Source organism: Acanthochromis polyacanthus, chromosome 3 (assembly GCF_021347895.1).
Source record: "Acanthochromis polyacanthus isolate Apoly-LR-REF ecotype Palm Island chromosome 3, KAUST_Apoly_ChrSc, whole genome shotgun sequence".
Classification (NCBI taxonomy): Eukaryota; Metazoa; Chordata; class Actinopteri; family Pomacentridae; genus Acanthochromis; species Acanthochromis polyacanthus.
Window position 1 is genome coordinate 35,974,725 of NC_067115.1, and position 141,786 is coordinate 36,116,510.

Genomic DNA, 141,786 nt, shown 5'->3' on the forward strand with positions numbered 1-141,786 from the left:
AAAAAATGTTCTGCTCTGGAAACAGCAGTTGTCTACAAAAAGTCATGTGACTCATGAATTTACCTTTGGCTTGTGGTTTCCTTAAACGGACGACATTTAAAGGCGAAAATGATCAGATGAATAGAATCTATATTGGGTTGTACACACAGTTAAATCACTGAACTTATCAAAAATCAAATCACAAAAGAATCTATTTTATTTAATGTCATTTCTTTTCCTTTTTTTTTTGGATGGCACAGTGCGTATTACAGTTTTTCTCCATTGGTTTGGCTCATTTCTTGAAACCGAGATGACATTCTCACAACAACATGGACAAATACCAAAAGTAACCTGCAGCTGCTGACAACAGAACGGCATTTCTCATTGCTTTCATCAAATTACAGATGCTTTAGTACATGTCTCAGTTGTTTTACTGCATCTCTGTTTTGGTTATGTACAAGTAGCCTAAAGTTAGCACAATTAACTCACATTTAGCACATTTTCCAAATGAATAGATATTCCTGATGTAGCTGAATTAGCTGATTCTCAGTCAAATGGTCATCATCTCCAAAATGTGTCAGCATTGTTTCATTGTGTGAGCCATCATATGCAGAATAGTTTGTTCAATTGTCAAAATTGGTTTTGAATATAATACCATGAAATTCACATGTATATATATTTTTAAATACTTGGCAGTAAATGACAGTCAGGTGAAAGCAGAAATTGACTAACGAAGGAGGAGTATCCCATATCTCACTTGATCAATCAAACAGTTTGATTAGTTCTCTGACAGGTGATGTCTATGATTGTGATTACTATACATATAGATATATATGTAGATCTTGGCCAGGACCTATATCATTTGCTGTGTGAACATGGAGGTTCCAGGCCAAGCAAATGTTCAAGGACAACTTCCCGCTCAGGCAAGAGGAGGAAGAAGAAGAAGAGCAGAAGAAGAAGAAAAAGGAGGAGGAGGTGTGAGAATGCGGGGTAGTGGTATTGGAGGAAGAGGCCGAGGGGCAAGAAGGTACCATGCTGTCCCAGACGAAATATGGGCCACACTCATAGACCATGGGGTCAACCACAACCTTACAATGGCAGAAGCTGGTCGTCGAGTTCAGCCTAATGTGCCTCGATCCACAGTCTCCTCCATCATTCAAACATTTCGGAGGGAAAACCGGTATGTATGAAAACGCACAATTGAATGTAGTGTGTAGGCCTACAGTACAGTAAAATCTAACCTCAATATGATGTGAATTTAGACCAACACAATTCGATGCTAACTATATTGTATATGTATATAACATGCACACATGTGTAGATCCATGTATGTAGAAATTATCCTTGGTGTCTTTGTCTAGGATTGGACAACAATCTTTCAGGGGTGGCAGAGGACAGCTGCTGAGTCAACAGCAGGAACAACATATTTGCAATTTCGTCATTACAAATAATGCTATTACCCTCAGACAAATTTGAGATGCAGTAATTGAAGACAACACAATTTTTTCACAATATCAATACAATAAGCCTATCCACAATAGACAGAGTTCTAAAAAAAAAATCAAATGACAATGAAGCAAGTCTACCGAGTGCCATTTCAAAGAAACTCTGAGAAAGTAAAGGAACTGCGCCACCAATATGTACATGTAAGTCAGTTATTGTCCATCTAGAACTTGTGTAGAATATAGAACAATCCTATAGAAAATAATATTACTGATCTGTATTTTTATTTTATCTGTTTCAACCACCGCTTATTATCTTCTGTAATAGCTAGACCTCTGCTACAGTGACAAAACAGCTAAGCATTTTGACTTGCAGTGCTCACACAAGGCCAAAGGGACAACACATTTTGGGGGCATTGACTCATAAAATGACAAGGAAATTTAGTTTTGACATATGGCTAAACTGTTTTGACAGAGATATGTGTTTGTGCAGCTTATCCATGGTGTTATGCTGAGCATTCCAGGTTTATTCTGGCAAAAGTTCAAAGTGACTGCAAATGAGACAAAGCAATTGAGAAGGATCTTTGCAATTTTGGTGGCACTGACATTTCACATGAGAAAAGGACTACTTTTGAAACATGTATGAACAGTTTTGGGAAAGATGTGTGCTTTTGCTATTTATCTGAAATGTTGTGCGAAACTGTAGGTCTGTTTGGCCAAATGATCTTTTAGTTTTGAGAATGTCATCTCGGTTTCAAGAAATGAGCCAAACCAATGGAGAAAAACGGTAATGAGCATCCAATCTCAAAGGTTTACACAAGGTAGCAGTAAATAAGCTGGATTTTGCACATTTCCTACTTTCCATCCATTGTCCCGAACACAAAAGGAAAAACATACAGAATTGCAACAAGTAAGAGTAAAACAAAGAAAATTTTACATTAATTCTGGCTAAATAAAGTGCTATTATTTAATTAAAGTGCTTTCTCGACAGAGCCTGTCATAAAGCGCTTATAGTTAAAGAGCCTGTTTTTCACCCTTTGATGCGTGGACTGAATCAGGAGATTTTCCACTGGATTTGAGTGACTTTTGACCCATGTTATGCATGAAAAGGTTAAAGTGCCTGATTTTCTCAATGTTCACGAGTTTGATTGCTACTCAGCCATGCCTTATACCGTCTCTAAAACTAACAAAGGTGGAGCTTTCTCTGATAGCTGTAGATAAAGTGTTGCAGTTTGTGCAACCTTTCATAGATAAGGCATTCTGTGCAAAGGAGGACTCTCTAAATTTGACCTCACAGTCACCCCTGGTGGCTGACCTTGTATGAGTAACACCATTTCTCTTTTTGATAAAATCCCCCAGGAGCAGTGAGGCCATCCCATTCATAGACTTATATATCAAGCAAGCACTTTTAAATACCGGTAATTTGAAATTCTCAAGGCTTAGGAATTTCTTTAAGATTGCACAGTCTTAATCAACAGTCTACACATTAATGTGGATGTAAAAGAGGAAGAAGCGCTAGTTTTGGCTCTTGGTTTATTTGTGGGTTTGTGGGTGTTGCGCCTTGCTGCCTGCTGCACAGTACAATCAGCAGACCTGAATTTCATGAAAACCCTCTGCAAATGTATTTAGAACCTTTTCAACACACACGTTTGTTTTTGCTCAACAGAAATGCAAATCTGAGTCTTTTAACACCTTTGCTTATAAGAGCACAACGTTCTGATGAAGTGGTGCGTGTCATCCATGCTCCCACTTCAGCTCCACACAGAAATAAAACAGAAAACTTCATCATGTGAATCATTGTTTCTTGTGATTTTGTCACGTTATGTAATTTGCCATGACCTCATTCAGAGCAGCAGAGAAATGAGACTTACAACATCTGGTTTTATTAAAATTTACCACTAGAGGGCGGTAGAGCACTATTAAACAGACTACTAACGTTAACAACCAGCAGTAAATCTTTATTTCTTCATGCTCGTCTTCAGTTTTATAGTTGACAGGTTTTCCCACTAAATAATCCAACAAATAAACGTCCTTTGACAGTGTGTCTGTACAGAATGTGCCCACACATGCTGCAAATGATCCAATAGCTTTGTTTCTCTGTTCCAGCATTAATGCTGATTTTATTACCTTTTTTAATGTATAGTCTGGGAATATTTGTGGTTGTCTTTCATATTTATTTGATAAGTAAATGCACACAGGGGTCACAGCTTCACATTTGTCTGAGTGTGACAGAACACTGTGAATATAAAGTTACTGTAAGTAGTAAAAATGTTTTGTTTTGTTTTAGTACTTTGCTGCATGCAACCCTCCCTGTGTAGTCATTATCGTGTAAGATCCTTCACAGCCAGAATCCAGATCGCCTTTATAACTTTAAAACCATCGTTTTATGCTGCTTGTTGCCTCTCTCTGGCTCTTTGGGGGACTCAGACCAGCTATTTGACCACCAGTTTACCATGTTTTTCACTCTGCTGATTTTTATTTCGAGGTTTTGTGCAAATTATTCTTAGGTTTTAGCATAATATACAAAAATACATGAATCTTTCCTCAGATATATAGTATATTTCAAGGAAATGCACTTTACATATGGCTGCAGTTTTAGGCTCCTCGTAAGTGCATTACTGAGACAGTCCACATACCCATAAATCTGAAGATAACTGCATTGGCAAATCCATTTTGAAAGGTCAGCAGTAACGTAAAAGCAGAAATGACCTGCTGCTGCCGCTGCTAAATGAATCAGAGCAAGTCTGAATGAACCACAGTAGATCAACAAAACCTGCAATGAGAGGAGAAGCAATTAATGTCTGGTTATTGATTACAAGGAATATGTCATGTCATCGTTATCGCCACGGATTAATGATCATCCTTTAAAGTAAGTCCTTCCACTTCAAGTTCAAATGTTAGTGCTGATTTCTTGCTTCCATATTCTGTTGACTGCTCATTTGCTAAGCAAATTCTCACTGAAATATAAATCCTGTATGTCATTTCAGATCCTTCATCATATCATACTAACAACCTCTTCAACCACAGCACGTTAATTAGCTCAATATCAGCTGTCATGCCACAGAGTGTGTGTTCCGTCATTCCCAAGTATGACATTAATCCAAACCAACAGTTCAAAGCTGCGCTGTGTCAAAGTGCTGCTGAAATGTACCAGTAATCTCTTAAATCCGTCAGGAACTTTAATAAGAAATCCGGCCTTGTTTAAATCCATTGTTCAGGCTGTACCGAATACTGTACACTAGATAGTTCTATCTTTGTACTTGTAAGAAAACTCATTTTAGCCATGCTTATGCCACAACATTAGGGATGGCAGTTTGGCACAGGGTGCAAAATCATGGAGTTTTATGGAATTTGGTAGAAAAATTCAAGACAAATCTCACTGACTTAACATTTGAGGTTCAGAGTTAAATGCCCTGCTGACAGATGACTTTTCTGGAAAATTCCTCCAGATGTTCAAGTTTCAAAACATACAAAGGTGCTAAATAAATAAGTACAATTAGCATTTAGTGATCCACTAAATGCTAGTTGTGCTAAGGGAATAATTTTCATGTGTTCAGATGTCTCAACATCGAGTTAAAGGATGTTTTGAACAGATACTGGTGGTTCCCAGACAGACTTTGGACATCCTCAGACCATTGTCCCAGCCTCGCCATAAGGTTAACAACTTCTCATGGAATATCCCAACTATTGAAAAGATTGGTGAAAAATGTGGCACAAACATTCTTTGTACCCAAATGGATAAATTCTAATAATTTTTTATCCACTGATTTTTCATCTTTTCATTCTAAGGTGACCATTTGAATTTGTTCAACACTTTGGTTTTGGTGGAATACCTGCAAAATGTTAGCGTGTTAGCTGTGCTGGGCCTTATTTCAGCCTCCCAGAGCTGTTTGCATGACTGTGTACTATGACTTGTTAATAAAAACACACATTTGTGAATGATTCATGAAATTAATTTACTACCTCAACTTTTGGATAGATTGACATAAAATTTCATTTATAATCGCCCATGCATCAATCCTAATTACCCTGTCACCTAGAAATTATGCTTACATACTAAAGCTCAACTGTTAATGATTTTTTTAAAGGGGGCCAATTTCAATTTTAGGGAGTAAAAAATTATGATATTGATATTTGTGCAGCCTTTCAGAAGAAATGCTTTCCCTTTCTCAGACTCTTGGGAATTTCAAGAGAAGGACTGAATAGTTGACGTGTTAATGCGTTAACGTGCTCAGCCCTAATTTTTATGTAGAAATTTTAAGCATGAACGAGACAGAGGGATAACTTAACCTTCTTCCTTAATAGATCCCACTTCAATTTGTGCGATGTGTCAGTTCATCAGTTCAGGTCAGGATTACTACACAGATGTGGAAATTATTGTAAATTTTAAATAATTTCTAGATCTTGACAAGTTGTAAAATACCGTTCAGTTCCAGATACCTGTGACTGAATGTTTTGTGCCTTTAGACACTCCGTGATCTGTAATTTGTAATGCAGAAATGATAAACTGAGGCATAATATTGTTGAAATTGAACTTATTTTTCTTTCAAAATTTCAGATTGTTCGTCATGTTTTGTTAAAAAAAATACTTCATTAAATGTGAACATTTTCAGAATGTACTTTTTGCACTAAAACAAACAACATTTAGAGTTGTTGTTATTTATAGGTCATTATGGTCTTACTTTACTGGTCCAGCCCACCTCAGATTAAATTGGCCTGTGTGTGGCCCCTGAATTAGAATGAGTTTGCCACCTGTGGTATACAGTGGGCAAAGAAAGAAGCTTAGCATTTCCCCAAGAAAGAAAAAACATAGCTATAAACACTCCGCTCCTCACCCTGAGTGGTCATACAGATACAGACACACATGCTCCTGTCTATCTCTTCTCTTTTCCTCTTTATCCTCCCTTCAGATTAATAAAGCAGCTCCTTCCTGGGATAGACCGGAGGCCACCTGATTGGTTTATTCCACCACTAAGCTGAGGCAGCTTACAGGGCTTTGTGCCAATGGCCGGATTGCTGAAGACCTGTAAAAAAAAAAAAAAAAAGAAAGAAAGAAAAAGGTGGAGACAGCGTGGTCAGCAGTGTGGCAGTGCTCAAGCTTGTAATGCAATAAATTTAAAAAAGAAAGAAAGAAAGAAAGAAAAGAGCCAGATGGTTCTGCAACAAAAAAAAGGGGCAATCAAATGAACTGACACCAAAGACACATGGGCTGGGATGAGAACCGGAGCAAATGATGCGGCAGGGGATTGTTACAACACCGGCTACAACATGAGGGGATCCGTCCACAGATCAGAAAGGGAAGGAGGCAAACAGAGATGTGAAAGCTGACAGAAATCAGGTAGAGAGCAGATTCTCGCTGGAGGAACAATTTGGCAGTGGGACGAGGGAAACAGTGAGGGGAAACAGCCATCGTGTATGGTGGACTGACTGAGTTGCTGTACATGTTTCACTTTACTGTAGTGGGTGCGTGATCGAATGCACTCATGCAAAAGGGATAACTTGCGGGGGGAGGCAGCGGCTGCATCAGTGGGAGTGTGTGTGCCACATTCTTCATCTCATCGGCTCGGGTAAATCTCCTCCTTCATTTGCAGACTGAATCTCTGGAGTGTTGGAAAGCCTCAAAACTAAAGGTGAGTTTGCGCCTCCCTCACTGCTATACATACTAGAGTGTAACCTGTGTTGTGTAATCATGTGCATTAACTCACACAGAAAACTTCATTATCAATGTGTTCAAATCAGTGAGATTCGAAAGTGACAGTGTGGCCCGTGCACTTCTATTGTCTGATGAGCAACTTGAGCGAGAGAAACACAAACTGGAGCGCAGACTGTTGAAATTAGAGTGGCTGAGGTCTGGATATTTCAAGCAGAGAGGGGATGGATTCATCTTCACATGAGGCTGGTGAAGCAGAAAAACATGAAAAGTGAGCTGAGGAGATTTTTATGTGGAGAAATGTGCAAGAAGCAGAGAAGGGTGATGTACATGCAAGGAGAAGGTGTGGGCAGCAGCAGCAGTGTTGTAACATGTTCTATCTGCCCTCCGCAGAAAAAAAAGACACTGCAGTATATCTCCCCCTCCCCAGTTTGCTGACCAATGATGTTTGGAGGTCAGACTCCCAGCTCGTTTACTGGGACACAAGAACACAGCGCTTATGAAACCTCAGAGGACGGGAGGGGGGCAACCAATTAAAAGGAATGTAGGTGAATTATTTATATCAAGTGAATGCTAGAGAAAATACAGAGCAGAACAGAGCATCAGTGCTGCCCTGCATGATTGTTTTCTGTTAGGGATATGACCACACTCCTCATTAATCTCCATATGATGTGTCAGCCTGCATGGAAATGGTTGTCGTCTTAGATGCAGCAGAGTGACAAATAACTGACAGAGATGGAAGCTGTAACCACTCGTTGTTACTTTAACACACATGACATTAAAAAAAAGCCTTTTGAGAATTGCCTATTGCTAAATTGCTAATGCTTGCCTACAGTTATTTGCAATAATTGACACATTCGCTTTCCTTTTCTTCTCTATCTGGGCATGAACTGACGGTATGTGCTTCTCATCACTGGCTAGTGCTCGCTAAGTGCTGACTCGGGTCTCTCCTCACTATAAGTGGTCCCCCGGGGGAGACAGGACGTCGATACTGAATTGGAATCAGCAGCGTGGATCTACTATACCGTACCGTTAACTCTCTGCAGTGCAGCTCGGAGGGGAAAAATGCAAGGAAAGACAAAGCAGGGTGGAGGACGCATGGCTCCGAATGTGGCAGACATTATCAGGGCTGCAACTTGGTCAGTTAATAGTAGTAAACTGTTTCTTTAATCGACCAGTTGCACACATCAGAATGAAAAATAGAGGTTACATCATAGAGATATGGAACAGTTGTATTGATTGTTTCAGCACTGGGGTGTTTTGCTGTAATGCTGCATTTTATATGTAATATGTCAGGACATAAACAGGAAGTAGAGGCTTGAACTTACATCTACTGATTATTTTTTACCACTTGTAGGTGGAAATCACAGAGTGCTGAAAGTTCTGTGCAATTTGTTCATTTTTTTCCTAAATTGTTCAGACACATCCTCATTCAAATTCACTTAAGTGAGTACAACAATAGGCAGGCATCTTCATTTCACATTCAGTTCAGTACAAAACTAGCCGATACAAGCTCTCTACATAAGTATATTAGCTCAGCAGCCTGTTAGAAATGACTGAGTTTTCAGATTTTGATTCTCGTGGGGATCGTGGCTTCGGAGGTCTTTTAATTTGCTTGAGCTGACAGCAGCTTGATTGGTTGCTTGATCACCACTGCTGAAAGCTGCAGAATCAGTGAGTTCACTTTGAAAATGTGTCAAGACAGTCAGTAACATTCTGCAAACACCAAATTAACATAGTGCCATCTTCTCATCAGTGTGCTTCACTACGAGTTAGACATTCATGGTGAACATAATACTGATTAGAGCATCCATCTATTGTCTATACACCACTAAATCGTCATTAGGGTTGTGGGGGTTTGAGTCTATCCCAGCTGGTTTAGGTTGAAGGTAGGCGACACCTGCGCAGGTCACCAGTCTATCACAGGGCTACACATAGACACAAACAATCACGCTCGCATTCACGTCTACGGACAATTTAGAATTACCGATTAACCTCAGCATGTTTTTAGACTGTGGGAGGAAGCTGGAGAACCTGGAGAAAACCCATGCATGCAGAGGGAGAACATGCAAACTCCATGCAGAAAGATCCCAGGAAGGCGTGGATCTTCCAGCTGCAAGGCCAAAGTGCTAACCACCGTTAACCACCAAGCCAATGTGCAGCCCTGATTAGCGCAGTTTTAGTGAATTATAAAAAATTAATTATAGCATTTTATTGTATTATTTCTCAAACTAAATGCTTTTTGCTCACTTTATCTTAGTGGTACAGTGATTCCAGCTGAGCTGTGTGAGGACATTTTTGTTAACTGAGGCTTTGCCCATGTGCTAAAAGCTGTGAGACAAGTAGTCTTTTCAGAGTGAGATTACACCTTTCTAACGCCAGACCGAGTGCAAAGAAGGCAGGCAGAGCTTTGTGCCAGCAACTTAAGCTTCGGCTACAACAGTCTGGCAGTGGCAGCGACCCAACCTGTCAGTAATAGTTAACAGATGGGACTAAATGCCTTCTTGATTTAAAAAGACGTGAGTGCTGAGATGTAGTAGCTCCATTTAGACACACAAACAGGGCATGCAATTCGAAGACATTAACGCAGGATTTAATTTATTTATTTATCTCATCATCGTTATTTAGAGCTCCTTTTGTGTTTTGGGTCAGATTGACCCATGTTTAAGTAAAAAAAAAAAACAGTTAAAAGTATTTTTTTTGGTTGGAAGCTTCTGCTTTGCTTCATGAGTGTATTGAGCATATAAGATGAAAATGGATCATTTCACATGTTTCTGGTTTAGAAACAGTGTTTAAATACAGTTTACTTTCAATACAAATCCTCATTTGTCTTGATTTAAGTCAGCAGGTCCTTGAACAGGAGAGGTGGCTCATTTTAACTTATCAACGCCATTAAAAAATCAAAATTTAATATAAAATCAATGTCATGTAAAACTATTGTATTTATATGTCGGTCTTTACAATGCACATTTTGAAACAGTTTTAAAATGTATCCAAAATGAAAAATGAGTTAATAATCCTCATTTAACCATGACCTGTGAGAGGTAAAGAACACCACCGCACTAAATGTTGACAGAAATGGTTCGTAATGGAGTGAATAATGAGAGATAAACTATGTTTCTTGGGATTTTTTGTTCCTGACATTTTTGGGATAGTTAAACACGACCAAGGAACATCATTGATTTTCCTGAGAAACTAACATAACAGGAGGGTTAAGGCTTCTTTTACTGAAACAGAAAAAAAGAAGCAAAATGCTCCTTTAAAGAGTCTCTGTTCAGATTAGATGCAGTAATTACACAGTGTGAGGTCCTACTTTCAACTGATAAATAAATAACAACACTCATGACAGTTTTCTTTCATTCGCTCCACTGTAATAAGTTCATCCTCTTTAGCTAAATACACAAATATTTCCCTGGGTCATGTGGTCAGAACTGATTTAGTGATTTAGGTCTCTTTTGATGTTGCGGAGCAGCGCTGTTACCAAAGAAGGAAAAGGGAGATTTGGAGGTCACATTCCTCCTACAACAACGTTTGGACAGAATGTCTTGGCCCTAAGAGACAGAAGGAGAAGAGGCAAAGGACGCTGAAACTCAAAATAAAAAGTATTTTAATAGTTTGATGACGGACTCAATAAGCAAAGCATGGCTTTTTTATTTAAACAGAACCTTCTGCTACTGTTTGGATCCCCATGGAGAGACTCACTAAATTTAGACCTACAGTTTATTCGTTCAGTTTTCTGTTGTTATCGTGTGGTTTGTTCTGTGTTAATCTCCTCCTGTGGCTCCTAATAAATGTCCCTGCTCTCCATTCTGGCAATGCAGGTTTGATAGGATTAATTGAGCCATTACTTAATTACAGGCCCAAAGAAGAAGCTGAAAGTCTATGAAGAGGATTTACAGCTTTGCCCATAAATCAAGGGCAGATTTTTTGGGTTTTTTTCATAAATGCTTTCCAGTAACAGGCTCATTAGCAAGTGCATGAGGGAGAGAGCTGGTGAAGCTGTTGATTCTGCCAACCTCACGTAGTTTCTCTGCTGCTGATGGGACATCACAATAATTATTCTGTGCTATATGAGGAGTGTGAGCAGAGATAAGCAAAAAAAAAAAAACACCTAAAATACACTACCATTCAAACGTTTGGCGTCACTTAGAAATGTCCATATTTTTGAAAGAAAAGCATTTTTTCCCAGTGAAGATAACATTAAATCAACCAGAAAGCAGTCTAGACATTGTTAATGTGCTAAATGACTATTCTAGCTGAAAACAGATGATTTTTAATGGAATATCTCCATAGAGGTACAGAGGAACATTTCCAGCAACCATCACTCCTGTGTTCTAATGCTACATTGTGTTAGCTAATGGTGTTGAAAGGCTCATTGATGATTAGAAAACCCTTGTGCAGTTATGTTAAAAGTGTGACTTTTCATGGAAAACATAAAATTGTCTGGGGGACTCAAACTTTTGAACAAAAGTGTATGTTGTTAAGTAAACAGAGTCAAATTTCATGTTATTGTGTTCAATCAGGATCAGCTGCTCGAAATTGCTTTAAAAAATGCAGTACAGCTGTTAATTTCATCTTTGCATTGATATTTTTCAAACACCTGTATGAAATTTGGCAAACATTAGATGGATCCTTGTTTAAAGAAGACATATTCACATGTCGGTGAAGCTACCTGTCCAAGCTGTCTATCGTAAGCTTATTTCGCACCAAATGCAGCAGGGTCAATATCAGTATAAAGTGCCTTTTGGACTTTGCCATCACCCCAAAAAAAAGTTGCAATTTTCCACCAAAATTCATAATCATTGTATTAAGTAGATGTTATGCTTTCAGAAATGCATATTGGTCAAGCTCCCACACTTTTTATAGATTAACTGCAAGCAGAAAATGTACGTACAAACAGCAAAATATGTCCCCCCTGTCACGGACAATTTCAAAGTAGAATAAATAAATTGGAATTACATAGTGATTATAAAATGTACATTTTCAGAACTCTTTTTGGTCCCTTTCTCAATAATGTATTTTAGTGAACGGAAAAAGTATTTGAATAATACTGAAATTATGGCAAATCTTTTGTTCTTCTATAAAATCTGCAACAGTTGAACTTTATTTTCTAAATAATGTATAACAACAAAGATACTTGTTCAAACTTTCGAGCAATACTATTTGGCCCTCATATGTTTATAAAGAAATCACAGAAAATATTTTTGCTTACTTGTGAAAATAATTTGTTTATTTATATCAAACATGAAATTAACAGGGTGGACAGTGGCATGACAGGGTGGACACATTGTGAACTAAATGGCCTCATAAATGCAATAAATCTAAAGGAAATGCTTTTAAAAATGCCAGATGTCCTTTTCTCATGTACTACTATCAGCTTTTGGCCTAAACTATGCATATGACCTTCCTGTCATGAACCATGTCCACCCTGTCATGGAAGGTTCGCTGACAGGGTGGACAATGACAGGGTGGACATTTTTGGATAACGTTAGCATTTAATGAGCACATGGTGGACTTTTACTTAGTAACATGATTCAGTTAGCAAGCTGACTCTGTTCTGTTTAACAAATATATTTTACATTTCTGAAAGGTTTATATTTCAACTTATATTTAATGATGACAGAGTGGACATGTTAAGCTTGACAACATCCAACTACACGCATTATTTGATGAAAATTACAAAACATAAGTGTAACAACTTACTCTGAAACCAGCCACCATTTCAGCCTCCAGTGAAGAAAGAAATATTGCCAGTAGTGATGCCACTGAAACCATCAGAGGGTTTCTTAAAGGGACAGTTACCTCATAATGACAGGGTGGACAGCAATTTCAGGGACAGGTGTGAAATGTTTAAAATAATTATGAAAAAAACATGTACATGATTAAAAATATTCATTTTATCAAATAATGTCTTGTGGACAGTAAAACCATGTTAAAAAATATTGATTTAGCATAATTTAAACACTTTTTACACACACTGTGGTTAGCAGAGCAGTGTCTGGGACATGCCAAAATCATGTGCATCCAATTAAAGAAAATAGTATAAAATGAAGGAAAAACACTTTAAGAGACTTATTTTTGTACTGATATATGTGTAAATGTTTGTCCACTTCTAATCAGACCCCAGAGTTTCATTATTCTGCAACATTTTTGTGAAAACTGAGTGATTCTGATAAGGACGGCAAATGTACTTTATACTGATATTGACCCAGCAAATGACTGGCTACAACTAAAATTAATACAACATGAAGAAATGTTTTTAAAAAGCACTCAGAGAGCGCAGTACTCCACCAAGGCTGCTCAGTCATTGAATCATTTCTGATGGATAAGTCCCAGTATGTCTGCAGCGGTGGAGATTTTTAGTAGGATCGCAATCATGTGATCATCAGGCAGCTGACATAGCATTCATTTGATGTCATAGTTACAGTGATGCTATCTCGCAGTGATACAGAAATCTTTAGCAAATCAGTGAATCCAGACTGTAAGCTGCATCATTGCCAAATTCTAACGAGAGGGTTCTTGTGTCGTTTCTGACCTTCCTTGAAAATTTCATCTAAATCCATTAGTCGGTTTTGAGTAATGTTGCACACAGACAGAAGGAAGAACAAACATTTTCTGATTGTCACATAACTCCACCGTGTTCCTTGGCGGAGGGATTAAATGGTTAAACAACTCAGCCATGTAAGTTGCTTTATGACTTAAAATTATGCACAATTAAGGGCAAGACCACTTTAAGTGACTGGCAGATGCTGTCATGACACCCAGAAATGCTAGCCATTTGTCATTTCAGTCCACCATGACATGTAAAAAAAATCTTATACTTCTCATGCTAATGAGATAAATAAGTCCGATTGATTGTTACTGAAGCTTCTAGGATTGACCTGGATAGATAAAAATCCACACAAAGTCTACCCATGTTTCTGACGGCACAAGGGTCTAGGGAAGCTCGACAGGGAGGGAGGCGGGCTGAAAGGTTGTCTATCAAATCCCTCTGCAGCAATTGGGTAGGTATACAACCAATCAACGCAACGAATAGGCTGACGTAGTTCCGAGAGCACCGGCGGATTGTGGCTAAGTCCCATTAGCTTCCCAACCAGCGGAGCCAACTGGTATATTAAGGATTTGCCATATCCCGTCGGCATAAGTCCAAATACGTCTTTCTTCTCAATGAAACACTTAAGTGCCGTCCTTTGTTTATCTTTCAAGTTGAATTTTAGCTTCAAATCTTTAAGGGCTGTGGCCAAAGCCGAGTCGAAAGATGACTGTTTATTGTGCACTGGTTGTTTCTGTCAGAATCGTTGCGCCTCTGTCGTCACTTCCTTATGCCCGCCTTCTGACTCTACACTTCATGGTGATTCGTCCGGCCAGTTTTAGGAGAATCCAGCCTCGAGCCTTATGGAGGGTAACTAGACCCACCCTGGCAGAGAATTAAATTCGTTGCCGTGGGTTGTCTAGCGCGGCTAGGCTAGGAGTGATGGTCATTAGGTCCCACTTTGGTCCAGACTGAAATATCCCAATAAATATTGAACAGAGCTATTCATGGTGCCCAGCGGATGAATTAAAAATGACTTCAGTGTCTGCAGGTCACAGTTATCTGCAATAGCAATCATCTACTTGATGGACTGGCAGCCAAATGAAGGGTAATAACATCAGCACATCATTTTTCCAGCCTTAGTTTATTACAAACCTACAGAAACAAACGACATTGCCATTAGCCTTGGCTGTACTTAGTGCTAATTAGCATGTTAGCATCATCATATTAGTTCAGTGACATCAGTATTTGGCTCAAAGCACTACTGTCAGGACAGTTATAGAGAAGATTTAAAAACAACTAACTAAAATGCTCTACAGATTCAGTTTAATGCTGTTCTTGCTGTTCATGTCCATGCTGTTCCCAGTGCAGGTAAATGGCTGCACACTCTTGTTTCAGTTATGTTAAGTATTCATATGCATGTCTATTAATTGTAGTTGATGTGCTGCTACCCCGCCCTGATAGAGGAACACCTAATCTGACTCTTAGAACCTACATCCACATCCACCTCTCTCCTTTTCCTTATCGGGGCATGAAAGGACGGCAGAGCTCCTTATGCAACACGGCTACTGCTTCATGTTTCCCACGTGCATCTTCTGAACACAATCGCTGATAGACAGTCTCTCCGGAACACATTTCTAATATTACTCTACACTTCATGCACCTCGGTAAAGCCAGGCTTGTGCTGTGTGACCACTGAGTGGATTGATAAGTGGTGTTGTGGCTGATGAAATGTTGCATGGCTGGTTGCTGATGCCATGTCTGCCAGTATACCGCCCCCCCCCCATCAGGGCAGCGAGACTCCGCTAACATCAAAAAGACTAAATAAATCAGCATTAAAAATAAGAAAGAAGAGCTGCTGCAAGAAGGAACTCTGAGAAAAGGAAAACAAAGGAAAAATGAAGGGTGATGTGGCAGAGATTTACAGGTGCAACTGGTGGATCTGCCAGCTGGCTCGTCGTATTTCCATTGCTCACACAGTCAGGTGTTTTGTGAGGAAAAAAGCACATATTCTGAGCTCAGAGAAGTGTTTCTGGGTTTTGTAAAAGTGGATTGTACAGAGTTCAGAGAATAGGGATAGTGTCTTATTACTGTTTTTCTTTTTAACTATAACTAACTCATAACTTCCTTATTTTAGAGAAAAATCTCCACTGATTTAAACTAAAAAAAAAACTAAATGCATGTTTGTTGGCTTCTATGTTTGCATCAAAAATCATCAAAAGTAAAGGTACACTGAGAGGAATATTACTGCTGAAGGAGGTAGAGATAGACACAGACTTTCATTTGAAAATACAAAATGCTCAAATACACATTTTAGACATGAACTGCAATTTATCTGCAATTTATCAGAAGCAACAAGAACACGAGACAGAAAATGGTTGAAAGACATCCACATAGCTGTAAAACATTTCCACCACTGAGTATTCAGTAATTTGTGCTGTTCTACAATCTGTGACAAAAGCAATACTTTAATAGTGAACAAAATGAATAATAATGTGAGGTTGTTACCCAATAAGAAATCAGTGATGCAGTCATTAACATAGGAGATAATAAACCATGTGGTATGCATCATAAAACAGCTAACAATTTAAAAGTTTCCTGTAAAAAACTAGTTATATGAATACAATATATATGTCAGGGTAGAGACTGCGATTTGGTAGAATTGGAGTTTCTACCAGTAGAGATTGCGACTAGAGTCTCTACCAGTAGAGTTTGCGATTGTAATCTCTACCAGTAGAGATGGAACTTTAAATCTGACCCCTGCCCTGACCCCTGACCCTAACCTTAACTAACCCTGACCTTTAAATCTGACCCCTGCCCTGACCCCTGACCCTAACCTTAAAAGTCTAACCTTAGCCCTGACAAATCTCTACTGGTAGGATTGGAGTTTCTACTGGTAGAGATTGCGATCGCAATCTCTACCAGTAGAAACTCCAATTCTACCAAATCGCAGTCTCTACCCTGACATATATGTTCCAATAATGTTTGACTATACAAATGACAAAAAAAATATGTTATCACTTTTCTTGATAACATCTATATGAATGATCCGTCAATGCAGGTAAATGGATGCAAACCATGGTGTGGTATTGGTAAATGTTCTCATAAACCACATTAGGATTTGGTGATTTTCTGTCCATCATCTATCATTGAGGATTGAAATGCTTGATTTTGGGCTAAATTCAAACTGTTAAACCCATGAACTCAAAAACTCCGTGGCAGGTTAATATACAATCACCAAAATTACACCAAGAGCTGGAAACTGTAAAAACAGAGAATCATCAGAGTTTCCACTTCAGAATGTTTGTCGATGAACAAAGTGTGGTTCCATTGGAAAAATGAACTAAATCTAAGCTTAAAATCACAATATTTTAACAAAATTACCTTATTCTGTATGACTCATGCAATAATTTGGTCAAACTACATTGTTTTCATTAACCAGATGCATGAAAAAACTAGAATTCTGTGCTTGTTGGCAAAACTGTAAACCCATTCATCACTCCCGCACGACAGTCATGTAAAAAATAATGATTAAAAAAATGTAAAAAGTAAAAATTTTAGTTTTCAGCTAAACTAGGCTAAACAGCAGACAGTGTTTATAAAGAGCAGATAGGACAAAAGCATGAAAACAAATGAGTAAAATATCCTTAGTATGTACAGCCATCTTTTCTTTTCCAGCATTGATAACACCTTTAGGTTCCTGGAAAAATATTATGTTGATTCCATTTCTTTTTCAAGTTTTTATAAGATGAATAATCAAAGACATTCCATTTATTAAATAATTTATAGCATTGCAAATGTGCCGCACTGCACAAAAATACTTCTGAGTTCTCTCAACTTCTATCCTTGGTTGGGCTGTTTACTTAAAGGTGTATGACTCATAACTACAGTTGAAAATGAGCCCCCAGTGAGTGAAAATGAGACAGGAGCAAAATCGCCCAGAAATTGCTTGGATTTCGAAGGGTTCAATCAAATTTGGTCACTAAACTGTTCAATCATTTTCCATTGTTACTTTGAATCATATTCTGTCATTGGATTGGATGGAATTTTATGTTGTTCTGCAACCCTCCAGTAGAGGGCAGTCATTCAGGCCTATAGTTCATCCATCTATCCATTTAAACACCTCCTTTTATCTGAACAGAGTTTGAAGAAGAAAGTCTGAGTTAAATTGCATTTTGATGCAGCCCTGTGCTTGGTTAGTTGTGCCAGATCATTCTGTGACGGAGTACAAAGGTCTGACTGCACTTTATTATGACTCTGGTGTGTTTGTATTTCTTTAAACCACTTACAGTTGTCTTTGGCGGGGCTAAAAGCAGAATGTGGCATTGTTGTTTACTTAAAACAGTGACAGAGGAATTACGTTGATGCAACATTTGCACTGTGATTAAAAGCAGGGCTGCTGCGTTGCATGACCCAATACTTTGGCAAAACTTGAAATTTTTGAGCATGTAGTTTACTGCCCGGAGGTTGTTGTTGTTATTTCCCATAGTGAAGGGGTAGATAGCGTAAGAACATGCAAAATGCATAGCCAACCATGAGTATAAATCTGCAATCTGCATCCAATGATTGCAGATTTAAGACTACTGCTTGGCTTAATCCAATATGAAAAAATTGTTTTCAGAGTAGTGCATACTTGAAAAAGCAAGGTTAAATGTTGAGGAAATTCGAGTATATATCCCTAATATAACCTTGGAATATTCCAAAACATGCGCACTCTGATTTGCAGTCAAATGCTCGGTTGCTTTATTTACAAAGCATCATAAGTTACTGCACCACAAACCCATTTTAAAAAGAATTCTATTATTATGTAGGAGTCCTGAAGGCTGAAGACAATAGTTGTTTGTGTGTTTTAGAGATTATGCACTGTGCCCCTGTGTAGTTACGCTCGCCAGGAAATTACAAGAGGGCAAGAAATAGGGAGAAATCAGCACTTAGCCTAAAAGCACCCTTGTGGTCTGCTGTTGTAATTACAGTGTTTGTTCATTTGTACAGCTGAAGCCTCTGTTGGTGCTCCGTGGCTGCTGACTCCTCATTTGGAGGGAGAAAAAACAGCTTGTTGATGACTTTGTCTGCATTTTGGTGCTGGAAAGGCAGCGTATGGAGTTTGTTTGGCCTTTGCCTGTTCTAGCTTGTTTGTGAGAGTGGAATCATGAGGCAGTACAATCAAAACAATGAAATGAAATAGCCTAAAAAGCTTTTGCCACTATAAGTTTACACATACACAGTCATTTTATCCTCTGTTTTTACAGAGAATATTGATTTGTGGAGTTCTAAAGACTGCGCAAGCACTTCAGGCAGACCAAAAATAGAGCTGACCAGGGGCATTAACACCAATTCTGTTGATTATTAAACCAGATAAGTCAGCAAATTTATTTCTAAGTGCTATTACAATATTGAAAATATGAGCAGGACAAATATCACAGAAGATTAATTAGGGTCCGAGCACCACTTCATGGTGCTCGGTATTTACACCTTTGGACCTGTTATTAGGGTCCACGGGTCCCCCTCCCTGCATTCTTCTTGAAACCCCAGTTGTTGTTTTTTTGATAGATGGGAAATCGGCCTTTTTGGTGCCCTAAACATGCATGAAAACGCATGAAAATCGCCACACACACCAGGACCAGCGAAAAATTGATATTTTAGGGTAATGGCACGCGTGCGTGCCAAAATGGCTCAACAGCACCCCCCCAGAAAACTAAGAAAATTCAGCCCCCGGACACCGTTTGACCTAGACTTCTGAAATTCGGTACACTTATGTAACTCGTCAAGATGCCTCATGGACTATTAACGATAATCCAACAGGAAGTCGGCCATTTTGAATTATGTGTCATGTTTTGGACAATTTTGTGTCATTTTTGGACACTTTTCAAAATCTATAAACTCAAACAGCGTAACCCCCTATAGAGCTGAAATTTGGCCTGTATGTACTCAAGTCATGGGTGATCAAAAGTTATCAAAATGCTCCGCAAAAGTCTGAGGTCGTGGATATGGCGACCCACAGAATGCGGCCATTTTGAAGTATGATTCATATTTTGTCATTTTTGGACATTTTCAAAAATTTTAACTCAGACAGCATATCCCTTAGAGAGCTGAAATTTGGTCAGGATGTACACCATTCATGGGTGATCAAAAGCTATCAAAATGGTCCACAACAGTCTGATGGTGTGGTCATGGCGACCAGCAGAATGTGGCCATTTTAAATATGATTCATATTTTGGACAAAGTTGTCATTTTTGGACATTTTCAAAAGCTATAAACTCAAACAGCGTAACCCAGACAGAGCTGAAATTTGGCCTGCATGTACTCCAGTCATGGGTGATCAAAAGTTATCAAAATGCTCCGCAAAAGTCTGAGGGCGTGGAAATGGGGACCCACGGAATGCGGCCATTTTGAAATATGATTTATATTTTGTCATCTCCACTGGTCCACTGAGACAGCACCGCCCCCACTCCGGTGTCCAAAGCATCCACCTCCGCGATGAATTCCTGACTGGAATCCGGCTGGATGAGGATAGGGGCGGTGGTGAAGAGGGCCTTTAGCTCCTGGAAAGCGGTCTTTGCCTCCAGGGTCCAACGGAACCGCTTGGACGTGGAGGTGAGGGCCGTCAGGGGGGTTGCAATCCGGCTGTAGTCCTTGATGAATCGGTGGTAGAAATTGGCGAACCCCAGGAACCGCTGGAGCTGCCTGCGATCCTTGGGTTCCGGCCAATCTTCCACCGCCGTGACTTTAGCAGGGTCCATCCTGACCTCTCTTGCAGCGATGATGTAGCCCAGGGAGCTGCCTGCGATCCTCGGGTTCCGGCCAAACGTCCACCGCCGTGACTTTAGCAGGGTCCATCCTTACCTCTCCCGCAACCATGATGTAGCCCAGGAAGGACACCGTCAGCACATGGAACTCGCACTTTTCTACTTTCATGAACAGGCGGTTCTGAAGGAGGCGTTCCAATACCTGGCAAACATGCCGACGGTGTTCCTCCTCACTGAGGGAGAAGATCAGGATGTCATCCAGGTATACGAAGATGAATCAGTTTAGGAAGTCCCGGAGGATGTCGTTGACCAGATGCTGGAAGACGGCGGGAGCATTGGTTAGGCCAAAGGGCATCACCAGATACTCGTAGTGTCCGAGTTGGGTGTTAAACACCGTCTTCCATTCATCACCTTTCCTGATCCGGACCAGGTGGTATGCATTCCGAAGGTCGAGTATGGTGAATACGGTGGCTCCATGGAGGGGGGTGAAAGCTGAGTTGATTAGGGGGAGTGGGTATTTGTTTCTGACCGTGATTTTATTCATGCCTCTGTAATTGATGCAGGGGCGGAGACCACCGTCTCACTTCCCGACAAAGATAAACCTGGCTCCGATGGGGGATGTGGACGGGCGGATCAGACCAGCAGCCAGGGAGTCCCGAATGTATTCTTCCATGGCAGTATATTCAGGTTTGGACAGGTTATATAGTTTTCCACTAGGTAATGCGGCGTCTTTCTGGATTTCTATGAGGCAATCGTAGGGACGGTGTGGGGGAAGAGACAGGGCCCAGTCTTTATTGAACACTGGAGCTAAGTCATGGTATTCAGAGGGGACGTTGGTTAGGTCTATGGGTTTGGACTGGGCCCAGGGATCGGATTACCGGGGGTCGGGGCGGAGCAGAGACAGGTCTCATGGCAGCCACTGGACCAGGTTAGGATCTTTCCCTGGCTCCAGTCGATGTGTGGGTTATGGAGCTGGAGCCAGGGGAAGCCAAGAACAAGGGGTGTGTGGAGATTTGGGAGAATGCAGAAGGTAAGTTGTTCCTTATGGCTACCTTACAGGAGGACGGTGATGGGGATGGTTCGGAGGCAGACCCAGGCCAGCAGCCGTCCATTCAGGGCACGAGCAGAGAACGGGTGGGGAAGTGGCTCCGTGGGGATGCGGAGTTGGCGGACCAGGACTTCGTCGATGAAATTGCCCTCGGCTCCTGAATCCACCAGAGCCGAGAGTGGAAGCTGCTGGTCCTCCCAGGTCAAGGTGGTGGCCACTCGCAGTTGCAACTTGGAGGAGGAGATGGTAGTTTGGCTCACGAGAACTCCCTCGGTTACTGGTGAGCCCCGGCTTTTGGCTGTTTAGCCGGACATTTGGCCATGTGGTGGCCCACCTCTCCACAATAGAGGCAGGCATTCCTCCTACGGTGTTGGGCCTTTTCCTCTTCGGAGAGGTGGGCCCGGCCCAGCTGCATTGGTTCCTCCTCAGATAGGGCTGGGGAAAGCACAGAGGATGCAGGATGGGGAGGAAGGGATGGACGGGCCAAGATACTGGGTCTGGGGCTGGTGCTTTGTGGGCAGGAGCATGATGGTGTTAGGAAGTGGGGCTGGGAGGGCTGGAGGACCTGGAACCCCTTCTCCCGGCGACGTTCCCAGATCCAATTATTGAGGCGGATGGTGATGTCGATCAGGGTGTTAAGGTTGGAGGGTTCGTCCCATGGGGCAAGCTCGTCCTTGAGCCTCTCACTGAGGTCCCGCTGGAACGCCTCCCGCAGGGCGGCGTCGTTCCATCCGCACTCTGCCGCCAGGGTCCAAAACTCCACCGTATATTCCGGTGGTGGTGGAGGAATAGCGGGAGGGGGTGCGGCGGTGATCTGGGCAAGAGCAGAGGAAATCTGATTCATTTGATTGGTGAGAGCATTAAATTGGGTGCAGATTTCTTGGTTGGAGGTGGTGAGCTCCTTTAGTGCCTGACTGTTCTGTCCAAGCAGTGTTCCTTGGCTGGCTACAGCCTGGAGAATCTTGGGAGGGGTCGAGGAGCGTTCTGCCCCCCACTGTGTGCTCTCCGGGTTCATGTTTTTGGCCAGATCGTACTGTTAGGGCTGAGAGGAGGGACCCCGGGCAGAGAGCACACGGAGGAGGCAGAAGCTGATACAGAATGGTAGTTTTAATGAACAGAACTGAAGCTAGGTGGCGGGGGGAAAGAAGTGGTGGAGAGGGGAGTCTGGAGGACGAACTGAGGTGGTGTGGGGAAAATGGGGAAGGAGCGGCGGGGACCAGGGCCCAGAGGCAGGGCAGACGGCTGGAGAGGAGTGGAGAGGTGGCGGAGTGCGGGCAGGAGGCTTCGGTTCCACGGAGAGTGGTTCTGCAGGGGCGTTCCAGGGGGCCAGAGAGCTCGGCAGGGAGGCACGATGGGTGAGCGGGTTCTTGGGGGGAAGGAAGGTAGCATGGCTGGAGAGAGCTGGACAGATAGATATTTAATAATTAAGATATTTTAAGATAACAATTGCGTTTAAATTCAGGTTTAAGTTAATATTAAACTTACGTTTACATCAGAATTACATTATTATCTGAACTGAGTATTTTAAGGTGAGGCTGACGTAAAAGAAAATTGATTATGTGATAAAGACAGCAAAACCAGTATTGGTGTAAGTGTGTGTTTGTGTGTGTTTTTGTGTGTGTTTTTGCGTGTTATCTGAGTCTCCTCGTAGGTCTCCTCCTTGATCTGCTCCTTGGTCTCCTCCTTGGTCTCCTCTTCTGTTTCTTTGTGAATCACCTCCAGGTCTGGGCTGTTCCTCCTCTTCTTCCTCCTTGGTCCGTCATCATGTATGGCGGCTTTCCTCTTTTGGCTCTTCTTCCTCACATCTCTTACAGATGTGTTGCTATTTGGTAAATCATAGCAGCGGCTCTCTATTTATAAGGAAAACCCAGAGGAATGTGAGCTTGGTCAATAAGTTCTCCAACTTAAATAAACACGCAGCTACTTTTCTGATATAGAACCTCGATCATCTGGTTACTAAATGCCCCTTTAGCATTTAGTTCTGAGTGAACAAATATGACCAACACTGACAAAGTTGACTCATTCAGAAACTTATTTCTTTTCTATGGCGTCAAATTTGGGTCAAAAGTCGCGTGCACACAACACTCTCTCTCTCGCGCGAAACACTTACCCCACGCGAGCGGAAAAAAGTCTCCACGGGCGCAAAAAACACTCTGCGTGCACGTGGCAATGTCTCCGCGTGCGAGGAGCCTCTTACGCGCGTGGAGACATTGCTACTCGTCCCTGTATGGTGCCATAATTGTCCGTGGAGCTCTGATTTACGCGCGCGGGGAGAAGACTTTTGACCCTTTGTGGGCGGATACCTGTGCTCACCACAACCTCCCTATGATTGGCTGTCTTTTGACCCAAATTTGATGCCATACTAAATACATTCTCAGTCGCAGCATTGCCTGGTGGAAATGCTTGGGGTCGCCGACCAGCAAGGATGCGAGGACCCGTCCAAAGCTGGTTGCAGCTTTAATTTACTCTTATATATAAATATTAAAAACCAAGTAGGCAGTGGTTACCTTTAAAATGGACTGATGGTGATGCATTAGTTGAATAGTGAGACTTTCTGTTTTAGACTGTTGCTGGAACATTACATTTCTAATCATTTCAAACCATGCAACTTGATATGTAAGCATGATGATATCTGCAGGAAACTTGTAATTTCAATTCTATTTCTGTTTAAGCGATGCAACTTCAAGTATTTTTGCTGTAATAGGGACTGAATTGCATTTGGATATGCAGACAAATGATGATGTCAGCTTGAATGAGCTAAAATTCAGTCTTATCTTCTCTGTTCGTCTTTGTACTCGACAGTGTCATCCTCTGTTATCCCTCAACGTCTCTCATTCACCATTTCTGTCTGTTCTGTCATGTCAGCGTTTCCTCAACATCTGTCACAATGCCGCAGAACCAGCTATTCATACAAACTGAAGAGTTATGAGTGACACTTGACATTTTCACTGGGCAGTGTGCACTGTTGTTGATTGATAGGACACAGCGGCAGGACAGAGGCCAGAGTTTTGGGGTTGAGGTAAATTGCACCATGTTGGATGAATAATGGATGGTTGGCAGAATTTAGACTTCTCTATTCCGTTAGTGTGAGGTGGAAACTGATCCTGAGCCAGCTAAAACAAACATGGAAAGCAGCCATCTTAATTAAAATATGCATCCGAATGACTGCAGTGAACGAGGGCGAAACGAATGAAAGTAAACGGAAATGAAAACACAAGCAAACTTACAACAATAAACAGGAAGTCTATTCAGAAACTAGGACTGGGACTGCGTTATTTATGATTAATTAACTACAGAAAAAAATGACGTGTTAAAAAAAAAATAACGCATTTAAACGCACCTTTCTCAGTTCCCTCATTTCTGGCACATTGATAACGCTAAACATTCCTGTCCAGTAGGTGGTTGTGGTAATGAACCTAAAATCTGTTTGCCAACCATAAGGAAGATACAGAGGAATTACTGGAGAAGTGTCGGACCAACATGGCGGATCAGTCGCAAATTTTCTGTTATATTACAAAAGCTCTTCAGCAAAAAGTATTGAAAGCATTTGTGGCAAGAAATAACCTGCAGAATCTGTCCTTGTTTTAGGTCAGCGACGGCTAATTTAGAAGTCTTACCCGTGCCACATTTGCATAAATGAAACTACTTTTTGCAAATGAGGTCCAGGGCGACGCACCATACGTTAGCTACGACGATCCTGGTACCAGCAAATGGTGTAGCCATCCCACAATAGACCACTTTTCAAGACACTGAAAGTGCCTGAGTGTATAAAAAGTCTTAAAATGTTGAATATAATCCGTATTGTTACACTTTGAGTTTGCGGTATTCTGTAAATGTAGTAAACAGATGAAAAATGCAGATAAATATCAATGAAACAAATATTTTTGCTGTTTAAGTTCACGTATATGTCTATTCATTAATTCAGTCATCAACCAACATTTATTTGAATTGAGAAATTTCACTTATTGTGTCAAATACTGATATCTGACAAAAATGTGACTAATCGCAATTAATTCATTACAAAGCCTCTAATTTATTTGATTATTTTTTTAAATTGTGCCCCACCACTATCAGAAATGCATGAACTTTCTGCTTGCGACCAAACAGAGAGACGATGTGGGCTTTATCGTCTCACTGATTCACTTCGGCATTTCACCTGGTCGGCTCTCAGACATCAAAGCGGGTCTGGAAGTGGGAGTAGCATGATGTCACCGCCAGACAATGCCCCGGTGTACTCGTATGCCATCCACACGTTCAGCGCCAATGTGCTACTTTAACATTGGCCAGATGAGCGGACCTCGGTATCAGCTGTTCCAAATGCGGATCTCTTTGGAGAGCAACAGTGGAAAGATGTGACAGAGCACCACTGCTCAGATAAAAGAGTTATTTTCTCACAAGATCCATGTGCCAGCCTGCGGTGCTTTATTATGGGCTCTTCTAAAAGGAGCTGTGGTGGTATATGTTGATGTGGCTGAATAAAGTTAGTGGCAGTATTTCACTGTAATGTAGGTCAAGCGTAGATAGAGATGTTTCTTGTGAACTGCAGTGTCATGGTTTCTTGACCACGGCCAGCTTCAGTATCTTGTATCCAAGGCCAGCTTTTGGATTGCACTCACATCAACACTTGACTCTGCTAAATGAGTGATGCACAATGGTGACCGCGTCTACTATAAATGCTTAACACCCATTCTTGACTCTCAGAGGGGGCTTGGGAAAGATTCCTGTGACCATATGTAGCTGCACAGTCCAGCCTGGTTTATTTTTTTCCACAATGTGCATGTATAAGGTCGTAAGCTCTGCCTCTAGTACGTCTACACCTGTATCACCGTATGGATCTGTGCATACCAGACATAATGTATTGCATCACGGTGCCCGGCCCTGTCAGAATGCACGGCTGCTAGTATGTCTGCAGATAACATGCCACCTAAAAAAAGGCGCCCTCTTGACAACAGTAAGATTCAGTAAGGACTGACTATACTGCGCATAAGAGCTGGTGATAAAAGAGCAAACGCATGCACACATACTTGCACGCTTGCAAAAACATGCGCATACACACACACACACACACACACACACACACACTCATAGATGTGGTCCTGCTGACACCCCGCAAAGGTCAGCTATCAATAACGCTCTGAATTTGTACACCTTTGAAGTTGACAGAAGAAAGTGCGCTATATATGTGGGTTAACAACAAAACCACACTGGAGCTTTATTAGGGGTTTTGTTGTGATTCTAACTTATTATTTATAGGTAAGATGGCATGTTAATTATCTGCAGTGAGAAGCTGTGGAGGCTACATGCTGTGTGTTAACAGCATGGCAATAATACAGGTTAAATAGGTATTTGGGACAATTCAAGGTATCCAGTAGGTCACACATGTCACATACAGGAGAAACAGTTTACAAAAGCGTGTGTAACTGGCATGCAAATTGAGCAAGAAATAGCAATAAGGTGTCTAAAAATGCTGGTATTTGCAGAAATGTGCACATATTGTTTGCAAAAAGGTGCCAGTTGGTGGTATTTAAAATAAAAATAGAGTATTATAAGCTTAAATTTAGATGATTAGATAGTTTATTCATTTTGTTGTTGTTGTCGTTGTTGTTATTAATCTAACTTATTATTTATATATAAGATGGTATGTTAATTACCATGAGAAGCTCTAACATCTTCCAGCATTAAACAGTAAAACACAGTCAATAATATAGTGTGCATTTATTATATTTGTGGAGGCTACATGCTGTGTGTTAACAGCATGACAATAATACAGGTTAAATAGATACTTGGGAAAATTCAAGGTATCCAGTAGGTCACACATGTCACATACAAGAGGATCAGTGTGCAAAGGAGCATGCAACTGGTGTGCAAACTGTGCAAGAAATAGCATTGAGGTGCCTAAAAATGCTGATATTTGCAGAAATGTGCAAATACTGTTTGCAATAAGGTGCAAATTGGTGTTACAAGTATTACAAGCATAAATTTAGATTATTAAATTGTTTATTTATTTTTGTCGTTGTTGTTAATCTATCTTATTATTCATATGTAAGATGGCATGGTAATTATCTCCATTAAAAAGCGTCTTGCAGCATTAAACAGCAAAACGCAGTCAATAATATACACTGTACTGACTCAACTGACTGGAATTTTTATGTGAAGCATCATTCTGAGCCAAGATGTACTTTTGATCGAAACATAAAACTGGGTAATCTACAGATTAAAAGCACTGCATCAATTTTTATTTACTGGCTTCATTGGTTACTCATAAATCACTGCTTCAGTGATTGCATTTGCCAGATAAAACATGAGTAAGTTCGTGAAGAAGCACTTGTTCAAGCTTTGCGTGTGATTCCTTATCAACTCACTAGACCATCTCCAACAGCCCTCTAAAGGTTTTAAGTATTTATGAGAAATAGGCTCCGATTGCTTTCACTTCAGAGGATATTACACACTGCAGACAGACAGACAGACAGACAGACAGACAGACAGACAGACAGACAGACAGACAGACAGACAGACAGACAGACAGACGAGTAAAGGTCATGTTATGATGGTCACAGGATACTTTACACTGACTAAAAAGGACTGGATCCAGTCTGTGAATAATTTAATAGGCTGCTGTGTGAGAGAGACACACAGGAGGAGAATTCCCCAGTCAAGCAATCAAAAATCAAGACACGGTTCAGCTGCTTTGCTTAATGAAGATGGAGTTAAAACAAATACAGTTTTATTACAGGGAGATACTCCAAGAGACAAACTCATAATTCAGCTTCTGGCATTTGCCCAGCAAGGGCAGCAGCCCTCAGAGCAAAATAATGTCAGTTTTAATTTGAAAAATAGTGTGTAAAAACTAACACCGTGTCAGCGCTGATTTAACACCTATCACGGTTGAACACCTCCAGATCATTACAGGATTTTGCTGTCACCAAATCATGTCAGCGAGTGAAAAGATGACACCTCTGGTGTTAACACTGAAACACCTTGCTGTGTAGATGCACCACGGTGATTAATGGTTGATAGAAACAAGCTGTTTAGCCTTACCACACTGTCCACTGCAAGAATCTGTAATCTCTAAAAATCACACCAGGGGACGAATAACAAAGCAATTCACATTTTAAAGCAACTCAATGTCTCCAGTTAATATTTATTCTGTTAGATCACACTTTTCTTTACTGTGGATAATGAAACTGTGTAGATTGATGACATTTGAGCAAATTTATTGTTGGTGTGAAGTAACCAAGTACTTTTACTCAAGTGTTGTACGATTTACAGTTTTGAGATACTTGGACTTCACTTGAGTAGTATGTTATGCTACTTTATATTTTCACTCCACCACATTTCAGAAGAAAATACTGCAGCTACTTTCTACTTCACTGAGTTTAATTGGCAGCTTAAGTTAGTTTTAATATGTAGAATTGACATTAACTGATAATAGAGTAAGCTTTTAAAGTACAGCACAAAGTTAAATATTATTCTAAAGCTCTCCAACCTTTCCTTGTATGAAAATCAGTGTCGTTTACGTTTAGGATGTCTGTAAGTTAAATGATTTCCCTCTAAACTTCTCACATAGTTTCATTTGAATAAATATTCCAATGATCCAATCCAATAGTCATGTGGTAACCTCTCAGAATTATGTGATGCATCTGTAAATAAAACAAAGTTTTCCCACAGCTGCAACAGTAAAATGCTACTTAGATAGAAATAATTCAGTATTAATACCATAATTATGTCAGATATAACAGCTAAATCAGCCAGAGACACCTTTACTTTGACACTTTACCTACATTTTGCTGCAAAAACTTTTATTGAAATAGGATTTTTCATGCAGTTCTTGGTATTTTGATTTCAGGAAAGCATCTGAATACTTCTGCCAGCACTTGCTTGAAGCTGCTTTTCTAATTCTTTACAGGAATTTCCTCCCAAGTGCTCAAAACACTCCCTTCTTCTGTGTATCTCTGTGACTGCATACAAGAGAGGAAGTGACACAGTGGGAGGCAATATGATGAGCAACAGTTGGCTGCTATCTGTCTGGCTGCACCAATAAACAGCCTCTCAGACAGGCTCAAATATACACACTTAATGAGTGATCGTAGCCTTTTGACTTGATTGATGGTCAGTGAGGAGGAAAGCGTGGCTCTGTTAGCATGAGCACCTGCCAGTTTAGAGTTACTGCTCACATATGTTTGAGCAACAGAGGTGATGAACACTTTAACTACACTTTGCTGCGAAAAGTTTGATCTTTTGTGCAGGACTTGATACTTCAAGTAAAGCACCTGAATACTTCTTCCATTGCTTGCTTCCAGTTCTTTACTAGAATGTCTACCCTGGTGCTCAAAACGCTCCCCTCTACAGGAAGGTCCAGCTGTAACCTAATTGTCATTTATTAATAGCTAAACATTCCCCTCGGAATAGGTTGATGACAACATGATATGCTACCAGGGAAACAGACACAGATGCGAATTCTTCAAGAGCTCTAACTTATTTCTAGCAAGACTCTGAATCACTGCCTAACTTTAGGCTGAGGGCCTAAGCCTGCCTGCCTGTATTATTCGCTAATAACATCAAATAGTGGCACAGAAGAGGAAAAGCCTATTTCACAAACTGAAAGAATAAAAAACTGAATACAAATCAGGCTTCTTACTGCAATAACTAAGAAGAAAAGCACACAGAGAGAGCAGTATTCCACCAAGGCTGCTCAGTCGTATGATTTCCGACAGCTGAAATCTTGAAAAAACATTTGTGGCAGAAACTACGACACTATAGAATGTGGTCATTTAACATAGCACAAACAAAATGACCTTGCACTGAGCACAGGTGTGTGTTATGCATGTGTACGATATGTACAGATGCCAAATCTCGTGACCTAAATATGTAGCGGGCAGTGGGAAGTGACGGGACTCAGAAACCCCTCCATAATTTAATCAATTGTTTTTGTATCATTTCCGACGGATAAGTCCCAATAAGTCCGCAGTGATGGATTTGTAGTAGGATCGCAATCATGTGGTCATCAGCAGGCAGCTGACGTAGTGTTCACTTGTTGTCATAGTTACAGTGACGCTGTACCACTGTCATCTCGCAATGATACAGAAATCTTTTAAAAATCCGTGGATCCAGACTCTAAGCTGCATCACTGCCAGAATCTAATTATTTGATCCTTGTGCCATTTCTGACCTTCCCTGGAAATTTCATCCAAATCTGTTAGTCCATGTCTGAGCAATGTTGCCCACAGACCGAATAACAGACAGACAGACAAACGTGCGCTGATTGTCACATAACTCCACCACACTCCTTAGCAGAGTAACAATCACCTCTTATTCTACCCATTATCACAGTAGCATACTGGTGCCTATGTATTTCATGGTTACTATTAGTAGTTACAGAAAAACTGAATGAAGTACATAACTTTGTTTGAAGGGGAAGTTACTTTCATGATTTGTGCTGTATGGTTTCAGAAAAAATGCTCTAAGGTTGCTTTGCTTTACTGAAAACACTAACATGTATGCAGAGAGTGTTTTAAACATGACTGCTGCATACAAATCATTTAGAAAAAGCTCTTTGGCCAGTACATCTTTAGTGTCATGTCTTATTTAATCCTTGCAAGCCAATACTATTTTCGTCTTTTAGTCCTGTGAGTTTTATTTTACCCTTGTCAGTGTCTGTAAAAACAAACACAAGTTTATCACAGCTCCAGAAAATGTTTTTTTTTTCAAAATTGCCTCATAAAGGAAGTATTCTAAGTACAAAGCCAGAATAGAATTCGCAAATGCACTCACACTTCAGATTATGATTTTAGTCAAATGTTTGCTTGTACATTATGATAGATGCAGCATTTAACACAGTTGTCATGATTTCTGTTTATTGTAAACAAAAAGACACACAACCAGCGACACATCTTTGCTGCAGTAGTATCCAGTTAATCACACGTCCAAATGGGCACATCTGAAAGTACAGCTGTCTGCTATTCCCTGTAGAAATTGATTACACCATTCAAAAAGGTAATATTTCTGTCTGTAATCTTAATTTACATCTAAAAACACTGTCAACACATAACATATTGGAGTTCCTGTCACATATTCAGCTGTAATGAGCATTCTGGAAGAGCGACAAAGCGTTGGCGCCGTCTATGTTGAAGAGCAAACTGTATTTAAGGATATATATTTTTGATGTTTTCCCAGGTTTAAGTGTTTTCCAGTAAGTGACGCTTACTATATACAGGACTCTTCTGCTTTCTATATCCTTCCACTTACTTAACTGGGAATGGCAGGGCCTTGCAGAAGCAGCATTTAACATTGTTGTCCCAATTTCTCTTCATTGTAAAGGAAAAACACACACACACGAAGCAACTCAGATTTTTTGCTGCACTAGTATAGAGTCAATCACACATACAAATAGGGACATCTGAAAGTAATTCAGTTCAATTAAGTTTCATTTATATAGCGGCAATTTACAACATATCACCTCAGCACTTCACAAAGCAACGTAAAGACCTTACGAATTTTAAACAAAGACCAGAGAACCCAAAATCCGAAGTTACCATTGGATTCCCTTTGAGTGATGGTGGAAAATACAGCTGTCTGCTTTTCCCTGCAGGATTTCATAAAACTAATAAAAAAGGCTATATTTCTTTATGTGTATATGCAAATTCTTCAAGAGCTCTAACTCTGAATCATTGTCTGACTTGTACTTTATAATATTCTATTTTATTTATTTTCTGTACTCAAATAAATACTCTATCTTATAAGAGAGATAGAGAGATAAGATAAGCTTTTATTAATCCCACAGTGGGGGCATTTGTAATGTTCCTGCAGCAAAGATAGTGCTAACATTTAGGAAATGTAGCACAAAATAAAAAAGATAACCAAAATAAACATAATACTAATTATAGAAATAACATAATTGCACATGACAGAGGTACTGCACAGATTTTTACAGTAATACAATCACATTAACAGTCTTGTAGTAAATACTAAGATTTTTTTTTTCACATTTAATGCCAGCGTTTCCAGGCATCTTATTGCTGTTTTTTCTAACATCACAATTTGCACATCCTATGCTCTTTTGCACACTGTACCTCTTATCTATGTATGTTGTATGTAACATGTGTGAGCTACTGGACACTTTGAATTCCCCCATGGAGATGAATAAGGTATCTGTCTATCTAAATGATTATATTATTCCCATGTTTTCACCCTTAACACTCACCCTGCAGCAGCTCTTGTGAGGTCAGGGTGTCTCTGCAGTCTGCGTCCTCTACCAGCACTGATTGAACCGCGGGCGTTGCCATGGCTACACGGAGATCCAATGAGAAGCTCGCGGTCGGACTGTCGCTGAATGAACACAACAGAGGCCATTTTGGAGCCGCGGCATCATTCACCGACAACACCAACGGAAACGGAGGCGAAGTCAGTCCATCTCTGGGCTGGAAGATCCGGCACCGGCGAGGAAAGACATGTGGTGACTGACTAACTGTGTTGTCGTGCGGAGGGAAGAAAAAAGAAAAACAGGGGGCAGCTTCACCGCATTGCTATCCGAGGCCCGGTGACCCCCGTGGGAGGGAGTTGCCGTAGCTTGAGCCCGGCCAAAAACAGGTGTACAGTTTCATCACACGGAGGCTCCGCTGGCTAACCGAGCCGCCGGAGCTTCGCCGTGTTTCGGACTTTTTTTTTTTTTCACCTGGCAGAGGCCGGTTACATGACGTTGAGTTTCGGAGTCGGTGGTTTTAAGGTACGTAAACGCAGCACTGGCAATGTTTTTCGCTAATATTTCTCCCTCCGAGCCGCTGTTAGCAGCTGCAGCGGCTCCGACCAGCGGCTGGACGTCCTGGTGTCTGAGCAGGTAAACAGGCTATTTGAATACATAAACAGGCTATTTGAACACATAAACAGACAATTTAGACACATAAACGGGTTATTTAGTGTTTTCGGTGCGTTAGAAGCAACATTAACCCGAGAAAATGAATCTTCTCGTCCGGGATGCGGTTAAGTCGCCTCTGTGTCCATTGAAGTGCGTGCTAAAAAGTGATCGTCTACCAAATATTGATTTTTAGTCCATATAAGCAATTATCTTCACGTCTCTGCATAATTTTTCCTCCCCTGAGTTTTACATGAACCAATACAGTATTTTTCTAACAGTTAAAATAGTTTTAAAGGACCAGTTCAACTCATTTAATGTCATTTTCCACTTGCCAAAAAGTGACTCGAGCACCTACGTTGTGATTGAAATATTTATAATGCATCAAAATGAGTTGATTTCATTGCTGATTAATGTGTTGATTATTTTCTAGATCAATCCATTAGTCCTTTCATTTGTAAAATCTCAGAAAATGGCGAAAAATGTCATTTTGTCAAAACTCATCCTCACATGTCTCATTTTTTCCACAACCCAAAGAAATTCAATTTACTGTTGTTGAGAATTAAAGAAAGTATAGAATCTTCAGATTTTAAAAGCTACAGTCAGATAATTTTGACTTTTTTTTCTCAACAAACTACTCAGATATGTTAATCAGTGATCAAAAAGTTAGTGAGAAATTGACTAGTTGACAAACTGATTGATTATTCATTGCATATCTGGTATAATACACATTTCGTCTGTCACAAATATTCAGTTACAAGAAATGTTCAAACTATTGCTGTCACCACAGATGCGGTTATATGTATTTGCACATTATGACTGTTTGATCCACATACAAGCAGATGTAGATGTATAAAAACTGATTGTGCTTCACGCTGTTTTGTGCAGTTATTTAAAGGTATTTCACGTATGTAGCTGCTTATATGTGAATCAAGCAGTCATATTATTCAAAAACACACAATTTTCTTTCTGTGCTCATAGTAACAGTGCATCTTATGTGAAGCTTTTTCACAGTTTGTAGTGTAATCAGGTCTTAGCTTTAAGATGCATTATAGGCAATATTATAGTATTTTTTCTCAATGTTTAGGCTTTGGTGTGTGCAGTGTCACTTTTGGACTGTAATTAACAGGATTTCTGTATTCCCTTTATGTATAAAAACAGGAAAATTACCTCTCTTGCAATTATCTTATGAGCCATTATCTCTAAAATGTAACCTCAGGAATAAAATCAGTCGCTTCAGTTGCAATGTCGAGGCTGCACTCAAAATTTGGCAAATTTAAAACTGCATTTCAGGAGTTCAGTAGATTCTTTTGAGCTATTTGAGCAGGTAACAACAATTGCATTGATTTTAATCCAGGCCACAAAGCAGGTTAAAACAGCAGTGATACAATGGTAACTGCTCCAACAGGCTGTAATCACTTTGTGGCACAACAGCGGCCCGGGAAGATGTTAAATGCTGAGACCACAAGCTTTTAAGCTGCGGAAAGAATATCGCTTCACATTAGAAGTAAAGAGAGAGAAATATATGACGTGACAAAACAGCCAGCTTGATTGTAGAAACATCCACGTTTAACCTACATCCTAACAGATTAAGATAATCTCTATTGTTAGCTTGCAGTACAGTGTTGCAGTACAGTATATTGCAGCATGTGTAATCATATTAATAAAAAATAAGCACATGGCAGCTTTGAGCTACTTTTATTACATTTTATACAACTTGTGCTGTTAGAAAAACCAGGATTCCTTGAGTGTACCCTTGTGAGCTACTGTATTTTATGGTACCAAACATTATCCTCACAATATTTCAGCTACAACTCATGTGTTGCAGATTCCTCAGAGAGAGACGCAGTAAAGTCTTTATTGAGGTGGAATTTTTCTCCGCTACTGAAGTGTTTCCTCTTGCGTGCAATTAAAGGTTTAAAACATCATATAGGTGCTCTGAAGGAGACTTTTTAAGACTAGTATGTTGTTTTATCGCCTGTCTTTCCTCCAGCTGGTTATTAAAACACAAGTTACAGACAACCCATACATTTTCTGACATGTTGCTCTGATAGCTGCTATGAAAGGATGATGTAATGAGGAAAAAAATTACCAACAGCGACGGATGGTATCTGTAAGACTCATTTGAATGCTGGCTGAACGATGCACATGGTGTAACACTATCACTCCGGGAACCTCATGCCACTCCCAGCGAGGCCTACCTGTCCTGTGAGTGTGTGTTGGTGTGTGCGTGTGCTGGAGGCCTTCTTGCACAGTATTTTTGATGCACTTCTTGTGTGTTTTCGTGACCGCACACATATGTCTGGAAGAGAGGAAGCGACGCAGTGGGAGGCAATATGATGAGCAACAGTTGTCTGCTATCTGTCTCCCAGCGCCAATAAACAGCCTCTCATACCGGCTTAAATATACACACCTAATGAGCGATCGTAGCTTTTTGACTTGATTGATGGTCAATGAGGTGGAAAGTATGGCTCTGTAGCGTCAACTCGGTTGCACCTGCCAGTTTAGAGTTACCGTTCATGTATGTCTGAGCGATAGAGGTGGAGGGTGAGAGGAGGAAAGGGGGATCAAGGCAGGTCATCGGGGAATAGGAGAATGTGATATATTTTCTTCTAAAAGTACAGACTGTAACAGCAGGACTGTCAGTATCTTCTGCTCTGTTATGCTCTCACTCCTACGCACGCACACAAGCATCCCTTTTTAATTTAACCTTTCTCGGTTTATTTCTTTGTTTCGGTACCCTCTCTTGGCTCATTGTCCCTCTGCTGTGTTTCCTCCTTTATCTCGTCTGTTCTCTCTCTGCCCTTCTTCAGAGGCTGATGTCATGGCTCAAGTGGTGTGTGAAAAGCTGCCTAATTCCTAGTCTCGCTGATAAAAGACACTGCCTGCAGGAAACGCTCACTGCCTGAGCTTTCTCAGCGACCTTTAGCACCTACCATGCCATTTGGAGGTGGTAACTTTTTCTATAAACTGCTTTAATATATTCTTGACCACTCTGGGGTTTGATTATTCTTGATTAGGGGCCAGATTTGTTCATTCAGGAATAAATGTGGCTAACAGCATCAAACAATCTCACAGAAAAGCCTATTTTCACAAACTGAAGGTCTGAAAAATTGTGATCATACAAGGTTTACTAAGGGGAAGCACTTCTTATTCCACCCAGTATGGCTTCAAGGTAGCATACCAGTGCCTGTGCATCCCATGTATAGTAATCACATGTTAAAACTTTATTGGCAGATACAGAAAAACTGGATGAAGTGTATTGTTTTGTTTAAATGCACATGTTATTTCCACAATTTGCATTTTAAGGTCTCAGAAGAAATTCCCTAAGACCTGCTGAGAGGAGTTAGATTTACTGAAAACACTTATGTGTGTGCAGTGAGTGTTTCCAACATGTCTGCTGCATACAGGACATTTAGCAGTTTGAGAAATTATAAATTCTTTGGCCAGTACATCTTTATTTTGAGTAGCCAGATCCAAACAGGACTCTTTTTCATTTCGTTCATGGCATACAAATGCTGTTTTAGTCCTGTGAATTTTATTTCATCCTTGTCAGTGCTTGTAAGAACAAACACAAGTTTATCACAGCACCAGGAAAGGGGGACATTTTTTAAAAATGTACAAAGCCAGAACAGAATTGCACTCTGTCACACTTCAGATGATGGTTTTAGTCAAATGTTTGCCGCCGTGTGCCTGCACATTATGATAGATGCAGCATTTAACACAGTTGTAGCAATTTCTGTTCATTGTACACAAAAAGACACACAAACAGCAACAGATCTTTGCTGCAGTAGTATCCAGTTAATCACACGTCCAAATGGGCACATCTGAAAGTACAGCTGTCTGCTGTTCCCTGTAGGAACCGATTACACCAATCAAAAAGGTAGTATTTCTGTCTGTAGTCTTAATTTACATCTAAAAACACTGTCAACACATAACATATTGGAGTTCCTGTCTCATATTCCGCTGTAATGAACATTCTGGAAGAGTGACAAAACGCTGGCGCCATCTCAGTTGGAAAATAAACCTTATTTGTGAATATACTTTTTTTGATGTTTTCCCAGGTTTAAGTGTTTTCCATGAAGTGACACTTACGACATGCATAGCTCTTCTGCTTTTTATATCCTGCCACTTACTTAACTGGGAATGGCAGGGCCTTGCAGGAGCTGATAATGAATTAGGTGTTGAAACCGTACGAGTGAGACCATGTCGACGCGGCTACTGTAGTCCAGAGTGGCTCATAGGTCAAAGTGTCGGTGCGTTTGAGTGTGAGTTTGTGTCAGCCGCTATAAAAATAGTTTGCTCGGGTGCTTTAACGAGATCACTCCCAAGCTGCTGCTGTGTTATGTTGGTTTTAATTGTTTTTCTAAATCATTCCTTTGCATGCAGAACTTGATAGGACATGCTTATTCATGACAGAATGAAGTTTAAACGCATGGTGGATGTAAAATCACACTTGTCAGACATTTTTGTTTAGACACTGACGTAGATCTTGCATTATATTTTTTTTAACATGCCATGTAGGTTACTTTAGTTGATGTCTGTAATAGGACTTAGGACAGTAGAGCGCTTTAGGATGGGACTTTATTGGTCCCCTGATACTACCCTGATTTTGGGCCCAAGGTTACATCATTAGCACCTGTCAGTTGTCAGCTTTTCACCATACCTCAGTGATCCTTGGCACGTGACCAGAAGTTTCTGGTGCCCAGCTGCTGTTTAATAATGTCTGCTGACACACTGATCACTGCAGAGGGCTTTGGGTCTGAAGCTGAGGTGTTTGGGGGACATAGTTACGGGAGTGTTACTTATCACTGGAGCCATTTGTGCCCGTGTAGATGGGATTTTTACATTACCACTTCATCATTGGCACGATGACAGCAGACGCAGATAGTGTTGATCCAGGACAACTCAACTGAGTCCGTCCACATTTGATTTAAAGCTTGGCAACAGGCTGGCACTTGGCTGGGTTCGTGAATGAGTTTAGTGTTGTCCCTTTGTGGCTTTATGCTGAAATAGTCGTTGCCTCCCTAGTTAAACTCATTGTTGTTGAGACTTGCAGTGACCTCATTTGAGGTGGTGATTGTTTTTAGTTGTTCGCATGCTAGCTAAAAAAAGGCCGGGAGGTAGAGTGATGTCACGACACGGCTCACTGAATAAAACATCAGAAACATCATACTTTGAATCACAGTTGTTTTGGCTGGGGGAAAACAAGTCACTGTTTACTTGATGGAGCTGCAATAGGTTAATGAATTTCCTTTTGGAGGGACTGCCGAACTCTTCCTGAACCCTACCACTCAGTGACTTGTTAGTTATCTGATTTTCGTGCCACTCTTGTGTGTTGTTGAATATGGGTTTTAAAGGAGGAGGAGGAAAATGTCCAAATAGCTTATTGCACAGTAGCTGCCTGGCTGGTTTTAGGTATCCAGGCTCTAAATATGAGATGCTAATAGCAGTAGTTACATCATCATTCTGGGAATAGCAGGGAGTCTGGGGTCTAGAGGTGCTTCTGGCTGACCTCTCTCCTGTGTATATTCAGCTTGAGTGTGTGTATGTGTGTGGTCATTTCCAAATATACATTCCCATATGGATTACACAGAAGAAAGATTACTAATGAAACAGGTGAGTGGCCACATAATTTGTATTTATATTTCCGCACTGATATGACACTGACAGCACATGGTTTATTGACGTGGATAAAAAGAGAAAAGGCGTGCGTGTCATGTGCGTGCAGCTTCATTTACACATCTCAGAGTGAGCTTTCTTGGCAGGAAGTCAAATGGTCAGCAACAAAAAGCGAAAGAAAATCTCATGTGAGAACAATTTGACGCTCCTGTCAGTTTCCGACATCGGCACTGTGTGACATTAAGACCTGGGAGGCTCTCTGACAACCGCCTCTGGCTAACTACTGTCCTAACTTGTCAAAGGTGTACCTACCTCATGTGGGAATATGTACAATAGAATTACATAGTGTGTTTGTGTGTGGGACTGTGTTGGCGTTCTCACTGCATGCGTGCTTAGATTTAGTCCATCTTTGTGTGCATGTGCTGTGGAATGCATGCGTGCAAATGTGTGGTAAAATAGAGATAGTCAGCCCTGTCACTTTGCCCCCACCCATCTACACTGGGGGTAACTTTCCAGTCTCATAGACGAGCATGCCTGAGTCTGAAAATAGCCGTATCTGATCACTGCTTCACCCAAACAGGGAACTCTCTTTCCCCCGTCACTCCCTCTCTTTGGCTCTCTAACTTTCTCCTCATTCTGTTGTCTCTGTGCTTCTCAGGCATTAAACAGGGCAAGACCTGGGACTAAAGCTCGATCCGGAGGAGAGGCCTGTCCTGAGCGGAGAGAAAAATAATCAGAAAGGAAGAAGGAACAGGAACTTGGACTCACAGCTCACCTATACCTCACTCTTCTTCGCAAGCCTCCAGTCTTTTGGTTTTATGACGGTAAGAGTTACGGTTTCTTTGCTTAATGGACTGTCGCACCTGCACACTTTGATTTGTGGGTCACACTTTTAGGTTTGAATGTCACAAAACATACAGGATTACATTTAATTGATGCTAATGAACATTTTAATGTGAAACAACAGGAGAGCATATTTATTAAATTCAATTTTTTGCGATTACAGATTCAGTAGAGGTTCATTTAACTTTCCTGATTCATCCTAAAGTATTCAGATAATGTTTCAGTATATTTAAGTGGTTTATTTTAAAGTGTTTTTATAATGCCACTCTTGAATACCGACAGATATTGTAGGGCTGTCTTCTCAATTGTCATGTGTCTATATTTACTTGTTATGAGCACATCATACTTTAAAGAGAATGCAAATTAAAAGAGATCTGAATAGACTTTACAACCCCAACACCAAAAGGGAATTGTATTTATCTGTTCTGCCAAAGCCCACAATTATAGGGCATGTGTAGAATTTTTGTCTTTTGTGACAGTGGACAGGGGAAATGGTGTCAAATAAAAACAGTGGTTTCCACCGCGGTCACCTCGGAAATAGCATCAGGAAATTACTTCGAGTACAGTTTTGAGAGTTGAAAAATTTTATATATGACCCAGCCAGCTTTGTGTATATACTTGTGACGTATTTACTAAAAAGAGAACAGTGAAATTAAATCCACATAAAAGAAAACCAGGCGTCTATCTTGATAAAATTTGAATCCAACCCCCCGAAACTTGCCCGTGTTTTTAACCTCTTCTCATAATTTTGCCCCAGAATCTCACTTTCCTCTTCTTTCCCCTTTTGCGTACTTCCATCTCTTGTTACACCCTTTTTCATGGTCTCTTATTTCCCATTCAACAAAAGCCATGCACCAATCCCTCCATTAGGCCAGTCTCAGAGGTGTTGTGGAATGTCACCTTGACCCCTTGGGTACACAGTAAGGGGTGGTTCCCAGCCTCGGCTCGAAGCACGGGCTGCTTGGTTCACTAACTCCTGGATTTCACATACAGAGAGATGCTGTGTCTCTTAGCTGCTGATGTCACAGAGCACCACATATTTTAATGGTATAGGCGTATTATTCATACGTACGACTGACTCAATCCAGTCCCACTAAAACTTAATTTGTTTTCATAACTCCACTGTGCTCTTGTAAAACTGTTCTGCATTACCTGTACCTAGAAAGACCTAGTAAGTTGGAGAAAAACTGAAATGAGTTACACTTGAATGCTGATATTTTAAATTATATGTTGAGATTTAGGTCCAGATGTGTGTTTTGCAAATCAGACTCTACTAGGGCTGTACAGAAATTCTATTGTTTCACTATTCAGCAGCTAAAAAACACTTCAATTCCCATGTTGCTGTAACTCTGTTTTGACCCTCCTCTTCCTCATTCCTTACTGATAGTGGGTATTTGGTAAAAGCTGATACACAAAAGCACAAAGACGCTCTAAAGTTAACAACAGCAAACACAAGACTCTTGAGTTTCAGTCCCATGTGAACCTGTGGAATGGTGACAGAAAACAGGTGTCTGTTTTTCTGTCTGACATGCAAAATACTGTGAAATATGCTTTTACACTTATACAAATATTTAAGAATATTGAGATTTATACTTACAAGTCTTCAGTTGTAGAATTGCAATTTTCCCTTTACTTCAGCAACGCTCTCTAAGGGAAGTGATGACAATAGAGCCAATTACGCATGGAAGTGTTTTGAAATGATCTAAGGTCTACCCCAAAGCAAAAACTATTCATTTGAGTCTCATATAAAATGATTGTCTTGTTTCTTCTTGTTGTGAAACTAAAAAGAAACAGAATGCCTTCCCATGTCTCTGAGGTTTTTCATGTTCAAATTGTGAAGTTTATATTTATGATGGCGCGCTAACTTTGAAAAGTGAAAAATGTTGAAATGGTAGTACATGATCATTCCTCACATAGATTTTTGCAGTGTTCTGGACCACCTTAGAGGTTAAAGTTCTCTGTCTAATGGCAGTAAATATAGCACCTCTGCTAATCAAGTTCCTCTTATCTTCATGCTCGACACTTAACACTGGTACCTGGGGAATCCAGACTATGTTTGGGGAATGTAATCTTAGCCTCAGCTGATAACCATTCTGCTTTAGTGTACTCCTTGCCTAAAATGAAAAACTATTTTCAAACTGGTTTGTTTATTCTTCTTCTTAAACTAATGATAAATTGCAATCTAGCTTCTATGCTAATCACTGCACAGTCGTAATATCTGTTTTTATTTTTATTCGTAGAGGTGCAATTATCCCAGAGGCGCCTTTCACCTTACAAACATTATTATATTTAATCAGAATAATTTAGCACTTTGGAAGTGCAAAGAGAGACCATTATCAGGAGTAATTTCCCTTTCTGCTGCTTCTATTTCTAATTATCTTGAATAAGATTGGATTCACTTAGTGCAGAAGAAAATCTTCTGCACCTACCTTCCATACCTTTTTGAGAAATTTTCTTTTTAAAGTATTGCAGTGATTTGCAAAAAGTGGCGATGTGTTTGGTGTTATGTACACCCTCTGCATCTGTAATGAATAGGACTTACCAATGCTGTGATCTGAGATTCGCTCTTGTATCTGGATTGGGTGACATTTACTGGCCTTGTATTCCTGCTAGTTCAGAGTTAAGTGCTCAAAATGCTCATTATTATCTCTGTAGCCTTGTTGTGTTGCTTTTATAGAGTCAGTGATTGCTATCTTGTGAGAACAAAATGTAGTGAGGGTTTGTCTTCAGCTGGCAGCGTTGCAATTTAAGCGTCACATTTTCTTAAGTGTTTGAGATTCCTAGCTGACCAACAATTGTCCCCCCCCCTTACTCAACCATTCAAAAAAGCTGCAACCATAATGGGAGCCTGGCTGTAACGCTACATCAAAATGTCTCGTCAGCCTTTATCTTTGAAAATTGCTTTGGCATTCAGCGCCAACAATTTCCTTCCATTTGCTTGCCCCATTATCTCCTTGCAAGTATGTCTATATTAGCTCGCTGTGTTTCCCTTGGTTTGAAGCCTGGAGTTCTATGGCATTGTAATCGCTGGCTTTACGTCTATATACAGTGCTTTAATCTTCAAGAAGCACACACAGAACGGCTCTAAAGGTATTGTTTACTGGTGCTGCTGTGCATCCTCGGATGGCTTTCGAAAGGCAGCTTACATAATACAACATGCTAATATCGGCTGCTCCCCATTTTCAACTGTGGATCTTTTGTTTTGTATTCTCCTCGATGCAATGGAAGTCTTTTTCTGTTCATTTCTGTTTCTCATTTTTTTTCTTTCCATGCAATTCTTGTCATTCTTTTTCTGCTTCCTCTTCCATCTCTCCATTCCCCTCAGTGAACATCACAGCAGAGTCCACCGAATGCGTCTTGAGTTCCTTATAGGGGCTGATAAGATAACAAACCCACAAATTGTCACATCCAATTCATTCTTCTTCTCCCATAGCCCAGACTCACAGTAGCGGGGCTTGTCTTACATAATTGCATTAGTGCTCTCAGGCCAATGGCTTTGCTCGTTAGCGGCGCTGTGATGCAATCTGCAGAACACACGGTCCTCTGTTGTTTGCAGTATGGGCAGTGAGTGGGCACGCAGGGTCAGTGTGTTGTCCTCCCCTATCCATTCATACAGCCAGAGGGGGGTCTGCTAATGAGTGGCAAGGTTGAACAAACAAGGCTGATAACGAAGACTCTGTTGGAAGTGGCTGTTGTTCAACTCGTAGCAGTAATGCGGTGTTCGAACAGTTACGTGGCACTGATGACACATTCCTTGTAAAATGACCTGCATCTAACAACAAGCAGTTTTGTATTTGTGTGAAAAAACCAAGTGTAAGCCACTACTTTGCATGAGGACTCATTTGAAGGGAGATGCCGGTTCTTTATTATATGAAAAACATCTGTTACTCTGTTTTTACACCTGCGTTTTAAGCGTTTCTATCAATTATTTTGATTTAAGGCAGAGTCTGTGTGAATATTTTACATAGTTATGACTGGCTTGAGTGTAAGGCCTCAACTGTTTAGTGGTTAGAGTCATCCACTTCACTAAATTCAAAATGCGAATTGCGACTTTCTAAAGCTGTTTAACCACAGCAGTGTGCTGAAATGATAGCATCTTGAGCATTAAACAGCTAACTTATGCTAATTAGATCTAGCAAGACGTGTCCTAAATAATCAAAGATGTATGAATGTTCTTCTTGTTTATTTTTGGAATGCGACTGGCATATTAACAGCTTTTGTCCTGATGTGTCCATTAAAGCTCAGAAGCCAGAGTTTTCACTGAATCCTCTGGAAAATGCATAAACAACATCCTGACATGATTTAAAGTTTAACATCACTTTCACTAATCATTTTGACATTAGATCTTGTTCTGAAAGGTGGTACCGTCGTTGTTGAAAGTTGATTTATGCTGACATTTTCAGGATGTAATTTTGTGTGACTACCTCAGACAGTTCTGCCAAGATGCCAGGAGTTTTAAGCAAAACAATGATAAGAACTTGTTTTCTCTTACTCAATTCCATAAATTCAGATGCTTATGTGCTCCAAAAGTTCACCAGAGAAAGGTAAAATACTAAACTGAAGGTGTTGCAATTGTAGTTCTCCTCCTGTTGTGTTCCAACACTGATTTATACACTGTGGAACTGTTCACTTGTTTAGCTGCTGTCTAACATGAATATGCCGTAGACTCTTGTGTTCATTCAAAGCGCAATTCCTTATAGACGGACTCTTTTGATTCCCAAGTCTTTCTGTTTTTTTTTCTCACCACACCCTGCACTCCCCACGTTTTTACCACAAAAATGCACCATTAAAATAGCTTGGCTCCGATTCAGAAATGAAGGAATTAAACTATTCTAAATTCTGCCTTTTTTGGAGGGGGTCACTCTTCCTGTCAGTTCGCTTTCAGGCTCGCCATGTCTTGATTTATGTTGGATCTCCAGGGGCATTCTTTCTTGTTGTTAAAAAGGGATTTGTTCTCTTCAATTCCTTAGATTTTACAGATTTCTCTGCTTTGTGCTTCACTTTTATCCCTGTTAAATTCCTGGCTTGTAGCTAATGTTTACTAACATTTCCAGTTCATTCACACATAATATTGCACCTAGGGCGTATTAATATTTCTGTCGGAGTGCTTCTTTAATTATTATTGTAAGACTTGTAACAGCTGGCAACTCTTCTCTATAGGAAGAGTTAAATAGGACACGTCTGTGCGCTGACTTCTAGGTCTTTTAGGTCTTTAAATAGATTTGCTAAGGAGCTTAATCTGTTGACATCCTGCGAGTATGTCTCAGTCAAAGTGACCACTGGAGGGTCAGGACCCCGAGGCCATCGTCAGTTTATCTCCACTGGCTGTTCATTTTCTCCTGATGAAGACACAAGAATGATCTTTTGTTAATAGACTAAAATACACTGAAATATATATTGCTGCAAGTTAGTATAAAACCCTGAATCAAACAAAAAGCATTTATGATAAAATGAAACACAATTAATCTGAGAAAGGACAGATTTTATTTGTCTGTGTAACTATTGATATATTGTAAGTCAATGCCTTGGCAACTTCTTAAATCTGTCCCTTGTTTTGTGAATGGGGCATACTGTGTATGTAGGGATATTTTAAGGTGAATAAGAAATGCCTTCTGTGGGATTTTCTTGTTTACTCTGAGAAGCATTTTTTGGAATTTCGAAATTATTCCAAATCTCTATGATTAGGGGGAAGACTGTTGGATCTAAATAAGAAATTGAAAGTAATGTGATGACATGATTATCGTTTTCTGGATGTTCTGTTCAAGTCCACCAGCCACTGAGAGACAAGTTACTAGTGTTTTACTTTCACAGTTAGGACAATAACTGAAAATTAAAGAAACCTTTTTGTACAAATGGACACAAAGTTAGAGATACATTGTGAATATAATGTAAATGTCATTTCCTGGGATTACCACCATCCTCCTCTAAATTATTTTTAGCATGGAAGTGATCTCCACCAGTGGCATTTTTCTAATCTGCAATGCAAGGACATTTGCAGGCACAGACTGTATATAACTTACATGACACATAGAGACATATTTGCTTCTGGACACTTGTTTTGTCTGTCTGAAAACACTCTGCCAGTGACTAATGGCATCTCGGTCGGCGATCTTTGTATGCATGTTTGTGTTTCCTTGCTTTTGATTGTCGTACACTGGGGGTGTTTTTCTTTGTGTTATTTTTTTTCACAGCATACTAACTACGTGAAGATTTTTTTGTTAATATGGCCAAACAGCGCGGTTCATTCCATTCTCTGATCGGCTTTAACCGCAGTCTCCAGTGGTCCGGCTTTGTTGTGCTGTCTCTGCTCTAATTTTATGAGATAATTAAAACAGCACACACAGATTACACATGGAAATTCCCATTTGCTCACTGTGACTTATCTGCCGTCTTCAGAAGTGAATTTTCTCAAACTCAACAATATTAAAACTCTCATAATTTTGAAAATTAACATGTTGTCAAGGGAAGGAGAGTTTAGATCACAGTTTCTGATGACAAACTCACATCATCATTGTGTTTTTCTAATAGAGTCATACAGTAGGACAAGCTACCTAGCATAGCTACAGTGTATTTAGTGCTGTAACAGTATTAGTCCACTGACACAAACCAAATGGGTCTCAGTGCGTCACTCAGCAGACTAATGAGACTTGATGGGCTTCATGTTGGACATCACGGCTTTCTGTGGCTCATAGCTCTGACTTGTGTATTTGCAGCCCCACGGCTATTGCACGCAGTAATTATATACGCACTAGTCTCCAGAGTGGCCTACCAGCGCCGAAATTACAGTTAGTGGATAAACCACAGCCAAGTAAGAAAATAAAATGACTCGAAAGAAGCTTGACATACCAAATGCTGCGGCCTGCAGAACTAGGAAAAGAATCCCAAACAGCTCATCAGAAAACGATGTTTATCATCCGAGGATTTATTCAACGTCCTGAGAATTGACATTATTAATATTAACAACAGTAAAATAGCAAGACTTTGGTCTGTCAACATTTATCGCCGCTGCTTCCCGTGTAAATAATGCAGTAAGCATTTTGAGGAAACATTTGTTGAATATTAATGGAGATATTTATCATTATACAGTGACATGCATGCTAGAGGGCATTTGCTGCTAATGATCTAACACTGGCTTTAGACAGGGCTGAACACTTTTTATTGAAAAGGTTAAAAAGGTCTATTCTGACAAATAGGCAGAGTTGTTCAGAGGTGTAGAGCTTCAAGCGTTTTCTTCCCGTGTCTCGCCACAACGTTACACCGCGGCCACAGCTGCTGTGTCGCCGCTGATCTGTCCCCAAGAAACATGATGCTGTTTATAATCTGACCATCATTTGGACGCCGACAGCTTGCGACGCCAGACCCATGATTTACCCCCGTGTGTGTTTGTGCGTGTGTGCGTGTGTGTGTGTGTGTGTGTGTGTGTGTGTGTGCGTGTGTGTGTGTGTTTGTTTCTCAGAGACAGATTTATGAGGACATACTGCATGAGGTTGAGGACTAGGTCTTGAGGGACAGAAAGTGTCCCATGATGTAGAGGTTCACGCAGTCCCACAAGCAGTTGTATTTCCTTTTCACCAGCATTTGCTGTGTTACCCGTGGAAATCCTCACATGGTGGCAAAAACATAGTATTATACATGGATAAATGAGGTTATAGTATACAGTTATACTTTCTACCTAGAGGTCTTATTATGTCTGCAAAAGTCTCTATGCAGGTTGAACTCAGTATTATGTGTTTGGCCTAGAGACATCTCTGCTTTCTGTAATAAAATTCTATAATACTTTTGTGGTGCTCTTGTCTATAATTTTGGCAAAACACAAGCATATAACATAACTGGTCAATTTCAAGCACTGTCCATACTATAGAGTAACAAAAAAATAGAATATAAAATCCATAACACCATTTTTTTAACACTGTCTACAACCCATAGACGCCCCCTTTTCTATGTGCTCCCTTCTCCACTGTGTTTTATTTCTTTTTGACTATATATTTTTTGTGTGTGTTCCTACCCACTTTAAGCATCTTTGAGCGTCTTGAAAAGCGCTATGTAAGTATTACATATTATTATTAGTAGTAATAGTATTTACACTTGGTACAGTAAGTGTATTTGCTCTCATTAAGACTTTTCTACATATTTGAGTAGAAACAACCAAATCTGGCTGTGCACAATTCCATTTTGCTTAAACTTAAATTTCTGTCCATGCAGAATAAATGACACAATATACGGTACCACAGTTATGTTAGCGTTAGCCACATTGTGAACCAGTCCTCCAAGACGGTGTTGTTTCAGCATGAAAATGAAAGAAAAATACATTAGAGGTTATTGAACAGCACTACAGCTTACACATTCCAAGCCTTTCCCCCATAATTATAGCCTGACTGCTTATACTGCTGATACTGATAAACAGTATTTGGGAGTTAAAAAAATCGTACGGGAACATATTGTCCTATAATAATATTTCTTTATGTACATACGGTGCCTTGTGAAAGCATTCGGCCCCTTTGAACTTTACAACCTTTCGCCACATTTCAGGCTTCAAAGATAAAGATATAAAATTTTAATTTTTTGTCAAGAATCAACAAGAAGTGGGACACAATCGTGAAGTGGAACGAAATTTATTGGATATTTTAAACTTTTTTAACAAATAAAAACCTGAAAAGTGGGGCGTGCAATATTATTCGGCCCCCTTGCATTAATACTTTGTAGCGCCACCTTTTGCTGCAATTACAGCTGCAAGTCACTTGGGGTATGTCTCTATCAGTTTTGCACATCCAGAGACTGAAATTCTTGCCCATTCTTCCTTGCAAAACAGCTGGAGCTCAGTGAGGTTGGATGGAGAGCGTTTGTGAACAGCAGTCTTCAGCTCTGCCCACAGATTCTCGATTGGATTCAGGTCTGGACTTTGACTTGGCCATTCTAACACCTGGATACGTTTATTTGTGAACCATTCCATTGTAGATTTGGCTTTACGTTTTGGATCATTGTCCTGTTGGAAGATAAATCTCCGTCCCAGTCTCAGGTCTTTTGCAGACTCCAACAGGTTTTCTTCCAGAATGCTCCTGTATTTGGCTCCATTCATCTTCCCATCAATTTTAACCATCTTCCCTGTCCCTGCTGAAGAAAAGCAGGCCCAAACCATGAGGCTGCCACCACCATGTTTGACAGTGGGGATGGTGTGTTCAGGGTGATGAGCTGTGTTGCTTTTACGCCAAACATATCGTTTTGCATTGTGGCCAAAAAGTTCGATTTTGGTTTCATCTGACCAGAGCACCTTCTTCCACATGTTTGGTGTGTCTCCCAGGTGGCTTGTGGCAAACTTTAAACGAGACTTTTTACGGATATCTTTGAGAAATGGCTTTCTTCTTGCCACTCTTCCATAAAGGCCAGATTTGTGCAGTGTACGACTGATTGTTGTCCTATGGACAGACTCTCCCACCTCAGCTGTAGATCTCTGCAGTTCATCCAGAGTGATCATGGGCCTCTTGGCTGCATCTCTGATCAGTCTTCTCCTTGTTTGAAGTGAAAGTTTAGAGGGACGGCCGGGTCTTGGTAGATTTGCAGTGGTCTGATACTCCTTCCATTTCAATATGATTGCTTGCACAGTGCTCCTTGAGATGTTTAAAGCTTGAGAAATCTTTTTGTATCCAAATCCAGCTTTAAACTTCTCCACAACAGTATCTGGGACCTGCCTGGTGTGTTCCTTGGTCTTCATGATGCTCTCTGCACTTTAAACAGAACCCTGAGACTATCACAGAGCAGGTGCATTTATACGGAGACTTGATTACAGACAGGTGGATTCTATTTATCATCATCAGTCATTTAGGACAACATTGGATCATTCAGAGATCCTCACTGAACTTCTGGAGTGAGTTTGCTGCACTGAAAGTAAAGGGGCCGAATAATATTGCACGCCCCACTTTTCAGTTTTTTTATTTGTTAAAAAAGTATAAAATATCCAATAAATTTCATTCCACTTCACGATTGTGTCCCAATTGTTGTTGATTCTTGACAAAAAATTAAAAATTTTTATCCTTGTTTGAAGCCTGAAATGTGGCGAAAGGTTGAAAAGTTCAAGGGGGCCGAATACTTTCACAAGGCACTGTATATAGCTATACACAATAAATAGGACATATTAGAGTGCTCACCAGTGAACTTTGACAGTTATTGTTTCTGAATTTAGTCACACATTCGCTGACATTTCTACGCTTAAGTTTCTTATCAGCCCACATATTTAGCAATACATGTATCTACAATAAGCTAATGGCCAGCTTATTGTTTATTGATGGTGCCATGGTTTTTATGCAAAGAAACTTTGGAGTCATGTGCTGTAGCTTTAAACTAAGTGGAATTCTGCTATTTAAATTAATTTTCGTTGTACTGGAAGGAATTTCTCATTGCACATATGCGGTATACATTGTCGTAATGAGAATATTTTGTCATAAGATGTTTCTTATGAGACTTGATCACTTTCAGTTATAGAAGGAAATTCCTGTTTGTCATAATAAGATGTTTCTTATAAGACTTGATCACTTTCAGTTATAGAAGGAAATTCCTGTTTGTCATAATAAGATGTTTCTTATAAGACTTGATCACTTTCAGTTATAGAAGGAAATTCCTGTTTCCATGTCTAGATGGTTCCCATCTTCTCAACTGAATCAAGCCTGTGAAGTTGTCAATGTGGTTAAATCCATGCTAATGTTATGCCATCCATGTAGTAACACTCATCGCTACAGCCAGCTACTAAGGCACTTTACACATTGATGTCTGAATATGGTCGCATACCTTTTCCAAAATTAGCACCAGTAAATGACGGCCACAATTATCAGGACTTTACTTGTCAATGTGCAATGAGGATCAAAGCTGTCAGAGTTGAAGCAAATGTCTGGTAATACGTGTCATTTGTTGACAGTTTGTTTAAAAGGATTAAACAAGGATTAACCTCAATATATATTTCCATCAGTCTTCACTGTATGTGCAGCACTGTTTGTAGCGCAACATCCTTGTGCATCTCTGGATTTTACTCCACTGTGCTCAACATAGAATTTTTTTAAAAGTGATTTCAGATTGATTTGGGTGTGCAAACTCTACTTTAATAATCCTTAATGAGCACATTTATTACTACAATTACTGGACTTTCTCTAAACACATTTTTGTTATCTATCCCAGTAGCTATCTTTCAGAGCGGCTGTAGCCCTCTGGAACCATGTACGCTAACATTTAAATAGCCTCACACAATCCCAAAACTTCATATCAGTATCTCCGTGTGAGCAAGGTAATGTTAGCCATGTCATAGTTATTTACATGCCAGACATGTGTGATTCCTGCTGCAGCCACTGTAGTTTGCCACTTGTAATATCTGTCATACGCACTAAGTCCCATGATGACACACTTGTACATGTATTCACACGGCGATGCAACGTTCCGTGCTTTGCTTTCAGCTTTTGATGTTTGCCCCGTTCCTATCAATCACACATCCTGCTGGAACACTTCAAAGGAAAGGGCTCCTTATAGCCAGACATCGCATATGGGTCCACATAAGTAAACATGGCATTCTGTGTCATTCATCAATGCCATTTAGGTTATTCATGTTTCTTTTATGTGTGCTGTAAAGGTCATTATATCTCTTTCTACGCTGGAAGAAGTTATGTTCCGACACATCCTACCCTTTGGCTTAAACATCTTTTTGAACATGGCAGGTAAAATGTGTTGATTTACAGCAGTTTAAACGTATACTTGTGTGGAAATGAAGTCAAAGAGAATTCAATAAAAGAATTGAAAACATAAAAGTCATAACTTGTAGTGCTACTGTTGAGCTGCACAGCTGGTTTTAGGACTTGGATAAGGATGCAGTCATGATGTAGATCAGCTGCAGAAATATAGAACATTGTAAGGGCTCCACAAACTTTTTGGCACCACTTTATCACTACCTACTGTCATATACAGTGTTCCAGGCCACTTGGTTGCTGGTCGCTCACAACGATATGCCACTTTTTCCTGATGAATAGACTGATCTGTCATTTCATTTAATTTCATTTCACTGAACCAATCAGAGGTCTGGAACCAGGCTAATGCCACCTTGTTTTGCATGAAATTTTTTTTATCACTTGTCCGGTTTTTTTTTGTTTTGTTTTTTACAAATGTCATGGAATTCTTCACCTCAGCCCAGAAGTCTTCTGTATGGGGAAAAAATGTGTGACAGAAGTTGAAATTTAGTTGACAGATTAGTCACTTGCAATACATCAGCATATAGGATTCGTACTTCTAAGCATCATGAATCTCTGCAGATTGTCCCTGCACGAAGCGTTTGGGCCTCAAATGTCTGTGTCATGCTGAATAAATACTAGTGGATCAGTGCCTAGATAAGTGATATTGTCAAATCATGTTGCTGGCAAAGGTTTTCCCAACATGCAGTTTTACATCTTCCTGTTCATTTCAGGAAAAAAAACAACGTATTTTTTTGAAACCTAGTAATATTTCTGTTATACTTAATGCGTGTTCTATGTACAGCTTGCTGTAACTTTTTACAGAGTAAAACCTAACAAGCCCAAATTAGTCACCATAGTAATCACTAATCACAGTCACGTGCTTGTGGTTATTGCGGCATGGTTATTGCACAGAGCATTCACCACTTCATTGTCAAGGAGGCAGCTCCGGCTATTTGTGGGAGTTTGTCAGCTAAAGCGGTTCTGATTGGGGGTAAATTAGAGACTTTTAGAGTATTCATCAGCTCTTGGAAGTTGAAACATGCCTTTCCTTTTTCTCCTGCTGCGGCCAAAGCAGCTGGATGGTAATGTTTCAACACGAGAGGACGTGTGTGAGATCATCTGGCCAGGAAATGTACTCATAGATACTCATCACTGTACTGTTAGTAACTCCGTAGCCCTCAGAAATGACAGAAGCTTTTTCACTGTATTAAAAACTATAATTCTTAATTTGAAATGCTTTGTTTTTGTTTTGCAGGAAAGTGTGTCCCCCTGCAGTAGATCAGTAAGAAGTGCTCTTCAATATGAATACAGGTATGCACACAAAAACACATGTATAAACTAGATATAAGATCATTGGGGAGTCGTCCATTCATCCAGTCCATGTACACTATTTTCATTTTTGCGCTTTATCATATATGAAAACTATTGTTGACATTTAGCAATACAGTGTAAATATTTAATATGTTTCTGCATTGCAGGCCACTTAGCTATTTCCTGGCTGCCACTTCTACTCTGCTGCAGGCATGAATCTGTAACTCTAATCCCGTTTCACCTCTCTGGTCGTGGTCCATTTTGGGCCTGAGGTATTGTAACTGAAAGCGTCGAGCATAGTAAGCCTGTTGCTTTTAACTACAGTTTCGTATTCTTCTGTATACACATTTCCAAAGCTCTGTCCTAAACTTGGCAGCCATCCTGAGCTGAAGTGTGTATTGCAGCCACAGAACCAGTGATGAGTAATCCATTAATGAACCTCCTCCATACACCGCCACTCTGTGTGTCTGCCAGAGGTAGCTTCAATCATTTGGTCAGTGGCCTGTATTTACAATTTAAAAGACGTCATAAAAATAGCGACACTAATAACACTAGACAAACTCATTTGATGTAGAATAAAAATATGTTTGTTGTCCAGTATCTAGAATTGTAAAGTACTGCTCTCAGCTTTTGCAGCTTTTCTCAGGCTTTGCTAGTATGTGTTTGATTGCCAAGTTCTTCAATGTAAAAAATGGGACAATTATGTCAGGAAGCATTGAGAAAGGCAGTGTTTTATTTAAGGACGGTTATTCCACTCCTGTTCTGTTGATGGGGATGTTTTCAAAAGCACATCAGTAAACAGAAAGGTATTGATTTTTAACCTTACTGGCTCTTGATTTTTTTTTCCAGCTCTTAAGATTGTTACTTTCTGTGATCACATTAGTCCTGCTTGAGCTGTGATACTGTTCTCTGATTCTACTGTGCTTTGATTTTTGGAGCCTAATTCAGAAGCAGGGTCACTCAGTTCACAGTGAATTAATTTCTGACTTTATCTGCTAACGTAAATATTTAGGTTGGTATGAGCTAATACAGCACATGAAAGCATATTCTTTAATTTGTTCAACTATGTAATTGTGGTGTGCACCATTTTGGAGACAAAACCTGCGCTCATGTTTAACGAGCTGTCACCTCATATGCTGCAGTGAAATCAGCCACTTGAAATGCATGTGCTTTCCCTCGACTTGGTTGCGTTATGTTCCCGTTTGGACGCATTTGTGTGTGAGCTTATTTGCATCATTGTTTACATGCATGTGCATGTGTGCTTCTGCTTTGCCTCTATGATCACCTGCCTGGCTGTGATTTCTCAGATAGCGGAGGATGTGTTCGCAAAAGTGTGGCCTTGTCACTCAAACTCTCTCCCATGAAGAGGGTCCAGAGCTCACCAAATCTAGCCACAGGTACTAACACTCACAAAATACACAAATGAACACATATTGGAATAACAGCGGTTTACCAAATCCGTAAAATCAAGGCCAGTCCAGGTTTTGACCAGTTCAAATGTTGGTCAAAGCATGAGGTAAGTCTTTAAAAAGTGGCTTTTCTTCTTTTTTTTAAATCCTGTTTGGGCTTCATCAACCTGATATGAATTGAGCATATTTGAAATACTTTCAAATATGCTGTGGCTGCGTCGGTTTGCTTAAGCAAAGTTTAGACTGCAGGATGTTATTTTCTCCAATCAGTTCATTGTAGAATTCTTTTCTTTTTGTTTGCTTCGTCTGTTCTCTCTTAGAGTTATTTTGCTTCCAAAATCTGCCACACTTCACATTGTACCAACCAGTTGTTGATGTTGATCTTCCTTCCATCCTACTCCATGTCATCTCCCTCTCTGTCTGTGGAGTGCATTTTACCCTTTGTCTTGTCAAAATGTTTTGATTGCTGTTTTTTCTACCTTTTTTTTTTGGCAGTATGCTTTCCCCCCCTCCCCATGTCAGTGTTGACTGGTTAGACATTGCACAGCTCCCTTGACCTAAATTGCTGGACAAATGTGGTATTACCCTGGGATGGACTTTGTTTGTTGACTAAAATGGTCCAGTGCTGCCTAATACTTCCGTGGTTCAGCTTAATGCAATCCAAGTCAGAGTTGATTTACTAAATATTTGGTTCCAGATGTTTGGAAAGCTCAGGGTTAATTACATGTTTTTTTTTTTTTAAGTTAAAAGAAGCAAATACCACCCCTCCAGCGAACACACATAAAATAGCCTGTTTTTTTAATGCTATTGTGCTGCAGCTATTTAATTCATCAACTTGAACAAAGACAAATTAGTCAACAGTAATTGTGGAATGTGCAGTAGTTGGGCACCACTTTGGCACATATTCCCATTTAGAAACATTTTTTGTAACCAGCTAAGAGTTTTTCCATTTGCTCTTACTTGAAGTTCACATCAAAATCTGAGACGTGTTTGGCTTCTCTTGCATGACCGCCATGTTTAAAATCGACCCACATATTTTCAGTGATGTTTGTGTTGGTAACTGTGAGAGGCCTTTTACAAAAGCTTCTCCTGTTTACATTTCCTGAAGTGGTTCTTGGTGAATTTGCTGCTCTGATTTAGATCATTGTCCTGTAGAAGTCTGTCTATTTTCAGTTTTAGTTTCTTGATTGGCTGCATTAAATTGACACCCAGAATTAGTTTTCTGGTAAAAAAGCTACAATTTCAGGAGAAAATGTTTTTGTAACCTGTAGTATATAGGAGGAAAAATTAGTTATTTAAGCTGAAGCTGAAATAGTTTTTGGTAACTGCTACATTTCAGTTGTCTGTCTTGTTGGTTTCAGGTTAAGAGCACCGAGTAATCCTGAAGCAATCAGTTTTTTGTTCTGTGTTCTTTCCTACACCTCTGTCTCTTCCTTTTGTCTATTTGAAAATTACATCACAGAGCAAGTCTCTGTCACATTTTCACAAGTATTTTAAGATGAGAGCTTCTTTAAATGTAATCTGATGCAGTCATATTGAAGTTTGTTCCAGGGATTAATGTGACAACACATCCAGTCATGTCACTTATTACTGCTGTGTCTCCTCTGTTCTCCAGGGAGTGATTCTCACTCATCAGACTTGGGTAAGTCCCCGCTTTGTTTGGTGACTGCTGGTGGAGAATCATTTCTCTTCTCTTTTTGTATTGCACAAGACAAAAGATGCTATGAAACATCCTGTATGCCACCAGAAAACTTAATCAAAACGCACTACAGGACATGATGTCAATATTATTAAATTTATCTGCAGATTCTTGGCGGTCACGCAGTGCAACAGACGGCCTTAAGAATGGAGATGCCAGCAGCTCATCTCTTGCTGCCAAAGGCTTCCGCAGTGTCAGACCCAACCTTCAGGAGAAAAAGTCACCCACCCAGGTAAAATATAATGCTTAATAGCCCAATAGAGCTAGACATTTAGCATCTATTTTCAGTTCTACTGCTACTTGTACTTTAATTAAAAGGACTCTATTATGTTGTGCTGTAATCTCGACTTGTTAAAAGTCTCTGTGAGTAAAGGTTATTTTAAATGACACCACAAACCTTCATAATTGTGGATAATTTAGCCAGAACCATGCTGTTTTCCCGAGCATATATTTGGTGCAGCTTTGTGATGTCAAGCTTTGTGCTGATGATGTTTCTTGTTTTTGTTGTTTGAACTTACATTGGCTGCTGCTTTCTAATTGGCTAACAAGGAAACCAATCCTCTGCCATTGCCTCCCCCCAGGAGAGAGAGTTTTCACTTCTCGCCCACTGGCACTAATCCACCAGATTACAGCTCCCTCATTGCCCTGGCTAATGATTTGAGTCCCGGAATGCAAACATTCACTAAGAATGAGAAAGCAGTTTTAAGAGAGTCCTACACTGTTAGGAGCACATCTTCTTACTCCTACTCAGAGACCAGTGCAAACCAAGTCCATCAGTTAAATCAGTCCACTGTCCCAAATGATATTAGCAACCTCAATGCATCTGCCACCACAAATACACAGCAACGTAAGGTGTCCTCCCTTAAACTAACCCCCGTCACCATCCCTGACCCACCTGCTCACCTCAACTCTTATGCTGATCCCCAGCCTAAGACCCAGAACAAAGCTTCCCCTCCACCCACTTCCCCACCACCACAAAGCGGTCCCATCCTCCCTCAACCCTCGACACAGACAGCTTCACTTTCCATCCACCTGGGTACAGAGAATCAGAAAAAGACCGCCCGAGTTGAGCCCAAGCTGCCAGACCAAGCTCCAAATCAAACCCCAACTCCAGCTCCATCCCAGGTGGAGACGACAAAGCCTCCTCCTGCTATTCCGCCAAGACCGTCGCCTGCAGAACTGTTGGTACATTACTGACTACGTACTGTAAAGACAAAACCAAATACAGAAAGGTCACTGCAATGCAATCACTGGGTTTATGTTTTGGCGACATCAGGAGTGAGTAAAGTGTTACACAGCAGCTGCATCATAACAGTTGGCATCATTAACTGAAGAAACACTGAAGACACTGTAGCTGGGTTGTGCTAAACTGAGATTCCGAAAGTGCTAAAATTGCTGTTTTTCTGCTGTGTTGAGTCTGACAGTCTGACACTGGCATTCTCTGAGACAGTGGGCTCAAGTGTTTTCATGCCCATTATATGCTACTTGCGTGTGTTTCCTTTGGTTTGTTAGACCTGATCCAGCAGTCCAACCAACCAAATGGGATTCTACAGTTGTGTGCACTTGTACTGTATGTGTGATAACCAAGTTTTTAATCTATTGTATACCACATTTACTGTCCGTATAATTTGTTCCCTTCCACAGAGTTTGAACTAACTGAGCTTCTTCAGTTCACAGCATTAAGCATGTTTCAGAAGATGATGCTGCAGCCTCATGACAGTTTGCGTTTCACCGTCTGTTAGGCTCACATGTTGCTTCCACACATCCCTTTTGACAACGTGGCTAATAAGTGATCACTAAGCACTCTCCTCCTTTCCTCCTTTTCATATCAACTCCCTCTCGCTCCAACACCAGGGGCCTTCCTCCCCTGACCCCACAGCACGGCACTCCCCCTATCGCTGCCACAGCTCAGAATCACTCGACTACCTGTCTGGCCTAATGCCCAAGGCCCTATCGCCCGCCCCGTACGTTCCTACCGGAGCTGGCGTCACAGCTGGTGCGGTCAGCGGGCCGAGCCTTACCGCAGTCGGCAGCGTGAGCATCGGTGGCTGCGCGTCACCCTCGGCCTCCCCCGTGACCGTGTCGGCTCTCAGCCACTACTCGTCATCCACGGCGGGTCTGCTGGACGAACTGCAGATCTGTAGCCTGGACTCGCCTGGCGCCTCACCCACGCCATCGCCCACTCTCAGCCATGTCTCTGCCTACACATCCACTGCTGGCCCTGATGATGTGCTAACAACTTCTGTGGCCTCCACTGCTGCAGCAGCCACTGTCACTAACGTAATTATCCAAACAAGTCACCTCTGTAACACACATCATTACCAAGAACAAATGGTTCCCACCCTCCCTCCACTCATTTGGATGGCTGAACCAAACCTCCACAAAGTGTGTGATTACTACCAAATTTTAACTTTGACTAACCATCGACTACACCCTACCTGTTAGTTACCAAAATTAAGTCCCGTCCACATTGTTCCCGTATTATGTTAATGTGTCTGTACTCATTACAACTCCGTCTACATGTGTCTGTCTGTGTTTCTCTTTGTTATGCCTTTTTTTCTTGCAGTCCTGTGCAATTAAACTCTCTCTTAAGGCCAGTTCATATCAAAAATTCATGATGTCGTACAGTCATTTCTTTAGTCAGCTGGCAGCAGAAGTACCCTGGTGAAAGCCATTAGCTGCAGACTATTAGCATCTTAAAAGACTGAATTCTTGCAGGGGAATATGGATTTCTGTTTTGTTGTTGTTTTCATTTTAACAGTATAACATGCTTCACAGCTGTAGGTACTTTGGGAATAGATGTAAGGGACCCGGAAAAATAAACAATCTAGGTTGTGGCATGAATTTTGCATGTGCTTGTTGTGTTCCCAGATATGCAAGACCGATTTTAAAACTGAAACTGGATATTCACTTAAGGCTGCATTCTTTCATCTGACATTTAACAGGAAATTAGGTCCCAATAAATATTGCCCATTGTCACTGTTGAATGCAAGCCTTGAGACTTACATTTTCCATTAGCACCATTCAATGAGGAATATCCTGAGCATGATGTTGTTCTATCACAGATCCTCACCTATAAAGATGCTAATTAGTCTGGTTGCATCTCTCATTGAGAAATTGTGCATCTACTAGAGCAACATCAGATTTTTGAAACAAAGCAGCCTCAAGCCCTGGTTTTAGTTTGTTAGCTTAGGTTAGCATCATAACCAAAATAACAGCAGCATTAATCTACTCGCTGAGACTGGATTATGCATTTTGTTCCAAGAACGTGCGATCATGTAGACGTTAAATCGCGCACAAGCGTACCTTCAATATGAATTGATCCGTTTTCATTTTTATTTTTGCATTTTTTTTTCAAGGTAGCCATTGGTTTTAAGTTGACCCTCCATGAATCTTTGGTGTGAACATGCAAGCCTTAAAATGAAAATGCATTGTTTGTTGTTTTTTTAATCCTTTTGTCAGATGAAGTCATTTCTTCCCGTGTCATGTTGAATGGGAGAGCATTTCACAGAAGAGCCTCCCATTCTAAATATATCATGTCCACTGTCTTGTTAATGTCAAGAGTTCACATCCACTAATTTATGATGAGATGTAAGTGAATGTGAAAGAGCTGTCTGTGTTTACTGTTGCTGTTTTAATCTTTTCCGTCTGTTTTGAAGTGAAGTGGTTCATTAAGTGCGCCTTTCCTTCACTAACTGTTCTCACATCGTACAGTCTCTTCAGATTCAGCACCTCCTGTGAATCACATCAGACCAAATATACGTGTCCATACATTCCTATATCAGACCTGGTTCACCTACCCCTACAAATGCTTATAGCAGTATAGTGATTAATGTTGGATTTATAGAACTAATCATTCTGTTGGTGCTAATTGTTGTTTATATTTATGTTTTGGTTCTAATGTTTTAGATTGTTTTTTATTGTACATTTTGCTGTAATTGGGATTAGTTGTGTCTAACCGCTCTTGTTTTTGGCTTGTGGGTCGCTCTAGGGCCAGGTCCTCTCTCACGCTATGAATGGAAGTGCTAGCCATCCACAGAGGCCCCTGTCCCCTCCATCCTATCCTCCACCCCCGGCCTCACTCCACACTGGGCTCCAGAGACAGAGCAGGAGTTCAGGTGAGTCACTCTTCTTTGTTTGCACCAAGGTTACCTGGACGTCTGCCAGCAGTTCTTTTGGCGTTGTCACCACTCACTGGGACATGCTAAAATGCACTCAAATACACAATTAGTGAAGTAATTGCTGCACTGCACTGTAAAAAGATGCACTGTTTGGTTTCGTTCTAAACTCAGAAAGCATGTGGCGTGAAATCAGGAAAATAATTGATTTATGAAATTGCAAAATGAGTATCAGAACTGCAGCTGGGCTAGCGCATGACCTACAGCCAAAGAAACAAATAACCTCTGTCAGCTGCATATGTCACATTCACTCACCTAACCATGACCTATCAGGAGCAATTAGGGGTTAGGTGTCTTGCTCAGGGACACCTCGACGTGAGCTTGATGGGCCGAGGATCGAACCGGCAACCTTCCAGTTACAAGACGGCCACTCTACCCACTGAGCCATGCCGCCCCATCTGTAAAAGAGTGAAAATATCTTTGGAGTATATATTTGTTTATATTCAACAAGCTTAGTAAAGTTTGCAAAATATGGTATGTATATCATTTAGGACAGCAGTCTCTACCCTTTTTTGCACCATGGACCAGTTTCAAGCAAGACAATTTTCTGTGGACCAGTCATGGTGCACATAACAACCATTAATCTTTTGTTGTTGTGTTTAATTTCAAAAATTGTCCGAAATGAATAAAATTACTTTTTGTTGCTAAATATGAATTTACTCCTCCCTCAGCCTCTCCTGCTTCTTGGAGAAGGCCTCCAGAGACATTGTTTTTTTTTTATTATTAATTTGGACAGGAGTTAGATTGAGGGCTTCATTTAAAGGCCAGGCATGAAAACTGACAAAGTGAAGTGTGGTTAAAAAAAAAAAAAAAAAAAAGCACAGACGGAAGTGACGCAAAGGCGATCTTGTCATTTTTCAAAATAAAACACTTTGTAGACTCTGCTGGAACTAAAATAAAAAACACTGCATTTTTATTCTGCCTGTGCTGCCCAGTACCAAATGACCCACAGCCTGGTACCGGTCCACCACACAGTGGTTGGGGAACGTTTATTTACAAGACAGAATCATCCAGTTACGGAGGACATGTTTTGGGGAGTAACTGACACGTCTGTCTCTTCTCACTCCTCTTTCTTCTTGTTTCTAGAGGGCAGTGAAGCAGTCACCAGAGAGTCTGTGGTGTCCGGCCACACCAGTGTTAGCAGCACTGTGCCCATTGCCCGCTTCTCAGAAGAGGAAAAGAAGGTTTCTGTCATTAAAGCCCCCCATTATGAAGGCATTGGCCCTGTGGACGAGTCAGGCATCCCTATTGCCATCCGCACGGTGAGGTCAATCACACATGGCGCTAAATGCATAGCTTTGGACACACCGCTTCAGTTAGGTGCTATAGTGTAGCATATAAGTGTCTTTTGACTCATTCCCACTGTCATGATATGTGATCAGATCCACAAGAGAGATTGCTTTCAGCTGTCAGCAGCTTTTGACCCCATGTTAAAAGCCCTTTCTCTCTCTCTCTCTCTCTCTCTCTCTCTCTCTCTCTCTCTCACTGTCTCAGTATCTTTTATTCTTCCTCTGTGTGCTAGCTATAAAAATGAGCTTGTCAAGGTCTTTGCCTTTGTGCTCTATGGGCCTCGCTGATTACTTGTGAAAGTGTGTGTGCCAGCGTGTTACCGCTATTTTGGCTTTTTGTGTATTAACTCTTCATGTTAGTTGTCCGTTAATGGGAGAGCAGCATTTAAAGGCAGACCTGCTAAACTACAGAATGAGAGAAAGAAAGACGGGAAGAATGTGAGACGAGCAATAAAACCAAAGAGAAAAGTTGAAAAGAGGTCCAAAATAAAAAAGCAGGAAAGAGGAAAAACAGATGCTCCTTGTTGTCAGCAGACAAACATTTTTGTGGCCACTCTTTTTGGTAACCGTGGAGAGTGAAACGGTAATTGGCCTGTCTCTTTGCTGTGCCAATGCTACATGCACAGTCTCACACACTCCTTCACTGTGGAGCCAAACTGCCTCTTCTCTGACCAGAGTCCAGACACCGTGTTTAGTGCTACTGAATAAAGAGAGGATTAAGTCTCTGCCATTTGATATTTCTTTTTTGAAGTAGCTGCTACATCTATACTGTTTCTACAAAGACACACATACCAGGGTTTCTCCTGGGCACCGCAACGGGAGCCTCTGCTTTGGTTTTGTAGCAACATGGCTTCTACACCTGAATAGTGAAAACCAAACCTGTTGAAGTTGGTGTCTGAGAGCATCACCTTACCACACAAAGGCAGTGACATCAGAAGAAACTGCCACAGTAGTTTATCAGAGTACCGGCTTTAGGGTTATTTAGACTGTAGGTTTGTATAATGTGGCCATTTAGTACCTTAAAACTCAGATGTTTTTTAAAAGATTTTGCATTCTGTTTTTTCACTTGTTTGTTGTTAGTACGCAATATAATAGACCAACAAAATAACACAAAAATTCGTATGCATTACATTGCATTCATCAGCCTTATCTGGCCATCCATGTCTCAAAAATATGACTTACTATCAAATAATTCAATTGGACCTTGATTTGGTCATGATGAGTTCCAAAAGTCATTTTTAAAGAGAGGACTGTGAAACTGTAATGCAAAATTACAACGTACTAAGCTAATATAAAAATAGCAATAATAATAATAAATGTACTGAGTTGCATTGAAGCTAAAGACCACTTGAAGCGTTACACTGCCACCAATTTCCCACAATATGTTAATTAGTTGTAATAAGATTGTCTGAGAGATTTAAATGAAATGTTTTAGCATTGAGTGAACTGCTCAAAAAGGGGTGTGATCTAGAAATCATGGAGCAATATGGGCTCTAAAGCATTCTTTTTGTGCATACATCTTGTAGTTCTGGATGAGTCATCAGATTACTTTCATGTTATACAAAAAAATTGCAGTTTTGATTGTAAATCACACATAATGAGCATCTAGCAACAGATAAATGAACAATTCAAAAAGGGACACAGGATTATAACTTTATTTTATCACTTAGATGTGAACGATATGTGGTGTTAGATCCAAGCCATTCACGAGTAGGGCTTGTTTCTCGTTCAGTTATAGTGACTGAATTGATTATAATTCTTACTAATATATATTAAATTTCGTAGTTTTATAATATTTCTAATAATTCTTGATCCATTCTTTTGCTTGATAAGAAAAATATCATTTATATTTCAAGTTGTTTTCTTTTGACTGAACATGCAAATCATGGAGTGTCTCCAAACGTGATAAATAATTTATCCATGTATCACTGATAAGTTGAACTTTCTGTGAGTGAAACATGGCGACAAAGGCTTGAGTGTGTTTTCTCAGCTCATGGATGTCCTATAAAACAGTGGGAATCCTTTACAGTTTCTATCTTGAGCTGTACTCTTTATCTTTATGGTTATTTCTTTCTTCACAGACGGTGGATCGGCCTAAGGACTGGTACAAAACTATGTTTAAGCAGATTCACAAAGTTCACAAAGCAGGTAAGGCTGCACCGGAGCACACTGTAGAACTGAAATGTCCCCTTATGCGCTGTGATTTGATTATCGGACATTTTGAGTGGAATTGGTTATTTATGCATGCTGCTCGTACGCGTGTGTGTATCTTTGTGTGCCTGTGCATGCCAGTTCTTATTAGACCAAAAGACCCAAACAACCCCAGAGCCAGAACTCATTAGATGCAGGCAGGAGAGTCTGCCACAGAGGAGGAGGAATGGAGCGAAATCTCTGATAGACACAGCGCTGTCCTGGGAAATCTGCTCTAATTTTGTGGGCTTGACAGAATCACACAATCAGTACAAGGCTTGTTTGTTCTAAACCGCTCAGGCTTCTTCTTCTTCCACAACAGCACATACAAACACTCACACATTCTCACATACACAGACTATTTCATCATTATGTGTACCCAAAAAACATCTAAGGGCTTTTGATGGGCTTGATGCACATGTCAGAGAGTTCCCATGGCTATCACATCTTCACAGTTTCTAGTTGATTTAGAATGCAGAATCTCTATAAAATTGAAAATCTATCTTGAGTGTTTTTCACGGCAAAATCGAAAGGTGGCTCTAAAAATTGTTGCATTTAAAGGTGAAAAAGAGGCATTCTGTCTAGGAAAAGCAGATTTTTGAAACATGCTGGACTTGTAGATGAGCAAAGAAGGAGTGATTTATGTTGCTTATGTGGTTTTTATACTTTCTTCTGTGAAAAATAAAGAGCATTTAGAATTGCTTTATAATTGTGTGTTTCAAGCTGACTAAAAATGCTGTTCCGAGGACAAAACTTTTATTCTCTGAACTACAAAGTGTTCTCGTGCATGTATCCCAATGAGTCTTTGTGCTTTTTTCTTCAGATGATGACTACTCTGACACATACAGTGCAGCATATGCCGTGATCAACAACGGTGAGACCTACTCTGTCTCTGTGTTTCATACGATAAGTCATTTCTTCCCAACCCATGTGTTTCCTCCTTTCTGTCTTACTTCTTCCTGCCATGTGTCCTCCATCCTGTCCCTAACAGATGACTACAGCCTGTCCTCCGGCACCACCATGGCCCACCCAGCTCCTCGGACACACACCTACAGGCCTCTGTCTAAGAGCCCCTCGGACAACGGAGGGCATCTGGGGTCTCAGGAGCCTTCGCCGTCCCCTGTACCCCCACCACCTCCACCCATGCCATCCCTCCTCCAGCTGAGGGCCAATGAGAAGGATTCAACAGACATGTAAGACGAACTGCATTTTCCCCTCACTGTTAATGAGACATTGTGAGACTATTCTGCAGCACAGCATCTCATCATCATTCTGCTATAAGGGGTAGGAAATACCTGTTTGTACTGCTTTAAACCATTTACAATCATGTTGAGTCAAACAAAAATGCAGTGACAGTGATCCCAAAAAACAGTGATGGGGGAACATTTGCACTCCGCACTGTCTTTAACCCTCAAGCTATTGTAGCGACTAAAATGACCGACTGGGTCATTTATGACCCCACTATATTTTACACAGGAATATGTCTACTTTAGTGCCTTTTTTGTACTTTCTTACCTATTCCACTCCACTGCATTTTAAGATGGATATTCTAAAATTACCTTCTGTAATTATTCATGGATTTTATCATTTTTGACTCAGAGCTACAGTAAAACCATATGAACAATATGATGCATTGTAAGAACACAATAACATTTATTTAGACACGCTTTGTCTGCCACTTCTTTTAAAACTTTATTCCTTTTGTTTCCTCAATAGTAAATCAAAAGTACATAAAAACAAAATCTACACAAACATCTTGTCTGTATGTGTGCAATGTAACATGCAGAGAAGTATTTAGATTAGGGGCGGCTGTGGCTCAGGGGGCAGAGCCGTTCGTCCAATGCAAGACACTTTACCCACCGTACCTCCAGTGCTGCCACTTACACTGGTGTATGAATGTGTATGCTGTGTAATGTTGGTGGTGGTCAGAGGGGTTGTAGGAGTGGATCAGCAGCCAGTCAGTCTGCCCCAGGGCAGCTATGGCTAAAAATGTAGGTCTACCAGCTATAGTGCACTGCAAAACACTGAAATATAGCGATTAGAGGTAGAAATAAATAAATAAAACTAAGGCCTACAATAGTGAAAAACCTATACATCTTTCTGGGGTCATAAGTGACCCCAGACAAGTTTCCATTATCCTTTGCACACCATTGACAAATTCATGGTAGGAAACATTTTTCGGATAAAAGATATAAAAACGGCAAATTTAATTATATGGCTGGGGTCATAAATGACCCCACTCGGTCGCTTGAGGGTTAAAGTGGCTTTTTCACCTAAAAAAAGATTTCATTGCAGCCTTACTATCCAGGGGTGGTGGTTGTTTCTTGTTCTAAAGAGTACTTTGCCATGTAAAATGTGCAGCTTATGCCTAACTAATGTAATACTGACTCTTAATGATTACAAGCAAAACAAAATTGAACCCTTCTTTTCACTGTATATACACTAACGAATAGGACGATTTTTTTGTGTTTAGATGTCAATTATGAGCCACCTTTACCGTCCTGTTATGTTGCAGGTCAAACTGACGCATTTTAAAGTAACAAAAATCAATCAAAAAATCAAAAATTGTTAAAAGTTGTTTTTTGGTATGAAGCATGTTCTGCTTGGCTTAATAAGTGTAATCAACATATAAAATGATTCATTTCACAATTTGAAAACCCACCCTGAACTGAAGAGGCGTCTTGTGTTAATTTATGAACATCACTATGTGAAAACAAAAAGGAAAAAATCAAAAATGTAAAATAATATTTAGACAAGTCGGGGGCCCGGATAGCTCAACTGGTTGAACAGATGATCCCTTAACAGGGGCTAGTCCCTGATGCAGTGGCCTGGGTTCAAATCCTGCTCACAGCCCTTTACTGCATGTCTTCTCCCTACTTTCTGGTCTGGCTCTACACTGTACCTGTCTAATTAAAGGCCAAAAAAAAGCAGAACCTTAAAATTTAAGCAAATCAATGTAATGTAGAACTGTTGTATTTTGTATGTAAATCTGTCCAGTGTACATTACAAAAAGTTTTAACATGTATTTTGTATGAAAATCAAGTGAATTATCTTCATTGAACCATAATCAATGAGAGGTACAGAACACCATTGCACTAAATATTGATAGAAATGATCGGTAATGGAGTAAATAATGAGACATAAACAGTGTTTATTGGCAGGTTTTGGTTTCTGACATTTTTGGATAATTATGCATGGCCCAAAAACACAATTTTTGTTCCTGAGAAATGAAGGGAGGGTTAAATTTTCAATTTCAAAAATTAATTTAGCTAACAAAGTGTCCAAGCAATGTTTTTTTTTTTTTCCTTGCACCAGGAATGAATGGGGTCCTCCTGACAGGAAAGTGGATACGCGGAAGTATCGCGCAGAGCCCAAGAGTATTTTTGAGTATGAGCCTGGGAAGTCCTCCATTTTGGAGCAGGAAAGACCAGTAAGTATTATGGAAATCCGCTTTTTCTCTTGTGTTTCTGACATTTTTCCTCTTTAGAATCCATTGAAAAGTGTTTCTATTGTTGGTTCTATGCTGGTATTGTGAGACAACAGATGGCAGGTGAAGTGATTTCTTTGTTGTTCACTAAAAGATTCATTCTGTTGCTGCTGAATAGAAGACCTACTCCTGAAGAGAAAAACAGCTCAATATTAGGCAACATTATGTGCAGAAATGAAGCGACAGAAATAACTGGATGTTGCATTGAGAAAATAGTCGCAAAAGTACGTATCTTTCATAGCTGTTAGTCTGGTAGACATTACTATGCTGGTATATTATGGCTTTTTGCACGGCGCTCTTTCTGTCAGAGACGATGTGGGCGTTAAAATGCGAGTGTTTCCAGTGCTGCATCCTCCAGTGACTTTACTGGCTGCCTGTGTGGGGTGAATGACAAGGCAGACAGCAGAGAAAATGACTTTACAGAAAATAATAGACATTCGGTATCACAGTTAAAGACAGAACAATGATTAATGTGTTACATATGAGGAGCCTTTGCAAAAGAAGCTTTTTGTGAAGGTTTCAGAGGATATTTAATGTGATGACTGCAGAAAGTGCTCCCAGGGCAATAATGCATGAGTCAGTTCCTGATAGACAGAGGCAATAAAAAGGAGAAAGCTGTGGCGTGTACCCACGCAGACTAATCTGCTGTCTGTTCACTAGCTTTTTCTCTCCATTAAGCAAGGTAAGAAATGTCACCCTAAAGCATCCTGCTCCGTGGCGAAGTGACCATTTGGACGAATACGAGCAAAAGTATTTTTTCTAGCCCTCCTGTTCTTTAGTTTTGTGTTGCACATCTGTCGATTGCAATTGTGTGGTTGGCAGTGTCTGCTCCAGGCCTCACTTTTTAAAAGGGCGACTCATCTTTCTGAAGGATGTATTCTCCAAGATGTAACACTACAACACCTACGAAACACCTCCTTACAGTGTTTCACTCTATCTTCACGTAGGAATGGGGTTAGAAGGAGCAGACGGAGTGGTAAAACACTGTGACACATAGTTAAAGTACAAATAGTAAAATTCTTTGAAAATAAGCCTGTTGACTGTGTGTAGACGGAATCAAGTTGATAAAGCTGTGTTCCAGCTTAAAACGGGAAAGAGTAGATGATTAACTTGCTGCACAGTGGGAGCCAGTGTCTATTTGCTGCATGAAAATGCTTAACATCCCAGTTTACTGCAGGATAATCTTGTATGAAAAGTCTTCTCACTGTGGCACAAAGGAAGAGCAGGATGTGATTATATATCGTGATATCAGCAGAGATGACCTTCCACTTCCTGAAGGCAGTTTGTCCAACATGTCCCTGTCGTGTATGCAAAGTACTGCAGGACATGCAGTAGTATCTAACATTTACAAAGGCAACACTGTGTGTCAGCAGGGAAATCTCTGAAATCAGATAAAACATTGGGAAAGCCATATTTACACATATCTACATTGTGAGACATTGTTTGACTCCAGCAGGATAAAATGACAGATTTGTGTCACGAGAAGACGAGTTTATTTGTTCAGCACCACTCCACAACAGGACAGGTCGCAGTACGTTATATAAGACATGCAGGAAAAGACGTGAAGATATACAAAAAAACAAAGTGATGTTTAAAAAAACACAACACATGTTTTTCACTCAGAAATATGAAAGACAGTAAAGTGGTTCATGGTGTTTTTCTCTCATGATGTTTTGTTTCCTCTCTAAGTTATTTAGAAAAGCACACAGCTGCTGCTAAAGCATGGTCACTATGTTTATCCCGATGAGGTATTTTACAGTTATGATTAATAAAATATTTGACACTTTGCCTGAGCCCCATTTGGACCAGAGTGTGGCGCTTGGCTGGCTGACGGCGGTACCATGCTGTCCTGTAGAAGTGAAGGTTTCATTGTGACTGGGTTCTGCGTCATCGGTTTTGTTCCCATGAGCCGGTCTAAACCTTCATCCTGGTTCATTCTGTGCCCATCTCCCTGTGCCACCTTTGCCCATTCCTAACCATAAGGTCCATGTCTCTCTTTGTGTGTGACTCTTTTCCACACTTCCTTTCTTCTGTCTTTTTCTACTTCCTCTCTCTGTCACTGTCATGCTTTCTCAGACCTATGATGACATAGATTTAGAGAACGAGCCTTGGTATAAGTTCTTTTCCGAGCTGGAGTTTGGGCGGCCGGTAAGTCAGGGCCTAGCTATTCCCCCAACCACAACCCTGCCGTAGGCATACACCCACTTTCTCCACCCCACCCATGACTTTTTTAAAATGTCTCCACCATTAGGCCGGGTGGGGCTAGCTGTTTGGGCATGTGGTACTTGTTTAGTGCTGTGACTTCCCCCTCTCCCCACATGCACCCTTGTGACAGGTTGTGGTATGTCTCTGTGTGGCTGGGGTTTTTGGTCTGGTGACTAGCAGGCACTGAAATGTTTATACACCAACCTTTTATTTCACTTGGGTCATTTTTGCATCTTGTCCAAAAAAATATACAGGAATAGGGTTTTAAAAGGCAGCGTGATCCAGATTTTTTTTTACATGACCTGACTTCCAGCCTGACAAAACTACACAGAACAGTTAATCACTTGATCACAACATCAATAAATATCCAAAGTGCTTCAGTAGAAGGCAACTGCACTTCTCCTTTCCGTTTTCAGACACTCATTGAAGAGGTTTCTTTAGGTCAGAGGTTTGAAATGTCTTCAAGAATCAAAAAGAGAAGCTATTTTGCCTTCTACTGAAAGCTTTGGATTACCATGACCTGCATGAGAATCTACAGACATATCAATAAATATGCAATAAATTAGTTTTCTATTCATACATCCTTTTTCTGTAGCAGTCATTGTTGTAAGAAACTGTCTATGCAGTTTCTTCAACATCAGAGACGTTAATATGAGCAGCATTTAGTGTGTTTATGCATCTGATCATTTGTTCATGCCTGCTAGTATTTTTGTTTATCTCCTATGTTGGTAGTGTGGAGGAATGCTCTGCGTGTCTATAAACTAAATGCTGTAGCGGCCTCTGCTGGAAGTAGGTGGTAATCATGTCCTTGTGGTTTAGGGCAGGGATTGCCTCGAGCCACATATGTGAGATCAAATTACCCCAACCCGACTGATTTACCAAGTGTCATGAGGACATGCCTCTGTCCTAGCGCATGACATCGAGTGATGACTTTCTGGGCTTATTTGAAATGTTCAGGTGGAAATTTCACATGTGGAGCTGGCATAACTTTTTGTCTTCTCAAAGCCACGGTCAGCTGTGTATTGAAATTTTTACCCGCAATATTTTAAATGTTTCACATCACCGAATAAGCCCTTAGATTTAGATGTAGATGGTTTCCTACATGCACGGACTGATCCAGCCAGGACAGAATCTCACAGTATGATCAGTGTTTGAGTGAAACTGAGGTGACAAGTCACAATGTGGTTTGACTGACCCATTGAACACTCGTTTATCTGCACTAGTGAAATACTAAATCACTGCATTTGTTTGTGCAATTTATTGCACTCTCAAATACTCAACACTGCGGCTTGCGCTTCACGTGGCTTTCAGCTTCCAGCTTGTTCTTACACTCTGCATGTGTGTGCGGTACATGAGTGCATTTGTGAGTGTTTGTGGTATTAAGGTTGATGTAGTACGCCAAGTTTATTTTAGCGTTGCCTACCTGTAGTTTTAGTTTTACGCTGAGATCATAGCTGTGTGCGTGTTTGTCAGTTTGTTAGCGTGTGTTGAGTGAGTGCACATGTATCCATTGTACAAGTAAAGCACATGTGCGATACTTGTGAACTAGTCCATCTCTGGTTACTCGGATTCTCTAACGAGTGTCACTTTCTTTCACTGTCTCTTTTTTTTTCTCCCCATGATGTCACCACTGCTTCTCCTCCTTCACCTCATCTTCACCTTCGTCCTCTTCTCCTCCCCTTCCTGCTCACTACTGCTGCTGCTTGGGGCTCAAGCCTCCTAAAAAACGGCTGGATTATAATCCAGACATCTCCGCTCGCCAGCGTATTGAGGTAATCTCACATTCATGAGTGTTCCAGTTGTGTGATTAATTTCACAATTTCTAACCAATCACAGGAATCAAAATCTATATTATATGATGTAAGGGTTAAAATATAATTTCCAAAACTACTGCAGGGGGGTCTCATATCAGCATGCCAGCCATTTACTGAAAGATGATGCTGCATTGTAAAGCCTTTGTAATTTATAGCCTTACAATGCCGTTCATCTGTTCACTTTGGATTGCATGAAATTCTGCTGAATGCGCTGTATAGATTGAAGATGCAAGATTTTTGAAATCATTTTCTGCTTACATCTTTTTTCTTGGGAAAATAAAATTGAAATATCCCTCTTTTTTTTTTTTTTAGCTCAAAATAAAGGAATTCTGGAAATCATTTTTATGTTTCCAGCATTATTGTGTGATTGGAATCGATGATTAGCACTTTTGCACTTCACTAGCAGTTAGGGGTATTGGATTTTTTTTTTTTTACTCCTGAGACCCAGAGCCAGATGATCCATGCCAGGTTTTGCAGGGCAACATTTGCCCCCTGAGCCGAGCTTATAGCATCTTCCGATACATCACCTTTGCCATCATCCAGGAGCAACCTAAAAGAGAGCAGAAATTTCTCTTCAGCGTGTGCACCAATAGGCCTCTTCTTGGTCAGGTGTGCCATGTGGAACCAGCATCTATCGCACCTTACGCAGGGGGAGTGTTTTGAGTGTGGCACAGCAACAACCGCATGCAGGCTGTGCATTGTAAGCTGCTCTGCCTCACGTCTTTGTTCACGCGGGGCTCACTTTTGTCTTTTGTTGTCTGCCCAATTTCAGACATCTCTGCACATCGCTCCTGCTGACAAGCCTCCGGAGAGACCTGCAAGGTAACTGCTGTTTCTTTTATTTTCCTCCGCATCAGCTCCATCCCCCTCCCCCATCCTCTTAACAGCAGCCGTCCTTGTTGTGATTCAGCACAGTATCAAAACTCTGCTCTTTCTTGCCTTGTCTCCGGTGCAAATATCCCGTGTCTGCTATTAATAATGACTTGCAAGGATTAGTGTTGGTCTTTATTTGCTTTTGTCCCTGATGGCAGGATGCTTTGCTTCTCCTTCTCACTAGCTGAGCCAGAATAAATTAACCCAGTCAACCTATTGATTCTGCCCTTCACCTCCTATCCTTCCCTCAGCCCCCCTCCTCCTCCTCCTCCGCTCTCCCGCTCCCTTTCACCAGTGGCCTGCTTATTCAGTCGCATTTTCCTTGTTGAAAAGAAAGGGCAGAATGGGGATGTGATGAATAAGCCCTGTAATTCATGTGAGGGACATTAAAGTGTGTTTGTTATGAATAGAAATCAATTGCGGAGGTTTTAAGCATTTTGAATCAGGAAAAGTTACTCCACCTTAAGGTTAATTAGCAGATTTTGTTAAGATGCTTGTGAATACACTGAAGATGTATTCAAGGATTTCATGATTTGACGTTCTCCTGTAGCCATAAATTACTATTAAAACCAAAAATATCTACATATTGTTCAGCAGTAGCAGAATGTTTATTATTCATGTCCCTGTTCATTTGACCCAGTAAGGTTAAGAAAAGATTAAATAAACAATTTGCTTGCTTATAATTAGATTTTTTTTCTAATTTGTAAGTGATCATGACACTTGATACATAGTAAAAGGTATTGTTAGAGCCCACATTTAATTTGCCCTCTGCAAAGTGTACTCGCTAGTGTACAGTGTTCTGAAAGCAGCTGTCATTGATGTTTGCGTTGTAGTTCTGCCAGCGACTACAGGAAGAGAAGGAAGTCTGAGCCATCAAGTTCCCAAGTGAATGCCCAGTCTCAGAGCAGAGCTGCTACTTCCCCTAAACCAGTGGATGCCTACAGACCTAGCAGCAGCTTAAGGAAACCTGTCATTCGTTCCTCACCATCCTCACCCTCAAGAGCCAAAGGTACACACAGACGTACAGAAGCATAGCATTTACTCTTGGTAATTTTTTCTGCCTCTCTGTTTTTCTATTTCCTTCTCTTTTTTCTGGTCATACATGAGTACTGTACTTATCACATCACTTATTTTTTTACAATGTGGTGTCTGTAAGTTCATCGATTGGTGGCAGTCTGAAGAAAAAAGCAGACATGTCATTTTTTTCTACCCTTCTCTCTCCTAATATTTCTCCCTTTCCCCAGCTCTTGCACTCTTTTGCTGGGCATTATTGCTTAACCTGCTTTCCTCCTTCTTCTCTCTCACCACGCTGCTCTTTGTTGGACATCTGAAAGGTGGGGACGCATGCAACATGTATTCAAACAGTTTGACCTCCTCAGGTCCTTATCAGCAGCCCTTACTGCCCCCTGTCCCTCCTAACCCTGTCCGTTGCCACGAGGACGCCAACCAGGATGGCAGCTCTTCCTCAAAACAGTCTGAGTGTTTTAAGAACAGCTGGCAGGTAAAACATCGCGATGCTGAGACATGGAGCAGTGCAGAGGAGGTGCCACCCTCCCCTGGCAAGATGAAGTCACGGAGTTGTGACGACTTACTCAATGATGGACATTCTGGCTCAGGTGGGCGCAATGCGACCCGCTCAGAAAGCGCTGGGTCGTTGGTGTGTGACGGGATTCCCTCGACAGCCTCAGCCTCCACTCGTTCACTGCCTCGGCTCCACCGTCGACGGGCTCATGATTCGCCAGGCTTTCTCCAGCTCTATCGTAAAATGCATCAGATTGATCGAGCTCACCTCATCCCATCAGAAGTTATCCGCTCGGTCCGTGCTCGCATCCTGGAGCTAGAACGCCAACCTCACCTGCATCGGCATCGCCTCTCTCCTTGGACACCCTCTTGGGGTGTGGAAGTGCCACGCGATATGGTGCCAAATCGCATTTCTGAATATGAACGTCTTATTCAGAAGTCCAAATCAATGCCAAACTTGGGTGATAGTGAGGTGCCTTCAGGCACCACCACACCAGGTGGCTCGTCATCTCGAGCTAGCAGTGGTGGTGGTGGCACACCCAGTTTTCCAAAACGTCGTTTTTCCATAGAATCTTTACTAGAGGAAGACAACAATGGCAACAGTGGAACCGCATCTCATAGCATGGATCACTTGCATCGGCCTCGCAGCCCACCAGAGGGCCAGCCTCGTGTCGGGCCAGAACCTGGCCGTGGCCGCTCCTTTCCTGCTCCTCCGGTTCCCCGAGGCCCACAAGCCAACCCCGACTATTCAGACAGTGAACAAGACGCTGTTGCCTCTGACCTCAGTGATTTCATCCAGGTAGAGGGCTCCTCATTTTGCAGTGAGAGTGACTTTGACCATTGCTCACTAACCTCCTCTGAGAGTCTGTACGGGTCTTCCACCCTTCATCATCACCACCTCCGTCATCACCACCATCATCACCACCATCATTCTGGTCACCAAAGTCTAAGCCAGACCCAGGGCTACCAACACCGCCACCTCATCAGCACCTGCAAAGGCCGCTGCCCAGCCTCATACACCCGTTTCACCACCATGCTTCGCCATGAGAGAGAACGAGCGCGGCAGGAGCACCAGAGACCTTCACAGCAGAGCCGCAGCAGCCATTCCCAAATCCAGAGCTCACAGTCACAGCAAGCGATGTCCAAGCTGGCCTTCCTGGTCAGCCCAGTGCCTTTCCGCAGGAAAAAGGGCTCACCACCTACCTCTAGAAGAAGCAGTGGCGGCGGAGGTCGAGGTAGCAGACCCAAGTCCAAGCAGGCCATTTATGAAGCACTCGATGCAGCCTTGAGAGACATATATGAGCACATTCAAGCAGACAGAGGCCACAGAAACACTAGGGCACCGGATGATAGCATCCTGAGGAGAATCCTGGCTGAACTGCTGCCAAATGTGCCTGAACGAAGCTCCTCGTTGCGGGGGCGGAGGGGGTGTTGGCACGGGGGTCACTCATCTGCATCTTTGTACCCAGATGGGAGCCCCACTGGGTACGCCTCATATAGAGGGGAGCCCTCCACACCGCGGCTACAGTCACCGATCAGTGCCTGTTACGGACGACACTTGGAGACCTCAAACAATAATGAATATGACGAGGAGCAGGGCAATGGAAACAGTCTCTGTTATTCAGGTGGAGATGATACACATATTACACTTTAAATTCACCTGTGCACTTTGTGTTGTACTCCATCATACCCACACGCATATATCCATAAATACAGATGTGCATCCACATACATTCACTCCAATATCACTTCACTATTGCCTGCGCTTGCTGCCCGGTTCTCCTCATTGGTCTGCAGACACTTCCATTACTGTGCTCTTCTGTTTATTTATATGGCATTCAATAAGACCCCTTATTCTGTAAATTCTCAAGTAATATCTGGGCCTTGGTTTGTTCTGTCCTAAATTATTGTTAACGAAACTAAACTCTCCTTGCTTCAAATGTGGAGTTTGGTAGAGACAGATGCTTAATGCTCAACAACACAGTAGCAAACTACTAACTTTCAGAATTTAATACTGAGGCTGACCAATATATGTGTCAAAAAGATCAGAGCAGGGGAAATTATACAGGAGCAGTTCAGAAAGCAGAGGTTTTCTTACGGTACTAAGAAATGCCGTACGGATAATACAGGAGATTGCAGCAAACAAAGGCCTGGCTTTCTCTGCAACTGAGTAACAAAAATATTTGAGAATTTACCGTGTATTACTCCGGTTGCAACCCTGTCTCCTTGGAATTCTCTTTATGCACAAGTAAATAGTTTTCTAGTTAATTTTAGGTGAATAGTAGTTGATAGCTGTATTTTTTTAAATGAATGTGTGAATGGACTGCATCAGAGTTTTGGCATGCAAAGCAATCCATTCTCACTGCGGGGGTCGTGGTTCACATCGATACTCACATCTGTGGTAATATTTAGACAACAAAATCACAGAAAAACATGAAACACATGTTGTCTCTACTCACTGTGGACTTCTGTGTTAAAGCAGACCACAATCTTTTCCTTTAAAAAAGTTTGATGATCTTGTCTTTACTACGGTAAATCAGTTTATTTGCAAATCCATTAGCATTTCCTCAGTGTGATAATTCCGTTTTTTCCTTTTGCTGTTCATACTGTGATTTCTCAGAGACAGGGTTGTTGATTGGAGTAAATAAATCTGAATACTCCTTTTTTTTTCTTTTTAAATTGATTACTGTTTTGGTTGTATCATTTGTCTGTTTTGAAGATCAATTTATGGTATCATCTTATTATTACAAAAACATTTTCTTTCCCTCGAGCCATTTGCTTGTACATTTGTGGGGGTTTTTTTGTCATAATTTTGGACCTGTGTTTCATTTTGTGATCCACTTGTTTTGTAGGATTGCATGTTCTATATTGTGGGAAAAGTCCAATCACCGTGTTTTTTTCCTATGAAATGGAAATAAAAGCAATTCTATTTTTTTAACCCAAGCTTTCATTCCTTCATTCACCCGTTGGAATGGCATCATCACCGTATCGTTCAATACTTTCCCAAATCACTTTTTTGTTGTAGGTAATCATGCGGCATGGCGGCGGTCGCGATTCTAACCCTTGTAAACTTTTCCATGTGTCTCTGCTAATCACAGACCAGGATGTCTCCAGGAGTTATTCCACCATGGATGGACGCCACACACCTCAGAGTAGAAGACCTACTCCTGACAGAGAGGTACTACATTGAAACTGGTTACTAGTATTCTTATCTCCACACTGAATTCAGACAGCATTTTATTTCATAAATGGCACCACACTACGCTTACATAATGTAGAATGAAGCTACAGAGAGATGATTGGTTGTCACTATGAAAACACTTGAGCTTGAAGCTCAGAAAGTTAAACTATTTGTGTTTGAATGAATGTTATTCCTAAATATTCAAAGAATGTCTCATTTTTCTCTTATGTTATACCTGGTAATGCTTGCCGGCTTTCTGTCTCTCACTCCGCTCTTCTAGGTCTCCCATAAACAGATGACACAACTTATTCTGTTCTCTCTCCTCCATCAGAAACAGCCTGCGAGAGCCATTTATGATTTTAAGGCACAAACTGCTAAGTAAGTACAGTAAATTCTCAGCGCATGGCCCGCACAAGGAAGCCAAACCGATCGAACTGCACATAAACACATCTCCATATGCTGCAGTGCATTTTTTTGCACACAGCTTCTGTTGCTTTCTAAGAAGACTTTGTCACATCTTATCACGACACCTGGATGGCTTTAGGTCATTTCTTTTGTTACAGTTTTTACATGTTTGCATGAGTGAGGCTCATTTCTGCAATGCTGAGTCCTACTTCACTCTTCTTTAGTGGCTGAAACTCTCACAGATGCTTGATTACATTAAATGCTGCAGCTCGTGTCGTCCTTGCGTCTATTCAGTGGATAAAAGATGCTTGCAAATACTCTTCAGTGATACAACTGTGTTACAGGGAGCTGACGTTTAAAAAGGGTGATGCAGTGAACATCATCAGGCAGATAGATACCAACTGGTATGAAGGAGAGCACCGAGGACGGGTGGGAATTTTCCCCATATCATACGTAGAGGTGAGTGTGCTGCTCATGTGTGACTCAGCATGTCTGTCTGTGTGCGTGCACCATTTTCTTAGTGTTTAAATGTGAACCTCCTGTTCCATTTGGCACACATACACAGAAGATGCCGTCCACAGAGAAACAGCAGCCCGTCCGTCCTCCTCCCCCAGCACATGTCAGAGAGATTGGAGAAGCAGTGGCACGCTACAACTTCAACGCTGATACTAATGTGGAGCTATCACTAAGAAAGGTAGCTGCAGTATTTTGTGATTGTGTGTCTATATAAAGAGGTGCTTTCAGCATTTTGATTAGATGTTTGCATTATATTTCATTATTACTGGTTGAAACTGTATTTATTAAGGATCATTCAAATGTAATTAATCCATCTGAAACCTAAACCCACCAGCAGGTTTGAAAGTCATGTTGTCTTTTTAAAAAAATCTGCTAAGCTTATCACAGCGAGACACTTTTTATGGAAAGAATCATTTTCTGACAGTTCCTGAAATACTCATTTGTGACACGCTGTTCCTTTTTTTTAAACCTAACTAAATCTAGACTTTAAACTTATGGACTTACTCATAAAAAAATTGGTAAAAATAAACCATTTGCTCCAATGAGATTCTGTTTAAAAATAAGTTCAATATGTTGTGTATATTTTTGTTGCATGTGTGTAGGGTGAGAGAGTGATTGTGATCAGGCAGGTGGATCAGAACTGGTACGAGGGGAAGATCCCAGACACAACCAAACAGGGCATCTTTCCTGTGTCCTACGTCGACATTGTCAAACGCTCCCCGTCCAAGAGCTCCACCCACCACATCGATCCGCACGGTTACCCCGGCAACAGGACACCAAGCTCCACACCCATCAAGGTAAGAAAGTCAGGGCTCACTCACTCTTCAGACCACAGCAACTAATAAACCTCCACACTAGAGCTTATAAACTAAAAAGTTTAAAATATTGAATCGCTTTGAAAAATGTATTCATTCATGACTTTGGGGTATTTATTTATACAGGGTGACACAAGAAACTTTTTAACAATCCAATAAAACCAAGAGTGATGGAAGAAAAAGTATTTTATTGATAGTAATTGAAACCTTAAAACAGGCCATTTAAGAAACAATGATGGAATTTTCATTTTTTAAAACTTACTTCCTGTAGATTACAGCTTCTGCCGTGAATGTGTGTAGGTATCATGTAAAGTGCTTTGGATAAAAACGCTATATAAATACAACCATTTAGATGGCGTCCTCCTGTACGAATGCATTCTTGAAATCTACCTGGGGCTATCGCAAGAGTAAAGTGTACACGACTCGACCAAGAACTCTGGATGAGTTAAAACAGAGAATTCAGGATGAAATTCACAGTATCCCAGCTGAGATGTTGATGAGGAATCTCAACAGCAGATTTCAAGAATGCATTCGTACAGGAGGACGCCATCTACAGGAAGTCATTTTAAAAAATGAAATTCCATCATTGTTTCTTAAAATGGCATGTTTTAAGGTTTCAATAACTATGAAAAAAATATTTTTCTTCCATCACTCTTGGTTTTATTGGTGTCACTCTGTATTTGTGAGTGACAGATTTGGTTATCAACCAGCGTCACAGATGCCAAACGCTTTTTATATCCTCAAAACACTCCAGTCAGGTTAGATAGTTTTTTTATAAGTGAATATATTTAAATAAATACATAAATCTGCATGCTGGGGTAAATTCAGTGTTTTTATCCCATTAGGCACAGCTCGGCCTTGTATAGTCAAAACACACACACAGTACTCTCCTGTCCCACTTTTATAAATCACACTCTTTCTCTTCTTTTTCACCTTACTCCCATGGAGCCTTTCTATCACCTACCTCCATCCTCCACCACCCATGACCTCCCCTCTCCTCACCCCTCTTTGAGAAGGCCCGACCTGCAAGCCATCACCAGCGAGTGGCTTTCCCTCACCATGGACCCATCATCATCATCCTCTCCAGCTCGGTCCCTCACGACCACCCCTGTACCGCCCACACCGCCCCCTCTCCCCGCTGATTTCACACCTGTCCTAAAGCCTCAGGAGCCTCAGGTGCTCTCACCTGTGCCGTCACAGAAAGTCCTCACCCCTTCACCCCAGACAGTTTCCAGAATCTCTACTTTTAAAGAGGGGAGCATTACTTTAGATCCAACCACACCTGTCCTGTCTTTCTCCCTGCCTTCTCCGCCTCCTCTTCCTCTTTCTCCTCCACCTCCTCCCCCTCATTCGTCATTCTCCTCTCCGCCTCCTGACTCTTCGCTTCGATGTACCAGTAGCAACACACGGTTACATATCACAGAAGCACCTGAGCCATTCTACATTGCTAAGTCAGAGGTTTTGTTCTCCCCAGAGGCGCAAATAAAGTCGCCCACACAGCTTCCACAGCAGCACAAATCCACAGTGCAAATGAACAAAAGTAGCAAAACCCCTGACATTGAGCTGCGAGTAAGAGATCCTTATGATGAGCTGCTGTCCATGATTCTGGACGGATCCAGCAGCACAGATGATGGCGACGTTTTGCCTTCAGCAGAATCTCCACCAGCCAAGCTGACTGCTGAACCTCAGAGCAGACGGCTGCAGCTGGAAGCCAGAGAATCCCATCAGCCAGCAGTAGCTCCAGCAAGCGATTCAATGGGCGGCGTTCGGCTAGAGGTGCAGTTTCGCAAGCCGGTAACAATGGAGCCATTGTCCGCTGTTTTGTTAGGAGAGCAATCAAAAACTCAAAAGGAGCAATCGTCGGTAAAACTAAAGGGATACACTGAGTTGTTCATTGAGGAGGAGGAAGAAGCTAGAGAGGACACCAAGGAGGACATTAGAGTTTTAAATGAGAGAGTCAGTCCAGCACAGGTAGAGCATGGTGTGAGCTGCTTAAGTTGAGTCTGAAAATTAAAAAAGGAAATGGAAGGGACATTGAGGAAAATGTTTTTATTTCTGTATTTTAGAAACAAAACTGACTTGTGGATTGTTTCTCCTGTAAGTTTTCTCCAAACAGATCATAGTACTTTGGCTACTCAGCCATTTGAATGAATTAGTTTACAGGTAATGAAGACATTAAATGGAAACTTCTCATCTGCTAAGATTGATAGTGACAGATGCTGTGCGGATATAGTAGAGGACTGTGTCCTACTTTTCTGTAACTCCACAACAATAAATGCGAGGATTGATTATAGATAAGTGGGGCAATAGATAGTTTTAAATAAGTGAATGTAGTTCATTTAAGAAGTAAGACGCTATAATTACAAATTATGATTTCTAATTGGAGTCCGCAAAATCATTACAGTTAGATTAATTTAAAACTGAACAAGCCCGTGGACAGACAAATGAAATAAGTCTTGAGGACAGAGATTCAAGAGATTTATTTGTCAACGTGCTCCTACAGTCTGTGTGCAGTGAAATGCAAGGAGGCTGTTTCTTAAGGCTGTGCAATAACAAGATATTATAATAAAAAGGACAAATCTTTACAAAACGGTAGACAAGTTTTCAAAAAGTCATAAATATTGTCATTCATTTCATACTAAAAGTAAAGTACTGTAGATGATTTGTGTTCTATTCAAAAAGGAATCAGATAGATAGAACTACATTATCACCTTAAAATTAGTCATTGTCTACCAGGTTTTGACAGTCTCTAGTTGTTTTCTCATGTAGTTGCATATTTAATGATAATATTGGGTTGTTTTTGTTGTTATTTTTTGGTAAAAATTTTTTGTCTTTTTTTACTTGTCAAATATGCAGCACGAGTAAAATCTTACTCAAGATGGTGCAAAAGTTTACTCTTGGGATTATTATTTTTTGTTGGTCTGTCTGGTTTTTCCTCCATGTCCCTTCTGACATTCAGTAAAATACGAACAAGAAAGATTTAAAGTTATCTTCATGTGATTCAGCTTCATGTGTGTCTTTACCCTCCTTTATAGGCAGAAGTCTCTCCTTCCACTCTGACACCTCACCCCAGTCCCTCCTCACCCTCCAAACCTCCACCTCTGACCTCCCCACTCCCCCCTTCTTCCTCTTCCTTCCGATCGCAGCAGCTCGATCGTAGCATCATCCCTGCCTCCCCTCGGCCCCCGTTCCTCCCCCAGCTCTCCACATCGCCTCTACCTCCACTCTCCCCGGCCGTCTCACCACCTCCCCCCCACTTCTCTCACCCCTCTCCGGACCTCCCCCCACAGCGCTTCTCTCACCCTCCGAGTTCCCCCAGCCTTCCCGCCCCAGATTCGAAATCGCCTCTGCCCCCTCCCGGCCCGCCCCCCGCCAAAACCGTCTCTCCTCCCCTGTCCACTCCACGCTCTCCCCCCACTGTCCCCGCTCTCCCCCATCCAGGACGTAGGTCTCCCAAGGTGAAGGTAAAGCTGAAATGTGGAGATGATGGTGGCGTTGTTGGTTTTGATCTCATTTGTGGTGATTTTAAGTACTAATGATTGTTCTGCTGTTGGCGGAGCTCCAGATTACTGAAGCAAAAGACAAAAAGCACCTTGTCTGATTGGTCTGTACTTCAGTTATGTAGGAAAAATGCAGTTTAATATTGTAATTTGAGTGCTTTTAGGAGTTGAACTGATGCTCTGACAAATGCATAGATTTGCAATCACTGCAATGATTGACTGAATTTGCAATGATTAATCAGAATTTGTTGACATAGATTATGACAATGAGAGCTCGGTGTGTTTTGAACACTAACATGCTTGAACGAGAAAAAGAGCGAGCTCTGCTGCTGCTGTGATTAGGAGGGTTTCCGCTGGCGTTGGCATCTTGAAGGATGATGTTTTACAGCATGTCATTAGAATTTCTGCCTGTGTGTTCAGCTCATAGTGAAGACCGCTGACTCGCTTACTGTTTAAAAAATGATTATAGGTGTGTTGCTTCTGGTCTTTCTGCCTGTTAAGCAGGATCCAGTTGTTGGCGGTAAGCCTCCTCGTAGCCCCATCTTGTCCCGGAGGTCCTATCTGTCCCCCGTTAGAGGTCGAAGGGTAGGGGGGCTTGTCTTCCTTCAGCCATGCTCTTGCTGCACTTGTGTCACTGTGCAGGGAAAACAAATACATGTTTTTCATGACTGATCACCACACATTTTAGAATGTTTTCTCAACACAGTGTAATTTTCCCTAATGAGAAAAGGAGAGAATATTACAAAGTATTTTCTGGGTAAGCCGTGTACAGAAAGCAGCACAAATGGCACATTTTGACTCATCGTTTTTTGTGTTTTTCTTTTTCTCCAATTCAGCGATTAGTACAAGATGCACTCCATGGTGGAGGAGACCCGTAAGTGGTGTTTGTTATCACTAATATCACAGTTATCCTCTTTAGTCTTATGTTACAGTTTTTCTCCATTGGTTTGGCTCATTTCTCGAAACCGAGATGACATTCTCAAAACTCTAGGTGCATTTTGCAAAATACTTTCTGTAGTTCTGCACAACACCATGGATTACCAGCAAAATGCCATATCTCTCTCAAAACACTTCATCCATGCCTCAAAACCAAATACTCCTCTCGTGTAAATAGTCAGTGGCACCAAAATGACACATTTTTTCTCAATACCTTCAGCACATTTCTTGAAACAGAAAGTATGTTCTCAAAATCATAGGTTCATTTGGAAAAATGGCGTGGCTGACTTAGCACAACTCCATGGATCACCAGCAAAAGGTCATATCTCTATGAAAACAATTCACTCATGCTTCAAAACTAAACATTTTTTCATACAAATGGTCAGTGCCCTCAAAATGCAAAGTCCCTGTAGCGTTGTGTGAGCACTACTAGTCAAAACGTTTAGACGTTCCGTCACTGTGGCAGAGGAACATCAAATATCCCCCATGTCTAACAGTACAATGGTGTAAATATAAAAACCTCAATAAGACAAAACAAAACATGAATAGTCTTTAAGTTCTGACACACACATGGCACTTGCACAGCCATGGGAAGTTTATTCTTACAGTTTCTCAATTGCTTTGACACATTTCTCAAAACCAAATCAACATTTGCAAAACAGCTCACACAAATTTCAAAACTCTGTTTCATCTACTTACAAGCAAATTTGATCTCAACAAAATGCAGTTCCACATCCAAAATGATAGACGAAACTGTGGAGCGGGGCACATTAGGCTGCACTCTTTGACCTGCCTCTGCCATTGTTAGGCCGTGGTTGATTACATGGTCAACAAGAGTAGCCCGAATTTCATCAGGGACAGCTTGGTGTCTGTGTGCACCTCGGCCTCTTCCTCGTATTCAACCACCACGCATTCATATAGCTCCTCTTGAAGTTGAAGTGATCTACAGTAATTCAGGGTGTTCCTGACATATTTTGGGAATTGAATAAATTGTTTTGATTGTGACGACTTAAACATTGAAATAATGCTAACATGTTTTGAAGGGTATGACAGTTTGACTGAGAAGTGACAGTCAGCTCAGATCACTGACATATATTCACATGGTATTTGTACAAACTGTAGGAGATTGTGTTTAATCATTTGCAGAACTGTACTGAAACATTGAAAATTTGCTTAAAGGAATGAAAAATGTCCAATCCATTGTGTGAAAATGCCCAGTGGTTTTGAGACTTGTCCATGTTATTTTGAGAATGTCATCTCGGTTTCAAGAAATGAGCCAAAACCAATGGAGAAAAACTGTAATCTCTTGTTGTCTCTGTGAAAGCAGTAATTAGAATCAATTAACTACATCCATATGAATTCAATTAAAATGTGCTTTTTTATGTGTGTATGGAGAAAATATTGTAAGAACAAAGAGGATAAACCTGCTAGTTATAGAATTAAAAAAGAGTTGCATTCTTGTCTTGAACTATCAGTGCAGTGTGTCATGGATAATTCACGACAGTTTTTCCTACTCAGGTACCAGGCCTTGTACAACTACGTGCCTCGCAACGAGGATGAGCTGGAGCTGAGAGAAGGAGACATCGTTGACGTGATGGAGAAGTGCGACGATGGCTGGTTTGTTGGTGAGAGGAGAAAATACATTCACTAGTTAGTTTCATCATGAGACTTTACAGCAGAACATTCTGAGCCACAAACACCTAACACAGTTCATCAATACAGCAGAGAAATGAATGAGGAAAGCAATGCCTTTTAGAAGAAAGATTCATGAAATATAGGGCAAACTTTGAAGATTCTGAGTGTGAAGTAAACAAACATTAACTGATATACTGTATTGAAGTACATTTTCTTGGTACTTGAAGCTTGTTTAGGTGTTTTCGTTTCATGCTACTTTGTTCCCTTACTTTTTACTTTATCATTTCCCATTTGATCAAACAGAAATATTGTGATCTTTAATTCTCTTCAAGCTTATTAGTTATTTTGCAGATTCTAGTTCATAAACTATGAAGCATTTTGACAGATTAAACTACCCCCCTAGTAAAAAAAAAAAATCTCCACCTTGGCCATATAGATGAACAAAATATCCCTTAAATTTAAATGAATCTGTGATAATTAATAATAGTGTAATATTACAGATTTACCTGGAATATGATGTAACGTACTTGTTCACGTACTGAAGTGCATTTTCAGATTAACTGAAGCTTGTTTAGGTGTTTTTATTGATAAATATAACTATCCATCTTACTTCTAACTTAATTGTTTGCCATTTGGTCACACAATTTACTTCTTGTCTTGTAGATTCTAGTTTATCAATTATGATTCATTTTGACAGATTGAACTAACTAGTAAAAGAAGTGTTCACCTTGGCCATGTACATCAGCAGAATATTCCTTCAATTTAAATGAATCTGTAACAAGTAGTAATAGTCTAATATTACTACTTTTACCTAAATTGAAAATCTCAATACTCTGTCTGCCACTGCATACAGTCAGGTCACTTTAAATACTCCGCCAAAGAGCGCAGCACAGTCAGGTGATGATCGGTGTACGTTTGTCTGTCTGTTACAACATTACTCAAAAAGTAACGGATTTGGATGATTTTTTTTTTAGATTTTGGCAGTGACGCAGTTTATAGTCCACAGATTTGTTAAAGATTTCTGTATCATTGCGAGATAGCGGCACAGAGTCACTGTAACCATGACAACTGAACACCACATCAGCTGCCTGCTGAGGATCACATGATTTGCGATCCTACTACAAATCCACTGCTACGGACTTATCAGGACTTATCCGTCAGGAATTATACGACTGAGCAGCCTTGGCGGAGGACAGAGGATCTCTGAGTGCTTTATTTGTTATTATTGCCTCAAGTGGCTTTACAAATAACACACAACACCAACGATCTGTAGACCCTTCATTTAGAGATGGAGAAAGCCCCCAAAAACTTCTTAAACAGAGGAAAGGTGGGATCAATTAAGACTGTTTTGTATGCATAGTAAACTTTTACTTCCAACTAAGGCTGAAAATAGACATTTTTTTAGTGACTCAATTAGAAAAAAAAAATGTATTGAGAAACAGATCAAGTGTTGCAGGTTGTTTGGAGCTACTGAGACAGACCACCACCACTAGATGTCAGTGTGGACCCACTGCACATTCATACCCAGACTGTAAGGAAGTCAATAATATGACTCACAGCTGAGGGCAGCAAACAGTTTCTGGACGTTTTTCACAGCTATATAAAATCTTGCACCTCTTTAGGAAACAACTCAACCATGACTAGAGGAAGAGAAAACTTCAGTGTGTTTTGTGTAGTTTGACAAAGTTGAACATGTTTGATTATTTCACAAAAACTGAAAATATTCTTACCAGCAACCAATATTCTCTACATTCTACATCTATTTTACGGCTTGCATTATTCATTTTTAAATGAGACACGTAGAATATAGTGATTTTGAAATGTCACAAATTTTTAATTTTAAATGGAGTTAACAGTCCTAGTTATCAATAAAAGACTCTAAAACACAGTGACTGAGAAACTGAGGCAGTGCTGTTCTATATAACACTTGCAATGAGGAAACAGTGGAGGAGTAGGTGAATATATGGAGGAGTCCATAAGTAAAAATAAATATAAGAAAACTAATCTATTAAATGAATCGAAAAATATCATTGCTCTTCTGCCCTCAGGCTGTTCCAGAGATGCTTTTGTTCTGTCTTTAGGTGTAATTTAAAAAGCCACTGACCTGAGGGTTCGAGGGGGTTCATAAGATAAATTCATAAGATAAATCTGATAAATCTGAAGGACAGAGACCATGAAGAGTTTTATAAACTAGTAGAATGTTCTAAAATCAATTCTAAAATGAGCTTTAAAATCAGAGTTAGTTTTTATTTCATTTATTGACAAATGAAAAAAGCACTTCAATACAAAACAAAAAAAAGTTTCCAAACTTCTGAATGAACATCTCACGGGGATTCGTGAAACTGTCACGTAAGTTTTAGTTTCGGTTTCGTGCGCACCAACACGATTTCGTCATGTTTTTCGTGCCGCTCACCACAAAATGTTTTTCGCTGTGGTAATCACATCTGAAAGTGGTTTATACCGGCGGATTCATGACGATCTAAGCTGTCCATCGGCGTATACTGCTTGTGTGATCGCGTTTGCGGCTGCCGGCCGCCGGACATTCTTGAAATTCCTATGCAAATTGGTAAGTGTACCACCGGCTTATGGTTAGGTTATGGTTATGGTTATGTTTAGGAACGATGTCATGCAAAATATAGCGTTGGATTCGCCACGGTTTTACATTAAAAATATAATATACACATTCTTTTGAAATACGTTCTGAGTGGCACGAAAAGTCCGCCGTTTAAAATACATTGGTGCGCATTTCGTGGTGAGCGGCACGAAAAACATGACGAAACCGTGTTGGTGCGCACGAAACCGAAACTAAAACTTACGTGACAGTTTCACGAATCCTCGTGAGATCGGGCTGGAATGAAAGGACGCAGAAAGAAGAATACTCTTGTAATCTGCCCACAACAGCAACTGTTGTTGATATTTTCACCTTTGTATAATTTATATGATTTCCAGTTCAAGTTCTCATCAACCATGACACCCAAAAACGTAGTTTCCCCTCACTCTACTAATTTCAGTACCATCCACATTAATTGAACAATCAGTGTCTTTCCCTGTTACTAAATATCACAAAGTTAATCAAACCGTGTTTTTATTTTTCTAAATTGTTTTTTGGCCACATCCAGCACCTGTTACATTTTCTCCCGAATAAACTATTGTATTGTAAGTGGTATCATCTGCAAAGAGAATACATTTGAGCATTTTAGATACAGAAATGCAGTCACTGATATGTAAGTGTAATGTGAGTTCTCTTCTGGTCTTAGTGAGAACTCCTGCTGTTGAGTTTTGAAGACTAGACTAGATAGGAGATCATTCCAGTAGTCAATCATAAAAGCATGTATGAATGTCTGCATTGGTTTTAGGGAGGACTGGTCCCGCTTATTGCTCTGATGATGTCCTTTTGCTGCTCTGTTTGTGAAGGGACCTCTCGAAGGAGCAAGCTGTTTGGAACCTTCCCAGGAAACTACGTGAAGCAGCTATAATGATGATTCCAGACTTCCCCCACCTGAACCCGTCCGTCCCTTTTCTGCGACACGTTCATCCCTCAGCACAGCAGCCGCAGGACGTCACCAGAGACCTGCCGCATGTTTCTGTGTTTTCCGTGTACGGCTCGTCGGCTTCACACAGACAGAACACTTTTAGCTCTAACTAGCCATCTTTAACGGAAGACTTCTACAAACTAATATTGTTTTTTATTCTTATCTTTTTACCCTTATTTTTCTATCATGGAGAACCCAAAACGTCCAGTCAGTGACCTTTAGCTTTTGACAGCGATGGAAGGATGGCGAAGGACCGCAGTGATGCTTTCCCCATTTCAGCAGTTTGAGGCCAGTAAGATCACCAAGATCACAGTTTATTTTTGATCATTTTTTTTCTGCAGTGTCTCCAGTTTTAGAACACTTGTTACAGTTTGTTTCAGTACATCCCAAAAGAGTGTTGCATAAACGGTATTTCATCATCACGTCTGTTCTGTCGACTGTTTTGGGAGACGATCGGCCGACACGCTGCGTCGTCATCGTCAGGTAAACGGACGTTACTTCACCAGTTACAAGTGGAACAGGCTGCGCATGTGTCAGTGGAAGCAACAAATTTGGGGACGTTATCGATCATAATCAGCAATCATTTCAAGCATTTCTCCTCTGTCACTGACGCTGCTGTACTTGTTTTCTAAACATGTAGTCGAAGGTTAGAAACAATATTTTCAATGTTGAGTCATTTTCACATTAGGACTGATGCACTTTAATGAAACCCGCATTTGTGTTATTTCAAATTTCACTTAACACACTAGAGGTTACACTCACTGTGGGGCTTCAGGGGATGTAGTCCTGTGTGTAGACAGGTTACTGACCTTTTAGGTATTATATTTATTAGAGGATGAATCCCACTGTGTTAAGAGGATTTTAGAAAGGACAGAACACCACATTGCTTTTTTTTTTTATTTTAACAGCACCTAACCTACATTTCAAGGATTGTTATTTTATTATCAAGTGTCTTTGTCCAGATAGGTTCTGAGTGTGACAGATAACTGACGGGCTGCCCTGTTTGATGTTGAATCTATTTAAGTCGGACACAGGGAAAGGTGCCGTGTTATGAGAAAGCTTCAGTCGTCTAACTGCAGTTTTTCCACTGAACGGGCGGAATCTTTTAAGTGGATAGTGTATCACTGTTCATGTGTGTGTGCTGTTTGGAATCATCAGCGGTTTCCACTTTAGCTCGTCATGCTCAGTAAATACAATCTGTGTGTTTTTTTGTTGTTGTTTTTCATTTTGTGTCTCACAGAGGATGGACAACAAGAACATTGTAAAAGCACCTTAAGATATTTTATCATTCATTGTCCTTCACGTCACTCCCTGTCATTCACTATTTCAGCTGGTGTGAGAACACGTGTGAATGTGTGTGTGTGAGTGTGTGCGTCGTGTTTTTGTAAGCCTTTTGTATGAGAGCTGTAAAATGGCCAACATCCACTTGCTTTATAAAGTCAGCTTTTTCTCACCCACCATCACATTTGGTTTCCTCTCTTTTCTTCACATTTCCTTCCATCGGCGGTGCTAATTCCCACTTTTCTGAGAGCTGTCGTCGTAGCCGGGCTTGTAGGACTTTTCCTTTTCTCCGCTCCAGTTATTTGTAAGAGTCGGTGAGGTATTTAAACTGAAGTTTCTGTAGGTAGATCGAACAGAGTTGGTGAACGCTGCCTTACATCCAACTCGATAAGTTTAATAGCCATGTATATGTAAACCTCTTCTGTGATGCAAAAAATAATAATTTATGCATATGTAGTCTAGAAAACACCAAGAAAGTGTGTGAAAGTGTGCAGAGAACATAATCACAATCTTCAACAAACACAAGGCCTCTTTGTCTGAGACGTAGATTTGGACGTAGACATGAATTTGACTCCTGTGTTTATACCTGTAATGAAAATGTAAATCTTATGTTATTCATGTTAATATCAGACTCAGTGCACACTCTTGGACCTTAGTATTTCTACAATATCTTAGCATTTGTTGGATGATTTTATGAGGCTGTGTTGCTAATAAAATCCAGCTGGTAGATCACATATTTCTAATTATTTCTTTTCCTTTCAGCTTTGCAGATGAGACAAGTTGCTGGTGACTGAGAAGGAAAACTCATTGAACAGGTTTAAAGGTAGCGTGTAGGGTTCTGATCTTGAGGTGTAAAATATACACGCACGTATTTCTGTTTTATAAAATGTCACATTTTAACAGTTGGTGGCAGTAATGTGCAGTCAAATGCAACAAAGTCAGTCCATGAAAAATCATTTAACGTCTCCTGCTTGACTTGTCAGAATCAGCAGAGTTTTGTTCAATAGCTTGAATATATTTATTGAAATTCTGCAAAGTTTTACCGTCACACTCCGAATACTTTCCGAGTTACAGGCCCTTGAAGGACAGAGGAGGGTTGAGATTTATGCTTTTTAATCTGCATGAGTACAGCAGACAGACATGTTTTCAGGAGGGTCATTCTGTGTGGTTTCACCAGATGGTGGTTGCCGCACCATCTTCAAATTAGTCCTAAATTTGCATTCCATTGGATAGTCACAAAAGTACTTTCTATGCAAAATTGTAGGCCTGTAGCTCAAACAGTTTGAGTTGTGGGGGTCTGAAATTTTCAGAATTTGGGCTATAAAAAGCCTCGCCAGCGTTTTTTGCATCTTTAAGTGGTTATTTCTCAGCCTCTAGACATACCAGAGAGCTGTGAGTTGGTAAACAAGGCCTCTGCATGTAGCTAGTGCCCCACAAACATCCCCAGGTGTTTCCCTACACTCTGCAGGCCATGGGGGCTTGCTAAAAATGCTAAAAAGAAATTAAGAGATATCTACTCACGAGTGAGGTTTGGGAACTTAAAAGTACTAGAAATACTGCACAGAAGTGTTCTAACACCCCTGGGTTCCATTCTACACAAACTTGTGTGATAACTTAGCAAACTGGAGCTTTCTAGGTACCTCAGCTTGGAAAATATGAGCTCCCAAAGTTGGACGAGATTTTAAATTGGCTATTTTTGGTGGCAAAAACCTCATTCCAGTGAGGACAGGTACCAGAGACCCCAAATTTTTCTACAAGACAGTTCCATCTGTCTTCTATCACTGTACAAAAAAGCAGCAAGGTTATATTTGTAGTTCCTGAGATATTCTTACTCAAAATGGCATGGATAATGTCAAAATCATTTTTTGCTTTAAATTGGGATACAAGTATTAGTGGTCACTCCAATGGTAATATTATGTATGTTTTGTTCTTTTTGAAATGTTAGTTGTTCAAGGTGACTACCTTCAAAAAGTATAATGGTATAACTTAGGTATAGCTAAGTTATAACTTAGGTATAGGTTCTTTTGCTTGTAACATGACATTGTACCATTAAAATTGCAAATGGGTGTCAACATGTCATGATATCTGCAGGTATGGCTCTAAACTAGACCTTGTTACACAAAAAGGGCGTTACACTGTTTTGCTTTTCAGTACTTTAAATTGGGATACAAGTATTAGTAATCACTCCAATGGTAGTATTATGCATGTTTTGTTTTGTTTTTTAAATGTAAGTTGTTAAAGGTGACTACATTCAAAAAGTGTAATGACATGTTGACACCCATTTGCAATGCATACATGTAATTATAACATACACATACAAATTACAGGTACTAACTTGAATTCAGGGAGCTCTGTAGTAGTTCATGGTTGATTAATTTAAAAATAACAACAATAATGTTGAATTTTACAGTATCAGTGCAGTGGGATTAAACAGGTTAAATTTAATTGTACAATGTCATGTTACAAGCAAAAGAACCTATACCTAAGTTATAACTTAGGTATACCTAAGTTATACCATTACACTTTTTGAAGGTTGTCGCCTTTAACAACTAACATTTCAAAAAGAACAAAACATACATAATATTACCATTGGAATGACTACTAATATTTGTATCCCAATTTTACCCGTTTAATCCCCAAATTTTCCCCGTTTAATCCCAAAATTTTCCCTGAAAAATGGGTGGGTGCAGGAAGTAAAGAGGCCTAGTCATGTGACCATTCACACTAGTTACACGACATTGATGCAATTTATAGGAGACAACCTTTTCTTTGATTTTAAAACTTGCATTAGCTGTCCAAAGCCAAAACAACACTTTTAGAGAATACAAATTAAAAGAAAACGAGCGGCAACAGTTGTTGCCAGTGGGATTAAACGGGTTAAAGCAAAAAACGATTTTGACATTACCCATGCCATTTTGAGTAAGAATATCTCAGTAACTACAAATATAACCCTGCTGCTTTTTTGTACAGTGATAGAAGACAGATGGAACTGTCTTGTAGAAAAATTTGGGGTCTCTGGTACCTGTCCCACATTGAGGTTTTTGCCACCAAAAATAGCCAATTAAAAATCTCATCCAACTTTGGGAGCTCATATTTTCCAAGCTGAGGTACCTAGAAAGCTCCAGTTTGCTAAGTTATCACACAAGTTTGTGTAGAATGGAACCCAGGGGTGTTGGAACATTTCTGTGCAGTATTGCTAGTACTTTTAAGGTCCCAAACCTCTCTCGTGAGTAGGTATCTCTTAATATATTTTTTAGCATTTTTAGCAAGCCCCCATGGCCTGCAGAATGTAGGGAAACACCTGGGGATGTTTGTGGGGCACTAGTTACATGCAGAGGCCTTGTTTACCAACTCACAGCTCTCTGGTATGTCTAGAGGCTGAGAAATAACCACTTAAAGATGCAAAAAACGCTGGCGAGGCTTTTTATAGCCCAAATTCTGAAAATTTCAGACCCCCACAACTCAGAAACTATTTGAGCTACAGGCCTACAATTTTGCATAGAAAGTACTTTTGTGACGATCTAATGGCATGCAAATTTAGGACTAATTTGAAAACAGTGCGGCAACACCCCCAAGGAATATCTGGTCATTTCACCTGGAATGACCCAGGAATGAAACTCATATTTGAGCTCAACTGAAAACTAAAGTCAAGTCAATTTTACATCCACTCCGGATGCCACAATCTAAAACCAAAACCTTGTTTCTTTTTTTCAATGCAATATTTTCTACAACTTTGAGCATCAGTGTCAAACAAATGATCAGTTTGAAGCTACAACCTGCATCAGTGTCACAGAAAAAAAATCATTGTTACCCTGGATGTGTTTGTTGTCTGATAATTCAGTGGAGGAAACTTTAAAAAGTGCTTTTGGAGTGAGCTTTCAAGTGTGTTTTTAAGATGTAAAACATAACTTATTATTTAAACAGTCAAACAAAAGCAGTGACATTTTATATGACTGTGAATGTCTCCATGACTAAAAAAAAAAAAGCAAACTGCACGAAAGGAATTATTCTCTTAGGAGTTTCCTGACACAAAGTCTGGTTAATTATTCCCTCTATTGTTAAATTTATTATTTAAAAACAGAACAATTGTACAATTTTCCATGCACGACTCTTCGGTTATTTATATATTATTACCAGATGACGTATTAATTCCTCATCCCATGACACTGGGAAACAAAACCACATCCAGAGTACCGCTGCTTTTTTATGGCTCTTTGGTGCAGTTTTGTGATTCAAACTGATAATTTGCAGAACTGATGATCAAAGTTGTGGAAAATATATCGCACTGTGTTCAGTAAAACAAGGTTTTGACTTTAGATTGTGACTCCCGGAGTAGACGTGAAATTGATTTGGTTTTAATTTTTAATAGAGCTAAAATATGTTTTTCATTCCTGAAACGAGTCTCTCTCTTGTGCTTGTGAAGTTATAAGACTCAAAAATGCTGGAAAAAATAATAAAACACACAGACCGTCAACCCACCCCTGTGTGCTTCCAGGGACTGTAGCTGAAAACATTCAACACATGAATGTCACTTCATTGACAAAGGTACAACATCTATGTAGTTTAAAACTCAGAGAATTCTGAATTTTGCGTTTTATATTTGTCTCTTTTGCGCAGTTAGTAAGATAAACAAACACAGGATGGAAGATATTACAATTCTATGGTAATGCACCTTACAGTGTGTGTGTGCTTTTTGTAACAGGTGTGAGTTACAGAGACAAAAGAGGGGGAAAAAAGCATAAGTATGTCCAGTTAATTAAAGCAAACCATTCACACTCTGCAGTCTGATTCCACTCGAGAGAGGAAAGCTGGACTATGAGTGCTTCCTTTGTTTGTTGGTGAATTAATTTCTCGTGGTAACCAAAGAGAGACATTGAATACAGTACATTGGAAAAGGATTTTCAAGGCTCCGTACGAGTGGTGACAGAAATAATGAAAACATGCCCAGCTCAGAGTGGAGGCCTATCACTGCGCACAGTTTGGCTTCAGATTGTGACAACTGGATGTGAAAATGTGTTTGGTTTTAGTTTCTATTTGAGCTCAAATATGTTTTCCATCCCTGAGAATGTCATGAGTCTATTTCCAAGTTGAAATTTAAAAGCAAAACATTCTGCCTCACTTCTATGTAGTTCCAGGGTGTGTAACTCTGAATATTTCCACATATTCTGGTGTTTATCATCATTTCTGATACTATACAGACATGGGCGGTTCGTAGCAAGCAGGAGAACAAATCCTGAGCTGCCTCCAATGAAAGTCTGAGAAGGAAAGAGCAGGCGCAAGTATTTTTAGACATGAAAAAATGACTGATTTTAACGACCAAAAATTGAGTGTAAGTGGATTATTGTGAAGCTCAGGACTGCGAGTTCTGGGTGTCCTCCAGATCAATAGCGGCTGGAATGTGGCTGTGAGACGTTCAGGGCCTCAGAGAGGAGCTTCGCCTGCAGACCAAATAAGGACAGGAGCAGTAGGACCTGTCAACTGGAGCAGGAGGAGGCCCGGGGATGAGAAGCGTTCAGGGAGGGGGCTGGATTCTGACAGAGGCTGCTTCACATCTTCACTACAAGTAGGTGAGCAGAGACTGAAACTGGGAAACGGTGCTTGATCTGCAACGCTGGATTCCATTTGAAGTGCTGAAAGAAAGTTAGGGTGAGCAAGTGCTGGTGGTTCACACTGAGTCAGTTCCCAAAATCTGACCAATTACCTCACCAGTGGGTGTGGTCTCTCCACTCTCCTCCTCCCACCCCACACCCCCCTCCAACCCCCTCGCATGGTTCAAAATCTCCATCACTTTGATGTCCCTCTGCTCTTTAAGCTGTGATCCCGGCCGGCAGCGTGCACTCCACTGTGTGTGCTGTTGTCAGGACGGCATTAAAGGGTCATGCCGCTGAATGTGGTGCTGGACGGGCCGGCCCCCTGGGGGTTTCGCCTGACAGGAGGGAAGGACTTCAACCAGCCGCTGACCATCTCCAGGGTGAGTGAACCGTCTGATGTCTCCATTATAAGGACAGAAGAAAAGTGGTAGCAGTCAGTTTATCCAGATTTATTACATAGCTGTTATCCAACTTGTTTTGGGCAAACTGGCTGTCATTTTACAGTCATTTGGCAATTAATCTTCTGTAATATCCAAAAGGTAAATCTGAATGTGTGTTCGTCCTCTGGTGGTCCAGGTTTGCTTTAGTGTCAACATCGTGTTTCCAGGAGGCTTCATTGTAGAAACATTCTGGAGCCTGCACCTGTGCCACAGTAAATGCAAGAGGCTTAGATACAAATAGCAGCTTACATTGTGCCCTGACACACACACACACACACACACACACACACACACACACACATCTGAAAGAAGAATTTAGCAGCACGGAAAATATTCCTAAAAGAAATGCACATTAATTCTGCAGAATGTGTGGACGATTTCCAGCTAAAACCTGATGAGAGACATGAAATCTAGTGGAACAGAGAAAAAGGAAATGTAGAATCCTTCAGGGACATGCATAAACCTCCATAGTTTATGGGATGTTCACGCTGGCAGCTGAGTAAACACAGAGGAGAATAGGTTTGTCATTGATTGGAGCGTTGTGTCCATTATGACAGTGCAGCTGTTGGGGAGACGGTAAACCTCAACTTTGACTCGACTTACAGCATCACAGGCAGATCTTAGAGGTGAGTGATGACGTGCAGGTACCTTTATAGGATTAGATAATGAATCCTCTGGATGGATGAGAGGTTAAAAAGAAAAGGGCAGACTGTGTGGAAGTTATATTTATCGTCATTTGGAAGGAAAATGATGATTTCCTGCAACAAATAGGGTATTTCCTGTTGATGCACAGTGCAACCAAACAACCCTGGACGAGAATAAGAATGTTAACGGGTCATTCAGAATTGGAGGACATTTGACGTCCTGCCCATCAAATTTCAAATAATCCATGTACAAAATACCAAAACATGCAGTTGTTGTGTAGATGTAGCTGTCCTGAGACCAAATCTAAAAAAATACCAAATAGGTCTGGAATTCCCCCTAAAATACCATTTTTCTCTTGTCCCACCCCCTGATGACTAAACTGAATCTCAAATAAAACAGTTCAAATGAAATTTAAACCTCCTTTTTGAGTGTTTTTTTATTGATGTCTCTTGTAATTGTTGTAATTGTGGGATTTTTAAAATCAAGATAACAGTTTAAATAACAATAATTCCGCACTGAACGTGTGTCCCACAACAACCCTGTTAGCATAACCTTTTCAGCTGATAGAAGAAAAAAACAGTGAATCACATGAAAAGCTGGACTTAGCATCATCAAGCAGTTTTCCAAAAGAGCAACGCTATGTCCTCTCTTCTATTTTTCATATTTTCATAACATTGTCATTTATTGAATGTCTCACTCTTCCTCATGCAACCTGTGTTGCATATTATCAGGATAAGACTAATTCTTTTTACTTCTTTCTTTATTTTTTCCATCAGTAAATTAGTCCTCTTGTAACAGCTAGCTAAATATCTAGCTTCTACTCCTGAGAAAAAGCTAACATTAGCATGGATTAGCAACCCTGTTAATGTGATTAGAGTAGGGTTAGCAAACAACAAATAAAACATGTAATTAAATTGGTACCATTGATGTGTAAGCTGAGCTATCAAGCCTTTGATAGTGTATTGCCTGTTACTGATGAATATGTAGCAGAAAATTGTAAAAGAGACGGTTTAGTTTTTCAAAAACTTTTGAGGGCCAAATGTCCTCCAATTCTGGAATGACCCTAATTTTGAGGGACAGTTCACTACAGATTTTGAGAAATATGCTCGTTATCTGAGAAAATAAATACAGTGAACAGGAAGCAGCTATTATTTTCAGTGTTTTTTCTATAGCAGAATAATAAAGAGGTTTAGTCAGATCATTCTATACCATATCCACACTGGCGAATAGTATGATTATGTATTTAGCAACTTAATGAGCTTTAAAAGCGCAGGTTTTCTGACTTTTTCTGCCCTTGGAAAGACTCAGAATATCTGTTTCTGTTTCAGATTTTGGTGCTAAGCTATGCTAGCTCACAAGCCTTTATATTAAACAGAGAGACATTTCCCATCCAAGCTAAAAGTAAATAGTTTATCCCAAAATGTCACATTATTGCTTCAGCAAAAAACACAGTCACCTAATGGACCAAATGCCAGAAAAACTGAAGAAAACACCAAAGAAACATACAAATACTGCACCTAAACCACAAAGCATCATTAAACTTCATAACAACAGCAGCTTTTTTCATGCATTTTTCTCTATGCTGTTGTAACATACGGCCACACTGCAGTGTTTTATGATTTATTTTACTTTTCGTAGCGCTACAACACATTCTGAACAAGAACAGTGGCGTCTCCATCAGTGTTTAGACTCGTTTGTGGGCTGAATCCCCAGAGTCACGCCGGGTCAGATGGGAGGAGTTCAGTAATCCTGCGTCTATATTTAGGGAAAGACCTCACAAAACTACTGACGAAAAGTTACACAGTTAGCAAACTGCTAACTCTGTCCAGTAACCTCACACCTGTTGTGTTAGCGGACACATATGAGAAGAGTGATTAGAGAAGATTGGGATGGAGGGTAGCCGATATGTGAGCAGTTAAACAAAAAGAAAGGACTGTTTAAAGCTCTGACATGTGACAAACTAAAGGGATAGTTTCTTCAGTGAACCGACGAGCTTCGCTCAGACACAAGTTGGATCCAGAGTCTCCCTTCCCTTCACTTCCATTTTTGGTCAGGAACATCCTCCTCTGAGCCGCCGGTGTTCCCAGCTGGTCGGTGAAAGTAAACAAGAATGATAATCATCTTTTTCTTCAGCGGGCTGCAGCCTTAAAGAGACACTCTGTAGTACACACCGACATCTGTGTTCTCTTTATGAACAGTTCTGAAATGAAAATGAGAACAGTTGTGCACGTCACTGCAGAAGCTTTGTCAAGTTGAGACGCCTGTCATGTCATTATCTTCGCTTAAGCTTTAAGATTGGACATTTATACTTAGAAATTTATGCTGCTAACTTGAAGCATCACATTTAATATCCATGAACACGATCATGTTGCTTCTGCTACATCAATTTCTAATCTCGTCCAGGTCTTTCAGATTCATTTTCCCATTTTGTCGGCACACAACGAGCTGAAAACACAACAACGTGTGCATATTAGAAGGGTTTGGAAGCAGAGTGGTCTAACCCAGTTTGTCTAGTTTTTGAGAAAAACGAGTTCAAATTTTTGTGTTTTCAAGAATGGTCTAACATCCAAAGCACAACTGTAACGCTACATTTGGGCTGTGGGTTAGACCACTTTGCCACTAAAATCTAGACCATAAAATATTACAGAAATTATATAAAACTCAGTTCAGATTTCTTTGTGGGTTAGACCACTCGACATATGTCCAGCTGCGTCACAGTCCACCAGGTTTATTTACTATCTAGAGCTACAGTGCTTCTGCTAACTCTAACAAATCTCACCAAATGTTACCAAAGAGTGAACGTAAGAGTCTTCATTGCACCCTCAACATCAGAGGAGCTGAAGATTTACTTCTTTTCTTACACTGCCAAGAAATGCAGTGGATTTATGTGACGATTGCAGTGTGTTTGTCCATCTGTTAGTCTGTTTGTCTGTCAAAGGTCAAAGAGGTCAAAGATTTTACTGTCACTGTGCATTTTCATACGCAGGAGAACGACATTTTGTTTCTCGATCAGTGACTCAAGTGCAATAGAAACATCAATAAAATAGTATACATCATATTAAAATACAAACAGCAGAATAAACAAATAGAGAGCAATAAAATCAGATATAAAACAATCCAGTTTCACAAAGTGCATTTGGTCTGTCTGTCTGCCAGCAACATTCTTCACAAATGGAATAACAGATTTGGATGAAATTTTCAGGGAAGGTCAGAAATGACACAAGGACCAACTGATTAGATTTTGTCAGTGATGCAGCTTAAAATCTGGATCCACAGATTTGTTAAAGGTTTCTGTATCATTGCAAATAGCATGTACAACACTTTGGTCGACAGTTGGATTGGATGGTGACATGGCATCATTGTAACTAGGTGAACACTACGCCTGCTGATGATCACATGATTGTCATCCTACTACAAATCGACTGCTGCGGACTTATCGGGACTTATCCATCAGAAATCATACAAGGAAGGATTGATTAAATTTGGGGCTGTTTCCGAGCCCCATCAATTCTCGCCGCCCACTACAAATGTATGTAATGCAATTCGGCATCCTAAAGATCCAGAGCAGCCTTGGCAGAGTAATGCACTCGCCGAGTGCTTTTCTTGTTAGTGATGGCAGTGTCCTTTCAACAACAGGGAAAGTCTTAAGTATTAGCACATCAGCAGCTAATGTGACTAATGTTAGCTCGAGACACTTTCAGGGATGATTTGAAACCAATAAAAGAGGACTGGGAGGTCTCTGTGATCAAATATACTGCATTTAATATGGCCGGATTCCCAATATAGCTGTTATCATTTATGTGTTTTTCCATATTTTCCATATTTTCCACAACCGAGTCATTTGCACTGTACCAAGCATTCGACAGTTATGGTGAAATGAAGAATTTCTGCATTATTTTGAGCTGAAAAATCAAAGAACACAATTTTCAGAAAAGGGGGACAATTTGAGACCTTCACATTTGTATTTCTCTCAAACATCCAAAAAGAATTCTGGCTATTTCGCAGCTAAATGCTTCAATAGTTTCACCAAGTTGCTACCCTTGTCTGCCATTTGTTCAGGTAAAGACTACTGAGGGTTTAGCTGAGCTTCTTTGAAATGAAAGTGGACCAATAGGAAGTCAATAAAGTTAAATCCAAAGTAATAATAAGTAATTAGATGATGTTAGAATTCTGTGTCAGAGCTGAATGATGATTCTGTGACCCTTCTAACTTTACTTGTAGTGATTCGATCCATTGTAAATCTAAAAATATCAACGAGTGGAGCTGAAAATCTACCCGGAGTGTGGAACAAGCATCTTGGAAATGGCAGATTTATTTCCCTTTCCAGAAGTCTATTGCTTCAGCTGAATTCCTCTTTTTATACCACTACAATTTATTCTTTCTTACGTTGAATATTAAAGACAGAAGACATGAAGAGAGAAACCAGACAGAGTGAAAGAAGTAAAGGAGAGGTGCTTGTAATTTAAACAAAGACGAGTGCTGGACATGACAGCTGAGCTATGTGGATCCAATAAAAAGCTGCGGCTCAGACATCAGAGCAGTAAAATATACAGTCAGACAGAAGCTCTGAAAATTACTGCTCCCCCTTTTTGACAGCATGAGACATCCCCTCAGCGATTCCATCCACCGGTTATTTATAGGCAGATGAGCTAATTTTACTCTCGGCGTAACTTCCCAGTGTAGCTTCGTTTCCTGAGTCTAGTAACGCAATCTGGCGGAGCTGAGGTCATGAAGAGAAGACATCTGGATGCTGTCACTTAGAAAGAAGCGACTGCTGTTTACTTGATCTCCACGACAAGAGACATGTAGTCTCCACACCGGGGGAATGCACTGTATTCCTGCAGTGGGGATCCTCCCTCTCCTGTTCCACAACGTTCTGTAGAAATAATAGATTTAGGTCACAAATCATTCCTGAATAGTTGGACGTCTTAGTCTGTGTTTGTGCGTTTTGCAGGAGAATTTAGGCCAGGTGAGACTCGGAGAAAGGAAAGCTGTGATCCCAGCTGGGTAGAATAAACAAGAGGCTGAAGCCCTGAGCTCTGTGTTAGGAGAAGAGGTGCCAGTGATGGAGAACAGACTTCTCACAGGACTGCATGGACTGTTGACTGGGATTTATGGAGGGGCAGAATGCAAAAGGCAGAGATTTTTGTTTACCGGACAGCCACATTCACAGTCATTACTCTTTATTTAATTTGGCTTATTGTAATGCAAAATAACAAAATATTTTAAACGACAACTATTTTCTGTGGAAGGAAACTTTATTTGAATTGATCTTTCTTTAATTCCCTTAAGACACTCAGACATAAGTTTAAAGGTGGAGAGACGATTATCCAAGTCGATTTTAAGTGCAATCAGTGTAACCGATATGTTCCTGTCTTCCTCTAAGTTTAGCGCTTCATCTCTTAGCTATTTTCTGACATTCCACCTGGAAAAACATCCACAGATCTAGTCAGTAACAGCTGCAGAACCATGAGGCCAAACTTAACCTCAGACTGTGTAGATAACCGACACTTGACAAGGTTTTGGAACACAGTGACGTTTCTTTTTATGCTTATCACCAATTTTACTGTCTCGAAATTTAAAATTTGAAAGTAAATAACAGCTATATTGACATAGATATATAAAGAAATATATATATCTATATCTACATCTATACTATAGATACATAGATATTGAGAAATACATGTAGATCCATAGATATAAAAAGATATATGGATATTTAGATGTACCAATATTTAGATATACAGATATTTAGAGATATAGAGATATTTCGATATATTAGTTACATAGTTGTATAGATATATGTATAGAGATATTTAGATATAGAGATGTATAAATATTTAAATACAGAGCTATTTAGATATATTGCTATATAGATATTTACATACATGGATATCTCGATGTATAGATATATTAATATTTAAGTATTTAGATTTATAGAGATATAATGTTTAGATATACAGATATTTTTTATACATGTAGATGTTTAACTTTTAGGCATTCCATCAATGACTGCCAGCATCTGGAATTAACTCAAAGGTTTTATTACATTTTTGACTTGTTTTTATTTATTTTTCGTTTTATATAATTTTAACTACTAGCAATATTTCCTCAAGTATATTCTTTTAACTAACCCTTCTTTCGTATATTAATTGCGATTATTTGAGGGATTTATTACAGGCTTTCTTATTTTAATTTATTTTATTTTATAGCTTGTGGAATGTTTGCCACCTCATCTGATGTACTAATTCAAGTAGTTTCAACCTTCTACTGTCCCTTTTCTGACTCAACTTCAGGCTTTACACCTCTAATTGTGCCTGAAATTTAAAATAAATGACAGGTATTGATAGAGTGATTTTTCAGTTAATTACAGAAATATTATTTTATCATTTAGTGAAGTGATATAACAGCAGGAAAATTTAAACAAAGATAACTGTTGCTTAAATGTGCATTAATGTGACAGTTAACCACCATTAGCCTCCAAATATCTGTCAACCTGGTGGTATAATAGCTCTGAAACTATACTGGGGTTATTGTTGAAGAGATTTCTCTATGTGGTATTTAATTATGATGGCAGTGACCACTCGGACGTTGCACGTTGACTTCTAGGAAACACAACCTGTCATCATACGTTTGTCCTTTGTTTTGTCACATATTTTCATCACTACATACGACACTGTCCTTATCTGCTGTCCTTTGTTTCCCTTATTTACCCCTCCATCCAGATCACCCCTGGCAGTAAGGCGGCTCTCGCCAACTTATGTGCCGGAGACGTCATCCTGGCCATCGAGGGAGTTCCAGCCATGGACATGCTGCACTGTGAAGCCCAGAACAAGATAAAGGAATCTACTTATCAGCTCTGCCTCACTGTTGAAAGGTGCAGAAACACAAACAGCAAAACCCCTGAACATTACAGGGAAACTCAATGCATTAGTCTTTGAATCATTAAAGTGTTTGTGAAGCTTCTTTGCTCCATTTTTGTTCCTAAATCTGCAGTATTGTGCAGGAAAACACTAGAAAGTAGTAGCATAAGAAGTTATGAGGACATGTGAGACATACAGCATTCCAAGGAAAGGCCAACATGAGTTCAAACTGAACTCTAAACCTCAGTTTTGATGCTTTATGGTTGGAAATATAGACTCGTATACACACATCTAACAGTCTTCGCTGTGCCCTTCTGACCAGTATCTGTGTTTGATTCCCAGGAATGAATCCAGACTGTGGTCTCCACGTGTGGTGGAGGACGGCAGAGCTCAACCATATAAAATGAACCTGCAGGCAGAGCAGCAGGTTCGTGAAACTGTACGAGAAACAGATTCACGTTTATCATTAGCATAGCAACCATTTAGCTCCTCATTGTTTGATCTCAATCTTCTCCCTACAGGAGTATAAACCGATAGGCGCTGCTCACAACCGGAAAGCTCAGCCATTCGTTGCAGCAGCCAACATCGATGACAAGCGGCAGGTGGTCAGTACTTCCTACAACACTCCCATCGGCCTCTACTCCTCAGGCAACATCCAGGACGCTATGGAGGGCCAGATGCGAGGCCTGGTCCACCACAAGCCTGACAGGTGATCGCGGCAGCTAGTCATAGCATTTAGTTTCTTTAAAAGTCCTGTAGTATAGCTACAGGGATAGATGTGTTAGTGTGTTTAGAGAGTAAAGAGCAGGTTTATTAAAGTCTCAAACAGCTACATACAGTGCTGTGAGAAAGTATTGCAGAAATCTTCTATTTTTGCATTTTCTCACACTTACAGTGCCCTTTATAATTACTGACACCCGCGGTTAAGATGTGTTCTTTAGCTTCTGATTAAATTCATTTTTTTCTGAATAATATAGTACCACGATGAAAAAAAATAGGAAAACGCAACCTTTAATTCAAGTGCATTTATTCAGTGGGGAAAAAAAATCACACATTAAGAAATAATTCTTTTACATCAAATCATGTGTGCCACAATTATTAGCACCACTGATGTTAATATTTTGTACAACCTCCTTTTGCCAATAAAACAGCACCTAATCTTCTCCTATAATACATTTTTTAAACAATTTTCAGTGTGAGAGTATGCTTCTACAATAAAAACTGGATTTATTTTAAGGTTTTCAACACATCTTAACCAGGGGTGCCAATTATTAGGGGCGCTGTAAATGTTCCAGACCATTAAACTATCCATCCATCCATCTATCCTCTATACACCGCTTCATCCTCACGAGGGTTGCGGGGGGTGCTGGAGCCTATCCCAGCTGAAGGCAGGGGACACCCTGAACAGGTCGCCAGTCTGTCGCAGGGCTACATATACAGACAAACAATCACACTCACATTCACACCTACGGGCAATTTAGAGTAACCAATTAACCTCAGCATATTTTTGGACTGTGGGAGGAAGCCGGAGTACCCAGAGAAAACCCACGCATGCACAGGGAGAACATGCAACTCCATGCAGAAAGATCCCAGGCCCACCCCGGGATTTGAACCAGGGATCTTCTTGCTGCAAGGCGAAAGTGCTAACCACTATACCACTGCGCAGCCCACCATTAAACTAATATTGATATTTATTGAATATTAGACAGAGATAACCCATGAAGCACAGACTGTAGTTTTTAAATTATGATTAGTTGAAGATTTATTAAAACCTGCATCACCCCTGTGAAAAAGTAACTGCCCCCCTGAACATAATAACTGGTTGGTCTCTTGGCAGCAACAACTCAGAGGTGGACTTGTTTGTGGTCTTTGGGTCTTTGTTTTGCTGCATAAACTATTTGTGTTGAGCTTTAAGGTCATGAACTGATGGTGGATATTCTCCAGGAGGATTTTCTGATAGAGAGCAGAATTCATGGCTCCATCAGTGATGACAAGTCGTCCAGATGCTCAAGCCATCACACTACCACCACCATGTTTCACTGCTGGTATCATGTTCTTCTTGTGAAATGCAGTATTAGCTTTAGACCAGATGTAACAGATCCACGTCTTCCAGAAACTTCCACCTTTGACTCACCAATCCACAGGATGTTATCCCAGAAGTCTTGGAGCTCATCTAGGTTTTTTTTTTTTTAATTTTGTTTTTGTAAACGCCAGACAAGCCTTTATGTTCTTTTTGGTCAGTAGTGGTTTGATCCTTGTGACTCTCCCATGGATCCATTTTCTCCCAGAGTCTTCCTTATTGTGGAATCATGTAGATGGACCTTAACTGAGGCCAGTGAGGTCTCCAGATCTTTAGATATTCTCTGGGCTCTTTTGTGACCTCATGGATTAGATGTGGACGCTCATGGAGAAATGTTGGTCCTTGGGGGTAAATACCTTTTTACAGCACTGTATAGTATTTTTACTGGAATGACTGAGGTGTCATGCTGCAATACACAGTCCAACTGCCTCAGTATATTTGTTTTAAATTGTGCATAAACCATCATTATTGGTGTTTTTAATGACTTCTCATCAACACCATTTAAAACTTCTTATTGCAAACTCATCTGTACTTTGAATTGAACCAACTCATCTCTATTGTCTGTTTAAGGTTAATATATAAGTAGTTAACCGTTATTTCTGAACTCGATACTTGACTTTCATACTTGTTCATACTTATAATAAAATTCAGTCACTTGGACAAACCGCACAGATTGTCTTTGTACCTACTATAAAATCCTTTTTCCGTGCTAAATCTACGACATACTCTTTAGATTGAGAAACTATGAAAGGAAAGTAAGTCCACTGTACAGACTGTGACCAAACAGTTGGTTGAGCGCAATATTTTGCAATTATTGAACATGTTTTTTCAGGTTCATTTAACTCAATGCAGCTAGTTTTATGAGCTCACATCTATTGAATCAGATTTTCTACCTTGAAAAAACATATATATAGTTCAAATCTCTTGAAAATCGGCACTGAATTTAAAATATTTCATTAAAGAATTAACTATTTCTGCATTAAATTGCCTCTCCTGTGGCGCCCCCTGAAGCCTGAACTCTGTATTTCCCCTACTGATCTTCCAAAGCGTCCATTTTTCCTCCACCTAAGTTGTGTTTTCTGGTTGATAACGAAGCCCAACTAACTCTGCAGTTGTTCCATTCACTGTAGTCCACCTGCTCTTTGCTTGACTCACCTCCTAAATCCTTCAGTCAGTCAGTCAGATCTACGATATCACAGCCTGCAGCCTTCACATGAGCTCATATGGATTTCATCAGGATATCTGATACACGGTGTGTCATGCTGAGAATATGTTTCCCCTGCAGACAGGGAAGAATATCCCCTCAGCTTACAGCAGTCCTGAATTCATTTACATCAACACTGCAATGTATTCACAACCATTTACAACCACTGTTACTACACTGAAAAGGTCACACTGTATAATCATCGTCGGCTAAAACTGGCCGTTAATCAACCTGATATCCTCTATAACTGCTTTCTTCTCATCCCACATTTATTACACCAGCTCTACACAATCTTCAGCCAGCCAAAAGACCAGAGCAGTGCAGTATCACAGTTAGACCAAGGTGCATTTGTGTTTTTGTTTCTAAATCTTTGTGTCTGAATCCTCAGCCCCAGATCTCTGATCAACATCGAGGATTCGGACGTTTACCGGATGCTACAGAAAGACCAGGAGGAGCCTCAGGAGCCTCGGCAGTCCGGTTCCTTTAAAGCCCTGCAGGAGTTCATTGACAGCGATGGTGCGCTCGGCTTCTTTTCCTGACGATGCAATTCCACTTGTGTATACCATGGAAAAATTTAATTTTGGAGTGATTAGGTCTGGAAATCAGGGTTGCAATGCATTTTTTTTTTCTCTCGTAAGGTGCAGAACTTATATTTTTCCCTTCTATACACACCAGAGAAGCCACCAGGGATTGAACCTCCAACCCTTTAGCTAAGTCTACATTTTGCTCGTTTGATGGTTGAACTGTGACACAAACAAACATATCAGGAGATTTTACAGGAGAGAGGACGACAACTAAGTCTTTAGATAATATTTTGACACTGTGGGTCTCATATCAAACAATGTAAAAGCTACAGGTGTCGGGAGAAACTATATTTTTGAGTCACTGACAAATACTTTATTGAGATTACCTCTAGAAGTTGTTTTTGCTTTCCAGAATTACAAGAGGTCCCCAACTTACGTCGGAGTTTCGTTCCTGATGTAAGTCGATTTTCGTCGTAAGTTGGATCTCCGGCAAAAATGTAAACAAAGCTCTTCTGTGCATCACAATATCGATCAGGTTTTTGGAAACGTCATGAATACCAATTACTTTCATACATTTGTGAGTCATTTTAAAAATTACAAATTAGCAAATGTAGCACAATCCGAGGTGCTGTACAACCGGTGAATGTAAGCAAAGTCGTTGTATCATGCTGCGTGACGACGTATTCATCCGCTCCGCTCACCAACTAGTTCCACACAACAAGTTCCGATGAAACGCCGAGAAATGCCGTAAACAGAGGAACCCCTGTGTTCAGACATTGTAACAAGGTCTCTTTGTCTAATCTATAATCTCTATTTCGTCAGTGTTTTAATTATTTATGGACCAAATATGTTGTATTTTAGCTGAGACGGACATGATTGCTTGAAATCCTCCCACAGCACAGATATGTGCGATGTGTGTTTGAATGTATCTAAAGTTTTGAGCATGAGCAGAAATCTTGCTTAAATACTTTTGAGCTTATAAAGTCCAAAGGTTCTAAATTAATTAGCATGATAATTAACTGTTAGCATGTTGAGATTTTTTTTTCCATACACTGGACGACATATGAACTAAATAAGTGGTCACTGTCCTGGCCGAGCACACAGTGTACTGATGACAGGCTGAAAAACACAGATTCATACTTCCATGGTCCATGGATTTGTTAAAGATTTCAGTATCATTGCAAGACAGCAGCATGGCGTCACTGTAACTATGACAACAAGTGAACACTACATCAGCTGCCTGCTGATGATCACATGATTGTGATCCTACTACAAATAACTACTGTGAACAACGAATTTTTTACAGACTTCATCCGTCAGTAATTATACGACTGAGCAGTCTTGGCAGAGTACTGTGCTCTCTGAGTGCTTTTCTTGCTATTTCTGTCTAGAAACTGGTCCAGCTCATCACTGCTCCAATATTACAGCCTGTCATTGTGTGGTGTAAAGTAGATTTACAGACTCGAAGGTAAGCTAGTATGCTCAAACAAAAGGTACAAAAGAGGAGAGAAGATTTCTGTTTATGTGTGTGTCGATACAGCAGGAATATTAATAAATAAGTTGATCTACAGGAGAATAAATATCTGAAAATAATACAAAGTGCTCGAGAGTTTACTGCATTAAATGCCATTAAATGTGTTTTTGCTTTACATCAATGAGGACATTTCTACCTTAAAAATGCAGAAAAGGAAGAAAACTTTCGCCCTGGGATTGAAGCTATGAGACATCTTCTGATGTGTTTTCTTCATTTTTCAAGTATCGTAGCATTAAAGTTGTGTAACATGAATACAAAAGCACTTCTCTGTGCTTGATCCATTAGTTGAACAGTGACAATGTGTCCTAACAGAGATGGCGTTCTGTCATTTAGGTTTCCTGCAGTGTTTCTGCCTCAAGTGTTTTGTTTGTATTTACATGCTCAGAACGAACAGGGTTGTTGACTTGTTTTTCTCACGTGGGCAGGCTCTCGTCCCATTGTGACTCGGACAGTAAAAGCACCGACAACCAAACCGACGGCGCCCACAGGAAACCTGCAGAAGCTGCCTGTCTGCGACAAGTGTGGGAATGGCATTGTGTGAGTAAAAACACAACTAATCACCTGTGACTCACAGTTAAACCCTGCATGTGTCAATACAGACAGAAAGTAAGATCATATTATTTGAAATAATAAAAAAGAGACAAAACATATGGCATTCAAACAAGACAATATAAGTTTCATATTTTTGCACAAGACTGCATAATATCATGAGAGTTAATTATAGTTTTCACTTGTTATTTTATTACACTTAAGTCTGAGTATTAAAAATGGAACACATAATTACTCGGAGACAAAGCCTCGGCGGAGTTATGTGGCGATCAACGCTAGTTTGTCTATTTGTCTGTCTGTCTGTCTGTTTGTTAGCAACATTACTCAAAAACGGAATCATGGATTTGATAAATGATAAAAGGACCAAGTGATTACATTTTGGCAGTGATGCAACTTATAGTCTGGATCCACGGGTTTGTTAAAGATTTCTGTATCATTGTGAGATAGCTGCACAGCGTCACTGTAACCATGACAACAAGTGAACACTACGTCAGCTGCCTGCTGAAGATCACACGATTGCAATCCTACTACAAATCCATCACTGCAGACTTATCAGGACTTATCCATCGGAAATGATACAAGGAACGATTGGTTAGATTGTGAGGGTGCTTCCAAGTCCCATCATTTTCCGCTGCCCGCTACATATTTAGGTCATGTGATTCAGTATCCATACATAACGCGCACATGCATAACACACGCCTGTGCTCAGTGCAAGGTCATTTTGTTTGTGGGTTCTATGGTGCCATGATTTCTGCCACAAATTTTTTCAAGATTTGAGCCGTCGGAAACCATACAACAACTGAGCAGCCTTGGCGGAGTACTGCGCTGTTTGAATGCTTTTCTTGTTCTGTAAAATTTTTTAATTCAGTTCAACAAATACATTATTCATCAAATAACTTTTCCTTGATGACCAGCTTTAAGTGTAAGCTGAAACAAACAAACAAAACAAATCATGTGAGCTTAAAATTCACTTTTTTAAAAACATTTTTATAGCTTCTATCTCCCCTCTCTACAAGTAGCATCTAGCTGATGTAAATATGTTGTATATGAATAGTCAGTTCAATTTTTGTGTATTATCAGTGAAAAATCTGTATTTTGTAGACTTTTTTCTGACTGTAGCATTTTTATTTGTTATTCTGGTGGCATCATTTGGGGGTTTTGTAGTAAAATGAAGCAATACAAATGTAGTCTATGAATATTCTATAATTCTATCAGCTTTTTTATATACTGGGGAGGGAATTTTAGCATTTTGTGTGTAGTCAATTTAATCTTTGCACATCTTCAGTGAAAAACCTGAATAAAAATAAAATAAATCACCTGTGAGTCACATGTAAACCCTCTGTGCATCAATATAGACAAAAAATTCAGAAGATGACAGAAAAAACAGTCGACTACAGAAAAAATCTGAACTTTTCTAGACTTTCTTCTGATTGTAGCGTTTTTATTTGTTATTCTGGTGGCACCATTTTTGTATTTTGTAGTACAGTCATTAGAAATGTAGTCTGTGAATATTTTATAATTTTATGTCAAATCTTTTTGCCAGATAGGGCCTAGTGTTATCTCACTCTTTAACTAAATTTTGTGAAATTGCTGCTAAAAAGCACAAAAAGTATTCCTGATTTTTCTCCATCCAATGTCTTTGTACGTTTTTCAGAGCACAAACACCTAAACCATAAACCTGTGATGAACTAACATGGAAGAAACAGTATTATTTGTCAAGCTGTAGCACTCCTTATACTGATCATTTTCTTGTTTCTCCTGACACGTCTGTGTTGTTGATGCTGCAGAGGGACGGTGGTGAAAGCTCGAGACAAATACCGTCACCCCGGCTGCTTCGTGTGCTCCGACTGTGACGCCAACCTGAAACAGAAGGGTTATTTCTTTGTGGAGGGCCAGCTGTACTGCGAGACTCACGCTCGGGCCAGGATGAGACCACCAGAGGGCCACGACCTCATCACGACATTTCCCTCAGCGTAGAATCCCCCCATAGAAAGACACAAACGCACACATACATCTGCGTTTTGTGAGGTCATCTGCACTTTGATGTTGTCTGTGTGCAACAATATTTCAGTAAGAAAATACACTTTGATTTCTCTGAACTTACCAGCGTCTTTTTTGGATATGTAAATCACATTTCACAGGTGATTATTCGATTTATCAGTCAATCAGATGTTGTTTACATAGCACTTTTCATACAAACAAAAGTGCAACACAAAGTGCTTTGCAAAATGTTTTAAAAATGCAACAAAACAGTGCAAACAACCCCAGCTATCAATAAAAAAAATGGAAACACTATGGTGTTTAATACATGAAATAAACTAAAATGAAATAAGCTGGATAAGTAATTAAAATAAGAGAAGCTAGATAAGTAAAATAAAACAAGCTGGATAATATCTAAAATAAAATAAATGAAATACAATAAAATTAGCTAGATAATAAACTAAAATGAGAGAATATACATATATACAGGGTGTCCCAAAAAATGTATACACCTTTTAACAGCTGATAACTAACCTCACATCACTAGACTTCTTTTTATGGGGATACCTAAAAGACAAAGTCTGTGCAATGAGACATGCAACAGTCACTGAACTGAGAGCAACCACTGAATGTGAATGCACGCAAATACCAAGGGAATTGTTTCATGATGTGTGCTATTCCATCGCTTCACGTTGTCGGCAGTGTCTGGACCAGAACGGACATCAGTTTGAGAACAGGCGGTGACAAAACAATAGAATGATGTTTGTAAATTCTTTTACATGTTGAAAATTACATAAATTCTAATAAACACCAAACTGTGTATATATTTTTGGGACACCCTGTATACATAAAATAAGAAATTATAAAAATGAGAGTAATAAATGAAATGTATCAAATGATCAAAGGCCTGTTTGTTCTGTGAGAAATATTCTTTAGTCATAAAAGACAAATTCTGAGAAATACTCTGTACTCTTGGACTAATGCAGTCAAAACACATCATAATCATGTTCATGGATGAATGTGGGATCATGGAAGCATTTGTAATTAGAAAAAAGACGTGAAAAAGCTTGACTGATACATTTATGGTGGAGAATCGACTTTGGCTAAGATGGCTGTCAGATCATCTTGCAGAAGACCCAAAAAATGTTGGACAACAGAATAAAAATCAAGCCAGAAGACATTGCTGACTGAAATAAGCAGAGAATGCTGAGAAAAAACACCAAAGAAGCAGAATAGTCATGCAGAAGTACAACATTGTCTAACCAATAACTGCAGAAGAAATATTATTTACTTTGTACACACTCCAGTTTGGCATTATTATTAGAAAAACTACATTAATATTTATTGCTAAGCAGATGACACCCTAATATATTTGTCTATAAAGTCAAAAAACCAAAGGGAGAGCTGATAATCTTCATTAAATTACACTTGTGCATAATTTTAGGCATTTTAAAATGAACCAATTTAAAACCTTTTTCATTTTATTGCTTTAAAGACTCTGCAAAGCCTCGTAATTTTTAGCCGTGCTGGAAGACTTGCTCTGCAGATGGTATCGATCTGATCTTTGTTCATTTGATCCACAGCTTAGAGCTTCAGTTTCAACAATGATTGTGAGTTTTGTCTCCACGTATGAGCAGGAGAAATGACTATTCATATGTGCACCTGACTATTAAAAATCTATGCTCGTCAAAATGTTCCCATACAGGTGATTTCAGGTTGCTTCTTGGGATGTGCAGTTGGTCTGATCGATTCCAGAACTTTGTCTTTCTGCCACCCTCAGAATAACCCGAGCAAATGTTCAATCAGTGACTGAACACGCTTGTGAGCAGGGCCTTGAATGGTTCACACTTCAGCATGTTTGTAACGGTGACAGAGGGACTTGAGTGAGTCGAGGGCCCTTCAGCCACCATCCTGATCGACCGTCCACAGTGAGATATTTCACAGCCACGGCTGAGTAAACCTTTATCCTGTGATACTTTATACCGTGATGTAACAATGATGCACGACTCACCTCTGAATAAGCGACTTTCATTTGTATTCATCACCAGAGAAGGATTTTTCTGTTATAAAGAAAGAACGACCAACGGGGATGAAAATGTTACTGAAGAGGTTTCATTTTTTTCATTCCTGTTGGTGTCACAATGTTGAACTGATTTAAATCATGATTATCTGACAGATTCCAGTTTGTTTGTGTTCATCAACGATGATTCTTCCAGAATTCCACAAGGTTCTGTGTTAGGACCAGTATTATTTACTATGTTCATGCTCCCCTTAGACAAAATTATTAGGAAACACTGCATAAATATCCATTTCTATGCAGATGACACCCGGTTATATTTATCGATAAAACCAATTGAAACCAGTCAGTTAGTCAAAATCCAGACATGACTTGGGGACATAAAGGTCTGGATGACCTCTAATCTTCTTCAGATAACTTCAGACAAAACTGAGGCCATTGTATTTGATCCTAAACACCTCAGAAACACACCATCTACAACTCCCAGTTTGGATTCGAGAGGCAGACATGAAAAGTCATTTCTGTCTGATGAACCAATGTTTAGCAGTGGCAATAACAGTTTCAGTTCCCGGTTTTTGCTATTTTCTGTTTCTTTCCTAAGATTTGGTAAAGTCTGCATCTTTGTTGATATTCACATATGCAGATGACGCACATATTTACGTGAGAATGAGGTCTAATGGATATGCCAATCTCCAAATTCAAAACTTGCTGCTCAGAATAAGTTCCGCTCAGCATTCTTCAATTAAATACCAGTAAACCCTCCCTTATCCCCGCTCTCACCCCAGCCGGCCGAGGCAGATGGCCACCTTCCCTGAGCCTGGTTCTGCCAGAGGTTTTTTCCTCAACATTAAAAGGTTTTTTTGGGTCCTTCCCACCATTGCTGACTGCTTCCTCATAGGGAATCCAAAGGCAACTTTGGACTGTTGGATGTTCTGTTCTTCGTTTAAAATTTGTAAAGTCTTCACTATGTTGAGCGCTATGAGATGACATATGTTGTGATATAGAGCTATATATATAAAATCAAATTAAATTGAATATGTGATGCAATAATTCAGTCACTAAATAGAAACACGGTCAAGATAAATTTACACAAGCATGCACTGCTAGCAAATCAGAAGCAGAATATTTGTATGCAGGGTTTAGATTAAAACTTAAAAACATTAAGACATAATATAATAATTCATCCATTTGACAGATTGGTTGCTAAGGGGGCAATTCATTTTTCACACAGGGCAAGATGGCGCTGGACAGCCTTCAACAGAGAAAATCATCATTTAAAGACTGCATTTTGTGTTTTCTTGGGTTTCTTTGTCTTATATTTAAATTTGTTTGACGATCTGAAACACATTAAGAGTGAACAATACGCAAAAATAGAAGATGTCTGTAAGAGGGCAAATACTTTTTCTTGGACTCATGCAGTGGAACCACATTACAATAGGATCATGAGAATGTATTTATGAAAAAAAGATGCAAAAAGCTTGATGGATACATGATTTATAGTGGTTAAGATGGCCATGCAGGATATTTGCATGCAGGGTTGTTAGATGTATATTGAAATAAAAACGTCCAGGCAATAGTACCAGTGTCAGTAGTGGGATTAATTCAGTTGACTGAGGATAGATCCTGATGCTGTGTTATGTTGAGACAGTGGGGGGAGCTGCAGTATCATTCTTTAGTTGTTTGTCAAGTACAACAGACAGAAGACAGAGTGAGTTGCTGAGAAGTTTGTGTTCAACAGTACACTAACATCACTTTTACATTATATGATTAAATACTGCACCTTACAGTAATCGCCCTACTGATGGTTTGGACTCAGAGGTGTTTTCTGCACTCAAGTCAGGCGACATAATTTGCCAGGTCATAATTTTCACTTTTTCTTCTTTGGAAACTTTTCTGTGATGTCCTCCGTGTTTTGATTCATTCACAGACGTCTAAAGAAGTCGTCTCAACACCTTCTGCACTCATGCAGCTGCGTATCGTCCCACTCCCACCTCTGAGCTTCACTGTCACGACTATGAATGCCGAGCTTTGTCTGAGCTGAACATAATCACCTTGACCATCATCACGCTCCTCTTTCATGTTTCTGTGAAAAGCTCAATCTTGTGGTTTTGTACCAAACAGCAGCTGTCCGTTACATTGATGTTATGTCAAACTGCCCTTCACACTGTCAAAGAATCTCTGGTTTGTGGAGTCATTTTAAGAGAACACTCACTGCGGTATTGTGGTTGTTTCTGTATCTCCTGATTACTGCAGCAAAAGTGTTGATTTTTATTTTGTCATCGATCTTCCGAGATTCTTTTCCATCTTGGTGAAGTGTCAGAACCACCATTTCCAGGTTCGCTGTATACACTTTTCCACATGAAACTATACTACGACATGCTACATAGGCATACAAATAGTAGAACATATACTCCATAAGTATTACTATACTGGAACATATGCTACATAGGTATACATATACTAGAATATATACTACATAGGTATACATATACTAGAATATATACTACATAGGTATACTGTATGTTTGTCATTTTGACAGCTGTCAACAGATTTTGCTTCATACATGATTTGAGATTTACAGAGTAAACCTTGTATGTGTCTGTTAGACTGTAATAAATGTAGAAATTTAAATTAGATTTGAAATGTGATGCTTTTTTTTTTAATTATCCAAAGAAATCCAACTCAAAATAGCCTTAAAAAGTCAATTAGATTTTTTTAGTTATTATTATTATTTGAAATTGTTGGACAGATTTGCTTCATGCTTGGTAAACGTTCTGCCTAAATGAGTAAATGATTCCAGTTTTAAATATTATCTACGATAACAGCCTCCCACTTACTGTAAGTGGCCAAAGAATCCACTGAAGCTCCATTAACCAATAAGACTCTGTGTTCTTTATCTCTGATTAATAACCTGCCACGCTGAGTTTTATTACCAGCTCCACTTAATTAATTCACAATAGAAACGCAGATAATTGACAAAATCAATACTCACATTGCTGAAAAAAATGCCATTAATCAAACAAATACATGGATGGAAAGCAGAGAGACAGACGGTGACTCGAGTGCTTTCTTGCATGAAAGCCAAAAGACATGACCTCCAGTGAACGGGGGCAAATTTAATTAATTTCAAAGCTATTCTTCTTTGTAAAGTAGTAGCGGGTGTCCTCATCCTGGAGGCACAGCAACTGTCAGTAACTTCAGACAGCTAAAGAAACAATTATTGATTTAATGCTCGATACAGCATGATGAGCGTACTAAAAAAAGAGACCCGGAGCTAACACGTCTGCCCCTCGACTCCTCACGTCCACACAGAGTAAATCAGTGAGGATATGGTCAACAGGAAGAGCTCCTCCTCAAAACCTGAGCACCGGTGTAATGACAGTAAAAGCAAATAGTGGTAATTATGATGCTCACTGCAAACAAAGACAGGCTGGGAGAGGGAGAGGAACTCCTTTTCTTCTGTCTAATGACAAAGCTTGGTTCAGTTTCCGCCTAAACCCAGAGCACAAACATAATGCATCCCCCCCACCACCACCACCACGGCTGCAGCTCAGACCCCACAACAAAGCGCTCAATAAACCTCAAGGCTGAAACAATTGATTCATGGTATTCACTTCACATGCAAGTTTCTCAACGCATGTCATGAATCCACATGTATTTAACAATCATTCATCTGTTTGTGTATTTTAGTATGCAGAAAATGATTATGCTCTACTCTACACAAAATATGCACAATGGTCAGGTCTTTAGGTCTTAAATGTTCCATTTTAGGTTCTCTTTCAAAGCCTTAGTCCACATTCTACACATGTCCAGGTGTAGAATTGTCTTTTTTTGGGTTCTGTTGGATGATGTTCACCTGCCTTAATATCTGTAATTGGCCAGAAATGGACAAAATTGCATACAGCTTGGCCAAAAATGAACAAAATGAGGCACAGAAAGACCAAAAGAACAACAAAAGTATGTGTATCAGGAACAAAAATGAACAAAATGATGGAAAGAAAGACCAAAAAAAGAACACAATTATGTTTATTAGGACCAAAAAATGAACAAAATGAAGTATAGAAAGACCAACAACAACAAAAAAAACCCCAGAAAAGACTGTGTCCATTTAGCAGCAACACACATTTTTTTCTCTGTCTATAAAAGTCTGAAAATTCACTTATTTGTGCAAAACTATTTCCAGTTACTAAGAGCCAAAACAAACAAGAGGCTTGTGAAAAAAATCCAGCAGTAAAGTGAGTAAAAGAGAGCAAGATGTATTGCTTTAAGGTGTAGTACTGAAGGTTTGGTATCAAAGGTGAATCCAGATCATCAGAATGCTTTTCATACTGAAAAGAATTCAATAAATTGCATTAATTAACCTGCAGATTATTCTTTCAATAAATTCATGTCTAAAATAGTGAAGAACATCCTCGGATAGTTTCCTGTATCCAACCAATGGTGAAAAACCTTCAACAGATCTGAGAAGCAGAAACCAAGGATCACTCAAATCATGATTTCACATTGTCTCTCTGCAAAGATTAAAACTGGTGGAATTTTTCTTTTGGCTTTAGCATCATTTTACACATTTCTTAGCCTGAAGCATCTAATCAGCCAATTAAAATCATAGTCGATAACTGCTTGTCAGAGATCCCTTAATGTAGCTGAAATGGGAAAAATCTAATTTCATTTATTTATGTCCATTTTAAAGCACTCATTAATAAAGACTTCATTTGGAGTTATTAAGAACATGTCCTGACGTCACTAACAAACATGCAAACACACACACACATGAATTCCAGACACTCACTCTGTTCAAACACAAAAAGATTTTACATTTTTATTTCTTGTCTCTGCAGGACATTGTACAACAAATGAATGTTGCTGCTCAGTGGTTTGATTTATAATTAACTCGACGAAGATCCTTTTAATAAATGCAGTAAATTCCTGATGGTGAACAGCAGCATATCAAGTGATAAACACAAGTATGACAAACACACAGTAAAACTTTACGGATACGCCAAGAAAAATACATTTAAGGCAAATATACAGGAGCTCATCTTGCAAAACCTCTGTTAACACAACAGCACAGATAATGACATCAGTTTCTCTTCAGTAGTTTCTGGCCATGAGGTGGTAAGTAGAGATGTACATAATACTGAGGCTTCACTACAGTGAAACATGTGATGATCAACCCTAACAAGTAAAACCAAACGTACACTGTCCGTCCAAAACAAAAAGTGGCACACTCTAATGTTTCACTGGGCCGCCGTTAGCTCTGAGAACCACACATGTTCTCTGTGGCAATATTTTGATAAGCTTCTGCAAGGTCACAGCATTTGTTTCTGTCCAGAAAAGCATTCATTTTCTGCTAAGATCTTATACTGATGATGGGAGAGTTGGACAAAGTCTAGCACATCCCAAAGATTCTCAGTGGAGCTGAGGTCTGGACTCTGTGGAGGTCAATCCATGTGTGAAAATGACGTCTCATGTTCCCTGATTCACTCATTCACAATGTGAGCCCCATGAATCCTGGCATCATCATCTTGGAACATGCCCATGACATCAGAGAAGAAAAACTCCACTGATGGAAAGACCTGGTCATTCAGGATATTCAGGTACCCAGCTGACCTCATTCTTTGGGAACATAATGTTGCTGAACCTGACCAACCCCAGATCATAACCCTAACCCCCACAGGTTACAGCCATGATGAGTTCATTACTTCATCTGCCTCTCTTCTTACCCTGATGCCTCCATCACTCTGGAACAGGGTAAATCTGGTCTCATCAGACCTCATGACCTTCTTCCACTGCTCCAGAGTCCAATCTTTATGCTACCTAGCAAACTGAAGCCTTTTTCTCTGACTAGCCTCACTGATCAGTGGTTTTCTTAGAGCTACACAGCTGCTTAGTCCCAATCCTTAGCATTCCCTTTGCACTGTGCGTGTGGAAGTGCTCTTACTTTTACTATTGAACATAGTCCTGAATTCTACTGTTGATTTCCTACGATCATCTAAGACATTTGTTCCGACCACATTTCTTCCTTGAAGATGATGGTTCACCACTATCCTTCAGGTTTTAATAATGGGTTCTTAACCTGATTTCAGTAGTTTCAGACATCTCCTTAGTTGTTTTCTTTGCTTGATGCAGGCCAATAATTTGATCTTTCTGAGACAGATTAACATCCTTTCCATGACCACAGGATATGTCTTCCAACACGGCTGTTTAAGAAACGAGAAGCTCCTCACTGCATGAGCTAGAGTTAAATAAGTTGTTGCTGCTGAAATATATTCATCACTGCAGTAATTATCCAATGGAAGGCTTCTACCTATTTGCTTAGTTAAATTCAATTTGCGTTTTTTTTTTTTTTTTTCTTTTCCCTTTTGGACAGGTGGTGTGTATTGGACCACGTGGAGTGAAAATACTGAGAGCGGCTTACATCACTGGGACTTTATTCAAGTTTCAAAAAAAGCACAAATGATTGAAATGGACTCTTGACTTTCTTTAACAACAAAAGAAGAAAAAAGTTCAGCGCAAGTTCATCCACTTGAAAGAAACTTGCAAAGTTTACTGTAAAAGATATGATTTGTAAGATGTGAGCTGCTTTTCTTTACCTGATGGTCTTTGCCACCTATCGTTGTCATAGTTTCAAAGCATTTTTTACGTGCTTTTTAGTATTGAATCAAATCAATACATAAGAATCTTTCACAAAAGTGAAGGTTAGAGAAGTTTTTAAGGCCGACTCACATTTAATGTTCTGTAACGGACTGCAGGTTAGACAGAAAAGAGCGTTTCAGTTCAGGCTTACTGAAATCACATATTACCTCTATTGCTGAATGTTTGAATGTTCTCCATCTTTGTGTTAGGCTATTATTTATTGAAAGCAACGGATTCAGTTTCTTCCTGCAGCTTTTCAAGAATGAATAAAAAAGCTGAATTTGACCTCAGGTTTAAAGACTGAGGTCAAAAAAAAGGTCAACAAATGTGTAACAAATTAAATGCAAAAGGACAGAAAAAACGTTTGAATTCAGCTCAAGTGTCGATGCTTGCAAGGTCAAATGTCTTGGTCATGACCATACAGATGATTCCAAACTAAATGAGACACATATGGGCTGAATGGTGAGTTCAGGGGAAAGAGGAATTTTCTCTACAGACCTGTCTTTTCTGATTGTTGGCTTCTGTACACTGAATGTAAACAGCACAAATGCATTTTAAAACAATGCGGTGGCCTTGCATGCAAGTAAGTGATTAAAAACACCAAAATTATTAGATTGGGGATGAACAGTTCTTTCATTGTTGTATTACAAAACAAACAATGAGATCTTCAACTCAGAAGAACTATTCATTGAGCAAAGTTGAAGAATTGTGGCTGCAGCTGTAGCTATAAGAGAATCATAGAAACAAATATGATGTGAAATATCCCTATTTTACCTGTTTGTCTATTTCTATATAACACTGACAACAATGTGCCTCATTATGCTGAATTACACTCACATTTGTCAATAAATATGTCATTACGTTGTCTGATCTCACAGCGTAGCACCAATATGACCAGATCTCTTTTCCTAATAAGGGACTGTGTATAAATTATCAGCAGGGATAGGATCAGTATGTATTCTTCATATTTGTTCCCAGTGAAATATTTTCTCAGTCATTCCGGTATAAAAAGACTGTATGGCTATTTTTTTCTACCGTTTTATTAAATACATTATTTTTACCATGTGGAGAAAACCACAGCTATAACTTTCTTTCTTAAAAAGTCATCAGTAATCAAGCTCCACCAGTTGAGTCATCTGAATTAGGATGGAAATCTTTTCATAAACTAAGAGATCTGTCTGAAACTTCATTACCACGCATGTGAAACAAACACACTCATCATAGTTTGAATCAGAAACACTAAAGTTGGAAAGTACTTCTTGTTTTGTTTTTTTTTAGTGAGAGCTCGTATGACTCTTCCAAGCCCTTTTAAAAAATGTTCAACATCATCAAAAACAAAAGAAAACAAGAATAAACAAACAATACACACTTCACATTTCAGCAAATGATTATCAATTATCTGTCTCCCATTGTGTGTCTCAGACATTTGATGATTTGCAATCAGTACAAACCCTGTCTTCCTCATTCTGTGTCTCTCTGCTTTTGGAGCATCTCGACGTCACATTGGAGGGCCTGTAGTACTCAAACACTGACATGAAGGCCGATCTGTAGTTGTTGTTCATCCACCCGTACAGGATGGGGTTGACGAACGTCGAGCACATCGCCACAATGTGAAACACGGTGTAAAGCAGTTTGAAGTCCTTCATGGACAGCACAGCACTGTCGATGTCCGCGGCCAACTGGAAGGCGTGGAACGGCAACCACAACACAGCAAAGACCACCACCATGGTCAGCAGCATCTTGGTGGTCTTCTTCCTGCGCTGATGGCGGTCGTTTCTACCGTACGTCATGTGGTTCTTCAGTTTCTTCCAGATGCGGATGTAGGCGACGGAGTTGATGGCCAAAGGTAAACCGTATTGAACCAGCAGCATCGATATGCTGTAGATGCTTCCATTCATGCTGCTTTCCGGCCACTTCTCTGCACACACCTGAATGGACTTGTTGGGTGAAAAATCGAATGTCCCGTACTCTCTGAAAATGGCGAGCGGACTGGCCAACAAGGCACTGACGGCCCATGTGATGACAATCACAACAGCGCACATGTCTTTGGACATCTTGGTCTCCATGTGGTAGACGATGCTCCTGTGGCGGTCCAAGGCGATGATGTTCAGCGTGATAGTGGACACGTGCACGGCCAAGCCTTGAGCGTAGGGCAGCATGAAGCAGAACACCTGACCGAACATCCACTCGCCGTACAGAGTGTACGCAAGGGTGAAAGGCAAACACAGCATGTTCACCAGCAAGTCAGCAACGGCTAAGTTTACAATAAAGAAGTTGGTCACAGTCCGTAAATTTCTAAACTTGTACACGACGTAGATCACTAAAGAGTTTCCGGTGACTCCAAACAGGATGATAGTGCAGTAAGCAAGGATGAGAATAACTTGAACTCCGACCAGCTGTGTGCTGTCATCCAGCTCCAAAAAGTCTTCATTTAATATGCCTGTAAATGAGCAGCAGTTATAAGACGTAAAGTCACGTTGCAAATCTTCCACTTGAGTCATGTTCAGCTGTTCTGCTGTATCCATAGCTAACAGTCCCCATAAGTCAATCTGTGAAAAAAAATGGACATTAGTTTGAAGCATGGACACACACCGATCAGCCACAACACGAAAATCACAGAAGTGAAGAACACTGATCATCTCGTTATAATGCAGTGTTATTTTCACAGCCATCTGAACATTGGTGCAGACCAACCGTTGCCCCCACATGGCAGCTAGACTCTCCAATGCTAGCAAGCTCCTACAGCAGGACGGTGCACACCACAAAATGAAGTCAAGAATGACTTAAAGGACACGAAAAAGAACCCAAAGCATTGACTCGTACTCTAAACTCCCCAGATCCCAGTCTGATCAAGTATCCATGGGACATTCTGGAACAAGCCCAATCCACAGAGTAAGCAACCGAGCAATTCACAGGCTCCTAATCATCCATTGCCAACAGCCCAGAGCCAAACACCACAGGAAACCTTCAGAGGTCCATGAGGTCAGAGCTTTGTGGCATGGGGGACGTACTGTACACAATGTTAGGCATTAGGTGGTTTTAATGCAGTGGCTGATTGGTGCACACGTTTTGACTCAGACAATTTATTCATTTTTATGAGCTAATAGGTGGAAATTTGGCTAAATATAAATATGATGGAATCTGGCTTTTGTTTTGGTTCTTGAACCAGAACAGTTTGCTCAGAAAAGGTTTTTTTCATGTCAAGTAGTTTTTTCACGTTTCGTTGCGCTGGTGTCAACTAAATAACTAACCTGCAGTTCAACTATGATTTACATTCGAAGTCATGTGTTCAAGCTCTGTAAGATGAGATAGTTGTATTTTAGTATCTTTAACCATAAATACAGTTTGCACTGTATGCAATCTGTGGTCTATGATGGATTATTTAATTTCAGATTTTGAATCTGAATCTGAAATTAAATAATCCATAGCAGATCACAGTTTGCATACAGTGCTGATTAAAAGCATCTAGCACCCTTCGAAGTTTTCCTCTATTACTGCTTTTCAGTATTAGTAATTGTGGTCAACTTAACTGAGCTTTTTGGACAAGAATTGCTTTTTTTTTTTTTTTTTTTTAAAAAAAGCCCCTTTCATTTCAAAATTAAGTAATGCCTATATTGCTGTTCAAAATCCATGCATTAGCTATATACCGCTTAATCCTCAGGTGAAGGCAATTCACCTTGACAGGTAACCAGTCTATCACTGGGCCACATGGAGACAGACAGCCAGGCATATTCACATTCACATGTACAGACAGTTTAGAATCATCAATTAACCTCAGCATGTTTTTGGACTGTGGGAGGAATCTGGAGCACCTGGTGAGAACCAACTCGGGCACAAATGTTTACAAAAGTATTAAAAATGTACTGACTTCATATTATTCACCTCCTTAAAACTGACTGAAGCCATTCCACAAAGGTGTAATCAGCTGGAGCGAGATGTCACACAATTAGGGAAACTGAGATTATCTGAGTGTCTTAAGTGACAGTTGTGTAAAGACACTTCAGTGTGTCAGGGATTGTATACAAGATTTTCAAGTCATTAAATATTCTTTGCAGTAAAGGTAAATCCACCATTAAGAAATAGAAATGCTATGGCACACACATAAATCTGTCTAGAGAAGGTCTTCCTCCAAAACGGAATGGCCTTGGAAGAATAGATTAGAGAGAAAGGCCACTAAGAGGCATATGACTTCTCTACAGAAGTTAGACATGCAGCAACTGGTGCTCACATTCTTCACCAGTCAAATCTTTATGGGAAAGTTCCACTGTTCAAAAACAAAATCATATTAAATCCAGAACTGAATTAACCAGAAGGCACATGGGATACTCTGAAGTCAACTGTAAGAAGGTTCTGGTCTGATGAGACAAAAATTTAGGTTTTTGCCTTCAGACTAGATATTTGGTGGACAACAAATACTACACATTGTCACAAACACATAATCATGAGGGCAGTATCATGATGTGCAGCATGGTGGTGGCAGCATCATGATGTGAAGCATGGTGGTGGCAGCATCATTGTGTGAAGCATGGTGGTGGCAGCATCATGGTGTGAAGCATGGTGGTGGCAGCATCATTGTGTGAAGCATGGTGGTGGCAGCATCATGGTGTGAAGCATGGTGGTGGCAGCATCATTGTGTGAAGCATGGTGGTGGCAGCATCATGGTGTGAAGCATGGTGGTGGCAGCATTATGATGAGAAGCATGGTGGTGGCAACATTATGACGAGAAGCATGGTGGTGGCAGCATCATGATGTGAAGCACGGTGGTGGCAGCATCATGCTGTGAAGCATGGTTGTGGCAGCATTATGATGTGAAGCACGGTGGTGGCACCATCATGGTGTGAAGCACGGTGGTGGCAGCATTATGACGAGAAGCATGGTGGTGGCAGCATTATGATGAGAAGCACGGTGGTGGCAGCATCATGGTGTGAAGCACAGTGGTGGCAGCATTATGACGAGAAGCATGGTGGTGGCGGCATCATGATGTGAAGCATGGTGGTGGCAGCATCACGATGTGAAGCATGGTGGTGGCAGCATCATTGTGTGAAGCATGGTGGTGGCAGCATCATTGTGTGAAGCATGGTGGTGGCGGCATTATGACGAGAAGCATGGTGGTGGCGGTATCATGATGTGAAGCATGGTGGTGGCAGCATTATTGTGTGAAGCATGGTGGTGGCACCATCATTGTGTGAAGCATGGTGGTGGCAGCATCATGATGTGAAGCATGGTGGTGGCAGCATCATTGTGTGAAGCATGGTGGTGGCAGCATTATGACGAGAAGCATGGTGGTGGCAACATTATGACGAGAAGCATGGTGGTGGCAACATTATGACGAGAAGCATGGTGGTGGCAGCATCATGGTGTGAAGCATGGTGGTGGCAGCATTATGACGAGAAGCATGGTGGTGGCGGCATCATGATGTGAAGCATGGTGGTGGCAGCATCATTGTGTGAAGCATGGTGGTGGCAGCATCATTGTGTGAAGCATGGTGGTGGCAGCATCATGGTGTGAAGCATGGTGGTGGCAGCATTATGACGAGAAGCATGGTGGTGGCAACATTATGACGAGAAGCATGGTGGTGGCAGCATCATGGTGTGAAGCATGGTGGTGGCAGCATTATGACGAGAAGCATGGTGGTGGCGGCATCATGATGTAAAGCATGGTGGTGGCAGCATTATGACAAGAAGCATGGTGGTGGCGGCATCATGATGTAAAGCATGGTGGTGGCAGCATTATGACAAGAAGCATGGTGGTGGCAGCACCATGATGTGAAGCAAGGTGGTGGCAGCATTATAATGTGCAGTATGGTGGTGGCAGCATTATAATGTGCAGTATGGTGGTGGCAGCATTATAATGTGCAGCATGGTGGTGGCAGCATTATAATGTGCAGCATGGAGGTGGCAGGATCATGATGTGAAGCATGGTGGTGGCAGTATCATGGTGTCTTTTTGACTGCAGATCCTTGAGGGCTTGTAAAAGTAGAACCTAAAATAAATGCAGCAAAATCTGGAGGATCCTGGAGGTCAACCTGATGTGGTCTGCAAAAGAGCTGTGACATGAGTGAATTTTTATTTTCCAGCAAGAATATGACCCGAAGCCAAAGCCACAAAAAATGATTTAAAGACAACTAGGTGAATGCTCTCGAGTGGCCGAGTCCAGACTTCAATCAAAATGAGAGTTTGTGGCTGGATTTGAAAAGGACTGTTCACTTGTAATCACCGGACAGAGTGGGTGAAACTGCAGCGTCTAGATGTTGAGGCTGATTGAGATCTACAAGCTCAATGCTTTAAGGTCCATCCACTAAATAGTGACTCAGAGGTGGTGAATACTGATGCAGTCACTTACTTTACATGTATCGACATTACTTTATATGCATCTATATTTCATAAGACGTGAAAGAATCTTTTTTGTCCTAAAAGCCTAATTAAATTGACCATATTCCAATGGTAAAAAGCAAAAAAAAATGGGGAAAAAAAATTCAAGTGGGGATGAATACATTTGATTGGCATCTTAAATATTGTACAATTTATTGTATAGTACAGCTGTAACCAAAATCACTTCATGTTCAGCCGCACAGGTTAACCACCATGAGTGAATTTTAATTTTTGATTTCTGCCATCAAACAGAACAACTTTTTCAGAAGTTGAATTTTCCTTTCAAAGATCTTCAAATATTACATTGAAAACAGGAACCACAGCCACATGTTCTCCATTTAAAATATCAGCACTTGATATATCTACCAACAGAACTCACCTAAATCTGACGACTGATGCCTGCTCAGCTGCAGGACTTTGGGAAATCTTTCATTGCAGGAACTGTTGGATTCAGCTTTCCCGGAGCTCTGGGACCATCCCGGAGCTCCTCCTCACTACAAGAATCCACAACTGCACCTCTGTCCGCCCAATGAGCCCTGAGGCGACTTGTGGGGGATCTTTATTCAGAAAAAGACGCAATATGCGCCGGATCACGACCCACTCACCTCAGTCTGCACGGTGAGATTTTTAGATTCCTTCCATCGTTAGCGCATCCACTAAAGTTTTGATGCGCTTCTTCTCTTCTCCCTTTTTCAGTGACCTCCAAACAAACAAAACGAGACGATTATCAGAACAGCAGCGGAATGGTCTTCTTCATCCAAAATGCGCGCAACATTTGCCGGTGCGCACTGCAGTCTGTTTGGCACTGAGGTGCGTTTACTGCCCTGTGAGAGCAAAGGACGAGGCGGGTTGAGTAACAGTGAGGAAACACGTCTTCCACAACTTTATAATGCCTCTTTTCCTCAAGTCCTTTTAATCTACTTTGATCCGATGTATGGAAAAGCAAATGTGGAGAAAGAAAATAATGCACAGTGTAGATGAAGCATTAAAATGACACCATACATGTAGACAAATTAAGAAATGTTCCAAGTACAAAATAACATGAATAGAATCCACAACAATGTCATTACCTGTCTTTTCTTATTTGCCAGTATCTCAGCTCTGGCTGTGTCTCTGCAGACAATAAATCTTGGCATAGAGGCAATATTTTGCAAAGGATCTAGAGCTGGATCATATTTCTGGGGGGAAAGAAAAAATCAATTTACTTTTCATTCTATATAACTAAACAAACTCCTTCAGAAGTCTTAGGCTGCAAATTAAACATGACATAAAACTGGCATCAAAGACATAAATATCATATGAAATGTGTGTGTGTGTGTGAGTGCATCTAATTTCTGTGTTCCAGTACTGCTCTGTTTGTCACTACTGATTTGTACTGCATGCAGTTGTTTTTGTTTTTTGTTTTTTTGTTTGTTTGGGGTTTTTTTTTACATTTTCCTTGTTTTTATATATACTTATATCCAGTCTGGTATTTTGTATATAAGAAGAAAAATCAAGTCATAATGTGAAGCATGGTGGTGGTAGCATCATGATGTAAAGCATATGTATTTATATCCAGTCTGTTATTTGTATGTAAGGAGAAAAGTCACTCCAAATGTCATTATACATTGCATAATGGCAATTAAACTGATTCTGATTGGGATTCTGATTATAAAATGCAACCTAAAGAGTCGAGTCTCTGCATATGAGCATGCATTTGTTTCCTTCCCAATTTTGCGAGCAGTGAGTCCAAACTGAAGCGAACACTAGCAGCCATCCATTTATTATCTATTCCCAGTGGTGTGCAGAGTGGAGCCCGGTCCAGTAGCCTCCAGTCTGTCTGACAGTCTGACAACTGTTCGCATTCACATCCGCAGCCAGCTCACCTCAGCTGCGTGTGTTGCTGTTGGTGCTTCAGATAAAAACATCATCAGAAAATATATTTCGTCACATTTTATGATATGTTTTATTGTGCTAAAACACAATGTGTAAGATTGATTAACTACGTTTGAGTCAGTCATAGTTTTGCGTTGTGGGGCACAGGATTTATTTTTTCTTCGTTTTTAAAAAAAAATATTTTTACAGAATTTACTCAAAGAAAACATCAATTTAAAAATTACACATAGAATGACAACTTTAGGGAAATATCACGATTTTAAGGCTTTTTCCTCAACAGAGCAGCACATCACACATGATTAGTTTTATAGACAAAAGCCAAAAAAGAAACGCAAAATGACCAAAACGAGTAACAAAGCGACAAAAAAACAAACAACAAAAGTCAGACAAGAAACAAGGCAAAAGGAACAAAAAAGACAAAATATTACAGAAACAAGGCACAAAACAACAAAAAAAATCAATGAACAATACAGTATTTTACTTTATGATCAAAACAACTTGTCATGGTCTAGAAACTATTTAAAATTTACAGTTAATGTCTTCTCTGTAATTTTTGCACTTTATACAGTTGTTACATTGTCTGTATATGTAGCCCTGCGACAGACTGGCGACCTGTCCAGGGTGTCCCCTGCCTTCGCCCGAGTCAGCTGGGATAGACTCCAGCACCCCCCGCAACCCTAGTGAGGATAAAGCGGTGTATAGAGAAGGTAGAGAATGGATGGATGGGCAGTTGTTACATGGGCCTGATTGGATCCTCTGGTGGGACAGCTTTGGTCTGCAGGCCGTATGGTTGACACCCCACCCTAACCCATAAAAATCTGAAGTTGATGCCATTCTAAATCTATGTAATAAGAACCACAGTGGCAGACGATGTGTTCCAACAGTGTCGCCGTCTGTTCTTCAAAATGTCATTTTCATCCTCTAGAAGATTTACTGACTTTACTCCACAAACTGCACCATAATTAGAGGCCTCACTTTGCATGGCAAGTTAAATATTTCATAATCTGCTTAATGACAAGCATGGTTCATAGCTTAAAGTGGAGTAGCACGTCGTGGGTTCATTTCAAACCTTCCGGCTTGTAACCGCAGTCATTTGATTAACACCGATATAAACCAAGACACCATGTGGCCATCACAAATGAGTTACTGTCAAGCAGCCTCCTTGGCGAACGCCCACCTCGCCCGTAGTGCAGCAACACAGATGGTGAAGTAATGAGAAAAACCAGGAAACCTTGAACTAATGGGCATGTGAAGAGTTCCCCCCATGATTTTAGGAGGAGAAGCAGAATGTAGATTCTGACCATGTTTAAAAATTTAGGCAAAGATGTGCACTGCTTGAAGGCTTCAGCTCCAGAAACAGTGATGTCACTATGATGGCACTAGTATAAAACAGTTTGATTTTTGAGGAGAAAATAAGCCGGAGTTTGCTATTATAAAGATCTGAATCCTTTACTGAAACACAAGAACATTCAGCTTTCCCCCAGTTATTGTGACTGTTTAATGTGTTGAACCCTTTTTGGGCTTCTAAAGAAGTTTATGATGTTATAATACAAGAGATGCACTGTTTAAGCTCTTTATGCTTGCTTTAGTAATTTTATGTCAATTTGTAGGGAGTGAAAACAAACTATAAAACTAATTTCATACAGTTTCGCCCTATTTAAAGTAGATACAGTTGGAAGATGATCATCAAGTGTCAACAAGAATTGATTCAATCTCAACGGAAAATAACCTTTCGAAGGGGAAAAGTTTGAACTACAGCTTAATTTCTTGGCAATGAAGAAAAGCCACAGGGAAGATATACAGTAAGAGGAATTGTCCATTTTGACTGGTGCACTTTACCTGGCTGAGGCTTCAGGTATATGAGTGGTAGAGGATTAATTGAGAAAGCACAACGGAAACAGACTGATAAGCCCGAGGATTAATATTACTAACTGGTGCAAGGTGGCAACAAGATTACTGAAAGGTTAAAAATGAAGGGCAGCTACCAAATAACACCAGTTAGTCTTTTCTTTCACACATTTGACAAGATCTGGACACACAGTTGAAATACAGTTGGCAATTAACTTGACAAGAATAATTAGAGTAAAATATAAAACATTCTGGAAAAAACAAATAACTTAAATTGATTAAAAATCATAGTAGACCTACAGAGGCAGTTTTTTTTAGTGGATTTATTGTTAGAATGCAAGCAATACCTTTCAAACTCATGTAGTTGTAATAACATTAAAATATCATTCAGAGGGGTTTCAATTTATTTTTCTTGTGTCTTTCTTATGTTCTGCATTCTTTTTCTACATTTCATTGTTTATTTGCACAGTAAAAGAAGGAAACACAACAACAAATGCAAACCCTGTAGGTGGGATTAAAAAGAAAACCCGAGAGGCTTTCAGGAGAAATCTCATCTCGATTTAATCGTAATCAAATGCAAAAGCCATGAATCCACAAACAAGCAACCATAGGGTCAAACGAACAAAGGCAACGACAAATACATTAAAAAATAACATAACGAGGGTGTGTTTGTTTTAGCATATACATAAGTGTATATACCTAAAGAAGCACATCTGTGTTTGTTCAGCCTCGTATGAAAAAGGTGAGCGCATTAGTGGATAAGAAGATGTATAACAGGTGCTCTTCAGGATCTAGTGGAAAAGATCCATTCAAACAGCAAAAAGAAGAGAGGTCCGAGGCACTCCGAAACGCGTAAACTGCCGTCCATGAGTTATTAAGTTCTGGGGCTATCTATAAAATAGCAGGGGTGTAAACTGCCTGGGTGTTGGATGTTCTGCTGTCAGAGCTGAACTGTCTGAACTCGACTGCATCGTATGAAATTGGATCTTTGACCTCATGGATTTTATGGTTTTTAATGGTGCAGCTGGACAGAATAAGTACAGTCCATAAAACCGGTCAAAAAAGTCATTTCTGTCTGATGAACCAGTGTTTATCTTTGGTAATAACAGTTTCAGTTGCATATTTTTGCTATTTTATGTTTCTTTCCTAAATTTTGGCAAAATTTGCATCTTTGGTGATACCCACATATGCAGATGACGCAGACATTTACATGCAATGAAGTCTAATGGGTATGCAAATCTCCAAATCCAAAACCTGCTGTTCAGAATAACATCTGTTCAGTTAAATGCCACCAAACCTCATCCCCACTCTCACTCCAACCTGTCGAGGCACATGATTGCCTTCCGTGAGCCTGATTCTGATGGAGTTTGTATTTTTCCTCCTCATTAAAAGGGTTTTTGGTTCACCAGAAGAAATTAATCGTATTTTTTACACTTATTATTGGAATCTATATTCAGAAAATAACAAACCCAACCCTGAGCATATTGAGGCATTTCTCAGTAGTTTAAATATGCCTCAGTTATCTACTGAACATAAAAATGTCCTAGATGCTCCACTGTCCATAAATGAGCTGTCCAGTGCTCTAGACAGTATGCCTAATGGTAAGGCACCAGGTCCAGACGGTTTTCCGGCCGAATTTCTGAAGCACTTCTGGTCAATGCTGACTCCACTGTTTTTTAGATTAGTAACAGAAATTAAAACCAGGGGTCACATACGGCCTCACATGAACACAGCAGCAATTAAACTTTTATTAAAACCAGATAAAGACCCCTTCCGTCAAGCTACCGCCCGATATCACTAATTAACACCGACATTAAAATTATTGCAAAGGCCTTGGCATCTAGACTGGAGACAGTAATTTCGACAATTATACATAATGATCAAACCGGCTTTATTAAAGGTCGACATCCTACCAACAACGTAAGAAGGCTCTTAAATTTGATTAACATGTCACAGCGGCAGGACAAAAAGGCAGTTATTATATCGTTGGATGCAGAAAAAGCCTTTGACAAAGTTAACTGGTCCTTCCTCTTTGCTGCTCTAAATAAGCTTGGCTTTGGAGAGTCATTTATTCACTGGGTGTCAGCACTATATGATTCTCCTAAAGCTACTGTCACCACTAATGGAATCGCCTCAAAGACTTTCACCTTACAGAGAGGCACCAGACAGGGCTGCCCACTCTCTCCTCTATTATTTGCAATATTCATTGAGCCGTTGGCAACAGCTGTGCGCCAGGATGTCAGGATCCAAGGAATCCGCTCTGGGGCAACAGAACACAAAATTAATTTATACGCAGATGATATATTACTTTATTTAGAAGAACCGGCTACTTCATTAAGGGAAGTATTTAACTTAATAACTAAATTTTCACATTTATCAGATTATTCCATAAATTGGACAAAATCAACATTACTTCCGATCACAGAAAATTCATGGAATCCTGCAGACCAGGACCTTCACTACTCTTTCCCTACAGGCAACTTAAAATACTTAGGCATAAAATTTCACCTAAATTATCTGAATTAACTCACTTAAATTTTGCCCCACTACTGGATAACATCACCAATGACCTACAGCGCTGGAACAATCTCCCTATATCTCTTATGGGACGAATAGCTACTATCAAAATGAAAATCCTACCAAAACTAAATTACTTCTTTGCAATGATTCCATTCAAACCAACGTCCAACTGGTTCCAGTCGCTGGACTCGGCTATCTCAAAATTTTACTGGAATAATAAAAAAGCAAAAATCAGTCTATCTACTCTTCAGAAAAGTAAATCCGAAGGAGGTCTAGAAGCACCAAATTTTATGCATTATTATTTAGCTAACCAGCTACAATATCTTATTCTATGGACACAACCTACCGGAGATGCCAACTGTTGGTTAGAATTAGAACAGAAGGATTGCAATAGCATCAAACTTTCAGACATACTCTTTATTAAAACATCCATCAAACGACATAACTGTTCTAAAAACCCAATGATTTCCTCCACCTTGACCGCTTGGTGGAAGGCATTAGAAACTGCAAACTCTAAATTGGAGCCCTGTAAGTTTTCTCCCATTTGGTACAACCCTGATTTTCAAGTTAACAATCAGCCGCTCCATTTAGCTGTTTGGGAGCAGAATGGAATCACACATCTCCACCACCTCTTTTCAGATAATACGTTCATGTCATATACAAACTTGCTTCAAAAATACAAAATAAAAAATGGGAATTTTTTACATTATCTTCAAGTTAAAAATATTATTAAGAAAAGAATCCCAACACTTCAAAGCACGCTCCGCAATCATGAAGCAATCATAAAGCTTTCTCCAACAACAACTAAAACCCTCTCTAAAATATATAAGTTACTCTTAAGCACTGATACAATACATTTACCTATCTCTAAATGGGAGTCAGACCTATCTATATCCCCGGAACCAGACTTCTGGACTCAAATTTGCGATAATGCATTTAAAATGACAAAACACACAAACTTACAACTCATCCAATACAAAATCCTCCATAGAACACATATTACTCAATATATGATGAACAAAATGGGATCCTCCGACTCCGACATCTGTCTCCAGTGCTCCCAGAACACTGCTGATACTTATTTTCATGCTCTATGGCTGTGCACCCCCGTAAAAAATTTCTGGACCAACGTCTCAGAAAAGCTTTCCGCAATCTTGAACTGCAGGATTCCTTTATCTCCAAGTCTGTGTCTACTCGGCGACTTAACAACAACGGACCTACCACGCAAACAATCTCAATCCTTACTTGTAGCCCTCGCCATTGCCAAAAAAACCAATCCTTGTTAACTGGAAAAATAAGCAATCTCTGAACATCAACCTCTGGTCGAACCTCCTAATAAATCACATTTCAATGGAGAAAATCTCTGCTTCAAATAAAAATCAGTTGTTAAATTTTATACAAACATGGTCACCGTATATTATCTCCCTTAACTTAAACCTGGTAACCTGACTCTGCCTGTTAGCGAGAGCCACCACATCACCCCAATATATGTTGCTGCTTATGTATGTTGGCATTGTGTAACTAATGATTGTCTTCAGTTAGGAACCCAGTCGCTGTCAGCAGGACCAAGCGGGCCGTATCGACGACAACTTACAGTCAACAACTCCTCAGGATCCTCTGTCTATATGCATGAATAGCTAGCTTGGTGTTACTGCATGCTTGGCTAATCTTCCAGGTGCTGTCCCCTGTGGCTCGATGTGGTTGTCCTTGTTCCCCGGGCGGCGCTCGGTTTGGGCGGGCGCCGGGTCGCCGCGGGGGCCGGGGGTCGTGGGGGGCTGGTGGCGTCGTGCGGGGTGGCTGCTTCAGTAGGGGGGGGGGCGTGGTGGGCGGTTCGGCTCGGTTTGTGGGGGAAGTGGGGCTGTGGACCGGTGGGGCGCCGTGGGGGTCTGCTATGGCCCGTTCTGCTGCCCGGGCCTTGGGGCTCTGGCTGCGTCGGTGGGGGTCGCTCCGGGCTCCTGGGCTGGGTCTCCGCTTGGTGGCTCCTGCAGGGGGGCTGTGTGGACCTCCTTGGGCTGGAGGGGACAGCTCCCTCCTTTTGGTGGAGGTTTTCATGCATGCCAGACTCACCACACCGGCACCTACCAAAACTCAATAGAGTTTGTTCCTCCGGTCGCTGAGTCAGTGGAGGTTGCTGGGTTAGTGTCTGTGGATCTCACTCTGCTTTATCTATCCTTCTTGTGGTCTCCTGACATCTTCATGATTGATCCAGTTGGGATTTTGTCGTATTTGGGGTTTGTGAAGGGTTTTAGATTTGTAACTGGTTTTAAGGTGTGAATTAAAGAGCACAAACAAATAAAATGCACCTTTTCTCTTAGAACACTGTCTATGCCTCACCTTTCTGTCTGTCCTATGTTTGTTTAATGTTTCACTTGGGTGTGCACAGCCCTCAATGGCATAATGTAGGAAACAGCTTGAAATAAACATGATAGGTTAATTTGCCATGAGGGCCGGTGATGGTCACATTCACAAAGAAGAAAAAAAAATGCACATGAAGCTTAAGCAATGACACCATGGGTGGTTGGTGTCATTTTTGAGCGGACTTGCAGACACACACAAAAAAAAAAGGGTTCTTGGGTTCCTTTCCACAATCACTGACTGCTTGCTATTCAATGTCAATTTTGGATTGTTGGGTTCTCTGCTTCCTTCTATAGAAATGTGAAGTACTATGAGGTGATATACAGCGCACTCCATAATTACTGACACCCCTGGTTAAGATGTGTTCTTTAGCTTCTAATAAATTCAGCTTTTTTGTAAGTAATATAGGACCACAGTGAAAAAAAGAGGAAAATCCAACTTTTAATTCAAGTGCTTTTATTCAGTGGGGGAAAAAATCACACATTAAGAAATAAATATTTGACATCAAATCATGTGTGCCACAATTATTAGCACCACTGATGTTAATACTTTGTACAACCCCCTTTTGCCAACAAAACAGCACGTAATCTTCTCCTAAATTACATTTTTGTACAATTTTCAGGGTGAGAGTATGCTTCTGCAATAAAAATTGGATTTATTTTAAGGTTTTCAACACATCTTAACCAGGGGTGCCAATAATTATGGAGGGCGCTGTATGTTGTGAATTGGCATTATAGAAATAAAACTGAATTGAAACCTGACATTTACAGTGTGAGCTCAAAAACTTCCCAACTTGTGTCTCATATGTGACGACAGCTTGATAAAACACTGCCAAAATGTACTATTCTGAGATTTCCCAAACAAATAAAATTATGCACACCAGAACGGTGCTACATGAAGTTATTCAATGGATAACGACTGAGGCAATATTTAAAGTTAGCATAATTCTACAGCAGTGTCATCACCTAACGTATGGTTTAATCGCAATTACGTTCCAGCGCAGTAAAAATCGTGTTTCTCGAACTTGTTCAAGCAGAATTTCAATAACCTTCATCTTCCAGACGGAGCTCAATTAGCTTTTTGTTGTGTCTGACAACACACAGGTAAAATGAAAAATCCTCCTCTGTTGAATTGACTGTTGATGTTGAATTGATTGATGGTCATTACAGGTGGTGAACTGGTGTGAAGCTGAGAACAGAGACTGTGCAGTTGTTGTTTTTCTCAGCTTCATTAGTCTCTCAGGGTAAATATGGCACAGCAGCAGCTCCAGTAATTATGATGAATCCTGAGGCAGAGAAGTAGTCGATCAGCAGGCAGAAGGACTATAAGCCTGTCTGTGGTGGAGCGCTGCAGTAATGCCAGTGTAAATTGACTACATAAACATACAAGAAGCCCTGGTTCTGCGCTTTATTGTTTGCTGAATGAATACACGCACGACTGAAGCTGGATCGTGATCGCTTCATTTAGATTCATCCAGTGTCCTTCCATCTGCTTCAGATACAAACTGAAGTAAAAGATGTGGCCTTTAAGTGTGACCTGCTTCACTATGTAGAGAACATGCCATCACTTTAACATTGCAAATTAGGCTAAAAATATGTCACATAATCCCATCTTTAGAAAGGATGTCAATGGACTTATGATGTCGTAGTTTTGAGTCAAGCTCAGGTCCTTTGTCATATGTTGTCCTTCAACGTTTCACTCTCACTGTCAAAGCGAACCCACAGCTAGCTGTAGAAAGAGCCTTTGTTGATAGAAAATAGCTGTCGTTCGCAGCATCCTCATGAAGGACGACAAAACAGGCTGATTAACGCAACGCAGCCACAGCATTCCACAAACAAACATGTGGATGCCTTTTTTAAATCGTTTACATCAATGATGACGCAGTTTCACAGTAAAATACAGCAAATGTAGTGAAGTTTTCCTTGTTCTACAAACCGACCTTTGATCTGAGCATCTTCATATCAGCTGAGGGCCTGCAGCTCTGAATAAGTGACATTTGGTCGATGCTGGTGTTTAAGAGCTTGTGATTAATTATCCCTGGCATAAGGACTCTGAGCATATTAACATAATAATGTCTCTGCTGTCCAGAATGATAAATGCACCATTGTCCTCAGATACAGATACAAGCCACAGAAACTCCTGTGGGGCTTCAGGTTTACCTCAGTCATGCCACATACCTCAATACTGTCTGTGCTGAAGCTGTCAGATAGACTTACCATCTCAATGAACTGGAAAATTCTGACTAATAGACAACGATCGGCATAGCTGTCCTATGGCATCAATAAAGCGAAAAACAATGAAGGAATAAATTCATTAAGTTGGCCAGTGTAAGAATGAAAGTATTAGGAAAAACATATTTTAATTTACAGGTAAACAGTAATATAACACTTTATTTATGCATTTGTGGTTCAGGTCACAGGGTTTCCTCATTATACACAGCGCCCTCCATAATTATCAGCACACTTGGTTAAGATGTGTTCTTTAACTTCTAATAAATTCTTTTTTTTTTTGTAAATAATATAGGACCACAATGAAAAAAGAGCAAAATCCAACCTTTAATTCAAGTGCATTTATTCAGTGGGGGGGGGGGGGGGGGGGGGAATCACACATTAAGAAATAATTCTTTTACATTAAATCATGTGTGCCACGATTATTAGCACCCCTGATGCTAATAGTTTATACAACCCCCTTTTGCCAACAAAACAGCACCCAATCTTCTCCTGTAATACATTCTTCAACAATTTTCAGTGTGAGAGTATGCTTCTGCAATTAAAATTCAATTTATTTTAAGGCTTTCAACACATCTTAACCAGGGGTGCCAATAATTATGGAGGGCGCTGTAGACAGTATAACCTGGTTTTGATTGGTGTTTCCCTCCAGCCCGATCTCACGGGGATTCGTGAAACTGTCACGTAAGTTTTAGTTTCGGTTTCGTGCGCACCAACACGATTTCGTCATGTTTTTCGTGCCGCTCACCACGAAATGCGCACCAATGTATTTTAAACGGCGGACTTTTCGTGCCACTCAGAACGTATTTCAAAAGAATGTGTATATTATATTTTTAATGTAAAACCGTGGCGAATCCAACGCTATATTTTGCATGACATCGTCCCTAAACATAACCCTAACCATAACCCTAACCATAACCTAACCATAACCTAACCATAAGCTGGTGGTACACTTACCAATTTGCATAGGAATTTCAAGAATGTCCGGCGGCCGGCGGCCGCAAACGCAATCACACAAGCAGTATACGCCGATGGACAGCTTAGATCGTCATGAATCCGCCGGTATAAACCACTTTCAGATGTGATTACCACAGCGAAAAACATTTCGTGGTGAGCGGCACGAAAAACATGACGAAATCGTGTTGGTGCGCACGAAACCGAAACTAAAACTTACGTGACAGTTTCACGAATCCCCGTGAGACCGGGTTGTTCCCTCAGATCATATTTTCTGTTGGAAAAATGTTAACAGCATTTCTATGAAACAGTTAGGATTGTCAAATTGTAATTTCACCAGTGTGTGTTTTACTGTTGTGTAACTTGTAGACTTGTAGGCAAAACATGCTGTAGGCAAGGTAATACTGCTGTGATCAACTGTTTTATCTACAGAATTCAAATCAGATTGACACTGGAAGAATGAAGAAAAGTTTATAAATGATGATTTATTGAAAATTTATTAAAAACCTGTATCAGAAAAGTAATTGGCCCCCTGAACCTAATAACTGGTTGGTTTCTTGGCAGCAACAACTGCAGTTAAATGTTGGTTCCAGCTTGTGATCAGTCTTTTACATCCTGGAGGAATTCTGATCCACTCTTCTCTGCAGAAGAGTTTTAACTCAGTCACATTGTGACTGAGTTAAAACTGTCCGTTTAAGGTCTTGTCACAGAATCTCTGTTGGATTCAAGTCCAGACTTTGACTCGGCCACTCCAGAACCTTCATTTCTTTTTGAGTCCCTCAGAGGTGGACTTGTTTGTGTGCTTTGGGTCATTGTTTTGCTGCATAAATTACTATTGTTGAGTTTTCGGTCATGAACTGATGATGGATATTCTCCAGGAGGATTTTCTGACAAAGAGCAGAATTCATGGCTTCATCAGTGATGACAAGTCGTCCAGGTTCTCAAACCATTTTTGGAGAAGTTGGGTTGTTTTTTTGTCATTTTGGACATGTTTCTCGTGATTCTAGATATTTTTCTGTCATTTTGGACAGAATTTTGTTATTTTCAACATGTTTCTAATCATTCTGAACATGTTTTGAGGTCATCCAGGTCCTCCAACCATCACACTACCACCACCATGTTTCACTGCTGGATCATGTTCTTCTTGTGGAATGCAGTATCAGCTTTACACCAGATGTAACAGACCCAAATCTTCCAGAAAGTTCCACCTTTGACTCATCCGTCAACAGGATGTTATCACAAAAGTCTTGGAGCTCATCCAGGTATTTTTTTTTGTAATTGCTAGATTAACCTTTATGTTCTTTTTGGACAATAGTGGTTTGACCCTTGCTACTCTCCCATGGATCCATTTTCTCCCAGAGTCTTCTTTATTGTGGAATCATGTAGATGGACCTTAACTGAGGCCAGTGAGGTCTGCAGATTTTTAGTTCAAGTTCAAGTTCAAGTTCAAGTTCACTTTATTGTCTCCCGTGGGAGAAATTTGTCTTACACAAGGCGAGACATTGATCTGCACTGCAACACAATAAAACAGAACACATGCCATTAAAATACATGATAAATACATGACATATAATAAATAAATACATGACATAATAAATAAGTTAAGATTAGTAAAAAATAAAATAAAATAAATAAGCAAACTAAAATACACACTTTCCCCCATACATATTGTACATCCCCAATTACCTAACTTTGCTTGCTGCACCTAGCTGCTCATTAATGAGCCTTACTGAGACAGGGATAAAAGAGTTTCTAAAACAGTTGAGCCTGCACAACATGACTCTGTACCTCCTACCTGAATTCAACAGCTCGTATTCTTTGAACAGGACATGTGATGGATCTGCAAGAATATTATTTGCTTGCCTGATGGTGGCCTGTATAAACAAGTCTTGCAGCATTAGTGGAACAGGAGTACCCATGACTTTACTCGCCATCTTCACCAGGTTATGAATCTGTGTTTTTGACTTGACTGTGAGAGCCCCAAACGAGCAGGTGATCCTGTACCTAAGCATGGATTCAATGGTTTAGATTGTGACGTCCTGGATTAGATGTGGACGCTCTTGAAGAAATGTTGGTCGTTGGTCCACTCCTGGGAAGGTTCACCACTGTTCCATAATGTCTCTCACTGTGGTTCTCTGGAGTCCCAATGACTTTGTAACACTCCAGACTGAGACCCTTTAGTTACTTCACAATGCCAGACAGGTTCTATTTAGTGATGTTTATTTTCAACAAGCCTGGCAGTAATCATATGTGAGTGTGGATGGTGTATTTGAACCCAACTGATGAATGAAATTGGTCATTTGGTAGATTGGTAGCTAAGGGGGCAATTACTTATTCACACAGAGCAAGGTGAGGCTAGACAGACAACTGATAAAGTAATCAATTTTTCAGTGATGTTGGAACCATTTGATAGTTGGAATGTTCAGACCATAGCATCCCTCAAGGCTGCGCAGAAAAAGCTGTTCGAAAGTAAAAATCCAGAGATGACTGTTTGATCCTGCAGAACACACAAACTTAAATGTCAAATGATAACATATCTATTAAGTGCAATCAAAAACATTTATTTTGGGTTAGTAAAATGTCACAACTAAGTCATCAGTGATACCATCTTTCTCCTATGACCCTTATGAATAGTGATCATGTTTTTGCCAGGAGCAGATCCGGCTTCATCCTGTAAACAGACTGTTTGTGTTCCCAGTATAGATTTGTTCTCACAGAAACAGAAGCAGCCATGTGATGTATGTTTTTGACAGATTTAGTATGGCTAAATAAGGAAAACACACAACACCATGTGGAAATACAGAACTGAGAATCAGGTTTCACTCAGTTGAATCAACCTGAAACTTGAAAGATGTCAATTTTAGAGGCGACCAAACCCAGTTACTCCTCAGTCTCAGCAGGAACTGTGCAGCTGCACTCCGCTTAATGGAACTTGAAGGGTTCAGCCCATCACATCAGCCTCCCTTAAATCAATACATAATGCTTCTCTGCAGGTTTAATGTCTAATGGCAAGGCGATGATCAGCACTCATTACTTGTGCTAGTCGAGTTTGACCAAAAGAGACTTTTTACATCTTTGCCGTTTTGTATGTTCAGAAGCTATTTTCCTATCTTCAGTTCGAGAGCATTATTCCTTCACTTTACATTCACATTTTGTAATGCCTTCCCTTAAAATCCCGCCCAAACTCATGCACAAATCTTCTGTTTTCCTGCTCAAAACTGTTCGTTTGCCCTCAGATTTGTGATCTCTTAGTCAGATCTATGCAAAAAAATCCTGTCAAAAAACCCTCACCAAAAGAACACCAGATGTTGACCAATAAAATCCTCTCTGACTTCGTGTCACTGAGTTACATTGTATTTACAGTGACTAAAATAGTGAAAAATGTTAGCAGTCCCATAGCACGTTAGTTTCCTGTCGCCTCATTGAGCAGCAAAAGTACAGTGCTGTGAAAAAGTATTTGCCCCCTGAAAGAAATCTTCAGTTTTTTGCATATTTCTCACACTTAAATGTTCCAGATCATCACACTAATATTTATATTCATTGAATTATAGATAGAGAAAACTCACAAAATGCAGTTTTTAAATGACTTGCTCCTGTGAAAAAGTAATTGCAGATTGGACGAATAACGCAAGGTTTGTAAATAATGATTTTTCAAAGATTTAGAGAAAACCTGTTTCAGAAAAAGTAATTGCACCCCTGAACTTAATAACTGGTTGGTCCCTTGGCGGCAACGACTGCACTTAAATGATTGTTACAGCTTGTAATCAGATCGTTTTGCATCACAATGGAGGAATTTTGGTCATTTAGTAGATTTGGTGGCTAAGGGGCAATTACTTTTTCATAAAGGGCAAGATCAACTGGACAACCATCTTCTAAAAACTGCATTTTGTGTCTTTATTTAAGGGCCTGACAGTGGCTGCATTGGGGCTTAAACCCTTGACCTTCTGATCAGTAGTCTGGAAACGTAACCGTTATGCCACCACAGCCCCTTCAATAAATTAACAGTAGAACTCACAGTTATGTTTAATTGTGAAGTGAGAGCATTTCCACACACACAATGCATAGGGAATTCAAAGGATTGGGACTAAACAGCTGTCTAGCTCTAAGAAAACCATTGATCAGTGAGGTAACACAAAGATTGGACTCTGGAGCAATGGAAGAAGGTGATGTGTTCTGATGAGTCCAGATTTACCCTGTTCCAGAGTGATGGAGGCATCAGGGTAAGAAGAGAGGCAGATGAAGTGATGAACTCATCATAGTGTCTACCAGCCTGTGGGAGCTAGGGTTATGATCTGGAGTTGGTCAGGTTCAGCAACGTTATGTTCCCAAAGAATGAGGTCAGCTGACTACCTGAATATACTGAATGACCAGGGGTCTCATTTA

General features: G+C 40.2%; 3 protein-coding genes across 16 annotated transcripts; 2 read left to right on the forward strand and 1 right to left on the reverse strand.

The window, feature by feature from the left end:
* The first annotated feature begins 6,619 nt into the window (after window positions 1-6,619).
* Window positions 6,620-89,921, forward strand: sorbs2a (sorbin and SH3 domain containing 2a). 12 transcript variants are annotated; one of them, XM_051945212.1, is made up of 26 exons: window positions 6,620-7,051; window positions 39,525-39,690; window positions 52,667-52,722; window positions 54,030-54,119; window positions 55,747-55,773; window positions 55,938-56,062; window positions 57,685-58,110; window positions 59,822-59,948; window positions 61,095-61,270; window positions 63,379-63,445; window positions 64,311-64,361; window positions 64,479-64,680; window positions 66,803-66,917; window positions 69,051-69,122; window positions 70,895-70,951; window positions 71,766-71,815; window positions 72,700-72,875; window positions 73,201-75,012; window positions 76,486-76,565; window positions 76,849-76,946; window positions 77,318-77,432; window positions 77,539-77,667; window positions 78,092-78,286; window positions 82,641-82,678; window positions 84,259-84,365; window positions 87,790-89,921. In XM_051945212.1, the coding sequence occupies exons 3-26, from the start codon at window positions 52,713-52,715 to the stop codon at window positions 87,849-87,851; spliced, it is 4,407 nt and encodes a 1,468-aa protein (XP_051801172.1). In that variant the 5' UTR covers window positions 6,620-7,051; window positions 39,525-39,690; window positions 52,667-52,712; the 3' UTR covers window positions 87,852-89,921. The 12 variants fall into 12 exon arrangements, with proteins under 12 accessions (XP_051801172.1, XP_051801176.1, XP_051801171.1 ...); XM_051945216.1 differs by lacking the exon at window positions 6,620-7,051 and adding an exon at window positions 32,739-33,118 and having other exon boundaries at window positions 77,542-77,667; XM_051945211.1 differs by lacking the exon at window positions 6,620-7,051 and adding an exon at window positions 32,741-33,118.
* Window positions 89,922-92,869: 2,948 nt separating this feature from the next.
* LOC110963304 (PDZ and LIM domain protein 3) lies at window positions 92,870-115,252 on the forward strand. 3 transcript variants are annotated; one of them, XR_007941044.1, is made up of 8 exons: window positions 92,870-95,160; window positions 102,591-102,742; window positions 103,071-103,155; window positions 103,250-103,437; window positions 106,401-106,528; window positions 106,688-106,992; window positions 107,928-108,004; window positions 108,496-108,607. XR_007941044.1 is itself a non-coding variant. In XM_022211611.2 (7 exons), the coding sequence occupies exons 1-7, from the start codon at window positions 95,068-95,070 to the stop codon at window positions 110,594-110,596; spliced, it is 948 nt and encodes a 315-aa protein (XP_022067303.1). In that variant the 5' UTR covers window positions 92,881-95,067; the 3' UTR covers window positions 110,597-115,252. The 3 variants fall into 3 exon arrangements, 1 of the variants encoding a protein (XP_022067303.1); XR_007941043.1 differs by lacking the exons at window positions 106,688-106,992; window positions 107,928-108,004 and adding exons at window positions 110,407-115,065; window positions 115,097-115,252 and having other exon boundaries at window positions 92,881-95,160; XM_022211611.2 differs by lacking the exons at window positions 106,688-106,992; window positions 107,928-108,004 and adding an exon at window positions 110,407-115,252 and having other exon boundaries at window positions 92,881-95,160.
* Window positions 115,253-117,409: 2,157 nt separating this feature from the next.
* On the reverse strand, window positions 117,410-126,434 carry npy2r (neuropeptide Y receptor Y2). The gene is made up of 2 exons (XM_051946313.1): window positions 126,229-126,434; window positions 117,410-121,801 (listed from the first exon to the last, which is right to left on the reverse strand). The coding sequence occupies exon 2, from the start codon at window positions 121,775-121,777 to the stop codon at window positions 120,671-120,673; it is 1,107 nt and encodes a 368-aa protein (XP_051802273.1). The 5' UTR covers window positions 121,778-121,801; window positions 126,229-126,434; the 3' UTR covers window positions 117,410-120,670.
* Window positions 126,435-141,786: the final 15,352 nt, after the last annotated feature.

Bases quoted from the DNA above. Each gene is read 5' to 3' on its own strand.
- npy2r (XM_051946313.1), bottom strand. From the start codon at position 121,777: ATGGATACAGCAGAACAGCTGAACATGACTCAAGTGGAAGATTTGCAA.
- sorbs2a (XM_051945212.1), top strand. The intron at 56,063-57,684 runs GTAAAATATAAT...CTCCAACACCAG, and splicing joins AGAAAAAGTCACCCACCCAG to GGGCCTTCCTCCCCTGACCC. The intron at 78,287-82,640 runs GTAAGAAAGTCA...TCTCCAATTCAG, and splicing joins CAAGCTCCACACCCATCAAG to CGATTAGTACAAGATGCACT.
- LOC110963304 (XM_022211611.2), top strand. From the start codon at position 95,068: ATGCCGCTGAATGTGGTGCTGGACGGGCCGGCCCCCTGGGGGTTTCGC. The intron at 106,529-108,495 runs GTGCGCTCGGCT...TCACGTGGGCAG, and splicing joins GGAGTTCATTGACAGCGATG to GCTCTCGTCCCATTGTGACT. The intron at 108,608-110,406 runs GTGAGTAAAAAC...TTGATGCTGCAG, and splicing joins AAGTGTGGGAATGGCATTGT to AGGGACGGTGGTGAAAGCTC.